At 43.4% G+C, this 130,885-nt stretch overlaps 2 protein-coding genes across 2 annotated transcripts; one reads left to right on the forward strand and one right to left on the reverse strand.

Annotated features, from left to right (window-relative positions):
- Positions 1–11,047: 11,047 nt before the first annotated feature.
- LOC123993160 (filamin-C-like) lies at positions 11,048–87,954 on the reverse strand. Its single transcript, XM_046295011.1, is given in 43 exon segments — positions 11,048–11,834; positions 11,937–12,149; positions 16,149–16,367; positions 21,323–21,499; positions 21,755–21,887; positions 22,407–22,522; positions 23,512–23,649; positions 23,860–24,132; positions 24,500–24,757; positions 28,585–28,707; positions 28,949–29,101; positions 29,386–29,589; positions 30,542–30,703; positions 31,035–31,208; positions 31,388–31,516; positions 32,878–33,018; positions 33,276–33,372; positions 37,413–37,681; positions 37,768–37,957; positions 38,046–38,202; positions 38,369–38,489; positions 38,636–38,803; positions 41,579–41,739; positions 42,047–42,209; positions 43,854–44,027; positions 44,355–44,673; positions 44,876–45,154; positions 45,390–45,652; positions 45,903–46,284; positions 48,105–48,265; positions 48,672–48,795; positions 49,057–49,196; positions 49,199–49,313; positions 49,459–49,652; positions 49,895–50,031; positions 50,268–50,532; positions 52,819–53,019; positions 53,209–53,371; positions 53,923–54,119; positions 54,845–55,001; positions 70,514–70,611; positions 77,546–77,794; positions 87,648–87,954. Coding segments are annotated over 43 exon segments (8,037 nt in total). The 5' UTR covers positions 87,940–87,954; the 3' UTR covers positions 11,048–11,646.
- Positions 87,955–99,846: 11,892 nt separating this feature from the next.
- On the forward strand, positions 99,847–112,899 carry LOC124004174 (L-lactate dehydrogenase A chain-like). Its single transcript, XM_046312948.1, has 8 exons — positions 99,847–100,001; positions 100,984–101,109; positions 104,922–105,039; positions 105,285–105,458; positions 106,068–106,241; positions 106,380–106,497; positions 112,047–112,170; positions 112,535–112,899. The coding sequence occupies exons 2-8, from the start codon at positions 100,984–100,986 to the stop codon at positions 112,697–112,699; spliced, it is 999 nt and encodes a 332-aa protein (XP_046168904.1). The 5' UTR covers positions 99,847–100,001; the 3' UTR covers positions 112,700–112,899.
- Positions 112,900–130,885: the final 17,986 nt, after the last annotated feature.

Genomic DNA, 130,885 nt, shown 5'->3' on the forward strand with positions numbered 1-130,885 from the left:
CAGCACTAACTATTGCTGTGTGTGTGTGTGTGGTAGGAAGAGAATGATCACATAGTGAAATATAGTTCAGAATTTATGAGTTAGTCTTTAGGATTTAAAATAGTTTCTGTGTCTTCTTGGGAACATCATGGTTTGATATTTTAAGGACACCGCTGTCATGGCTGGCTGTTCCTTTCTAGGAAAAGCCTTGTTGGGTAGACACACACAAACAAACACTCAGTACTGCAAACAATTTTACATCTGGGGTAAACCAAACATGATTTAGACCTTGTTTATGGAAAAGTGTTTCTATCTGTATTTCAATGTTGCAACTTGCTGAAAATTGTCCAGTGTTCATATCATCTCGAATAAACAGTACTGCAAAAAGAAATTCACTTACAGAGTGCATCAAACATGATTTAGACCTTGTTTTTGGAAAAGTGTTTTTCTGTATTTCTTGGTTGCAACTTGCTGAAAATTGTCCACAGTGTTCCTATCATCGAGTTTAAACAGTTCTGCAAAAAATTATCATCAAACATGATTTAAACCTTGTTTATTGAAAAGTGTTTTTTTTCTGTATTATTGGATGCAACTTGCTGAAAATAGTCCAGTCGAGTTTATCATCGACTTTAACTTTTATGGCTGCAGGGGCAGTAATTGAGTAGTTTGGATGAAAAGGTGCCCATATCAAACGGCCTGCTCCTCAGTCATAGTTGCTAATATTTGCATATTATTATTAGTATTGGATAGAAAACACTCTGAAGTTTCTAAAACTGTTTGAATGATGTCTGTGAGTATAACAGAACTCATATTGGCAGGCAAAATCCTGAGTTGAAATCAAAACAGGAAGTCAGAAATCTGAGCTTGTATGTATTCACCAGAGGCCCTTGAGATATGAATGATGTTCCACTGCCCAGGGGTTCCACTAGATGTCAACCATCAATAGAAATTATAATGAGGCTTCTATGTTGTTGTGGGAGTGAATGAGAGCAGAATATATCAGCTGTCCATCAAGCAGCCATTTTGTGATCTCACTTTTTCCTCATGGTAGTCACTTGTGTTCCATTGCTCACGAAGACAAGAAAGAATACTCCTGTTGGCACTTTATTGAAGCTATATGTTAAAAGCATCCTAATGATTGATTCTGTACTTAGTTTGAAATGTTTCTTCGACCGGTAATATCACTTTTTTAAGTTTTTGTCCTACATAATGCTGACCAGAATTAGCGTTTGGATATACATATACTAAACGCGCTAACAAAAGAAGGTATTTGGACATAAATAACGGACATTTTCAAACAAAACAAACATATTTATTGTGGACCTGGGATTCCTGGAGTGCTTTCTGATGTAGATCATCAAAGGTAAGGGAATATTTATCATGTCATTTCTTGTTTATGTTAACGCCATCTTTGCGGCTGTGGTGTTTTTAAATTGAGCGCCGTAAAGTATTTCCGTAAAGTTTTTTTGAAATCTGACACAGTGGTTGCATTAAGGAGAGGTATATCTATATTATCATCTGCATTTATGATGAGTATTTCTATTGAATGATGTGGCTATGCAAAATCACTTGATGTTTTGGAATTAGTGAATCTAATGCACCAATGTAAACTTATGAACTTATGAACTTTATCAAACAAAACATGCATGTATTGTGTAACATGAAGTCTTATGAGTATCATCTGATGAAGATAATTCAAGGTTATTGATTATCCTAGGTATTCTTTATTTCTGGTGGGTTTCAGGTGTTTCTGGAAAATGGTGATTGACTTGTCCTGGGTTTGGGGAGTTTGTTCCACCATTGTTTGCCAGCGCAGCTGAAAAGTTTTGACTGGAAAGCGGAGCACTTCCTCAGTGGATTAGGGAGGCGAAAGCAGGCCAAGGTGGATAAACACAGTGTATGTTTGGGTGTAGGGCCTGATCAGAGCCTGAGGTTTGAGGTTTTGGTGCCCTCATTTTCCGTAGGCAAGCACCATGGTCTTGTAGCGGATTGCAGCCATAACAGGTTTTAAGCCAGTGGAAAGAATGGAGGATACAGAGTGCATCAAGAGAATTTGGACCTTGTTTTGAAACCAGTTTATCTGTATTTCTTGAGTTGAAGGGGTTTAAACAGGCAGTGAGCCCATTTTTTTTAACTTGTGCAGTAATCCAGCGGGAGATGTTTTGTCCATTTGGACCTATGATTTCCTAGTGAAGTCAAAGTCAGTGATGTTGTAGAAATGAACATGAGGAAATGGCCAAATGCAACATGATGTTTTGAAAATGCCAAATCAGGGTGTTGTCCAGGATCACGCCAAGGTTCTTGGCGCTCTGGGAAACACAATGGAAATGTCAACCGTGATGGCGAGATCATGGAACGGGCAGTCCTTCCCCGGGAGGAAGAGCAGCTCCGTCTTGCCGTTGTGTTGATTTCATCATGTCCATTTGGTGATGGTCATCCACACTGATATGTCTGCAAATGGACATGCAGAGATCATCGCCACCTGGTTATTGAATTAGATATCATTCTGACACCACACCCACTTTTTCCAACTCGTTTAGAAGCCAACTGTCACATACTTCAGAGCTGGCCCAAAATTCACACCGCCTTCTGTTCAAACCATAATAAAAACGTAAAACACGTAGTTACGTTCTAGCTGCGGGTCTGAGGCGACCCCGAATCCCAAGTTGTGGCTCGATAGGTCTAGTGCCCGAGCAAGACCTTAATTAATTGGTGCTGAAAATCCACTTTTTTCCTTGACTTGCTACGGGGTCCTTGAATGAGCTATCGGACAGAAACTTTGGGGTCAGTCTATATGGGCCGAGCCGGTCGCAATGCACCTAGTCTTGCGACACTGGGACATTTCTAAATGTCGGCATTATCGTGATATAAAAATGAATTGAAGTTATTGTAAATGTACGAGGCTGTTTCTCGGTCCGAGAACCATATAGAGCCACATAACTCACCACGCACTATCGACCTGGGGTCTAGAACAAGTTTCAGAACTCTAGATCTGACGGTTCTTTAATAGTTCGAACAAAGTTAACTACTGCAGGCACTGTCTGTCTCTACGCACCTAAATGTGTCCCTACTTCCAAGCCGTGTGTGTGGGATTTCGTTTTTCTTGGACATTTTATGGGAGACATGACTGATTTACAGTTGCCTAATCGCACATATGAAGTTTTGGAAAGATCTGACTTTTTTAACCCTTCGAAACAGCCCCTCTGACACCAATTATGGCACTTCCGGTTGGCACAGGAAGCTAACAGTAAAGACATATCCTCATTGGGGTATGCCTTTACAGAATCCTGAGTTTTAAGTCTTTATGTTAAGAATTGACTGATCTACACAGGGTTGAATGCAGTGATTTTCATAATTGCAGGTTATGTATATCAAAACACTTTTAGGGTGAATTTAATCACTTCCGGTTGCTCCAGGAAGCTTAGAATCAACACAGGTAGACCTCATAGTGGATTGGATTGTCATCGAAGACAGGTTCATACGGCATTCATAACCCACATAGGCTTCAGGTTGAATTTAGGGGTGCAGGCAATGTATTCCTGTGGGGAGAGAAGTCAATGCAAACTGTTTGATGTAAACACCTTCATTTAACTGTTAAGGGTTAATGCCACATGGTCAGGTTGACTTTAGAGGAGCAGGCAATGTATTCCGATGGGGAGAGAAGTCATTGTAATCTGTGAGATCAAAAACCCTATTTTACTGTTAAAGGTTAATGCCACACGGTCAAGGTTAGGCTTGCACAGATCAGGAGGACCTCAGGAACATTCCTGTGGTTGAATTGTCCTTCTAAACCTAAAGGTTCCGCCGCTGTCCCCCAAAAGCCCCTGAAATTTAGGGCCAGGCCTCATTTTGGGCATGCTTTTTTTCACTGTTGCTGCACTCAGAGCGAGCTACGGTCAAGCGGGGCGTCTCGTTGAACTCGGCACAGTCTGGAGACTATGGTGATGCCATTTTTAGTGTTGATTTCAGAATGCCATTTTGGTGATGGTCCCCTCTCTGTTTAAACATATTGCAAATGTACAAAAGTCAACTAGCAAGTCAGTGTCCATCAGTCAATTAGATGTCATTCTGACACCAAACTGAAACCATCTGACACCAAACCCACTTTTTCCAACTCATTTAGAAGCCAACTATCACATATTTCAGAGCAGGCCCATAATTCAAAGTGCTTTCAGTTTAAAACATAATAAAAACGTAAAACACATAGTTACGTTCTAGCTGAGGGTCCAGTTCTGACATTATGTGTAGGCCTATGTGAGGCGACCCCGAATCCAGAGTTTCGGCTTGATGGGTCCTTCGGTGCCCGAGCAAGACCTTAAAGTGGATTTTCAGCACTAATTTTTCCATGCCTGGGGTCCTTGAATGAGCTATCGGACAGAAACGTTGGGGTCCGTCTCTATGGGCCGGGCCGGTTTCAATACACCTAGTCTTGCGTCTCTGAGACTTTTCTAAATGTCGTCATTTTCGTAATGGTCAAAATGAATTGAAGTCATTGCAAATGTATGAGGCTGTTTCTCGGTCCGAGAACCTTCTAGAGCCAAGTAACTCACCACGCACTATCGACATGAGCTCTAGAACAGGTTTCTAAAGTTTCAGAACTCCAGGTCTGACGGTTCTTTTTTAGCTCAAAGGTAACGATTGCAGACTCTGTCTGTCTCTACGCACCACACTGTGTCCCTCTGTCCTAGCTGAGTGTGTGTGATTTTTTTCTTGGACATTTTATGGGAGAAAGGACTGATTTTACAGTTCATGGGGGTTTCCTAATCGCACATATGAAGTTTTGAAAAGATCTGACCTTTTTAACCCTTTTTAACAGCCACTATGACACCATTTAAGGCACTTCTGGTTGGCACCGGAAGCTGAAAGTGAACTCATATCCCGATTGGGGTATGCCTTTACAGAATCCTGAGTTTTAAGTGTTTACGTTTAAGAACTGACCGATTTACACAGGGTTGAATGCACTATTTATCACAAACTGCTGGTTGGGTATTGAAAAACACTTTTAGGGTGATTTTAACCACTTCCGGTTTCTCCAGGAAGCTTAGAATCAATACAGGTAGACCTCATAGTGGTCTGATGGATTGTCATCGAAGACAGGTTCATACGACATTCATAACCACATAGGCTTCAGGTTGAATTTAGGGGTGTAGGCAATGTATTCCTATGGGGAGAGAAGTCATTGAAAACTGTTTGATGTAAACACCTTTTAACCGTCAAGGTTAGGCTTGCACGGATTGGGAGGACCTCAGGAACGTTCCGGAGGTCAAATTGTGCTTCTCACCCTAACGGTTCTCTCACTGTCAACCAAAAGTAAATGACATTTAGGGCCAGGCTTAATTTTGGGCCTACTTTTTTCACGGTCGCTGCACTCAGAGCGAGCTACGGTCAAGCGAGGCATCTTGTTGAACTCGGCAAAGCCTTGAGAATATGGAAATGCCATTGCAGGCTCTGTGTGTCTTTAAGCACCACACTTTGTCACTCCATCCTTGGTGTGTGTGTGTGTGTGTGTGTGTGTGTGTGTGTGTGTGTGTGTGTGTGTGTGTGTGAGAGCTTTTCTTTGACATCTGTTGGGAGAAATGACTGACTTACAGTTCATGAGGGTTGCCTAATCACACATATGAAGTTTTGAAAAGATCTGACCTTTTTAACCCTTCGAAACCGCACCTACGACACCATTTTAAGGCACTTCCGGTTTACACAGGAAGCTGAAAGTGAACACATATCCTCCTTGGGGTAGGCGATTATAGAATTTTGAGTTTTAAGTCTTTACTGACTTAGTTATGGAGGGTTTAGTAAGTGTGTGTTATTTCAGAAAATCACAGAAATCTCACAGATCTCCAAAGCACACTAAAAATATTTGTATGATATGAACTGGATCTGTAACTGTAAAAAAAACACACCTATTTTTGAACATCACCAATTTGACATTGTACGATTTCTTTAAATGATGGTAGATAAATGGCTGGTTCTTTTTTTATTGACGTAGGTTCCTTTACTGTTTTGTCCGAGTTTAAAAGTAGAACGTTTGCAGCCAACCACTTCCTCTTGTCTGAAACACAGGCTTCTAGCGGGGGCAATTTTGGGGCTTCACCATGTTTCATTAAAATGTACAGCTGTGTGTCATCCGCATAGCAGTGAAAGTTAACATTATGTTTTTCGAATGACATCCACAAGAGGTCAAATATATAGTGAAAACAATAGTGGTCCTGGGAGACAAGATAACCAGAGGCAATTAAGCACAGCTGACGGTACTAATTACATATTCTCCTTCCCCTATAAGAGAGAGTATGGAACCAGTAGAGAAGGGGAAAAAACTATCTCTGGAAGATGGCCACCGAGACAGAGGAGCTATCCATGAAGAACCACTAAGACAGTGACAATCCCGTGACTTTTGTTGTAGTTTAAAGATAATCGTATTGTGTTCCTGTTTGATCTGGAGAAGATGTATGTTTTTTCCTTGGGAGATTTTCATTGATTATGTTGGAGTGTTTGTGTTGACCAAATGCCCTCAATAGAGAACTGTGTTCAATCGAGAAAACCTACTCCTGACTCGTTTATTCCACCTTTCCGCTTTAGAGTGACGCCCAATTACTTGATCTACTCACACTGCATAGATTTCATGACTAGAAGCTCAAAAGATGAAAACGTCTATTTTTGGGGGGTAAATTGAAATTTGCTATCGTAAATTTTAGCAACACCTCCGCCTTTGCAGAATGCACGGGGATATGGTCACTATAGTGTAACCAGGAGGTGAGGCCTCATTTAACACAGTAAATTTGTCAGGCTTAAGCCATGTTTCAGTCAGGCTAATCACATCAAGATTATGATCAGTGATTAGTTCATTGACTATAACTGCCTTTGAAGTGAGGGATCTTTAAGTAGCCCTATTTTGAGATGTGAAGTAACATGATCTCTTTCAATAATGTCAGGAATGGAGGAGGTCTTTATTCTAATGAGATTGCTAAGGTGAACACCACAATGTTTTGTTTTGCCCAACCTAGGTCAAGGCACAGACATGGTCTCAAGCTGAGCTGACTATACTGACTGTGCTAGTGGCAGACTCCACTAAGCTGGCAGGCTGGATAACAGCCTGCTGCCTGGCCTGCACCCTATTTCATTGTGAGCTAGCGGAGTTAGAGCCCTGTCTATGTTCATAGATAAGATGAGAGCACCCTTCCAGCTAGGATGGAGTCCGGCACTCCTCAACAGGCCAGGCTTGGTCCTGTTTGTTTGTGAGTCCCAGAAAGAGGGCCAATTATCTACAAATTCTGTCTTTTGGGAGGGGCAGAAAACAGTGATTGAGTTGTGAGACTCTGCTGTAGAGCTCATCACTCCCCCTAACTGGGAGGGGGCCAGAGACAATTACTCGATGCCGACACATCGAGTAATGCAACAGTAAGGTTGCACATCTTTTGAACAGATCAAAAGTAGTGCACTTTATAGGCAATAGGACGCCATGTAGGATGCAACAGTAAGGTTGCATCCTACATGGCACCCTATTGCCTATATTTATTTATTTCACCTTTATTTAACCAGGTAGGCAAGTTGAAAACAAGTTCTCATTTACATTTGCGACCTGGCTATATAGATCTATATAGTGCACTACTTTTGATCTGGTCAACAGCTGTGCACTGTGTAGGTAATAAGGTGCCATTTGGGATGCACACTAAGGGAATAATCATGGGGGGCATGTCATTATTACACAATTCCACAGTGCACATGATCCATACTGTGTGTGTACGCATGACTGTGAGCGTGTGCCTTTGTATGTGTGTGTGTGTGTGTGTGTGTGTGTGTGTGTGTACCTGTGTGTATGACAATCCTTCCATCTCCTTAGCAACCCCCTCCCTTGACTCCTCTCCCCTCTATGGAATGTAATAATAACCAGGGCACATTTCTCCTGATGAAACGTTTATGGGTGGTTTTTTTGTAAAAGGAGTTCAATGTATCCCTGCTGCTGCCAAGGCAATCAGGATCACTCTCAGGAGCTGGGAGAAGGGACAAGGAGCCTTGACTCCATCCATACCCAAGCTTGTAGCATCATACCCAAGAAGACTCGAGGCTGTAATCGTTGCCAAAGGTGCTTCAACAATGTCACGAGTAAAAGGTGTGTGTGTGTGTGTGCGTACTGTGTGATTCTTTAATCAGTTTGGCTCATTGGACAGGTCAGAGTCTATGTTTGAGAGGTTTTTGACAATACACTCTAGATGTAGATTTTCCAGAGTAGAGTGTTCTAGAGTAGAGAGACCCATGGTAGTTACTTTAATTGAGTACTGGCAGTGTCTGCTGTGGCAGGTGGGAAGGTGCAAATTAGCTGAAAAATATCTAATCTCTCAATGTTCTACACTCTCAATGTTCCTCTCAAAGTGCACCAAAATTCATGCCTCGTTAGGGACGTGAGCGTCCCACCTCTCAACAGCCAGTGAAACTGCAGGGCGCCAAATTCAAAACAACAAATCCCATTATTAAAATTCCTCAAACATTTAACTATTTTACACCATTTTAAAGAAACTTCTTGTTAATCCAACCACAGTGTCTGATTTCAAAAATGCTTTTCGGCGAAAGCACAACATATCATTATGTTAGGTCAGCAACTAGTCACAGAAAGCATTCAGCCATTTTCCAACCAAAGGGGGAGTCACAAAAAGCAGAAATATAGATAAAATGAATCACTAACCTTTGATGATCTTCATCAGATGACACTCATAGGACCTCATGTTACACAATACATGTATGTTTTGTTTGGTAAAGTTCATATTTATATCCAAAAACCTGAGTTTACATTGGCGTGTTACGTTCAGTAGTTCCAAAACATCCGGTGATTTTGCAGAGAGCCACCAATTCACAGAAATATTCATATTAAACATTGATAAGATACAACTATAATGGACGGAATTATAGATACACTTCTCCTTAATGCAACCACTGTGTCAGATAAAAAAAATAATTAAAAGCACACCATTTTATAATCTGAGTACAGCGCTCAGAGCCCATACATATATCCGCCATGTCGTGGAGTCAACAGTCAGAATAGCATTATAAATATTCACTTACATTTGATGTTCTTCATCAGAATGCACTCCCAGGAATCCCAGTCCCACAATAAATGTTTGTTTTGTTCGACAATGCCCATCATGTATGTCAAAATAGCTCCTTTTGATAGCGTGTTCAGTTCAGCAATCCACATTCATGAAGCGCGTTCACTAGTTTCAGACAAAAAGTAAAAAACAGTTTCATTACAGTACGTAGAAACATGTCAAACGATGCATAGAAACAATCTTTAGGATGGTTTTAACATAATCTTCAATAATGTACCAACCGGGGATTTCCTTTGTCTTCAGAAATGAAGCAGAACGCAGCTACCTTTCATGTGAGCGTGCAAGACTGAGCTTGTGGCTGCTGGCAGACCTCTGACTCATTCCCCTCTCATTCCCCCCTCCTTTATAGTAGAATCATCAAAACAAGTTTCCAAAGACTGTTGACATCTAGTGGAAGCCTCAGGAAGTGCAAAATGACCAATATCCCACTGTGTATTCGATAGGGGCTGAGTTCAAAAACTACAAACCTCATATTTCCCACTTCCTGGTTGGAATTTATCTCAGGTTTTTGCCTGCCATATGAGTTCCATTATACTCAGACATCATTCAAACAGTTTTAGAATCTTCAGAGTGTTTTCTATCCAAAATCATCAAATATTCCCAATACTGCCCCTACCCCAAAGAAGTTAACCTCTCTAGAGTATGTGGGACGTAAGTTAACCTCTCTAGAAAATATACAACTATTTTACATCGGTTTAAAGATGAACTTCTTGTGAATCCAACCACGTCAGATTTTTTAAATGCTTTACGGCGAAGCATACCGTACATATATTTGAGAACATAGCTCAGCAGACAAATCATTACAAACAGTAACCAGCCAAGTAGAAGAGTTACACAAGTCAGAAATAGAGATACAATTAATCACTTACCTATGATGATCTTCATATGTTTGCACTCAGAAGACATTAATTTATTCAAGAAATGTTACTTTTGTTTGATAAAGTCTCTCTTTATATACGAAAACCTTTGTTCACGCGTTTTCATCAGTAATCGACAGGCTCAAACGCAGTCGCAGCAGGCAGACAAAAAAATCCAAATTGAATTGAATCCAAATAGAAACATGTAAAACAGTGTTTATATTCAATCCTCAGGTTGTTTTTAGCCTAAATATTCGATAATATTTCAACCGGACAATAACGTCATAAATATAAAAGGTAAACAAGAAAGGCACTCGGTCGCCGCATGAAAAATCTCTGTGACACGGCAGGGTCCACTCATTCAGACTGCTCTTACTCCCTCATTTTTCAGAATACAAGCCTGAAACAATTTCTAAAGACTGACATCTAGTGGAAGGCATAGGAACATCAATTTGAGTCCTAAGTCAATCGATACTGTAATGGCATTGAATAGAAAACTACAACAACAAAACACATTTCCTGAATGGATTTTTCTCAGGTTTTCACCTGCCAAATCAGTTCTGATATACTCACATACATTATTTTAAGTTTTGGAAACTTTAGAGTGTTTTCCTAGCCACCGTGCTTCTACACCTGCATTGCTTGCTGTTTGGGGTTTTAGGCTGGGTTTCTGTACAGCACTTTGAGATATCAGCTGATGTACGAAGGGCTATATAAATACATTTTATTTGATTTTTCTATCTAAATCTACCAGATATATGCATTTCCTATCTTCCAGGCCTGATAGAAGGCAGTTTAATTTGGGCATGCTTTTCATCCAAAATTCTAAATACTGCCCCTTAGAGAAGTTTACTCTTGAAAATCCTTATGTTTTTGCCAGGGAAGGATGCCCCCGGATCCCCCTACTGGCTCTGGGCTCAGCCCAAAATGTTTAGAAATCCTAGAAAAGCCCCCGGGCATGTTCATAATGACACTCGCATTCAGTCAAAATCACTAAAAAAAACACTTGTGTTTTGTCAATGCATATATATCTGCAAAGTTTACCAAAAAATATAGGTTAATATAACAAAAAGACATGTTTCTCTTTATTTAAGCATACAAACCACATGACATTTAATACTGTTTGATAGCAAATTATCTTCAGTTTATAACATTCACACATTAAGCCATCCTTTGCTACACAACAATCCCTTTCTATTGGTCGAACAGGGTCTTGGGACCAATCAAAATACTTTGAACAACATGACTTGGAACACGTCTACAGTCCACATAGAGATCGATAGATGGCGGACTGCCCATGCGGTTACAGAAACAATTAATGGCAAAATATAGGAGTGCCCTCTTTCCAACTCTGCAAAGAATTACTATTGCAACAACACATCATCAGTAGGGTAAAACTAACCTGTCTCACGACAGTCTAAACCCAGCTCACGTTCCCTATTTGTGGGTGAACAATCCAACGCTTGGTGAATTCTGCTTCACAATGATAGTCACTAGTCACAGACAACTTTCTCTAAACAGTAACAGTTAGAGTTAATAATTTTTAAATAAAGGTTGAAATTGCATTTTTTACTTATAGGGAGAGAAACTTCTTTGCATGTTTTTTGTGCATATTGGGAGAGGAGGTTTGTTCTACAGTCGTGCAGCGGAGCAGGGTGGCGGTGAAATGGGGGTCAGGGGTGAGATTTCAAGGGTTGGAGAACAGAGTTCTTTCAGGGCACAGCTACTTTGAAGGGGCTGCCAGGAACACTGTCATCCCCCCACTTGACGATAATGGTGTAGTTGTCCTTGTCTTTGACAGTGTAGGTGACGTTGTACAGGCGGTTGCCCATGTGTTTAACGTACACCTTTTCACAGGGCGTCCTGGGGCCGTGTACTCCCACAAGCAACATGTTAGTACCTGGAAGAGGGGAGGGTTAGGAATGGTACTCGAGAAGTGTGTGTATGTGTGTGTTACATATTGGTGTGTGTGTTACATATTCCTCGAGTCTGTTCTTCTCACCTGCTTTGTTGCAGTCCACATGGAATACATTCTTCTGTCTGACCAGAGCCTTGGTGAGCCCGCCGCCTCGACACACCACCTTGCTGGCGTCAGAGGTCAGTTTTGAGGAGGACGAGGTACTGTACGCTCCTGCTACCTTGGACGTCTTAGTAATCGTCTGTACCAGGACCGAGGACGTCTCGTGAAGGCTGTGACCACCAGACAGACGGGTACCTGAGGGAGGTTACAATGTTACAAAAGAGCTGCAGTAACAACTCAAACCAGACATTACATAATCTAAAACCTCCCCTCCTCAGAACAGACAAGAGCACCATGAATGGGGGTTTTTATGAGAGGGTGGGTGGCTACTTAGAACAACACTGTTAACCTGTAGGCTACTGTTTTCCCCATCTCAACATATTCTACACTCCAAGACTGCTTCCATCACGTGGACTGGGACATGTTTCGTATGGCGTCAGATGGGAATATTGACGAAAAGCTGATTCGGTGTGCGAGTTCATTAAAACGTGCGTCGAAGATGTCGTTCCCATAGCAACGATAAAAACATTCCCTAACCAGAAACCGTGGATTGATGGCAGCATTCGCGTGAAACTGAAAGCGCGAACCACTGCTTTTAATCAGGGCAAGGTGTCTGGCAACATGACTGAATACACTTCCGGCGCCGACTGAGATGGCCGCCTCGCTTCGCGTTCCTAGGAAACTATGCAGTTTTTTGTTTTTTTACGTGTTATTTCTTACATTAGTACCCCAGGTCATCTTAGGTTTCATTACATACAGTCGAGAAGAACTACTGAATATAAGATCAGCGTCAACTCACCATCAGTACGACCAAGAATATGTTTTCTGCGACGCGGATCCTGTGTTCTGCCTTACAAACAGGACAACGGAATGGATCGCATGCAGCGACCCAAGGAAACGACTCCGAAAAAGAGGGAAACGCGGCGGTGTTCTGGTCAGACTCCGAAAAAGGGCACATCGCGCACCACTTCCCAGTATTCTTCTTGCCAATGTCCAGTCTCTCGACAACAAGGTTGATGAAATCCAAGCAAGGGTGGCATTCCAGAGGGACATCAGAGACTGCAACGTTCTTTGCTTTACGGAGACATGGCTTACTGGGAAAACGCTATCCAGGGCGGTGCAGCCAACGGGTTTCTCCACGCATCGCGCCGACAGAAACAAACATCTCTCTGGTAAGAAGAGTGGCGGGGGCGTATGCCTCATGACTAATGGGACATGGTGTGATGAAGGAAACATACAGGAACTCAAATCCTTCTGTTCACCTGATTTAGAATTCCTCACAATCAAATGTAGACCGCATTATCTTCCAAGAGAATTCTCTTCGATTATAATCACAGCCGTATATATCCCCCCCCAAGCAGACACATCAATGGCTCTGAACGAACTTTATTTAACTCTTTGCAAACTGGAAAACATTTATCCGGAGGCTGCATTCATTGTAGCTGGGGATTTTAACAAAGCCAATCTGAAAACAAGACTCCCTAAATTTTATCAGCATATCGATTGCGCAACCAGGGGTGGTAAAACCTTGGATCATTGTTACTCTAACTTCCGCGATGCATATAAGGCCCTGCCCCGCCCGCCTTTCGGAAAAGCTGACCACGACTCCATTTTGCTGATCCCTGCCTACAGGCAGAAACTAAAACAAGAGGCTCCCACGCTGAGGTCTGTCCAACGCTGGTCAGACCAAGCTGACTCTACACTCCAAGACTGCTTCCATCACGTGGACTGGGACATGTTTCGTATTGCATCAGATGGGAATATTGACGAATACGCTGATTCGGTGTGCGAGTTCATTAGAACGTGCGTCGAAGATGTCGTTCCCATAGCAACGATAAAAACATTCCCTAACCAGAAACCGTGGATTGATGGCAGCATTCGCGTGAAACTGAAAGCGCGAACCACTGCTTTTAATCAGGGCAAGGTGTCTGGCAACATGACTGAATACAAACAGTGCAGCTATTCCCTCCGTAAGGCTATTAAACAAGCTAAGCGTCAGTACAGAGACAAAGTGGAATCTCAATTCAATGGCTCAGACATAAGAGGCATGTGGCAGGGTCTACAGTCAATCACGGACTACAAGATGAAATCCAGCCCAGTCACGGACCAGGATGTCTTGCTCCCAGGCAGACTAAATAACTTTTTGCCCGCTTTGAGGACAATACAGTGCCACTGACACGGCCTGCAACGGAAACATGCGGTCTCTCCTTCACTGCAGCCGAGGTGAGTAAGACATTTAAACGTGTTAACCCTCGCAAGGCTGCAGGCCCAGACGGCATCCCCAGCCGCGCCCTCAGAGCATGCGCAGACCAGCTGGCCGGTGTGTTTACGGACATATTCAATCAATCCCTATACCAGTCTGCTGTTCCCACATGCTTCAAGAGGGCCACCATTGTTCCTGTTCCCAAGAAAGCTAAGGTAACTGAGCTAAACGACTACCGCCCCGTAGCACTCACTTCCGTCATCATGAAGTGCTTTGAGAGACTAGTCAAGGACCATATCACCTCCACCCTACCTGACACCCTAGACCCACTCCAATTTGCTTACCGCCCAAATAGGTCCACAGACGATGCAATCTCAACCACACTGCACACTGCCCTAACCCACCTGGACAAGAGGAATACCTATGTGAGAATGCTGTTCATCGACTACAGCTCGGCATTCAACACCATAGTACCCTCCAAGCTCGTCATCAAGCTCGAGACCCTGGGTCTCGACCCCGCCCTGTGCAACTGGGTACTGGACTTCCTGACGGGCCGCCCCCAGGTGGTGAGGGTAGGCAACAACATCTCCTCCTCGCTGATCCTCAACACGGGGGCCCCACAAGCTAGTTTTAAGTTCCTCGGCATACACATCACAGACAAACTGAATTGGTCCACTCACACTGACAGCGTCGTGAAGAAGGCGCAGCAGCGCCTATTCAACCTCAGGAGGCTGAAGAAATTCGGCTTGTCACCAAAAGCACTCACAAACTTCTACAGATGCACAATCGAGAGCATCCTGGCGGGTTGTATCACCGCCTGGTACGGCAACTGCTCCGCCCTCAACCGTAAGGCTCTCCAGAGGGTAGTGAGGACTGCACAACGCATCACCGGGGGCAAACTACCTGCCCTCCAGGACACCTACACCACCCGTTGTTACAGGAAGGCCATAAAGATCATCAAGGACATCAACCACCCGAACCACTGCCTGTTCACCCCGCTATCATCCAGAAGGCGAGGTCAGTACAGGTGCATCAAAGCTGGGACCGAGAGACTGAAAAACAGCTTCTATCTCAAGGCCATCAGACTGTTAAACAGCCACCACTAACATTGAGTGGCTGCTGCCAACACACTGTCATTGACACTGACCCAACTCCAGCCACTTTAATAATGGGAATTGATGGGAAATTATGTAAATATATCACTAGCCACTTTAAACAATGCTACCTTATATAATGTTACTTACCCTACATTATTCATCTCATATGCATATGTATATACTGTACTCTACATCATCGACTGCATCCTTATGTAACACATGTATCACTAGCCACTTTAACTATGCCACTTTGTTTACTTTGTCTACACACTCATCTCATATGTATATACTGTACTCGATACCATCTACTGTATGCTGCTCTGTACCATCACTCATTCATATATCCTTATGTACATGTTCCTTATCCCCTTACACTGTGTATAAGACAGTAGTTTTGGAATTGTTAGTTAGATTACTTGTTGGTTATCACTGCATTGTCGGAACTAGAAGCACAAGCATTTCGCTACACTCGCATTTAACATCTGCTAACCATGTGTATGTGACAAATAAAATTTGATTTGATATTCATACAACATAGATTCCTCATACTCAGGGGGATTCTTTAACTTCACAACAACATACAGTATCTAGCCTTATTTTCTACATTTTGCCGGTGCTTCAGAGGATGCTCTCAGTCTTCAGCACTGACGTCAGTGACTATTCAATATACAATTTACAATTTACAAATACATTATATATATTTTTTTACTTACGTATGTTGTTGTGAAGTTACAAAGAATCCCCCTGAGTAACATTTACGTAATTTGTTATTTATATTACATTACATTTCTAGGTGTGAGTGAGTGTCTCGTTTTATACCGAAAACCTCGAACATCCTTTTCATCAAGATCTGTCAGTCAAGCTGCACACACGTCACACACCGAACACACACACCTGTGACTTTGGCTTTGAATGGGCTGCCCACTATATGGTTGGGTCCTCCATATTTGATGGTGATGAGATAGTTGCCGGGGGCCATGGGTGTGTAGATGACCTTGTAGCCATCAAGGCAATCGGAACAGTCCATCTTCACCTTAGAGGGACCGTCGATGGTCACGGACAGGGCACCCGACCCCGCGTTACAGGTGTTCACTACAAACTCTGAGGCTATACCTAGAGGGAGAGAGAAAGACTACATGGTGAGGAACCCTAGCATTCATAATGCATCATTTTAAGAGAGCATCACAACTAGGGCTGTGGTGGTCACAATTTTCGTCAGCCGGTGATTGTCAAGCAAATAACGGTCGGTCTAATGGTAATTGACCGTTAATTATCGTAAACACAGTTAGCATCTCCTGGCTTCCACACATATCCTACAAGCCATTGATGCAGACCTTTGGAACATGTACATTTAGAAAAGTCTAATAAATCGATGTAATATAGCCTACACATCAATAAATCCATGATTTATTTTAGACAGGTCTAAAGAAGCATGATATGAAGAAAATGTAGTCTCTTTCAGAAGAACAGAATAGCATACTCTGAGTTGTCCTTATGTTAGGTCCTGATCTGGCTATGCCAAATGGCTGTGGGCTACACTAGTTCATTTAGAAGACAATATTTACCTAGAATTCCATGGCATTATTTTATAGTATGAAGAATACTATAAATGTATGAAGAATACAATTAGAAATAAAATAGAAAGGATATTCCAGGTGACTCCACTGACGTGTAATGATGGTGACAGGTGTGCGTAATGATGAGCAGCCTGGCGCGAGAGGGTGAGCGGGAGCAGGCGTGATATTTGAGAGGTTTTTGACAATACACTCTAGATGTATGTGTTCCAGAGTAGAGAGTGCTCCAGAGTAGAGAGACCCACGGTAGTTACTGTAATTGAGTACTGGCAGTGTCTGCTGTGGCATGTGGGAAGGTGCAAATGACCTGAAAAAGATCTAATCTATCAATGTTTGTGTGTGTACATATATATATATATATACACACACACACACACACACAGTGGGGCAAAAAAGTATTTAGTCAGCCACCAATTGTGCAAGTTCTCCCACTTAAAAAGATGAGAGGCCTGTGATTTTCATCATGGGTACACTTCAACTATGACAGACAAAATGAGAAAAAAAATCCAGAAAATCACATTGTAGGATTTTTTAATGAATTTATTTGCAAATTATGGTGGAAAATAACTTTTTGGTCACCTACAAACAAGCAAGATTTCTGGCTCTCACAGACCTGTAACCTCTTTAAGAGGCTCCTCTGTCCTCCACTCGTTACCTGCATTAATGGCACCTGTTTGAACTTGTTATCAATATAATTATAGAATATTGATAATATTCTCTCCCAAGTGGTCATTCTCTCTTTCTCCCCTTACCCATCTGTCTATCGCCTCCTTTGAATTTCATGCTGTCACAGTTACCAGCCCTTTCAAGCTTAACCTCCTTATCATTTATCGCCCTCCAGGTCCCCTCGGAGAGTTCATCAATGAGCTTGATGCATTGATAAGCTCCTTTCCTGAGGACGGCTCACCTCTCACAGTTCTGGGCGACTTTAACCTCCCCAAGTCTACCTTTGACTCATTCCTCTCTGCCTCCTTCTTTCCACTCCTGTCCTCTTTTGACCTCACCCTCTCACCTTCCCCCCCTACTCACAAGGCAGGCAATACGCTCGACCTCATCTTTACTAGATGCTGTTCTTCCACTAACCTCATTGCAACTCCCCTCCAAGTCTCTGACCACTACCTTGTATCCTTTTCCCTCTCGCTCTCATCCAACACTTCCCACACTGCCCCTACTCGGATGGTATCGCGCCGTCCCAACCTTCGCTCTCTCTCCCCCGCTACTCTCTCCTCTTCCATCCTATCATCTCTTCCCTCTGCTCAAACCTTCTCCAACCTATCTCCTGATTCTGCCTCCTCAACCCTCCTCTCCTCCCTTTCTGCATCCTTTGACTCTCTATGTCCCCTATCTTCCAGGCCGGCTCGGTCCTCCCCTCCCGCTCTGTGGCTTGACGACTCATTGCGAGCTCACAGAACAGGGCTCCGGGCAGCCGAGCGGAAATGGAGGAAAACTCGCCTCCCTGCGGACCTGGCATCCTTCCGCTCCCTCCTCTCTACATTTTCCTCCTCTGTCTCTGCTGCTAAAGCCACTTTCTACCACTCTAAATTCTAAGCATCTGCCTCTAACCCTAGGAAGCTCTTTGCCACCTTCTCCTCCCTCCTGAATCCTCCTCCCCCTCCCCCCTCCCCCCTCTCTGCAGATGACTTCGTCAACCATTTTGAAAAGAAGGTCGACGACATCCGATCCTCGTTTGCTAAGTCAAACGACACCGCTGGTTCTGCTCACACTGCCCTACCCTGTGCTCTGACCTCTTTCTCCCCTCTCTCTCCAGATGAAATCTCGCGTCTTGTGATGGCCGGCCGCCCAACAACCTGCCCGCTCGACCCTATCCCCTCCTCTCTTCTCCAGACCATTTCCGGAGACCTTCTCCCTTACCTCACCTCGCTCATCAACTTATCCCTGACCGCTGGCTACGTCCCTTCCATCTTCAAGAGAGCGAGAGTTGCACCCCTTCTGAAAAAACCTACACTCGATCCCTCCGATGTTAACAACTACAGACCAGTATCCCTTCTTTCTTTTCTCTCCAAAACTCTTGAACGTGCCGTCCTTGGTCAGCTCTCCCGCTATCTCTCTCAGAATGACCTTCTTGATCCAAATCAGTCAGATTTCAAGACTAGTCATTCAACTGAGACTGCTCTTCTCTGTATCACGGAGGCGCTCCGCATCGCTAAAGCTAACTCTCTCTCCTCTGCTCTCATCCTTCTAGACCTATCGGCTGCCTTCGATACTGTGAACCATCAGATCCTCCTCTCCACCCTCTCCTAGTTGGGCATCTCCGGCGCGGCCCACGCTTGGATTGCGTCCTACCTGACAGGTCGCTCCTACCAGGTGGCGTGGCGAGAATCTGTCTCCTCACCACGCGCTCTCACCACTGGTGTCCCCCAGGGCTCTGTTCTAGGCCCTCTCCTATTCTCGCTATACACCAAGTCACTTGGCTCTGTCATAACCTCACATGGTCTCTCCTATCATTGCTATGCAGACGACACACAATTAATCTTCTCCTTTCCCCCTTCTGATGACCAGGTGGCGAATCGCATCTCTGCATGTCTGGCAGACATATCAGTGTGGATGACGGATCACCACCTCAAGCTGAACTTCGGCAAGACGGAGCTGCTCTTCCTCCCGGGAAGGACTGCCCGTTCCATGATCTCGCCATCACGGTTGACAACTCCATTGTGTCCTCCTCCCAGAGCGCTAAGAACCTTGGCGTGATCCTGGACAACACCCTGTCGTTCTCAACTAACATCAAGGCGGTGGCCCGTTCCTGTAGGTTCATGCTCTACAACATCTGCAGAGTACGACCCTGCCTCACACAGGAAGCGGCGCAGGTCCTAATCCAGGCACTTGTCATCTCCTGTCTGGATTACTGCAACTCGCTGTTGGCTGGGCTCCCTGCCTGTGCCATTAAACCCCTACAACTCATCCAGAACGCCGCAGCCCGTCTAGTGTTCAACCTTCCCAAGTTCTCTCACGTCACCCCGCTCCTCCGCTCTCTCCACTGGCTTCCAGTTGAAGCTCGCATCCGCTACAAGACCATGGTGCTTGCCTACGGAGCTGTGAGGGGAACGGCACCTCAGTACCTCCAGGCTCTGATCAGGCCCTACACCCAAATAAGGGCACTGCGTTCATCCACCTCTGGCCTGCTCGCCTCCCTACCACTGAGGAAGTACAGTTCCCGCTCAGCCCAGTCAAAACTGTTCGCTGCTCTGGCTCCCCAATGGTGGAACAAACTCCCTCACGACGCCAGGACAGCGGAGTCAATCACCACCTTCCGGAGACACCTGAAACCCCACCTCTTTAAGGAATACTTAGGATAGGATAAAGTAATCCTTCTCACCCCCCTCCCCCCCCTTAAAATATTTAGATGCACTATTGTAAAGTGGCTGTTCCACTGGATGTCATAAGGTGAATGCACCAATTTGTAAGTCGCTCTGGATAAGAGCGTCTGCTAAATGACTTAAATGTAAATGTAAATATAAAAGACACCTGTCCACAACTTAAAACAGTCACACTCCAACCTCCACTATGGCCAAGACCAAAGAGCTGTCAAAGGACACCAGAAACAAAATTGTAGATCTGCACCAGGCTGGGAAGACTGAATCTGCAATAGCTAAGCAGCTTGGTTTGAAGAAATCAACTGTGGGAGCAATTATTAGGAAATGGAAGACATACAAGACCACTGATAATCTCCCTCGATCTGGGGCTCCACGCAAGATCTCACCCCGTGGGGTCAAAATGATCACAAGAACGGTGAGCACAAATCCCAGAACCACACGGGGGGGACCTAGTGAATGACCTGCAGAGAGCTGGGACCAAAGTAACAAAGCCAACCATCAGAAACACACTACGCCGCCAGGGACTCAAATCCTGCAGTGCCAGACGTGTCCCCCTGCTTAAGCCAGTACATGTCCAGGCCCGTCTGAAGTTTGCTAGAGAGCATTTGGATGATCCAGAAGAAGATTGGGAGAATGTCATATGGTCAGATGAAACCAAAACATCACTTTTTGCTAAAAACTCTACTCGTTGTATTTGGAGGACAAAGAATGCTGAGTTGCATCCAAAGAACACCATACTCTTTTTCTCGCACAATTGCATAGCCTATAGAAATGTTGCGCAACATGAGCTCATGGGCTTTCATGAAGTGTTTGATTAGATTTTTGAATGCATTTGAATTGATGTCAGTGTGATTAGAGGGACAATAGAGTACCAGGCAGTTAGCACGTTTGGTAGGCTACTAATGACCAGGAGAAGCCGAATTACCGTGACTCAACGGTCATGTGGAATTGACTGCCTTCATGACTCATGAAAGCCTGTGTGGCAGTAATACGGTCACCGCAACAGCCCTAATCACAATAGGCACAACTGGTTGAAATGATGTCACTGCAACCAGATTACAACCAATGATTAATATATCGTATGTATATTAATCATTGATGACAAACCTCCTCTACATGTGTTGTCAGTAGCAGATAAGAAGATATAGAGTAGTGTATGTACCTGTGGATCCTCCATCCAGTCCAGGCCCATACACTGTCACCATGCCTGGGTCTCCAGCCTGTCCGGCCTCCCCCACCCTCACGTTGAACGGACTTCCAGGGATGTGGCTGCCATTGAACTTGACGTCGATGGAGTGCACGCCATTCTCACGGGGAATGAAGCGGATGACGTTCTTGTCTGGGGAATATGAGTGATTAGATATAAATAAATCTAATGTTATAAAATTCATGTTTCATTCAACATTAAGTAACACATTTGTCCCCATCTCTCCCATTTAATTTTGGTTAGTGGTGGCTGTAGTTAGCTGAAGTTAGGAATAGTGTGTACAGAAATCCGAACCTCGAATTAGTCTCTCTAGGCCCATGGACTACTTTCAGGGTAAGGAACCATATAACTGTGAGGTCTAACACCGAACCTATCCTTATATCTTACCACTATCCAGGTCTGTGATGTAGCACTCCTCTGCTGAGCCAGAGGGGGTATGGACCTTAGCATCAACCACGCCCCTTGCCCCGTTACACTGTACAGCGAACAACGCTTCCTGGTTCACCTTTAGGTCCTTCTCCTGAGGGGAGGAGGAAGGAAAAACAGGGTCAGGGCCTGGTAAAGCTCTGTAAGCTTGCCTTGTGTGTGTAGAATGTGTGTTTTTAACTGTGACTCATCTTGTATATGAAACTACAATAAGGAGGTAAGTCGAGAGATTCCCGGGCTGGCTGTGTGTAAGAGGGAGAAGGTGTTAATGTGTTTCCTAGTGGGGGGTGATGAGCAGTATTGATAGCCATAAGTAAGACCCCACATCCCTCTCACTCACCATTAAACAACAACACATTCAAATAGCCTTGGTTACTGCTATAGCCCACGCCTCCAGTTACACTTCCAAGGACAAACAAAGCCTGACCAACAAGTGACTATTGTTATGCTAAATTATGGTCTTGTGAGGAGTGTTCTAACACAATACATAATTGTGTGTGTGTGTGTGTGTGTGTGTGTGTGTGTGTGTGTGTGTGTGTGTGTGTGTGTGTGTGTGTGTGTGTGTGTGTGTGTGTGTGTGTGTGTGTGTGTGTGTGTGTGTGTGTGTTCCTACCTGCAGGCTGGTGACAGTGAGTCGGCATGCCTCATCAGACAGCGTTGCTATGGGAACAACAAAGGGGCTGTCTGGGATGTGCTCGTTGTTGAACTTGATTGACACTTCATAGTCACCTGAGGACACACAGCGGAACCAGGGAGTTAGAGACAAATAACAATGATCAGTTGATTGAAATCTAGTAGTAGGAAAGGAGAAACACATGGGGTAAATGACATAAAAAGATCTCAGTTTAGTATGATCAGATCAACAGCTGTCATTGTCTCTGCTGAATATGAGAGCGTATCTGTTTCTTTGATAAACTGTGGGAAATACTGACACCTTGTAGTCAGTGTGTTTGTTTCTTACTGTGTCCTCATCCCTCTAACTGGGGACAATTGCTATGTAGCTTTTTAGACCAACTACTGCCTAGCCTACTGCTATGTAGCTTCTTAGTGCTATGTAGCTTCTTTGGATTTTAAATGATACAATGTGGGTGACCCATTTAGAAATTACAGCACTTTTTGCACATGTTCCCCCCCATTTTAGGGAATCAAAATAATTTAGACAATTTTACTTATATGTGAAGTCAAAAGCTTAGTATTTGGTCACAAATTCCTTGCACGCAATGACTCCATCAAGCTTGTGACTCTACACATTTGTTGGATGCATTGGCAGTTCGTTTTGGTTGCGTTTCAGATTATTTTGTTCCCAAGAGAAATAAATGGTAAATAATATATTGTGTCATTTTGGAGTCATTTTAATTGTAAATAAGAATAGAATATGTTTTGGAACACTTCTACATTAATGTGGATGCTACCATGATTACGGATAATCCTGAATACACATACTGTATAAGTGAATCTGCACAAACACCTTAGGTTTCCAAAAATGAGGGGACTATCAACAAAAGTGCTGTAATTTCTAAACAGTTCCCCCGATATAGATGAAAATACCCTCAAATTAAAGCTGACAGTCTGCACTTTAACCTCACTCTCATAGTATAATTTGAAAGTGCTGGTGTACAGAGACCCCCCCCCCCCCATCAAAAAAAGTTTCACTGTCCAAATACTTTGTTAAATTTTTGGTCCTTGGAGCTGGATGGGGTTTTTCTACCCTATCTCACCTGGATTCTGTACAATGTAGACCACCCTACAGGATCCATCCTTCCTGTCTTCAAAGGAGATCTCAGCCTTACTGGGCCCCTCTACAGCGATGGACAGACCGCCTGCACCGGCCTCCCGCGTCCAGATACTAAACTCAGCTACGGGGAGGGAGGGAGAGAACGAGAGAGACTGGATTAACCTGGTTCAACTAAAGTAGGCAAAAAAATCACGTATTGAAAGTAAAACATTCTTCAGAAATATATGTGCTGTATGCAAAATCAGTGCTAGTTAGTGTAAAGGAAAGGACAAATACAACAGTTTTTTTGTTTTTTTTTCAAAAACAGAGAGGGTCAGGTCAGACTACTTACTTGGTGCTCCTGCCACTCCTCTCTCCAGCCCAGTGCCTCCGGCCCGAACCTTGTGGGATCCTCCTTCTCCCAGGGGTCCCACTGTAAACTGGAAGGGACTACCTGGGACGTGCTGTCCGCCATACCTCACATTGACCGTGTGGGCCCCCATCTCCTGGGGCACGAAGCGGACACTGTAGGTGTTGTCCCCTCCATCTATGATCTCTGCCTGTTCTGTTTTACCCCCAGGGCTGGTAACCTGGGCCATCATACTACCCTTGGTAGCGGTTTCACCTAGGGGAGGGAAGAGCGAAGGATAGGGGGTGTCAGACTGGCTGGGAGAAAAAAAGGGTTCTTCGGCTGTCCACATAGGAGAACTCTTTGAAGAACCCTTTTTGGTTCCAGATACAACACTGTTGGGATCCATGATCCCTTTTCACAGAGAAAGGAACCCAAAAGAGTTCTCCTCTGTGGACAGCTGACGAAACCTTTTGTTATCAGTTTTCTTTTACGAGTGTAGTTGAAACAACCATATATCGATTATGATCATTGCAAGTAAAACCTTGTTCAATATTGTCGCTATCTGTAAAATCAGTAAAAGAAAAACAAGTACAACCGTTGAGTGTTAGTAAATCTGTATTTTTTCTTCATTCATTCTCACCTGGTGTGACTGTAGCGGGTATCCCAGCGAAGCTAGCCAGACTCTCTCTGCCCAGGAACTCTCCAAAAACATCTTTGAATGGACTGGCTCCTCCTGTTCCTCCCGTCTGGGTGCTCTCTTCAACCCTCACCTCCCTCTTCGTCTCGCCGCCCCGCATCTTGCTGATCTCCGTGCGCTCCTTGCGTGTGTACGTGTCGCTGCTGCGTGTGAATGTGCGCGTCATCCTCTCCTGGGCTGACACCATCTGGAACCAGTTTCCTATTGGTGGAGAGAGAGCAGGGATGGTTAGTGTTTGGTTAGTCTTAGATACAAGCTATACTTGAAGACTTGTGCTAGCTATCTTAGCTTTAAAGGCAGCGAGCAAAAAGCTGTATGAAAGTTGATTGAGAGTCAAGTGATAGGGGTAACAACCACTGTAGTGTTCATTCTATAGATGATATTAACACACTTCAGCACCATGAGAGTAATACTTGACCACATTGTGACCATGTTTAAAATGAAATAAAAATCTAAATGTGTTTGTCACATGCTTCGAAAAACAATGCTTATTTAATGGTACTTTTTCAAAAATGCAGATTTAGAGAAAAAATGTTAACAAAAAAATTGAAATAGTGACAAGAGGAATAAATACTGAATAACAATGATGAGTAAAACTAACATGGTTATATACAGGGAGTACCAGTTGCACGTCGATGTTCAGGTGTAGGATGTTATTGGATTAGCTATGTACAATACAAGGCATTGGGAAAGTATTCAGACCCCTTGTCTTTTTCCACATTTTGTTACGTTACAGCCTTATTCTATTTTTTTTAAATAAAATCCTCAATCTACACACAATACCCTAAAATGAAAATTAATTTTTATAATTTTTTGCAAATTTATGAAAATAAAATAAATATTATTTACATAAGTATTCAGACCCTTTGCTAAGAGACTCGAAATTGAGCTCAGGTGGATCCTGTTTCCATTGATCATCCTTGAGATGTTTCTACAACTTGATTGGAGCCCACTTGTGGTAAATTCAATGGATTGGACATGATGTGATTTGGTAAGGTCCCACAGTTGACAGTGCATGTCAAATCAAAAACCAAGCCATGTTGTCGAAGGAATCGTTCGTAGAGCTCCGAGATATTATTGTATCGAGGCACAGATCTAGGGAAGGGTACCAAAAAATGTCTGCATGTCCAGCAAGACTCAGGAGCTGGCAGCCAGGCCAACCTGAACAATCGTGGGAGAAGGGCCTTGGTCAGGGAGGTGACAAAGAACCCGCTGGTCACTCTGACAGAGCTCTAGAGTTCCTCTGTGGAGATGGCAGAAGCTTCTAGAACGACAACCATCTCTGCAGCAATCAGGTCTTTTTGGTAGAGTGGCCAGATGGAAGCCTCTCCTCAGTAAAAGGCACACGACAGCCCGCTTGGAGTTTGCCAAAAATCACTGAAAGGACTCTCAGGGCATGAGAAACAAGATTCTCTGGTCTGATGAAACCAAGATTGAACTCTTTGGCCTGAATGCCAAGCGTCACATCTGGAGGAAACTTGGCACCATCCCTACGGTGAAGCATGGTGGTGGCAGCATCATGCTGTGGGGATGTTTTTCAGGAGCACGGACTGGGAGACTAGTCAGGATTGAGGGAAAGATGAATGGAGAAAAGTACAGAGATATCCTTGATGAAAACCTGCTCCAGAGTGCTTCAGGACAATGTCCTTGAGTGGCCCAGCCAGAGCCCTGACTTGAACCTAATCGAACATCTCTGGAGAGACCTGAAAATGGCTGTGCAGCGATGCTCCGCATCCAAACTGACAGAGCTTGAGAGGATCTGCAGAGAAGAATGGGAGATACTCCCAAAATACAGGTGTGCCAAGCTGTAATCACTGACAAAGGTGCTTCAACAAAGTACTGAGTAAAAGGTCTGAATACTTAAGTAAATTGGTATTTTTTAAATATTTGCATAAATGAAAAAAAAACTGTTTTTGCTTTGACATTATGGGGTATTGTGTGTAGAGTGATGAGGAAAACAAGGTGACAAAACAATTTAATCCAAAGACACCACCTGGTATGGAGGTCCTAGAAGGCAGGGAGCTTGGCCCCAGTGATGCAATGGCCATACTCACCACCCTCTGTAGCAGTTGCTATACCAAGTAGTGATGCAGCCAGTCAAGATGCTCTCAATGGTGCAGCTGTAGAACTTTTTGAGAATCTGAGGGCCCATGCCAAATATTTTCAGCCTGCTGAGGGGGGAGAGGTGCTGTCGTGCCCTCTTCACGACTGTGTGGGTGTGTGTGGATCATGTAAATTCCTTAGTGATTTGGACACCAAGAAACTTGAAGCTCTCGACCCACTCCACTACAGCCCCATCGATGTGGATGGGGGAGTGCTTGCTCCTTAGTTTCCTGTAGTCCATGATCAGCTCCTTTGTCTTGCTAACAATGAGTGAGAACTTGTTGTTCTGGCACCACTGCCAGGTCTCTGACCTCCCCTTATAGGCTGCCTCATCGTCGTTGATGATCAGTCCTACCACCGGCGTATCATCAGCAAACATGATGATGGTATTGGAGTTGTGCATGGCCACGCAGTCGTTGGTGAACAGGGAGTACAGGAGGGACTAAGCACACACCCCTGAGAGACCCCCTTGTTGATGATCAGCGTAGTGGATGTGTTGTTGCCTACTGTCACCGCCTAGGGGGCGGCCCATCAGGAAGTCCAGGATCCAGTTGCAGATGGAGATGTTCAGTCCTAGGGTCCTGAGCTTGGTAATGAAGTTGGAGGGGACTATGGTGCTAAATGCTGAGCTGAAGTCAATGAACAGCATTCTTATATTTCATGGCAATAGATGTGAGGGTTACAGGGTGATATTAATGTAGGCAGGTTACCTTGGTGTCCTTGGGCACGGGGGTGGGGACTATGGCACTGGGACTATGGTGTTCAGCTTGAAACATGGTATTGGTATTACAGACCCGGTCAGGGATAAGTTGAAAATTTCAGTGAAGACACTTTCAAGCTGGTCAGTGCATGCTCTAAGTATGTGGCCTGGTATTCCGTCTGTCTCCGCAGCCTTGCGAATGCCAGCCTGTTTAAAGGTGTTACTCACATACGGAGAGAGAGATCACACAGTTGTCTGGAACAGTTGGTGCTCTCATGCATGACTCAGTGTTGCTTGCCTCGAAGCGAGCATAGAAGGCATTTAGCTCATCTGGTAGGCTTGTGTCACTGGGCAACTCACAGCTCAGTTTCCTTTTGAAATCCGTGATAGTTTGCAAGCCCTGCCACATCCGTCGAGCATCAGAGCTGGCGTAGTGGGATTCGATCTTAGTCTTACATTGACGCTTTTCCTATTTGATGGCTCAACAGAGGTCATTGCAGGATTACTTATAAGCGTCCGTATTAGTGTCCCGTTCCTTGAAAGCGGCAGCTCAAGCCTTTAGCTCAGTGCGAAAGTTACCTGTAACCCATGGCTTCTGGATCGGGTATGTAAGTACTGTACAGTAACTCTGGGAGCGATGTCGTCAATGCACTTATTAATTAAAGCCAGTTACTGATGTGGTAAACTCCTCAATGTTACCGGATGAATCCTGGAAGATATTAAAATCTGTGCTAGCAAAACAGTACCGTAGTTTAGCATCCGATTCATCAGACCACTTCTGTATTGAGCGAGTCACTTGTACTTCCTGTTTGAGTTTGTGCTTATAAGCAGGAGAATAGAGTTATGCTCTGGTGATTGTTTTTGTGTGTGGAATAAAGGTGATCTAGAGTTTTGTCACCTCTAGTTGCACGGGTGACATGCTGGTAAAAATGAGGTAAAACGGATTTAAGTTTTCCTGCATTAAAATCACTGGCCATGACAAACACTGCCTCTGAATGTGCATTTTGTTGTTTGCTTATGGCCCTATACAGGTTGTTGAGTGTGGTCTTAGTGGCAGCATCAGTTTGTGGTGGTAAATAGACAGCTACAAAACATATAGATGAAAACTCTTGGGAAATAGTATGGTCTGTAGCTTATCATGAGGTATTGTAATTCAGGCGAGCAAAGACCTGAGACTCCCTTAACATTCGATATCGCGCACCAGCTGTTGTTAGGCTGTGCTCACCAGGGATTTTGAGGTTGAGGCCACAGGCGCTGCCGACAGAAGCGATGGCGGGGGCAGTTCTCTTCCTGGTAATGCTCTCCTTCATCCTTCCTTCTCCTGTCACCTTCACTGTGAAAGGACTTCCTGAGGATCAGCCAATCAGAGAGTACCAGCAACAGCCAATTAGTGAGGTCAGGGAGAAGTGTATTAGCCAAGGAGAGGTCCGAAACCGGAATTGGTGCAGATAAAAAAAAATGACAGGTAACAGTGATTGACAATGTTGTTCGATAATGAAACGCAATCTCACCTAAACCAATTTAATTTACGGATTTGACACATTTTTGATAACATTTACAAAACTGAAGTAAGACAAAGAAACACTAACCTGGGATGTGCTTGTCAGAAAACTTGATGTTGATGATGTGGTTGCCTGGCTCTGTGGGGCAGTAACTGACTCTGCACGTCCCATCCTCCACAACCTCACAGTTAATATCCACTTTACTCGGACCCTCGATCGACAACCCCAGACCACCATAACCTGAAGAAAAAGAGAAAGATGTAAGGCAATGGAGAGAGCATTGTATCTGTCAATGAACTTTAGCAGATAAGGGTTAGATTAGCTTAAAAGAAAGATATACCCATTTTGAATGTTGATGCGAAACTCATCATACCGGCTGTATTTCTGCCTGCTTGAATAGCTCAGACACACATGAACACTTGAAATGACTCTGGGAATCGATAGAACATCACTTAGAGATGCACAAAAACTATAAACATTCAAAATGGGTGAATCTTTCCTTTAATATGTCTGACATGCCTTACCTGCATCCCTAGTGTCCACAAAGAACTCAGCCATTTTGAAGGTGTGTGCCTCCACCAGTCCTTTACCAAAGGCCTTGACCCTACTGGCCTCGCCAATATCTGACTGGCCAACCTGGATCTTGAAAGGGCTGTGGGTCACGTGCTTACCGTTCTTCTTCACGCTCACCTCGTGCTCTCCCACCTCCTTAGGGGTGAAGGAGATACCTGCAGATGGAGAGATGGAGGAGAGGAGTGTGTAAGTAGATATTTGAACAGAATATTTAAACAGGGATTAGTTAAAGGATTCACAAATTCTGACAGTGCTGTCATCATTTTATGCTTCAAGAAAGTTGAACTCAGTGCTGCCTGCCTGCCTGCCTGCCTGCCTGCCTGCCTGCCTGCCTGCCTGCCTGCCTGCCTGCCTGCCTGCCTGCCTGCCTGCCTGCCTGCCTGCCTGCCTGCCTGCCTGTCTGTCTGTCTGTCTGTCTGTCTGTCTGTCTGTCTGTCTGTCTGTCTGTCTGTCTGTCTGTCTGTCTGTCTGTCTGTCTGTCTGTCTGTCTGTCTGTCTGTCTGTCTGTCTGTCTGTCTGTCTGTCTGTCTGTCTGTCTGTCTGTCTGTCTGTCTGTCTGTCTGTCTGTCTGTCTGTCTGTCTGTCTGTCTGTCTGTCTGTCTGTCTGTCTGTCTGTCTGTCTGTCTGTCTGTCTGTCTGTCTGTCTGTCTGTCTGTCTGTCTGTCTGTCTGTCTGTCTGTCTGTCTGTCTGTCTGTCTGTCTGTCTGTCTGTCTGTCTGTCTGTCTGTCTGTCTGTCTGTCTGTCTGTCTGTCTGTCTGTCTGTCTGTCTGTCTGTCTGTCTGTCTGTCTGTCTGTCTGTCTGTCTGTCTGTCTGTCTGTCTGTCTGTCTGTCTGTCTGTCTGTCTGTCTGTCTGTCTGTCTGTCTGTCTGTCTGTCTGTCTGTCTGTCTGTCTGTCTGTCTGTCTGTCTGTCTGTCTGTCTGTCTGTCTGTCTGTCTGTCTGTCTGTCTGTCTGTCTGTCTGTCTGTCTGTCCCAAGACTGATGGTTCGCACAGAGAAAAATATACTTTGCTTCAGAGTAAGGAAACTAAACCATTTATTCTACCCACCAGCGCCATGTTATTTGAAAGTCTCTAGCTCAGGCCAGACTAGTGGGTAGTATCTCACCTATTTGTCTGCTGGGCAGTCTCTTGAGCAAACACGGCTCTTCGTTGCCTGATGGAGCTCTGATATTAGCCGTCAGCAGACTCAGGTCAGACTCTGTGATCTTCAGTGACAAGTCTGATGCTGTCCCCACGTTGAGCTGGGATGTCCTGATAGAGTCATCACCTTGATAGAGAGAAATGGAAAATAGATTGACAAACCATGTATTAACATTTACTAACTACATAATAACATGTATTAACCATTTACTTACCATTAACTAACAGTTACTAACATGTACAAACAATTACGAACATTCACTCACAATGACTGACCATTTACTTACACTTACAAATCATTTGCTAACCCTTTACTTACCATCCCGAATACCATTTTATGTAGAGCCCTACAACACATATGATTGATCAATATACCAGTGATTTCAAGGCAAAAGTATGAGTGGCATTTTGACTGTATGTGGGTGCACCCCTGAGTGTTCTGGTCCAGACCCACTCACCAGTGATTTTAGCAGTGAAGGGGCTGCCGGCTATGTGTTTGTTGTCAAACTTGACAATGATCTTGTAGTCTCCTGGTGAGGTGGGCAGGTAGGATACAGTACAGGTTCCATCCTTACTGTCTTTACAGGTGATCTTTGCCTTAGAAGGACCCTCCACCGCTAGGGATAAACCACCTGTAGGGGGGGGGGGAGAAAGAAAGGAAGAGAGAGAGAGAGATTTACTCAACTATCTACATAGGATTAGTTGGAGAAATGTTTTCCCATCATTGTGGACAGGGGGGGGGGGGTACAAGTCAATAAAACTGTGTTCCAAAAGTATTGGTTTAAATAAGAAAAATAGTCAGAAGAAGTACCTTCTCCAGCGTTCTTGGTGACCACAATGAAAGTGACAGGTTTGTTGATGGACCCTTGACAGAGACCAGGGCCGTATGCTGTCACCAGACCACTGTTCATAGCATCCACATAGAACTGGAGGGGGCTTCCTGTGAGGGGGAGAGATTTAATGGAGGGAATGGACCATCAGAAAAAAGTTGATTTAACATTCATTTAACATTCATTTACATAAATGCGCCTGTTTAAACACCTGAGCTGTCACGTGTGCTCCCTTTCTGGCCTCTAGGTCACCAGGCTGCTCGTTATGGCGCACACCTGTCATCATCGTTACGCGCACCTGGGCATAATCAGACTCACCTGATTATGATTATCACTTCCCTGATTACCTTCCCTATACAAGTATACGTCACTCCCTTTCATACCTTCCCCAGGTGTTATTGTTTCTGTTCCTGTCAGTTCTGTGCGTTGTTGTTCGTGTTTCTTATTTTTGTATTATGTTGGGTTTATTTATTAAAACACTCACTCCCTGAACTTGCTTCCCGACTCTCAGCGCACATTGTTACAAAATAACGCCTTACCTAAGGGAAGCATCATTCTTTTTTTTTTTTTTTTTTGGTGGGAATTTGGTCGGGTCTGGGAGCCGCCACAGGCTCTCATGCCTCAGACAGATCTAAAGGCTACCCTGCCTCCGTCGGTTCGTCAGGCTCTCATGCCTCAGCCGGATCACCAGGCTCAGATTCCAGCGCCCCAGAACTCCTGCGCCTCAGCAGAAGTGACCGGTCTGCTCCTGATCCGCGGGATCATCATTTTGGTCGGTGTCCTGCAGCTAGAGCCACGAGTCGGGGAGGGGATACTGTCACATGTGCTCCCTCTCTGGCCTCTAGGTCACCAGGCTGTTCATTCCCCAGGCGTTATTTATTAAGACACTCACTCCCTGAACTTGCTTCCCGGCTCTCAGCGCACATCGTTACATGAGCTGGATTTTTTGTTGTTGAAATATAAACATAAGAGTCTTAATTGAGCATAACTACTTAAATTGAGTCTGGGTTTAGTTTGAAGACAGGCTAACACAAGGTGTTTTCTCCTCTGGTTTTGACAGACACCTAGTAACTGTAACGGTTGTCGTCTTCCTCTTCTGAGGAGGAGTAGGAAATATCGGACCAATATGCAGTGTGGCAAGTGTTCATCATATTTATTACACTGAACACAGGAAACAAACGAACAAGCGAATAAAGAAAAAACAAAACAGTCCCGAATGGTGAAAAACACTGAAACGGAAAATAACCTCCCACACCCAAGAGTGGGAAAACAGGCTACCTAAGTATGGTTCTCAATCAGAGACAACAATTGACAGGTGCCTCTGATTGGGAACCATACCAGGCCAAATACATAGAAATATAAACACAAGAACAAAACATAGAATGCCCACCCCAACTCTCGCCCTGACCAACCTAAAGTAGAAACATAGAAAAGGACCTAAGGTACGTGACAGTACCTGGGATGTGATTACCTGGGATGTGATTTCCTTCATACTTGATGTCCATCTCGTGCAGACCGTTTTCAATAGGGTTGGATTTAACTGTGATGGTCCCAACATTGTCATTTATTATGTAGGGATGGGCAGTCTTACCGTAGGGCATACGCACCTCACCTGGAAATTCCAGGAAAGGAAAGTGAGTGTGTCATTGTGTCAGAAACAGTGAGAGTATCTACATGTACCGGTGTACTGTTTTATGTGTTAATGAGTATCTGTTAAGATTACAACATTCTGTAAAGTTTCCCAAATTTCCCCCAAATCCTGATAGGATAATCTTTGCACCCTTGCATAAGCAGAGAGGGAATCCTTTCACTGGGATTTTGGGGGGAAACCTGTGAAATTTGGGAATGTTTCCGGAAAAGTCCCTGTACCTGTGATCGGTCCCTGCTGTACAGTGAACGGGATGACCAGGTTGAGAGGGCGGACATGATCCATGCCGTCACTAAGGACAATGGGCTCATTTGTTGCCTAAAAGGGCATATGATACATGTACGAGTAACTATAGCAAGCTATGTCTATACAAAGTAAAAATGTAACTTTAATGTAGCCTTTTTGACTCAGTTAAAATGTTGTTAAACACTTATAAGACATTATAAAGATTCATACATGATAACAACAAGTTATAAAGCATTAAGTGAAGTATTACCCAATGTTAGTATTGTCCCCCCCAGAATGCTCCACACCACTCTCTCAACAGACCCCCTTCCCCCCAATTCGTGTCTCTGATTCAGGAGAAATGTATTTCTATTCCTGTGATACCCACCTAGCTACTTAAGATCAATACACTAACTGTAAGTCACTCTGGATAAGAGTGTCTGCTAAATGACTACCTGAAAATTACATTTACATTTTAATCAAATTTTTGCTATTTTGTAGCTTTGGCAACTATGTGTCTGTTTTCTATCCCAGTTCGCTCCTCTCCCTGTAGGCTATACAGACACTCCCCACTCCTTGGCTGCTACCCTAATTTAGTGTACCCCGTGCGCATAACCCATGTGGAATTCCTGGTCTCTGGTAGCGTTTGGAACTGCCAATCTGCAGTCAAGAACGCCCGAGTTCATCTCAGTCTATACTGCGCTTCAGTCCCTTAACTTTTTGGCACTGATGGAGACATGGATCACACCAGTCAACACTACTACTCTAGCTGCTCTCTGTTCATCTGATTATGTTGTATTTCATAGTCCGAGAGCATCTGGTCGTCGTGGTGGTGGCACATGGCTACTCATTTCTCCTAAGTGAATATTTTGGATTTTTCTCCCTCTCTCATCTGTCCATCCCCTCATTTGAATTCCATGATGTCACTGTCACTTGTCCACTCAAGCTTAACATTGTTGTCATCTATCGCCCACCAGGTGCCCTTAGAGAGTTCCTCAATGAGCTTGACACCATGATAAGCTAATTTCCTGACGATGGCTCACCGCTCTTCATACTTGGTGACTTCAACCTTCTGACGTCTGCCTTCGATTAATCTCTTTCCCCTCATTGCCTCATTTGACCTCAACCTTTCCCAGATCTCTCCCACTCACAAGGCAGGCAATACGCTTGACCTCATTTTTACTAAAGGTTGTTTGCCTACTAATCTCACTGCAACCCCGCTCCAGCTCTCTGATCACAACTTTGTTTCATTTTCTGTCTTCCTCTCCTCCAAACCTAGCCACTCAGGCCCTAGCCAGATGGTCCTACGCCGTCGCAATCTTCGCTCTCGCTCTCTCCCACTACTCTCTCCTCTTATCCTATTTTCTCTCCCTTCTGCTAAATTATTCTCCCTCCTGTCTCCTGATTCTGCTCTTCAACCCTACTCTCCTCCCTTTTTCTCATCCTATGACTCGTACTGTCCCCTTTCTTACCAGCTGGCTTGACCCTCCCCTCCTGCTCCGTGGCTGAGTGACTCATTGCAAGCTTACAAAACAGCATGTGGGCAGCTGAAACAGCATGTGGGCAGCTGAACAAAATTGGAGGAAAACTAAAATTCCAGAGGATCTATCATCCCTCCACTCCCTCCTATCTACCTTCTCTTCCTCTGTATCCACTGTTAAAGCCACTTTCTACTCTACATTTCAAGCTTCTGCCTCTAACCCTAGGAAACTATTTTCCACCTTCACAGCCTTCCTTGTTCTTCACCTCCTCCCCCTCCCTCCTCCATCTCTGCAGACTTTGTCAACCACTTTGAAAAGGTTGACAACATCCGCTCCTCATTCACTCAGCCTATTGAGTCCACTGGTCCCACTCACACAGAACTACCCTACTTCTTGACCTCTTTCCCCCCTCTCTCTCCAGATTAAATCCTGCAACTAGTGTGGTCCGAACGCCCGACAACCTACCCGCTCGACCCCACCCCCCCTCCCATTTCCAGACCATCTCTGGAGACCTTCTCACTTCCCTAATCAACTCATTCCTGACCACTGACTGCGTCCCCTCTGACTTCAAAATTGCCTGAGTCACTCCCCTCCTCAAAAAACCAACACTCGACTCCTTTGACGTAAAAACTACAGGCCAGTATCCCTTTGTTCTGTACTTTCCAAAATACATGAGCATGCTGTCTCTAACCAACTCTCTCGTTATCTCTCTCAGAGCAACCTTCTTGACTCTAACCAGTCATGCTTCAAGATGGGTCACTCAACCGAAACTGCTCTTCTCCATGTCATGGAGGCTCTCTGTACTGCCAAAGCTAAATCTCTATCCTCTGTTCTCATCCTCCTAGATCTATCCACTGCCTTCGACACATTGAAACATCAAATCGACCCTCTCAGGGCTGGGCATCTCTGCACACTCTTGGGTTGCATCCTACCTGGCAGGCCGATCCTACCAGGTGATGTGGAGAGGATCTGTGTCTGCACTACGTACTTTCACGACTGGTGTCCCTCAGGGCTCGGCCTCTTCTCTCTATATACCAAGTCACTCAGTTCTGCCATATCCTCACATAGTCTCTCCTATCATTGCTATGCGGATGACACTCAACTACTTTTCTTCTTCCCCCCTTCTGACACTCAGGTGGCGACACGCATCTCTGCGTGCCTGGCAGATATACCAGCTTGGATGTCGGCCCACCACCTCAAGCTCAACCTCGACAAGACGAAGCTGCTCTTCTTTCCAGGGAAGGCCTGCCCACTCAAAGACCTCTCCATCCCAGTTGACAACTCCCAAGTGTCCCCCTCCCAGAGTGGATATCCTTTGCCGAGACCCAGGACAACACCCTGTCGTTCTCTGTCAACATAAAAGCAGTTACTCGCTCCTGCAGGTTATGCTCTACAACACCCGTAGAGTACGACCCTACCTCACACATGAAGTGTTGCAGGTCCTAGTCCAGGCACTTGTCATCTCCCATCTGGACTACTGCAACTCGATGTGGTCTGGGCTCCCGCTTGTGCCATCAAACCCCTGCAACTATTCCAGAATGCTGCAGCCAACCTGGTGTTCAACTTTCCCAAGTTTTCCCATGTCACCCCACTCCTCCGCACACTCCACTGGCTTCCAGCCGAAGCTCGAATCCACTACAAGACCATAGTACTTACCAACTGAGTAGCAAGAGGAACTGCTCCTCCCTTCAGAATATGCTCAAACCGTACACCCACACCTACACCTACACCTCTGCCACCTCTGGTCTTTTGGCTCCCGCTCTTACCAGTCCAAGCTCTTCTCTGCCCTGGCACACCAATGGTGGAACCAGCTTCTCCCTGTAGCTAGGACAGCAGAGGCCCTACCCATATTCTGAAAACATCTGAAACCCTATCTCTTGAAAGAGTATCGTAAATAATCCCACAGCACCCTCCGTCGCACTCGCTTACTATGACTGTGATATGTGGTTGTCCCAACTAGCTACAGTATCTTAATACGATGAATGCTCTAACTATAAGTTGTTCTGCGTAAAAACGTCTGCAAAAGACACAGACGTTTCTTCTGAAACTTGTCGGTCTATTCTTGTTCTGAGAAATGAACGCTGTGTACTACTCCCTTCACAGAACAGCCGAAACTGGCTCCAACCAGAATAAAAAGAGGAGTGGGAGGCCCCTTTATTAAACAACGGAGCAAGCCTTCATTTCTCAGAACAAGAATATATTGACAAGTTTCAGAATAAAATTATTTGTTTCTGGCCATTTTGAGCCTGTAATCGAACCCACAAATGCTGATGCTCCAGATACCCAACTAGTCTAAATAAGGCCAGTTTAATTGCTTCTTTAATCAGGACAACATTTTTCAGCTGTGCTAACATAATTGAAAAAGGGTTTTCTAATCATCAATTAGCCTTTTAAAATTGGAACACATGAGTGATGTATGCCTATGTACAGAGGCCCAATAGGTAGATATTCCATAACAAATCATCCGTTTCCAGCTAAAATAGTCAATTACAACATTAATAATATCTACACTATATATGTGATCAATTTGATGTTATTTTAATGGACACAAAATGTGCTTTTAAAAAAAAATCTTAGTGACCCCAAACTTTCGAATAGTAGTGTGTATATATATTAATTAACACACATCTATATTACTAATATGTACTCAACCGTAACATGGAAGGGGCTCTTGGGTATGTGCTGTCCTCCGAAGCGGATGGTGATGACATATTTTCCTGGTTCTGGAGCGGTGTAGTGGATGTCGAAGGTTCCATCACGGTTCTCCTGCACATCCATGTCTAGCTCCACCCCCTCTGGGGTCATGACCGAGCAGGTCACCTTGCCCTTCCCAGCAGCCTTTGTGTCCACAGAGATGATGGCCTCCTCGTGCACCTGCATCTTAGTCAGACCTGATGCCAGGGCATGTCCTCCGATAGACACTGGGAATAAGGAGAGAGAAAATTGTCAGACTATTGAAAAGAGAAAATCAAATAGAAGAGAAGGGAAGGGAAAATGAGAGGTGTACCAGTGAGCAGACACTTGCTGGCATCTCCAGTGGGCAGGGCTAAGATATGGTAGGGAGAGTAGGGGATCTCATCGCCTCCATACTTGATCATGATTGTGTAAGAGCTGGTGGAGTCTGGTACGTAAGACACTGTGTAGGTCCCATCTCTGTTATCATAGATGGTAACCTTCTTTGGCTTGCATTCTTGGTCCTACAGGGGAAGAGGATGTTAATGTGTGTGGGGTGTGTGTGTGTGTGTGTGGGGGTGGGGGTGGGGTGGGGGTGGGGGGGTTACCCACCAGTATTTGTACAGTGAGCAGTCCCTCTCCTGCGTCGCGGGCATCAATGGTGAACTCCACTGGCAGGCTGGCGGGCACACCTGCCTTGTCCAGACCTGGACCGCTTGCACAAACCTTACTGGCATCATGACCAGGCTGAGATCTCACCTTGAATGGACTGTGGACAGCGAGAGAGAGAGAGAGAGAGAGAGAGCAAAAAAATATAAATACAGTATATATATTTCATGACTCTATTGAAAATGTATAAAATGCCTACAGAAAAGTAAATGAGGATATTACAGTAAGGGTTTCCGGTAAATCTAGTTTTGTCCAGTCTGTCTCACCTGCGAGGAACCTCCTGGTCTCCATATTTAACTGACACAGTGTAAGGGCCATCATGAACTGGAGTGTAGTTGACTGTGTGTGTACCATCGCTGTTATTTTTTACAGCAACAGGCTCTGAACCTATGGGGAAAAGAGGACAGATTAGCTACATTCAAATAAGTCACTATATGTAAACATTCGTGTGTGTGTGTGTGTGTTTATGGGTGTTTTTTATGTTTGAGCGTGTGCATGTGTGAGTAAAGTCAAGTATGTAGAGTTCCTCTTACCTGATGGTCCTATGAGACTGATCTCCAGATTTGCCTGTCCTGCCTGTATAGTGTCCACAGTAAAGGTCTGAGGTAGGTGGGCTCTGACTCTGTCACCCAAACCTAGGCCTGAACATTTCACCTTACTGAGATCCACCACATCCCTCACTGGCACGCGGAACGGACTGCCTGCAGAAGACACATGGAGAGACACTGTATGGTCAGCTTTTTTATTAGGATGATAGGGAAGAAGGCAATCAGAGGCAGCCAGTGGAAGAGAGAAATATTGAGAAGTATTGGATATTGTGTTTTTGTGGTGTTTTTATCGTGAGAGCTGGGGTATGATTTTCACTATTCATTATGGATAGCAAATAAACCTGAAACTTGTATTATGGTGATGATTCTGCTGCTTCTTCTCCATGCAGTGTGTAAGTGTATGTGTTTGTATGTGTGTTTATGTGGGGACTATTAATTATTGGACTATCAAGTGTTCCTCCCTGTATTATACTCACACTAAAATGTTTATTCTATTCTACCGAGCCATTCACTTTATGTTAGGAGTCTTATCTGTTATTAAATCTTATTGTTGTTGCATTGTCGAGAAGGAACCTGCAAGTAAGCATTTCTTTGGACGGTGTCTACCAAGGATGGGCAACTGGCAGCCCGTGAACTGTTCTTTTGTGGGTCTGTGGATCAATTTTCAAAAACTTCACATACACACACACACACAAAAAGAAAAGAATATATATATATAGTGCCTTCAGAAAGTATTCAGACCCCTTGACTTTTTCCACATTTTATTAGGTTTCAGCCTTAATCCAAAATTGATTAAATAAGAAAAATGCTCAGCAATCTATGCACAATACCCCATAATGATTAAGCGAAAACAGGTTTTTAGAAATGTTTGCAAATTTGTCAAAATAAATAAATAATTAGGGAAATAGCTTATTTAGATAATTATTCAGTTGCTTTGCTATGAGACTCGAAATTGAAACTTGATTGGAGTCCACCTGTGGTAAATTCAATTGATTGGACATGATTTGGAAAGGCACACATCTTGCCTATATAAAGGTCCCACAGTTGACAATGCATGTCAGAGCAAAAACCAAGCCACGAGGTCAAAGGAATTGTCTGTAGAGCTCAGAGACTGGATTGTGTCGAGGCACAGATCTGAGGAAGGGTACCAAAACATTTCTCTCGGCAAAGTTTGAGGAGGGAAAAAAACAATTACATCAATTGTACAATAATGATGTAACGTAACAAAATGTGGGTTCTGAATACTTTTCGAAAGCACTGTATACATTTAAAGTGTCGGTCCCATGTTTCATAAGCTAAAAAAAAAAAGTCCCAGAAATGTTCCATATTCACAAAAAGCTTATTTTCCCAAATGTTGTGCACAAATGTGTTTACATCCCTTTTAGGGAGCATTTGTCTCAAGATAATCCATCCACCTGACAGATGTGGTATATCAAAGAAGCTGAATAAACAGCATGCTCATTACAAAGGTGCACCTTGTGCTGGGGACGGTAAAACGCCACTTTAAAATGTGCAGTTTTGTCTCACAACACAATGCCATAGATGTCTGAAGTTTTGAGGGAGTGGGATATTGGCATGCTGACTGTTGCTAGAGAATTTAATGTTCATTTCTCTACCATAAGCCGCCTCCAACGTAATTTTAGAGAATTTGGCAGTGCGTCCATCCAGACTTACAAACGCAGACCACATATAACCCTGCCAGCCCAGGACCTCCACATCCGGCTTCTTCGCCTGCGGGATTATCTGAGACCAAGCCACGAGACAGTTGATGAAACTGTGGGATTGCACAACCGAAGACTTTCTGCACATACTATCAGAAACCGTCTCAGGGAAGTTCATCTGCGTGCTCGTCATCCTCACCAGGGTTTTTCCTGACCGCAGCTCGGCGTCATAACCGACTTCAGTGGGCAAATGCTCACCTACTGGCACGCTGGAAGAGTGTGCTCTTCATGGATAAATCCCGTTTTCGTCCTGGCGTATGGCGTCCTGTGGGCGACCGTTTTGCTCCTGTCAACGTTGTCAAAAGAGTTCTCCGTGGTGGTGGTGGGGTTATGGTATGGGCATGTATAAGCTAAGGACAACTTAATCCGCCTCCATCACCTCATCATGTTTCAGCATGATAAGGCATGGCCTTATGTTGCAAGGATCTGGACACAAATCCTAGAAGCTGAAAATGTCCCAGTTCTTCGCCTGCATACTCACCAGACATGTCACCCATTGAGCATGTTAGGGATGCTCTGGATCGACGTGTACGACAGTGTGTTTCAGTTCCCACCAATATCCAGCAAGTTCGCACATCCATTGAAGAGGAGTGGGACAGCATTCCACAGGACACAATCAACAGCCTGATCAACTCTATGCAATTTTGAAATTTGGTTGTGTATCAGCAGATTTTCTATTGTTATGTTAGTCACTGACAGTCACTCAATTTAGCCAATGTCTAGCCTGCTGTCAAAACTTGAGGTAATCATGGTAAAAATCCTGACCGGAAGGCCCCCAATGATTTTGTTAGTCACTTTCACTAATATATCACAATCAAAACTACAAACATGTCTCTCCACCTTATGGCAAAATGAATAGAATTGCAGGAAATTAGCTGTTAAACTGCAAATTATTCTCTCCGCCCCATAGCAAAATTGCATGAAATTAAAAATAAATAAAAATAAATCTTCTCTCTGCAACATGTATAGAATTGCAGGAAATTCACTTTAAACCTTTTGTTTTCTCTCCGCAGTCATTTAGCCAGCCATGGCTGTATGTGGGTATATGGATGTGGGTACACAGACCCACGAGCCACTGCGGCCCCTCATGGTGAGTTCAGATGTTTTGTGGCCCCCACCCACATCAGCTGCCCATCCTTGATGTATAACATGTGTATCCTGTACAACGACTAATACAACTAGAATGTGTATGTGTATGAGCCATTACCTGGAATGGGGTGTCCTCCGAAGTTGATATTGACGTCGTACTCTCCAGGTGTGAAGGGTACGTACTCTACGCTGCAGCTGCCATCTTTGTTGTCTTTACAGGTAATTTCTGCCTCTGACGCTCCCTCTATGGTCAGGCCCAGGCCTCCAGTACCAGCACCCCTAGAGAACACAGACAATGATCAACTTTAATGGTAATTTCACATCAATTACATTGCTTTCATAGGAAAGGCTTTCTCATTTTTGGAAGAATTGAAAGACATTGGATTTGTGAATGATTTTCCCGTGATCATGTGTTCTTATGTGCTTAACTAGCTAAAATGTTATTGTCATCAATAAACCACATGGGAGCATAGATTGCAGTGTGCTGTCTCTTTTGAGCATTTCCTGAACAGATTATTTGATATCCAGCACCTGCTCAGAAACATTGGCTGTGTGTATGCAATCTTTTCCTTTGCTGTGATTGTACCTGGTCTCGACGGTGAAGCAGTTGGGTGTGTTGATGAGTCCTCCCTCGAGCCCTGGCCCGTAGGCCCTGACCCGGGTGGGGTCACATCCCTCCACCACTGACACCCTGAAGGGACTCTTAGGGATGGCCACCTCGTCATACAGTACCTCAATCACATGCATACCTGGAACAGACAGACCAATCAGATGGTTTCAATATCTCACAGTGCTGTGTGTGTGTGTAGTGCTCTCAGTGGACAGATACACATGATTACAGGTGATTTTATGGCAGATATACTGTACATGATGTTGTATGATGGCCAAGCTGGTTTTACTATGCAGGGCAATTAAGTTATATCTATCTAAGACGATTTTCAATGTATTTCTGATATTTTATCACGAGTGAACCTTTCTTCCTAAGATTCGTTCAGATAATGAATGAGACGTAGTAACTATGAAGATGTGAGACTAATCATTAATACACAAAAATAACACATCTTCCCCCCGTTGTTATACCGTAATAACATTAACTTGACGGAACTCTATTAATACCTCCAGCTAGCCATTACTCCTGTATCTGAGAGAAGAGGCTCAGAGAAGGACAGAGCAGAGCATATATACCTGTTCTGTTCCAGCACTAACTCTATTTATAAAGCCCTCTCCCCTCTCTGCCTCGCTTCTCTAAACCCCTCAGATCTCCTCCTCTGCCTCAGTCTGTATTTATACCCTTTCTATCTACTCTATCTATCTAGTCCTAAATGAACCCTCCGCTCAAACACCTGCATTGTGTCCAGCCACCCACCACCCGCCAACCCCTCTTTTACGCTACTGCTACTCTCTGTTCATCATATATGCATAGTCACTTTAACCATATCTACATGTACATACTACTTCAATCAGCCCGACTAACCGGTGCCTGTATATATGTTATGGGATTTTTATGAATAATGACTAAATGATGTATACATTTAACGTAGAACTACAACTAACATATTTCTATCCTGTCTGATGAAGAATATTTGTACATAGGCAAAGCGGAAGTGTTAACAGACTACTTGTGACAGACAACTTGTGACCACAGTGAAACTAACAACAGGAAAGATGTCTGGTCCCCAACCAGGGAGGGGAGAAACCATTGGACTTGCAGTAGATTGTGTAACATGTGGTAACATATGATAAGCAATATGTATGTGTTGGAATGGAATGGAATTGAAAAGCAGCTTTGACATTGTCTGAGAGGAGAAGGGACATTTATGACGAAATGAGAGGTGTACATGAAATGATGGGCAGAGCTCTCGAGAATAAACGTAACTGACTATTGTGGACTGGTCTGTATCTCATTCATTTCAACCAGAACCTTACAACTTCTGGGTCACAGACTGAGGATTCGAATTGAAGTTCAGCTTATGAACCTTGAGAATATATTTCTCCTAACAATATAGCATCCCTACTGTTATTCTTCACTGTATTTTTATTGTTGTTATTATTTCTTTACTTACCTATTGTTCACCAAATACCCTTTTTGCACTGTTGGTTAGAGCCTGTAAGTAAGCATTTCACTGTAAGGTCTACAACCTGTTGTATTCGGCGCACGTGACAAACTTTGATTTGATTTGAAAATATCTCGCTATCACTCTTTTCAAGGATTCCTTGTTGAACAAAACTGAATAAAAGAACAAGTAACATGTGATGGGCTTGCCCTCTATACATCTACGTTGTCCCTTTATGGTCCTTGGAGTCGGATAGCTATTAAACATATCCTACCAAGCAACCGAACTTTAGCTATCAGAAAGATTTCGGAAAAGTTTTCATCTTCTACACGTTCTTACCGTCCTCATAGGCGGTGTATTCCACTCTGAAGGTTCCGTCTCCCCTGTTTGTGATGTAGGTGTCTGTGTTGGTGCCTGAAGGGTTGATGATGCATGCTTTCAAGTGGTCACCAAAGGTCTTGGGCATTTTGCGGGCATCCACAATGAAGTGAGTGGTAACCTCCTTGATGACACCTACAGACAGATGATCGCAAGGAAGGATCACAAGCTACTGTAATTGTTAGCATGTAATTGTTAGCTACAGTAGAGTTAGTAACCGTTTCCAGTAAGCTAAAGTATGCTATAGTAGCCTTAGCTACAGTATATGGCCTTAATCAGTAAGCTATGCTTCGTTTTGCTCGTAAACTACTGTGTATAGTAGCTAGCTAGCCTTAGATTGAGGCATTTACCAAATTATAGTTAAATAGCTTAAGTAGCCTTTAGCTATAGGAGCCTTTGCCTACTTTGCCTACCTAAGCAAGGGTAATATGCCCTAACCACTCCACAACTACTCCACCTTACCTCTGGGCTGCACTCCTGGTCCATAGACCTGCACTCCGCCGGTATCAACAGCCGGCTCCACTCGGATGAGCGCAGGGAAGTTGGGAACCACATGACCCCCATACTTAACGGTGATGGTGTGTGTGCCGTGGAAAGGTGGGATGTAGGTGACAGAGAAGGATCCCTCGGCTGTCTTCTGGATGTGGACCTCGGACTCAGCCCCGGACTCAGAGACAATCTCGATGGTGAGCTCAGCCTCTCCGGCACTGGTGCAGTCCACTGTAAAGTAGGCTGGTTCCCCTGCCTTGGCTTTATCTAGGCCTGGACCACTGGCGGTTACCTGTAGGTTAAGTTGATATTTTTAGAGATGCAGAAACATACACACAATCTCAAATTTGATGTCATACGTTCCTAAAAAAACATGGAAAATATATAAACTATATAATCAGCCTGAATACACAACCAATAGGCATGTCAATAAATCAATAACTTGGCATATCGAAGGCATAAAGTACATTAAATAAAGTATCATCTCATCTCACCTGGCTGGGGTCCAGGCATGGCTTAACAGCTGCCTTGAAAGGAGACCCAGGGATGTGCTGCTTTCCAAACAGGATATTGATGGCATACTCTCCAGCCTCGGTAGGCAGGTAGGACACCGAGCAGGTACTGTGTCCATTGTCCTGGCACTCGATCTTAGCCTTGCACGACCCCTCCACAGTCAGGCCCAGCCTGCCGAGGCCCGCTCCATTGGTGTCAATGGCAAAGGGGGCTGGTTTACCCACAATGCCTCCCTTCAGGCCTGGGCCGTATGCACGCACCTGAAGGATAAAGTTAGTAGATGTTAGAGAGACTCATAATGTCATGAAGAAGAAAGAAGAAGTCGATGCCAGTAGTGTAAACATTAGGACAAAAAGATCCATAACGCTTCACTAAGCTTCAGTACAGATGACATTTTGGAGTATCAGTCAGCGGACAGTTACTGTCTTTTCATGAGCCTCGCATTAAAATAGATCCCCTGAAGCTCATAGGGTCAAATGTTGTAGTCACTTTTACCTTTGATGGGTCAGCAGGCATCACTCCCTCCACAGCGAAGGGGGATCCAGGGACGGGGTTGCAATCATAGCTGACGTCCACCTTGTAAGGCCCCTCCTCTGGGGGGATGTACTTCACCGAGTGGGCTCCATTGGCTGTGTCCGAATCCAGATTGTAAAGGATTGGTCGGCCAGAGGGTGAGGTCATCTTGACAGCCACCTCGCCCTTTCCTCCGGCTCCCTGGGTGTTGATGTAGAACTCTTGATCCTTGCCAACTTCCACCTCTGTAAAATAACAAGAACAAACATGCTTAAATCTTAAATTCATCAGTTTTAACAGCTACTCATTGAAACTATTGACAACACCGTTGCAAATAAGAATTAGCTATGATATATAGCTATAATCTAAGGCAATGTCAGATGTACATGGTCCTAAGAAGAAGACAATGAATAAGATAACAAGACCCAGTTTTCAAATTAATTACATTTTGGGCTCTACGTTGCAAAGTTACTGTGTACAATGTTGAGGACTTACTGGTGTCCAGTCCTGTAACCTTGACCTTTCCCAGATCTACAGGAGGAGCCACAGTAATATTGAAGGGGCTCTTGGGAATGGGGTCCCCTCCATGGGTGACGGAGATGGTCATCTGACCCTGATGAACGGCGGTGTACTTAACGGTGTAGGAGTAGTCATGGTTGTCTATGATCTCAACGTCCCTGACAGCCTCTCCCTTCAGTTCTGCTGCTGTGAACTGGACCTTTGGCTTGGCCTTGCCTGCTCCCTGTGTGAAGATGGTGAAGTGGGTCGGAGTGCCCGCCTCCACGCCTGTCTTGTTGAGTCCTGGACCCTCAGCCCTCACATTGCCAGCATCATGGGAACGATTCACCTTCACTCTAAACGGACTAATGGGGATTTCCTGTAACATAAATATGGAATGGTTTGGCTGCTGTATGATTTTTTTGTAAAAATTCGAACACAAATCGAGATCCCAACTACGGCAACTATTGTACCATTCGGGTCATCCTTAGAATGAATAGTTATAATGATTATAGTTCTAATGCTAAGCCACATGGTAAGAGTAGGCAGGGCAAAACCTGTTTTGGTTATTTCTGGTATATCATCAAAATAAATAAACCAAAGCACATTTTTGGACTCATTCAGGAGTTTTTACCCGATCAGGTACAATAACACTGGAAATTAATGCTGAATGTTCAATTTATATTCCTAAAACTTAAGTTGAAAATGATGCTGTCGCTGCTTCCTGTTGAGAAGACATTTTGATAAGAATCCCAATGTTAAAACAGAAACAGAAACAGTTTGTGATATACTGTATTGAAAACCTAAATATAAAATGCAATATATATAAAACACATGAAGTAAATGTGCAACAATAGTAGTCATATTACATGTGTTTTTGTATAAACTGCACACGCACCAAAAACCCTATCGAATAGGGTTTAAAATCAGGTTGTAGGCATTGCTGAAACTAACACAACTAAAAAACACATGGAAACTGGAGTTATGTATTATTTACATCGCTGGTTAGAGGACAACCTGCAGATGACAGTCAGCTACATTTTGGAGGGACGCATTTTGATTTGGGGGATGCCAAAATGGAAAGGGAAACAACACCTATTTGTCAATCACTCATGTCGATGTCATGTTGAGTTCAATGACGCTAGAGGGAGGAGATGAGGTTGCACGTCTTGTTAAAACTAATAAAGCTCAAAAACCACACGGAATCTCAAATAATGTGTATATTACTGGTTAGAGGACAATTTGTAAAAGACAGCTAGCTACATTTTGAAGTGTTGCATTTGTTTTCAGGTGGCTCGCAAACCGGGTAAGTGTAACACAACACTTTTTTTTGTTAATCACTTCCATTGATATTACACCAAAATCTATAGAACAGGGGACAAATGTTTGGGGTGTTGCACTGTTTAAACTAACACTTGGAAAACTTGGAATAACCTATACATGGTTGGTTAGATGAGAACTTATATCTATATTTTAATTTTGGATGTTGATTTTGGGAGGCTGCCATCACGGAAAAGGGAACAGACCACTTTTTCTGTTAGTTAACTTCAACATATCACGACGCGGCATAGGATATCAACAGTGACAACGGTTGGTTGCTATTTAACTGCTAGTTTGACTGTCAAAACCTTCTATTGGTGTGTGGCCAGCAACTTTTATAGAGAGATCACCCACTAATTTTCTGTGCCATTTCCTGGCCACTCCGTGTTCTAAGTCCGATGCGTCCCAGCACGTGTGACAAACTCAGCGGATATTGATATTGATCAAAGATATTGATCTGTTTTAAGTAATCAATCTTATGTTATCATGATGACTAAACTTTTATTCTAACATCACCAATCTGAGGTAAAAAGGATGTTGAATTCCACTTAATTTTATGGTGAAAATGCAAGATTGTGTAAGGTAGTAAAACAAATGTCCACATTAGGGAAATTAGTGCAAAATATACAATAATTGAATATGGCAAAATAATTCAACATGTCAATTTAAGATGATAGTATATGTTGCCCACTCACAAACTATTGCAACAATGACATATATTTCTCGCTCATTTAACCATTTAGAGAGTAAAAAAATGCGCTCAAACACAATTTAACTGGGCGCTCTAGATTAGAGCCTCCATAGTGTCTCCACATTTGATGTCCATTGTAACAGTAACTCTCTACTGAGGGACCCTGGGTAGTGTAGTTTTAGTCTCACCTGTTCAGCGAACAACACCATGATGGTGTATTTCCCTGCACCGGGGGGGGTGTACTTGACAGTGAAGGTGTCATTGTCGTTCTTGATAATGTCAAAGTTGATGTCAGCCTCAGCTGGACCCACCACTCCTGGAGCACACTTGATCCCAATACTGATGTCTCCTGTGGGAGGTCAATATATATGTATATCTACCGGTACATATGAAGAAATCTCATAATACTGTGCCTATCAGTATCAATTACTTTCTGATCTTTTACAGTTGCAGGCACTAAAGTTAGGTTGGTATTGGCAGAACAAGTGCAAGACGATGCTCGTTCATATGGCGGCGCACAATAGGCCCAGCGGCGTCCGGGTTACGGTTTGGCCGGGGTAGGCCGTCATAAGAATCTGACGTGCCTAGTTAAATAAAGGTTAAATAAAAAATAAATAAACTGCCTTCTCAATGGAAGAAATGATTTTAAAAGGGTTCCAGCAGGGTGAAAATGTTATACCTGGAACTCTACAGGGTTCTTCTACAGGAAGAAGCCGAAGAACACTTTGAGTAGTATTTCCTATTAACACACATACCTTGTCCAGCCTCTGCGCAGTCCACATTGAAGAAGTTGGGCTCGTTTGCCTTGAGTCCTGTCTTCTCCACTCCTGGACCATACACCTTGACCTTGTCTGGGTGGCAGCCCTCTCCAACAATCACCTATACACACAGAAACACACAGTGTTATTCAGACATAGGCAACACTTGACACACCTATTGTTGCTACCTAAAGTACTCATATTCCTTTCCAGTAGAGTATAATTTTCCCTAAATAAGAGTAGGCTAGCTGGGCTTATGTAAACTTGTATGAGACCTGAAGACTTGTATTGGCTCCCCGTCCCTTACCTAATGCCTAGTCTTTAGCTCAGTGGGCTAACAGGAGATCCCGGGTTCAAATCCCAGTGGGTCGGTCCTACTCACCCTGAAGTGGCTGTTGGGCACTTTGACATCTCCCCAGGTGATGATGATGGTGTGTTTGATGGGCTTGATGGGAACATACGCACACAAGAAGGTCCCGTCTCCCTTATCAGTTATCTTAATGTCGATGGTGACGCTCTCTTATCCTTGGCGTAGATCTTCAGATGGCCTTTGCCAGCCCCGCGGGCATCGATGGTGAACTCTGCTGGTTTGTTTACGATGACCCCTATGGGCTCCAGGCCTGGACCGAAAGCTTTCACCTGCAACAGAGAGGTAAACATTAATGTGAGTTGCATAGAGGTACAATTACATGTGTGTGTTGTTTGTACATCAGTGTGTTTTTATGTGTCATAAAAACTACTCCTGTAAGGGTGGAGCTAGGCTGGTGTGGTGGGAGGAGCTAACCTTATCAGGGAAGCAGTCATTGGTTGCAGAGAGGATGTGGGCCATGAAGGGGCTGCCCTTGATGTCTTCGTCATCACATATGACATGGACAGCATAGTAATCTGGCTTAGTGGGCCAATAGAGGACATCGCAGGAGCCGTCACCTTTATCATCACACTCTATCTTAGCCTGGGATGGACCCTCGATAAGGAAGCCTGGAGAGAGAACGTTTGACTTTAGTCTCCCAATCACTCAAGAGGCATATAGGTCATTTTCCTCTGCACACCTGTTAGAATACCAACTGAACTTGTGACTATAAAGAAGAAGTAATGTGCCTTTTCTTAGAAAATGTAAAGATAAATTCCACGAAAGAAGTTTGATTTTGTTACTGTCATCTAATCCATTACTCTACTTGTTCAACTACGTTACCCATAATGCCCCTCATGTCTTGGCTTACCCAGAGTTCCCACTTCCGTGCCGATGGCCTCCACCACGAAGTCAGCCGACTTGCCCACCCGGCCGGTCAACAGACCAGGACCCCAGGCTCTCACCTTCTGAGGGCCTGCCACCTCACTAACCTCCACATTGAAGGGGCTGAAAGAGACACACAGAAATAGGTAAAGAAAAGGAATGGAGACTGTTGCAGTAGACTATGTAGGTGCAGGACATTGGGAAGTGTAGTAAACACATTATGATAACTTTATAAATACTTTCTATGCTATTATTAATTAGGATTTAATAATTAACAAACACTAATAGAAAAGCATTATAATTAATAAGCATTTCTACACATTTCTGAGCATTTAAAACAGCTTATTGAAAGTCCTTACCTGTGTGGGATGGGCTGTCCTCCCCAGGTGATGTTGACGGTGTATTTACCAGTCTGGTTAGGAAGATATTCACATTCATAGACACCATCACCAATATCTTTTACTTTCACTGGCTCCTCATCTCCACATGGTCCAGTCACTGAGACCTTGAGCTCTCCGTTGCCAGCTCCCTTGGTGAAGACCTTGAAGTCTGCCACCTCCTTGACCCGCACCCCTTTTGGCTGAAGGCCTCTGCCCGTGGCACGACACGTGTCGGCATTGATGGCTGGAGAGAAGGAAAGGGGTGGAACCTGTTGCGACTCTAGGAGCAGTATTTTCATTTTTGGAAAAAGAATGTTCCCGTTTTAAACGGGATATTTTGTCAGGACAAGATGCTAGAATATGCATTGACAGCCTTGGATAGAAAACACTCTAACATTTCCAAAACTGTAAAGATATTTTCTGTGAGTATAACAGAACTGATGTTGCAGGCGAAAGGCTGAGAAAAATCCAATCCAGAAGTGACTCATGTTTTGAAAGCTCTGCGTTCCGATGCGTCCCTATTGAGCAATGAATGGGCTATCAACCAGATTACTTTTTCTACGTATTCCCCAAGGTGTCTACAGCATTGTGACGTAGTTTTACGCATTTATGTTGAAGAATAGCAGTAAGAACCTGATGGCTCCCAGGGTGACTCTCGAGTAAAATACAGAGGTAGCCATTACTCCAATCGGTCCTACTGAAAAACGAATTGTCCCGACGGATATATTATCGAATAGATATTTGAAAAACACCTTGAGGATTGATTATAAACAACATTTGCCATGTTTCTGTCGATATTATGGAGCTAATTTGGAATATTTTTCGCCGTTTTCGTGACTGCAATTTCCGGGCGATTTCTCAGCCAAACGTGAAGAACAAACGGAGCTATTTCGCCTGCGAAAAATTATATTTTTGGAAAAAAGGAACATTTGCTAGCTAACTGGGAGTCTCATGAGTGAAAACATCCGAAGCTCATTAAAGGTAAACGATTTAATTTGATTGCTTTTCTGATTTCCGTGACCAAGTTGCCTACTGTTAGCTGGACAAAATGCTATGCTAGGCCATCGATACATTTACACAAATGCTTGTCTAGCTTTGGCTGTAAAGCATATTTTGAAAATCTGAGACGACAAAAGGCTAAGCTGTGTCTCAATATATTTCATTTGTGATTTTCATGAATAGGAATATTTTCTAGGGATATTTATGTCCGTTGCGTTATGCTAATTAGCTTCAGGCTATGATTACGCTCCCGCATGCGGGATGGGGAGTCAGTAGAGGATTTATTAAGGAGAGTGGTACACAGACTGACAGATTGACAGACTAACCTGGCAGGAGCATTCACATACGAAACAATGTCGTATGCAAACATGTGCAGGCAAGAGGCTATAATGAATTTCATTATTAAGGTCAATGAACATAATCAGTCAATCAATTCCATATGATGCTAGCTTTGAACTTTGACACAATGCAGTATAGGAATATCACAAGAGAGAATGCCAAGACTGTGCAAAGCTGTCATCAAGGCAAAGGGTGGCTACTTTCAAGAATAAAAAAATACAAAATATATTTAGATTTGTTTAACACTTTTTGGGTTACTATATGTGTTGATGAGTGTTGATGTCTCCACTATTATTCTACAATGTAGAAAATAGTACAAATAATGAAAAACCCTTGAATGAGTAGGTGTGTCCAAACTTGACTAGTACTGTATATCAACACAACCATGTATTGCTTGCAGCATGAAGAAACTAATTGAGCTTCCAGGCAACAACTGACTTAACAATTTGTCAGTCTAATAGAAACATTGATTGCAGGCTTGGTTACACTTAAAAGTTTGAAGCAATCACACCTATGCATACTAACTCAAATCAAGGAAACACAACAAGCCAAAACATTTAAAAATGCAACATTTCATAATGCAATCTGGGAAGCACTGCCGCTCTTAGACTAAAATCACTTTCCTGGAAAGAGATATCTGTCTCCAACACCAAGCTGCCACAGGCAAGGCAGCAACTGCCCGAGCAAGGCACTCTTTCTTGGCCCTCAAAGGGCATGGCATTGCCACAGGAAGCATACAGGGCATCGGGAAAATGGCATAGGGCACAGGACATAGGTATGGTGGGGCCCGGCTAGCATACCAATGGGCGCAGGCCTCCACCTAGACAACCCATACTAACTTGGTCTGCAACTTTTTGCCTCTGAGGGTAGGGACACCACCCTTCTTGCCCTCTGGGTCCTTCTCCCCACCGGGAGAGGTGAATGCAGACTGGGGATTTATCTGAACTGGAAGAGGACCCACGATAGAGGGAGGAGCGAAACATCACAGACAGGAAGTTGGTTTAACTTCAACATAACACTGACTGGTCATCGTGGCGACATGTTGGCTGCAGCGAGTGATTGAAATAACTGTGGAACTAGGGAGTGATAGATCAACATCAGAATGACACAATGCAACAGTAGTGCCAACAACAGTGATTTGTGTAGTGACAGTTGGTAACTGTTAGTGACAGTTGGCTCAGTGCTAACTTACCCTCTGTGATTTGAACCTTGAAGGGGCTCTTAAGGATCTCCTGACCGGCAAACAGGATATGGATGGTGTGGGGGCCTTCCAACATGGGCCGGTAGGTGCAACGGAAAACACTGTCCCCCTTGTTTTCCAAGATCAGTTTCACCGTGTCTTTCTTAACCTCAGGGTCCACGATGACAACGCTCACATCACCGTTACCAGCACCTAGACAGGATAACAGGGAGAGATCAATCAAAACACTGTTAACCAACCATGTGATCAAAACAAGGAAACATGGGACATTGTTTTGGGCCCTCACAGTAAATTCCTTCTCTAGTTTTAGCAGTTTTGAAAGGAACTCATCTGATCACTGCTACTAATGTGTTCCTTGTCTGGTGTGTCCCCACTCCTTACCTGCAGTGTAGATGTCAAAGTAGGTGGGTTTGTTGGCCATGTTGCTGGTAGCTTCCAGCCCTGGTCCTCTGGCCTGGACCTTGTTGGGATCACCTATTGCCTTGGCCACGTTCACTGTGTAGGGGCTCTTATCAACATCCTGCCCAGCAAATAGCACATTCACCTGAGGAAAGAACCAGTAAAATGTTCCTTTGAAGGCCCAATGCAGACTTTAAAAAAATATATATATTTCAAATAATTTCTGGTTAACAATTAAATAGCTTGCTGTAATAGATTTACATTGGCAAAATTTGGGAGTGGTGGGAAAATGAGCTGTTATTGGCAGAGATTTGGAACTTTGTTATTGGTTTATTAACCAATTTACTGCATGGTGATGTCACCATGGAAAGCTGAAACTCCCGCCCATGCAAACCTGGTGATTAGAAGGTCCTGTGTAGATTGTATTTTCAACCAGCAGCTATCAGGAAATAACACTGATCACATATCTTCACACTTTTACAGTGTTAGTTTCATCAGCTGTTGTACAATATGATACAAAACAGGGGGAAATTACTTTTGACTGCATTGGGCCTTTAAGTTTTCCTTTAAAGAGTTTCAATGGGCTAGTAGTACATTGTGATGATGAGATGTGTGTATAGTAAAGTCAAGTCAAGTAAGAATGTAAAGTTAAGTAAAATAAATCTATATGGGATATTGATGGTAGTGATCAGTTACCTTGTGGGCGCCCTCAACCTTGGGGATGTAAATGACAGTGTGGGTCCTGTTCTTGTCGTTGTTGAAGACCACCTTAGCCTCCTCAGTGTGTCCCTCAGGATCAATGACATACACCAGCACCTCAGCCTGACCTGCCTCTAGAGTTTCCACCGTGAACACTGCTGGCTTCAGAACCATGTTACCATTTGCCTCAATACCTATGGGAGAGAGAGGAAGATTACTTCATTGTATAATGTCCATGAATTTCCAGCAGAATTTATAGTTAGAAAAATATGTGTAAAATAGAGAGTTGGTGTAAGAAGTGCGTGACTGGCTGCAGGGAAGTCAGGCGCAGGAGAGCAGAACTGGGTAAAAACTGGAGCAGTTTAATAAGCAAAACCAACGGCACCCAGAACAACAAAATATGGGTACCAAATAACCCGTTGCGAACCAGTCATAGTGCACAAACACTTGACAACAAACAATTTCACACACAGACATGGGGGGAACAGAGGGTTATATACACGAAAAATAATGAGGGAATGTAAACCAGGTGTGTGGCAAAACAAGACAAAACAAATGGAAAATGACAGGTGGATCGGCAAAGGCTAGAAGACCGGTGACGTCAACCGCCGAATGCAGCCCAAACAAGGAGAGGAACTGACGGAAGTCCTCGGCGGAAGTCCTGACAGTTAGACTGACAGTTAGATGTGTTTGGGTCTATGGGCAGTATATGAAACAATAAATTATGCTTATCAGAGATCCTGATTCACTTACATTACTTTAGTCATTGGGCCAATGCTTTATCCCCAAGTGCATTCAACTACAGTAGGTAAAACAACCTCACAACTATCGCAAGTAAAACTTTCTGTATCTACTAAATCAGCGCTAGATTCAACTCACCACTGTGGTAAAGTATGGTCCCTATCCCAGTGGTACCCACCTGGTCCATAAGACTTGGCTTTTTTGGGGTACAGCTGAACCCCTTTAGGTTTGAGGGGAGCGCCAGGCCTCAGTTTAGACTTGGGGAACTGGGACAGGTAAGTCATCATGGACTGTTCATCCACTTCCGGATCTACAATCTCCTCGGGGTTGATCACCTAGGCCACAAGGAGAGTGTGAAAAATTACTTACCTAGTCAACAAGCAGAAAGTCATGGGTTAGGGAAGTGATTTTTAACCGGTGCCTTGAGGAACTCAGGTGTGCCACAAAAGTCTTCCTGATCTTGTACATTTTTTGGAACACACACAACGTGACCTGTGGAATGCATATGGAATTTTGACTTGGGAGCAACAGTGCCACTACATTGAATGGTACATGGTTACTTCTGTATCACTGTTTCAAGTCTGGTGCATTGTTGTTTCATTATCATTTGAGGGGAGCGCATCATGAGCAAAGGCTGTCATTTTACATAGCCTGTGAGAAGCATTAGCACAGGCAGGTCTGATTAGGCTGATTAGGTTTAGCTGAGTGTCCGTGATTGCACCCCAATGCACAAAACGGCTCGTCTGTAGCCCAAAACGTTCAAAACTAAATTACTTTTTTACCAGAGCTAAACAAATATCTTCCTAGTGGGGATTCACGGGACACTCTTAAAGAGGTACACACAATTGAATCTTCATGAGTAAAGAACTATGACAATAGTTCAAATAAACCATATTTAATCTGTAAAAAAATATTTGTCACTGAAAATAGAGGATTTGCAGTATGGATCTGCCAAGAAGGAGGTCAATACCACTAAATTAATTAATAGGAACATTTTAGGTATGCCACATAAAAATAAAAATAAATGGTTGGCAAACATTGGGTTAGGGGTCAATATAGCCACAATTGTCTTACTTAAACACTTTTGCCCCATGAGAAGCATAGATCAAAGCACATCTGTATTTACCCTTAAAGAGGATTGTTGTCTGGTCTTTACTGTAAATAGTTTTTAAGAAAACGATGCAGGACTAAATGACTTAGTAGGCCTGGAAGATAGTCTGTCTACTTGGCAAAAGGTAGAACTTTGTTTAAGGACATAGACATAACAGACAGGCATAAAATACACCAATGTGAAGGCACATTTTCACATTGCATAGATTCTATTTATATTCTATTTCATTGACTCCCTCCTCCTCCACTCTCTTTCTCCGTCCCTCCCTGTTTTTGGCCATATCACAGTGTGGTGTAAATATCTTGACCCCAGTACAGCAGGGTTAAGCACTGCGGCCTCAGTAAGCCATGATTTAGCCCAGAGCCAAGCCTTCTCTCACACCTCATCTACAGCCCTCAGCCCGGGGAGAATTCAGCCCCCTAGTTCTGGGACCTGGGTATCCAAGACACATATCTTTGGCCTTATCTCTCACTACAATACACACGCTAGGACAGCTCAATATACAGTATAACCTAGGCCAGTGTAACAGTATAACTTTAGACCGTCCCCTCGCCCATACCCGGGCACGAACCAGAGACATCAACAACAGTCACTCACAAAGCATGGTTACCCATCGCTCCACAAAAGCTGCGGCCCTTGCAGAGCAAGGGGAACCACAACTTCAAGGTCTCAGAGCAAGTGACGTCACCGATTGAAACACTATTTAGCGCGCACCACCACTAACTAAGCAAGCGTTTCACATCCGTTACACCAGCTCAATATTTAGTGACTCCCCAACCCGGGTCCGGGAGCGTAATCCTCAACTGACTCTAATTAGCATAACGCAACGCACATAAATATTACTAGAAAATATTCCTATTCATGAAATCACAAGTGAAATATATTGAAATACTGCTTAGCCTTTTGTTAATCACCCTGTCATCTCAGATTTTCAAAATATGCTTTACAGCCAAAGCAAGACAAGCATTTGTGTAAGATGCACTATTGTAAAGTGACTGTTCCACTGGATGTCATAAGGTGAATGCACCAATTTGTAAGTCGCTCTGGATAAGAGCGTCTGCTAAATCACTTAAATGTAATGTAAATGTAAAATGTAAATGTGTAAGTTTATCGATAGCCTAGCATAGCATTATGTCCAGCTAGCAGCAGGTAACTTGGTCACGAAAATCAGAAAAGCAATCAAATGAAATTGTTAACCTTTGATGAGCTTCAGATGTTTTCACTCACGAGACTCCCCGTTAGATAGCAAATATTCCATTTTTACAAAAATATTATTTTTGGAGGCGAAATAGCTCCGTTTGTTCTTCACGTTTGGCTGAGAAATTGACCGGAAATTGAGGTCACGGCAAAGCCAAAAAATATTCCAAATTAGCTCCATAATATCGACAGAAACATGGCAAACGTTGTTTATAACCAATCCTCAAGGTGTTTTTCAAATATCTATTCGATAATATATCCACCAGGACAATTGGTTTTTCAGTAGGACCGATTGGAAAAATGGCTATTTTACGCAAGAATCACTCTGAGAGCCATCAGGTGATCACTTACACAATGTTGCCGCTTACGCTTATTCTTCAACATAAAGGCGTAAAACTACGTCACAATGCTGTAGACACCTTGGGGAATACGTAGAAAAAGTAATCTGGTTGATAGCCCATTCATTGCTCAATAGGGACGCATCGGAACGCAGAGCTTTCAAAACATGAGTCACTTCCGGATTGGATTTTTCTCAGGCTTTCACCTGCAATATCAGTTCTGTTATACTCACAGACAATATTTTTACAGTTTTGGAAACGTTAGAGTGTTTTCTATCCTAAGCTGTCAATTATATGCATATTCTAGCATCTTGTCCTGACAAAATATCCCGTTTACTTTGGGAACGTTATTTTTCCAAAAATGAAAATACTGCCCCCTAGTCACAAGAAGATACACCCTAGGCCAGCTCAATATACACCCTAAGCCATCCCAGCATGAATCTCACCCTTGGGTGATGCCTTGTCATGAATGGCCGTGCTTCACTGAGACTATGCACGTGTTGTATCAGATAAACAAGTCAACAACTAGATAAACAAGCACTCAAATTGTACATCTGACAGTGTCAGTATTGGAATTGAATTTGGCAAATCTATATCTCAGCATATAAATCTATAATATGCTATAATCATGCACCTACTCATGCAGCTACTCAACACTCAAACAAATGAAAAGGGGGAGTCTTGCAACCTGAAGAACACCATCCCAACCGTGAAGCACGGGGCTGGCAGCATCATTTTGTGGGGGTGCTTTGCTGCAGGAGGGTGTGGTGCACTTCACAAAATTGATGGCATCATGATGTAGGAAAATTATGTGGATATATTGAAGTATCATCTCAAGACAACAGTCAAGAATGAACCAGACTAGGGGGCGCTAGAGAGCGTGCTATGGAGTAGACGTGCTTTGCTAGAGCTCCGCTCCATTTTGAAACAAATTAGTATTTATCTTAACCTCTCACGACCTATATCTTCAAACAAATATGACAAAGGGAAAAAAAGAGGCTAGCTTCCAAGAGATCCCCACAGAGCCTACGCAAAGTGACATACTGGCTGCTATAAACTCACTAAGCAAGAAGGTGGACACAAGGTTGGCTGATATCTCAAACAGTATTGGGACTTTGGCCGAAACTGTGAAGGCAACTCAGAGAAGGGTGCATGAGGTTGAGCAAACGATAGTCGATCACGAGTCCAGGCTACAGGACATAGAGAAACAGTGCCCATGTTCAAAAATGACAACAAAACCCTGAAAGCCCGACTGGAAATGCTCGAGTCGCATTCAAGACACCAGAACATCCGAATATGTGGCATCCAGGAGGACACTGAGAAAGGGAAACCCACTGAATTTGTCTCGGAGCTGATACCGGCCCTGCTGGGGAGTGAACACTTCAAAACGGCCATCCTGATCGACTGCGCACACAGATCTCAGGCAACGAAGCCGGCCAAGGGCGGGCCACCAAGGCCATTCATTGTACGGCTGCACTATCCCCAGACCAGGGATCTCATCCTCAAGCTGGCTAGTCAAATGTTCCCCCTTAACTTCAACGGAGCCAGGGTGTCTTTCTACCCAGATCTTACCTTGGAGGTGAGGAACCAACAGAAAGAGTACGATGAGGTACGCAACAAATGCAGGGCGGCCAACATCCGATATGGATTCCTCTTCCCAGCCCGGTTTAAGGTGACATTCGAAGGATCAACACATACGTTTGACAACCCAAAAGAGGCCGATCTGTTCTTGACAAGCAAGCTCCCTGGCTGAGGATACAGAACGGCTGTGTCAGCCGGCTAAATGACCAAATACAGGCCAGGAATGTGTTTGGATTTCCGGACTATGGCTTTTCGATTAGAAGATCAGAATTTGGGACTTATGATTGGTGAGATGTTGTGGCTAATATAGCATTGTTTGGCACATCATGTTTTAGCGCCACTCACCCCCTAACGTGAGAGTTAAGTGTTAAGTGTTATTTAATATTAGCGTATATGCGGAGCATCTATAGACGAGTTAGTTCAAGCTGTATGTCTAGACACCCTAAGGTTTGTGTGTTAGCCAAGGAGTGCTTCGTTTGGGGAAGTCACTCAGTAAAGGGGCGGGAGGGGGGATGGGGTCTGTGTTTTATGTTCACGTTTATTATTAGTACAGGTGGCATGACAAGCTCCCGCACGGCGGGACGTTTTTCTTCCGAGTTTTGTATGACAGCAACAATTTGCTCTAAAATAAGAAATGCCACATAGTGACAGAGCACAGAGTAGACCAGGTGGAATAAAGATAGTCAGCTGGAACTGTAATGGCTTATGGTATTTGGTGAAGCGAGCTAAGGTTTTCTCTCATCTTAAATCACTGGGTGCTGACATAGTGTTTCTTCAAGAAATTCATATTAAACGCTCCGCTCAGGCCAAGCTACGAGTTGGCTGGATCGGTCAGATGTTCCTGTCATGTTTTGTCATTGATTATCATGTCTTGTCTCTGTGCTTCCCTTCTATTCGTTTCCCTCTGCTGGTCTTATTAGGTTCTTTCCCTCTTTCTATCCCTCTCTCTCCCCCTCCCTCTCTCCCTCTCTCGCTCTCTCTCTCTATCGTTCCGTTCCTGCTCCCAGCTGTTCCTCATTCTCCTAACTACCTCATTTACTCTTTTCACACCTGTCCCCTATTTTGCCCTCTGATTAGAGTCCCTATTTCTCCCTCTGTTTTCCGCTTCTGTCCTTGTCGGATCCTTGTTTGATGTTCGCTGTTCTGTGTCCTTGTTCCGCCCTGTCGTGTTTTTACCTTCTTCAGATGCTGCGTGTGAGCAGGTGTCAATGTCAGCTACGGCCGGTGCCTTCCCGAAGCGACCTGCAGTCTGTGGTCGCGTCTCCAGTCGTTCCTCTCTACTGACGAGTGGATTTCAGTTTTCCTGTTTTTGCATTTACCTAGATAATATCCAGGATTATCGCTTTTGTTTAAGACTGGAATAAAGACTCTGTTTCCGTTAAGTCGCTTTTGGGTCCTCATTCACCTGCATAACAGAAGGATCCGACCAAGAATGGACCCAGCGACTACGGATTCTCGCAACACTGCCGTCGAGATCCAGGGAGCAATGCTCGGCAGACACGAGCAGGAATTGTCTGCTGCTCGTCATGCCGTTGAGACCCTGGCCGCTCAGGTTTCCGAGCTCTCAGGACAGTTTCAGAGTCTTCGTCTCGTGCCACCAGCTACTTCCTGGTCTTCCGAGTCTCCGGAACCTAGGGTTAATAACCCACCATGTTACTCTGGGCAGCCCACTGAGTGCCGCTCCTTTCTCACCCAGTGTGATATTGTGTTCTCTCTCCAACCCAACACATACTCAAGAGAGAGAGCTCGGATCGCTTACGTCATATCACTCCTTACTGGTCGGGCTCGGGAGTGGGGCACAGCTATCTGGGAGGCAAGGGCTGAGTGTTCTAACGATTATCTGAACTTTAAAGAGGAGATGATACGGGTTTTTGATCGTTCAGTTTTTGGTAAGGAGGCTTCCAGGGCCCTGGCTTCCCTATGTCAAGGTGATCGATCCATAACGGATTACTCTATAGAGTTTCGCACTCTTGCTGCCTCCAGTGACTGGAACGAGCCGGCGTTGCTCGCTCGTTTTCTGGAGGGACTCCACGCTGAGGTTAAAGATGAGATTCTCTCCCGGGAGGTTCCTTCCAGCGTGGACTCTTTGATTGCACTCGCCATCCGCATAGAACGACGGGTAGATCTTCGTCACCGAGCTCGTGGAAGAGAGCTCGCGTTAACGGTGTTTCCCCTCTCCGCATCTCAACCATCTCCTCCCTCCGGCTCAGAGACTGAGCCCATGCAGCTGGGAGGTATTCGCATCTCGACTAAGGAGAGGGAACGGAGGATCACCAACCGCCTTTGCCTCTATTGCGGTTCTGCTGGACATTTTGTCATTTCATGTCCAGTAAAAGCCAGAGCTCATCAGTAAGCGGAGGGCTACTGGTGAGCGCTACTACTCAGGTCTCTCCATCAAGATCCTGTACTACCTTGTCGGTCCATCTACGCTGGACCGGTTCGGCTGCTTCCTGCAGTGCCTTGATAGACTCTGGGGCGGAGGGTTGTTTTATGGACGAAGCATGGGCTCGGAAACATGACATTCCTCTCAGACAGTTAGGGAAGCCCACGCCCATGTTCGCCTTAGATGGTAGTCTTCTCCCCAGTATCAGATGTGAGACACTACCTTTAACCCTCACAGTATCTGGTAACCACAGTGAGACCATTTCCTTTTTGATTTTTCGTTCACCTTTTACTCCTGTTGTTTTGGGTCATCCCTGGCTAGTATGTCATAATCCTTCTATTAATTGGTCTAGTAATTCTATCCTATCCTGGAACGTTTCTTGTCATGTGAAGTGTTTAATGTCTGCTATCCCTCCTGTTTCTTCTGTCCCCTCTTCTCAGGAGGAACCTGGTGATTTGACAGGAGTGCCGGAGGAATATCATGATCTGCGCACGGTCTTCAGTCGGTCCAGAGCCAACTCCCTTCCTCCTCACCGGTCGTATGATTGTTGTATTGATCTCCTTCCGGGGACCACTCCCCCTCGGGGTAGACTATACTCTCTGTCGGCTCCCGAACGTAAGGCTCTCGAGGATTATCTGTCTGTTTCTCTCGACGCCGGTACCGTGGTGCCTTCTTCCTCTCCCGCCGGAGCGGGGTTTTTTTGTTAAAAAGAAGGACGGTACTCTGCGCCCCTGCGTGGATTATCGAGGGCTGAATGACATAACGGTTAAGAATCGTTATCCGCTTCCCCTTATGTCGTCAGCCTTCGAAATTCTGCAGGGAGCCAGGTTCTTTACTAAGTTGGACCTTCGTAACGCTTACCATCTCGTGCGCATCAGAGAGGGGGACGAGTGGAAAACGGCGTTTAACACTCCGTTAGGGCATTTTGAATACCGGGTTCTGCCGTTCGGTCTCGCTAATGCTCCAGCTGTCTTTCAGGCATTAGTTAATGATGTACTGAGAGACATGCTGAACATCTTTGTTTTCGTCTACCTTGACGATATCCTGATTTTTTCACCGTCACTCGAGATTCATGTTCAGCACGTTCGACGTGTACTCCAGCGCCTTTTAGAGAATTGTCTCTACGTGAAGGCTGAGAAGTGCGCCTTTCATGTCTCCTCTGTCACATTTCTCGGTTCTGTTATTTCCGCTGAAGGCATTCAGATGGATCCCGCTAAGGTCCAGGCTGTCAGTGATTGGCCCGTTCCAAAGTCACGTGTCGAGTTGCAGCGCTTTCTCGGTTTCGCTAATTTCTATCGGCGTTTCATTCATAATTTCGGTCAAGTTGCTGCCCCTCTCACAGCTCTTACTTCTGTCAAGACGTGCTTTAAGTGGTCCGGTTCCGCCCAGGAGCTTTTGATCTCCTCAAGAAGCGTTTTACATCCGCTCCTATCCTTGTTACTCCTGACGTCACTAAACAATTCATTGTCGAGGTTGACGCTTCAGAGGTGGGCGTGGGAGCCATTCTATCCCAGCGCTTCCATTCTGACGATAAGGTCCATCCTTGCGCTTATTTTTCTCATCGCCTGTCGCCATCGGAACGCAACTATGATGTGGGTAACCGCGAACTGCTCGCCATCCGCTTAGCCCTAGGCGAATGGCGACAGTGGTTGGAGGGGGCGACCGTTCCTTTTGTCGTTTGGACTGACCATAAGAACCTTGAGTACATCCGTTCTGCCAAACGACTTAATGCACGTCAAGCTCGTTGGGCGTTGTTTTTCGCTCGTTTCGAGTTCGTGATTTCTTATCGCCCGGGTAATAAGAACACCAAGCCTGATGCCTTATCCCGTCTCTTTAGTTCTTCTGTGGCTTCTACCGACCCCGAGGGGATTCTCCCTGAAGGGCGTGTAGTCGGGTTGATTGTCTGGGGAATTGAGAGACAGGTAAAGCAAGCACTCACTCACACTGCGTCGCCGCGCGCTTGTCCTAGTAACCTTCTTTTCGTTCCTGTCTCTACTCGTCTGGCTGTTCTTCAGTGGGCTCACTCTGCCAAGTTAGCTGGCCACCCCGGCGTTCGGGGTACGCTTGCTTCTATTCGCCAGCGGTTTTGGTGGCCTACTCAGGAGCATGACACGCGCCGTTTCGTGGCTGCTTGTTCGGACTGCGCGCAGACTAAGTCAGGTAACTCTCCTCCTGCCGGTCGTCTCAGACCGCTTCCCATTCCTTCTCGACCATGGTCTCACATCGCCTTAGACTTTATTACCGGTCTGCCTTCGTCTGCGGGGAAGACTGTGATTCTTACGGTTGTCGATAGGTTCTCTAAGGCGGCACATTTCATTCCCCTCGCTAAGCTTCCTTCCGCTAAGGAAGACGGCACAAATCATCATTGAGAATGTGTTCAGAATTCATGGCCTCCCGTTAGACGCCGTTTCAGACAGAGGCCCGCAATTCACGTCACAGTTTTGGAGGAGTTCTGTCGTTTGATTGGTGCTTCCGTCAGTCTCTCTTCCGGTTTTCATCCCCAGTCTAACGGTCAAGCAGAAAGGGCCAATCAGACGATTGGTCGCATATTACGCAGCCTTTCTTTTCGAAACCCTGCGTCTTGGGCAGAACAGCTCCCCTGGGCAGAATACGCTCACAACTCGCTTCCTTCGTCTGCTACCGGGCTATCTCCGTTTCAGAGTAGTCTTGGGTACCAGCCTCCTCTGTTCTCGTCCCAGCTCGCCGAGTCCAGCGTTCCCTCCGCTCAGGCTTTTGTCCAACGTTGTGAGCGCACCTGTAGGAGGGTCAGGTCTGCACTTTGCCGTTACAGGGCGCAGACTGTGAGAGCCGCCAATAAACGTAGGATTAAGAGTCCTAGGTATTGTCGCGGTCAGAGAGTGTGGCTTTCCACTCGTAACCTTCCCCTTACGACAGCTTCTCGCAAGTTGACTCCGCGGTTCATTGGTCCGTTCCGTGTCTCTCAGGTCGTCAATCCTGTCGCTGTGCGACTGCTTCTTCCGCGACATCTTCGTCGCGTCCACCCTGTCTTCCATGTCTCCTGTGTCAAGCCTTTTCTTCGCGCCCCCGTTCGTCTTCCCCCCCCCGTCCTTGTCGAGGGCGCACCTATTTACAAGGTACGGAAGATCATGGACATGCGTTCTCGGGGACGTGGTCACCAGTACTTAGTGGATTGGGAGGGTTACGGTCCTGAGGAGAGGAGTTGGGTTCCATCTCGGGACGTGCTGGACCGTTCGTTGATTGATGATTTCCTCCGTTGCCGCTAGGGTTCCTCCTCGAGTGCGCCAGGAGGCGCTCGGTGAGTGGGGGTACTGTCATGTTTTGTCATTGATTATCATGTCTTGTCTCTGTGCTTCCCTTCTATTCGTTTCCCTCTGCTGGTCTTATTAGGTTCTTTCCCTCTTTCTATCCCTCTCTCTCCCCCTCCCTCTCTCCCTCTCTCGCTCTCTCTCTCTATCGTTCCGTTCCTGCTCCCAGCTGTTCCTCATTCTCCTAACTACCTCATTTACTCTTTTCACACCTGTCCCCTATTTTGCCCTCTGATTAGAGTCCCTATTTCTCCCTCTGTTTTCCGCTTCTGTCCTTGTCGGATCCTTGTTTGATGTTCGCTGTTCTGTGTCCTTGTTCCGCCCTGTCGTGTTTTTACCTTCTTCAGATGCTGCGTGTGAGCAGGTGTCAATGTCAGCTACGGCCGGTGCCTTCCCGAAGCGACCTGCAATCTGTGGTCGCGTCTCCAGTCGTTCCTCTCTACTGACGAGTGGATTTCAGTTTTCCTGTTTTTGCATTTACCTAGATAATATCCAGGATTATCGCTTTTGTTTAAGACTGGAATAAAGACTCTGTTTCCGTTAAGTCGCTTTTGGGTCCTCATTCACCTGCATAACAGTTCCAGTCTAACTTTGATGTAAAAGCGAGAAGGGTAGCAATCCTGATAAGGAAAAACATTCCGTTTGTTTACTCATCCTCGATTTCAGATCCTAATGGTCGGTATATTATTGTGGCTGGTACACTGAATTCGAAACCAGTAACCTTGGTCAATTTACATGGACCCAACTTCGATGATCCATTATTTTTTCCAAGGGTATTTAAGGACATACCAAATATCTCAGATACAGGTGTTATTGTTGGAGGGGACTTTAACTGTACGTTAGATCCTCTTTTAGATAAACAGCTATCAAGGTCACTCCAACAATCAAGTGTCTGTCTAAATACATTGATGACAAACCTTAACATTGTCGATATTTGGAGACTGACGCACCCAACAGACAGGGATTACTCTTTCTTTTCATCAGTTCATAAATCATATTCCAGAATTGACTATTTTTTGTTGGACTCCAAACTAATTTCAGCAGCTGAGTCGGTTACCTATCACCCTATTCTAATTACGGACCACTCTCCTCTGTCCATGGTGCTGAACTCGACAATATGTCGACAGGTCGGTGACCGTGGCGCTTAGACGCATACCTGCTGAAAGATGAGGCTTTTTGTCAGTATTTGAAGGAGCAGATTGCCTTTTTCCTCGGAACTAACGACACGGGGGACGTTGACGACTCCACCCTTTGGGAATCTCTAAAGGCTGTGATTAGAGGTTACATTATTTCTTATACATCAGATAGGAAGAAACACGCCAATACTAGGCTAAGAGAAATTGAAAGAGAGTTAGGGGAACAGGAGAACGTTTTTAGTACGAATTCCTCGTATACAGTCCTTGAGAAGATCACAAAGTTAAAATATGAATACAATACCATCCTTTCGAAACGGATGGGCTCTTTAATTGCTAGAACGCAACAAAGTTATTTTGAACTGGGTGACAAACCACATAAATTATTAGCAAGACAGCTAAGGCATGTACAGGCATCTAGTGCTATTCACAAAATAAAAGACAAGAAGGGTAAAATAGTAACAGATCCGCAGGATATTAATAAATGCTTTGCACAGTTTTACTCAGAGCTATACCAATCAAAATGCAATGCTACTGATCCACAAACTATGGAACGTTTTCTCGCTGAATGTGAACTTCCTAAACTAGACAGGGGGGCAGCTTCTGCACTCGATGCAGGGATAACTTTGGAGGAAATTAACACAGTGATAGCACAATTTCCAAACAGCAAGGCCCCTGGGCCCGATGGATATGTAATAGAATTCTATAAGAAGTACTGCGCCAGTCGAGCTCCACTTATGTTGCAAATGTTTAAACAATCCAAAGAAAATGCCAAACTCCCGCAAACACTGTATGAGGCTACAATAGCACTGATCTTGAAAAAAGATCGACATTCCATGGAGATGTCATCTTATCGCCCCGTGTCGTTACTCCCCATAGAAAACAAGGTGTTGACAAAGATATTGGCAAACCGATTGAAAACATATATTTCTGACATCATACACCCTGACCAGACAGGTTTTATCCCGGGCCTACATATACACTACAATTTGATACGTCTTTTCAACGTAATGTATCACGATCATAAGGTTGAGGCAGTGGTAATAGCTCTGGATGCAGAGAAGGCGTTTGACCGGATTGAGTGGAAATATATGATGTCGGTTCTGGAGAACTTCGGGTTCGGAAAGGAATTTATTAATTGGATAAGAATTATTTATGCACACCCAATGGCGTCCGTGGTAACCAATCAAGAAATGTTGCAGTCATTCCGCTTGTTCAAGGGTTGCCGACAGGGGTGCCCTATTCCGCCTGCTCTCTTCGCTATAGCCATGGAACCCCTTGCTACTCGCATTCGGGCATGTGCTGATATAGCTTCTGTTAAAATAAAGGACACACAGCACAAAATTTCCCTATATGCAGACGATGTTCTTTTGTTTTTGTCCAAACCTAAAACTTCTATTCCACCCTTACATAAGTTGATAAACACATTTGGCTCCTTCTCTGGCTACAAGATAAACTGGCAAAAAAGTGAGTTGATGCCAATATCACGGCCTGTGGATATGCAATTTCTACCTCGTTTAGAACAGTGATGGACAAGTTCACAAGCCTTGGCATTGTAGTGACAAGAGACCTTGATCAGCTATTGAAAGCGAATTGGGACATGAAAATATATCAGCTTAAACAAAATATAGATTTTTGGAAAACTCTGCCTATCTCCTTGATTGGTCGTATAAACGCTATTAAAATGGTTGTCCTACCCAGGTTTCTTTACCTCTTCCAATGTCTACCCAATTTCATACCACAAAGCCATTTTAAGAAACTGGATTCAATAGTAACTCCATTTTTATGATATGATGATTTTAGATAGCTTGATCCTTGTCAAACCCCATTCAAAAGGGTCGGTCTCTAGACTGTATGATGTTCTACAGGCCCACATAGAGGTATCCACAGACACCATTAAAAGGGCTTGGGAACAAGAACTCAGATGAGGACTGGGTAGAAGCTCTCAGGAATATAAACCACAGTTCAGTGAATGCCAGACACAACCTTGTACAGTTTAAGGTGATACACAGGTTACATTACTCAAAAGTAAAACTGCATAAAATATTTCCAGACACCTCACCACTGTGTGAGAGGTGCAAGCAGGATGAGGGGACATTGTCCCACTTATTCTGGACATGTCCTAAGTTACATGTTTACTGGGCTCTCATTTTTGATTATTTATCTAGAGCCTTTGATAGAGTTCTAGCCCCAGACCCCTTGACGGCTCTGTTTGGTACACTTGATGGGAATAACCACGAAGGGAAAGCTATCTCTCTTTGTACTCTATTAGCCAAAAGGCTCATATTGCAATTTTGGAAACTGGAGACTGTACCTACCTGTACCTATTTTCCATACATATGGAAAATATTCGATACAATACCTACAATAGAAGTCCAATGTTTTACAAAATATGGCAGCAGATACTGGATAAATTGTTTAGTCCCGCTTCATAACTGGGTTGACGATCTGCTGCTACTCTGTGATGTACTCTACTCAACATGTATTTTTGGCTTAACTACACTGCTTGTAATGACTATATGCTGTCTTCCTATACATGTACCACCTAATAGGATTTTGTTTTATTTTGTGTATGTGTGAGTTAAGTTTAGTTTTGTCCTCTAAATTGGCCATCCCATTCAACAGTACAATGAATGTCATTGTTAGTATTGCTGTCTTTTTTATTAGATTTTTTTATTGTAAAATAATAAACATATTATTTAAAAAAAGAATGAACCAGACTTGTGGAGGTCTACGAAAAAAAATTCTGGGGTCTTGGCTGATTTCTTTTGATTTTCCCATGATGTCAAGCAAAGAGGCATTGAGTTTAAAGGTAGGTGTTGAAATACATCCACAGATACACCTCTAATTGACTCAAATTATGACAATTAGCTTATCAGAAGCTTCTATAGCCATAACACCATTTTCTGGAATTTTCCAAGCTGTTTAAAGGCAGAGTCAACTTAGTGTACGTAAACTTCTGACCCACTGGAATTGTGATACAGTGAATTATAAGTGAAATAATCTGTCTGTTAACAATTGTTGGAACAATTCCTTGTATCATGCACAAAGTAGATGTCCTAACTGGCTTTCCAAAACTATAGTTTATTAACAAGAAATTTGTGGAGTTTTTGAAAAACAAGTTTTAAAACTTCTTAAGGCTAGGCGCCTGCTAGCGGGCCAACTTTCGATAAAACTGGAGGGCGTGCAATTCAAATAAATAATCAGAAAAATTATGGATTTTAAACATTTAGGTACATACAAGTGTCTTATATCGGTTGAAAGTTTAAATTCATGTTAATCTAACTGCACTGTCCCATTTACAGTAGCCATTACATCGAAAGCATGCCATGTGATTGTTTGAGGACGGAGCCCCACATCAAAATATTTTACTGACCGACAAAGGCTTCATAAATTCACAAATAGCGATTAAATATTCACTTACTTTTTCAAAATCTTCCTCTGATTTGTCATCCAAAGGGTCCCAGCTATAACATGTAGTGTCATTTTGTTAGATAAAATCCTTCTTTATATCCCAAAAAGTCTGTTCAGTTGGCGCCATCGATTTGATTAATCCACTCGTTCAACATGCAGAGAAAGGAATCCAAAGATTTACCGATAAACTTTGTTAGAACAAGTCATAATACTTTTCTATTGACTCCTCAGATACCCTAAAATGTAAAAGAGGAAAGAGGTATGTTCAATGTGTCTTCTCTTCTTAGGGCACGCATACACAAATTTCCAAGACCATGTCCTTGTAGTAAAACTCATTATTCTTACTCGTTTTGGAAGAAACAAGCCTGAAACCTTGAGCATTGAGTGTTGACACCCAGTGGACGACATAGGAATTGCATACTGGGAGATAGATTTAATTTTTACCCTGTACTTTCCATTGTAAAAGTATGGGCTCTCTGGTTTTTCTTTGGATTTTCTCCTACCATATCTATTGTGTTATAGTCTCCTACATTATTTAAACATTTCTACAAACTTCAAAGTGTTTTCTTTCCAATGGTACCAATTATATGCATTTCCTAGCTTCAGGGTCTGAGCAACAGGCAGTTTACTTTGGGCACGTCAGTCAGGCGGAAATTGAGAAAAAAAAGGACCCTAGCCTGACTCCAACCTAAGTGTATGTAAACCTCTGACTTCACCTGCATGTGGTTTCACATTTCACGTGTAATATTTTACATTTCTCATGTGTGCTTTTGTAACTGCCAGGATTAGAACCCGGGTCTCCCACAGGAAAAGCTAAATTCTGAAGTTGCAGGCGGGCCTACTTCATCACGTGACCATGAAGAACCATGACCGACTCATGTCCACTACACTTTCACATGTGCAATTTTATATTTTTATGTCATGTAGGGCTGTCAAATTATAAAACAATGTAATTGACTTTATCGCAGGACCTGCTGTAATTAATCGCAAATTCATAATTTGCTCAAATTGAGCTGTAATTTAAGCATTACAAGAATATTGAGTAACACTCCGAATGAATGGCTCAGAAATAAGAAATTATTATTTTTATACTCGTGGAGGCTAAGTTACCTTCTTCCAGAATGGCATTACATACTGTAACATTGCTACTGCAACATGTTAACACCACCTTTTCACGTGAGGAGAATAACGCTATTTCATCACTACATTTGAACTTGCAATTACACATGTGAAAGTGAGATTTTCACACGTGGAATTTTCTTACATGTGAAACTGCAAATTAGATTTGAACATGTGATTTACTTTCACATGTGAACTTGGATTTGAAAATGTGATTTGAACATGTTAAACTGCAAATTTGACAAGCCTCAAGGGACAGTAGTCCCCAGAGTAGTATGTCTTACCTGGGGAACGCCCAGCCAGTCGTCAGCCTGCTGCATAGCCTCTCTGGCATTCTCCACAGGCTGGTTAGGGTCCCAGGCCTGCCAGTCAGGGCACAGACCTACAGGGAAAGAGAGAGGGAAACAATGGGAGAGAGGTAGAGAGGGAGGAAGGAGGGAGTGACTAAGTGGATTAAGATGGCATCCTCTCAGGGTTAAGATGGCATCCTAAAGCAAAAGACGTCCTTTCACTTTCCCTGTCGGACACTGAGGGCTAAAGCAAACAGGCTAAAAACTAGAAATAGACTTATTGGAATTAGCATTCCCATTCAAGTCAATGGGTCTATGATGTGTGGACCGCAATGTAATTCTATTTCTATGTGCTTATTTATTTATTTTTAAAGTACCTTTATTTAACTAGGCAAGTCAGTTAATTAAGAACAAATTCTTATGTACAATGACGGCCTACCCCGGCCAAACCCTCCCCTAACAGGGACGACGCTGGCCAATTGTGCGCCGCCCTATTGGACTCCCGATTACGGCCGGTTGTGATATAACCCGGGACCAAACCCGGGTCTGTGGGTAAACGCCTCTAGCACTGCGATGCAGTGCCGTAAATCACTGCGCCACTCGTGAGGCCATAAATGATGTGCCTTGTGCTGCTAATGCTTAATTATCTGTTATCAATGCAGTGAGTTCACTGACTCAAAGAACCCAGAGCTCAACAAGTATAGTATGTCGTTATCACTGACACCGCGGTGCTGCTGTGTTCCTGTAACATTATAGTGACGTTTAAACGTTTATATTACATTGATCTGGCGCTGGAATATTGGCAGGGATATACGAGAAATACTTTCTCGAACAAAGGTGGGGACGACTCTTGTTCTACCTGATTTCTCTATCTGTAACAAAACTATAAGTCTGTTAAGAATAAACCTGTTAAGGCTAGGCAGAATACTGCCCCCTTTGGAGGAATTGCGTGCCCATAGTAAACAGAAAACAAATCTGTCCTAAATTGCTAATATATGCATATCATAATTATTATTGAATAGAAAACACTCTAAAGCTTCTAAAACCGTTCAAATTATGTCTGTATGTAAAGCAGAACTCTCAGGGCAGCCATTCTCCCAAACTCTCTCTTGTCATCTGAAAAGTTGGGCCAACTTTGACGTCATCGCCCCCACCCTTCCTAACCAGTTGCGGATCTGGGAACAGTTTCTATCTCTTCAGCGCGATGTCTCCTTTCAATGGGGCATTTCATTGTGAGAATCGCGCGCTCCCTCGCCCATTGGCGAGCTAAAATCTTCGGGTCACGCGAAAATACATGTACTCTCTCATGCGCGCGTCGGGTCTGGAGCTCTCTTTGTTCCAGGATTCACCAAACGATGTCAGTTTGTCTGTTCGAGCTGATAATTGTTTTGCACGTTTAGAACATCCTAAGTTTGATTCTGCACTTAGTTTGACCAGTTTAGTCGACATATAATATGTCATTTTGAAGTTTTGATGCGCATCCACTAGAATTTTGGCTGCATTTCAGCCGGAATTTGACGCGTTTGATAACCCAAAGACACAGACTTGAAAGCCAAACGCAGTTTTTGGTAAGTATGACTCCTTCCACGTCTTCTGATCGAAGAACATCAAAGGTAAGGGAATATTTATGTGGTAATTTTGTGTTTCTGTGGACTCCAACATAGAGGAGACATACTGCTAATGTCTGAGCGCCGTCTCATATTATTGCCTAGTGAACGAATTCTGTAACGTTAAAAATAAATGTAACACAGCGGTTGCATTAAGAAGAAGTGTATCTTTCTAACTATATGTAGAACATGTATATTTAGTCAAAGTTTATGATGTGTATTGCTTGTTATCTGACGTTATCTGGCGGAGCTATCATCATTTCTCCGGACATTTGAGTAGCATTTTTTGAACATGGCGTCATTGTAAACAGAGATTTATGGATATAAATTGCATATTATTGAAAAAAACATAAATGTACTGTGTAACATGTCCTATTACTGTCATCTGATGAAGATTTTCAAAAGGTTAGTGAATTATTTTTCTTTTAATCCTGCGTTTGTGATTGTGCTATTTGCATGACAATATGGCTACATATTGTATGTTTTCCTAGTGGTGGTTTGATATACATATGTGCTATGTTTCCGCCGTAAAACATTTTAGAAATCTGACTCGCTGGGTAGATGAACAAGGTGTTTATCTTTCATTTGAGCTATTGGACTTGTTAATGTGTGGAGGTTAAATATTTCTAAGAATATTTTTGCATTCCATGCGCCACGTTCCAGCTGAACGGGGGAGATGGCGTTCCCCTAGGGGAACCCCTCGCGTTATTACACTACCGCTCAAAAGTTTGGGGTCACTTAGAAATGTCCTTGTTTTTGAAAGAAAAGCAAATTTTTTGTCCATTAAAATAACATCAAATTGATGAGAAATACAGTGTAGACATTGTTAACCTCTTGCTTCTACCTGGCACGCAGGCGTCCCATCTAGAGCTCTGGAAATGCAAATGCGCTATGCTAAATGCTAATAGTATTAGTTAAAAATCAAACGTTCATTAAAATACACATGCAGGGTATTGAATTAAAGCTACACTCGTTGTGAATCCAGGCAACAAGTCAGATTTCTAAAATGTTTTACGGCGAAAACATAGCACATATTTATGTCAAACCACCACCGCAGACATAGCTCATTAGCATAGCCAAGTAGGAAAAATATGCAATCTTGCAAAATCATATGCAAAATCATTTCGCTAACCTTTTGAAATCTTCATCAGATGACAGTAATATAACATGTTACACAGTACATTCATTTTTTTCAATAATCTGCAATATATATCCATAAATCTCTGTTTACAATGACGCATCGTTCAAAAAATGCTACTAAAATGTCAGGAGAAATGAAATAGCTCCGGCAGATAACGTCAGCTAACAAGGAATACACATCATAAACTTTGACTAAATATGCATGTTTTACATATGTATAGGAAGATACAATTCTTCTAAATTCAATCGCTGTGTTACATTTATTTTTAACGTTACAGGTTTCGTTCATTAGGCTATACTAGGAGTCGGCGCTCCAAATGTATCATTATGCCTCCTCTATCTTGGAGTCGACAGAAACCCAAAATGAACACATAAATATTCCCTTACCTTTGCTGTTCTTCCATCAAAAGACCTGGAAGGGATTATACTTACCAAAACAGCGTTTAGTTTTCAAGTCTGCGTCTTTCGGTTCTCAAAATAGCCTCATTTCGGTCGAAATGTAGGCAAAATTCAAGTGGATGCGCACCAAAACGTCGAAAATATATATTATATGTCGAGTAAACTTGTCAAACTATGTTCATAATTAAGCTTTAACATGTTATAAAGGTGTACAGCAATTGTGAGGACGAAGCGAAACACACACGTCTTTTAATTGTTTCCTGAAGAAAAGAGAGAGCGGGAGCAGAGCGCGCATAAACGTACACTTTTTTTTGGCGTGACCGAGACCTTTCGGCACGCTCAACGTCTCGTGAGCGCGCGATTCTCACAATGAGAAGCCCCATTGAAAGCAGGCTTCGCGCCGAACACGTACAGACTGTTCCCAGAGCGGTAGTTGTTTGGGAAGGCGTATACGATGACGTCAAAGTTGGGCCAACTTTTTCCATGACAAGAGAGACTTTGGGAGAATGCATGCCCTGAGACTTCTGCTTTACATAGAGACAAAATGTAAACGGTTTTAGAAGCTTTAGAGTGTTTTCTATTCGATTATATTTTTTATATGCATATATTAGCAACTTTTGACAAAAATTCATCCTGTTTTATATGGATAGCCAATTCCTCCAGAAGGGGCAGTAAACAGGGCTAGGCTTAACAGGTTAATGTTGTAAATTACTATTGTAGCTGGATTTTTTATGGAAAATCTACATAGGCGTACAGAGGCCCATTATCAGCAACCATCACTCCTGTGTTCCAATGGTACATTGTGTTAGTTAATCCAAGTTTATAATTTTAAAAGAATAATTGATCATTTTGCAATGATGTTAGCGTAGCTGAAAACTGTTGTTTTGATTAAATAAGCAATTAAACTGGCCTTCTTCGACTAGTTGACTATGTGGAACGTCAGCATTTGCGGGTTTGATTACAGGCTCAAAATGGCTAGAAACAAAGAACTTTGTTCTGAAACTCGTCAGTCTATTCTTGTTCTGAGAAATGAAGGCTATTCCATGTGAGAAATTGCCAAGAAACTGAAGATCTAGTACAACACTGTGTATTACTCCCTTCACAGAACAGCGCAAACTGGCCCTAACCAGAATAGAAAGAGGACTGGGAGGCCCCGGTGCACAACTGAGCAAGAGGACAAGTACATTAGAGTGTCTAGTATTTAGCCTCACATGTCCTCATCTGGCAGCTTCATTGAATACTACCCGCAAAACACCAGTCTCAACATCCAAATTAAAGAGGCAATTCTGGGAACTTGGCCTTCTAGGCAGAGATGCAAAGAAAAAGCCATATCTCAGACAGGCCAATAAAAAGAAAAGATTAAAATGGGTAAAATAAAACAGACACCGGACAGAGGAAGATTGGAAAAAAGTGTTATGGATAGACAAATCTAAATTTGAGGTGTTCGGATCACAAAGAAGAAATTTGCGAGACGCAGAACATTTTTTAAGATGCTAGAGGAGTATTTGACGCCATCTGTCAAGCATGGTGGAGGCAATGTGATGGTCTGGGAGTGATTTGGTGGTGGTAAATTGGGAGATTTGTACAGGGTAAAAGGGATCTTGAAGAAGGAAGGCTATCACTCCATTTTGCAATGCCATGCCCCGTGGACGGCACTTAATAGGAGCCAATTACCTCCAACAACAGGACAAAGACCCAAAGCACAGCTCCAAACTAAGCAATGACTATTTAGGGAAAAAGCAGTCAGCTGGTGTTCTGTCTATAATGGAGTGGTCAGCACAGTCACCGGATCTCAACCCTATTGAGCTGTTGTGGGAGCAGCTTGAACGTATGGTACGTAAGAAGTGCCCATCAAGCCAATCCAACTTGTGGGAGTTGCTTCAGGAAGCATGGGGTGAAATCTCTTCAGATTACCTCAACAAATTGACAACTAGAATGCCAAAGGTCTCTGCAAGGCTGTAATTGCTGCAAATTGAGGATTCTTTGACAAAAGCAAAGATTGAAGGACAATTATTATTTCAATTAAAAATCATTATTTATAACCTTGTCAATGTCTTGACTATATTTCCTCTTCATTTTGCAACTCATTTCATGTATGTTTTCATGGAAAACAAGGACATTTCTAAGAGACCCCAAATTTTGAACAGTAGTGTACATTACAAACTAATTCTAAGGATTTGAGCAGGGCAGGATTTGTCAACTTCCTAAATGATATCACATATTCAGTAAGGAACCTGGGCCTTGTATGGTCTCAGCTGTAGCTAGTTAGTTGTTTGAAAGTCACTCTTTCACGTCAGGCTTTCTGAGTCATGTAAACATTCAACCACAGTGTTCTAGACTCCTCTCTCCGTTCTATAACTCAAAATGAGACATTTAAAGCTTTATGTCAGAGGGTCAGATTGTGCAGTAACTTCTGGTCAAATTGGAGGCATTTCAAGTCAACGAGTCATCTCTGTGAATCTCCACTCCTCCTCCAATGCTTATCCTCGTGCCATCAATCTCTAGCACAGAACGGCCTGCTTTTTAACACCATGCCAAGCATATAAGCACATCTTCCTTGACAGATGAAGAGGAATCGTGCCCAAATTTGGGGGTGTTGTGTGGGGAGGCTGAAGAGAGCTACTTCACTTAGTCTGGGACAGCTGGTAGGGACGCACTAGAGCTCTTTCTCTCCTCTCTCTGTTGATTTTTCAATCACTCTCTTTCTTCTCTCTCCAACCTTCTCTCTCTGTCCTTGTCTCTGTCACTCTGTATTCCTCTCTCTCCACTCTCTCTCTCTCTCTCTTTACCACTGACTAAACAGGCCCAACGAGGCCCACTGCCTTTGCCAGGGTGTATAAGTGATACTATATCGAATACAACAACTGACTCATAGCTGACACTGACATCTCACCACAGTAACTTCCCACACATGTGTCTGATGGAAGACGAAATGACCTGGCACAGCACTTACCAGGGATCTACCATTCTCCATTAGTCACATTAATTGCACCAAACGGTTCCCAATTCAGTTCGTACCAGGAAACTACCATTGTCCTTTAGTCACATTAACTCTCACTAAACTGTTCCCGAGTCAGTTCTTACCAGGGGCACAGTTAGGGAAATCAGTATCTTGAGCATCCCGAGATGTTACATAGAATTTCTGTCTCTTGGGCCTCCCGAGTGGCGCAGTGGTCTAAGGGACTGCATCAAAGTTGCTAACTGTGACACTAGAGATCCTGGTTCGAGTCCAGGGTCTGTCGCATCTGGCTGTGACTGGAAGACCCATGGGGCGGTGCACAATTGGCCCAGCGCTGTCTGGGTTAGGTGAGGGTTTGGCCGGCAGGGATGTCCTTGTCACATCACAACTCCTGTGGCAGGCCGGGCGCATGCACGCTGACACGGTCGCCAGGTGTACGGTGTTTCCTCCGACACATTGATGTGGCTGGCTTCCAGGTTAATCAGGCATTGTGTCAAGAAGCAGTGCTGCTTGGTTGGGTTGTGTCCCGGAGGATACATGGCTCTCGACCTTTGCCTCTCCAAAGCCGTACGGGAGTTGCAGTTTTGAGACAAGACTATCAATTGGATACCATGAAAATGGTGTAAAATTAATAATAAAAATTTAAAAAATTCTTTCTACCAAAAATGTGTATATTGACCATACCAAGATGTTATATACATTTCTCCCTCAAATTGAAATTGTTATCTTCAACATTGCGAGATGTTAGGATTTCTGCCTCGACCAGAAATTGACATCTTGATGTTTTGTATGTAATTGGGTTCTGATGAAGATATGTTATCCTACCAGGAACTAAAGTTCCCATGGGAGGAGTGCTGTGTCTGTCAGGGAGGTGTGTCCTGGGGACATATAAGGGGCAACATGAAATCAACATGTACTAACCAGGGGCACAGTTGTCTACCAGAGCTCCTAGGGCCTTGCCGTCCCTCCAGTCACGGTGGAAGTTGTTGATGGGCAGCTCAGGCACCCTGTTCCGGATCCAGCCAAGCAGCTTCTGCTTGGGGCTCAGTTCCTTGGCCTCCTCATCATCCTCGTCCTCCCACATGGGCATGGAGATGGAGTAGTGCAAGATCAGAGTCCAGATCAGACCCAGGATCAACTTCAGGTTCCCATCCACGATGGCCTTGGAGTCTGGAGGGGAGACAAACACAGATCTAGAATCAGATTTTAGTTCCCATTCATCATGGTAAGAAGCAATGTCATGTGTATGGCTTTTTCTCAGGCCAAATGGACTGTTTGGTATCTGATTCTATCTGAGTCTTTAGATAATCAAAATGGCCTTGTGATTACATCTACATTTAAGTCATTTAGCAGATGCTCTTATTCAGAGCGACTTACTATCACATCTATGAAGCCTGACCTGACTTCCACTCTCTCACCCCACCCCAGAAACTCCTCTCCAACACAACAGTGACTGAGTATCCCTGGAATTCCACATACAGACAATGGGGCATGGTTGGGCTCAACAGCTGAGGACATAGAGTATGTTGATATGGAATCCTTCCCTAAGTCAACAGCACTTGCATTTCAATTGCTTTGAAAGTACTTTGGACTTAGTGTGAGATCAATCCAGGAAGATGCATTAAGTAGTAGGACAGTAAAGAGGCTGGTAATCATGCCAACAAACTTAACCAGTGTATTCTTAGATCAGTCATCTCTCTTCGTACCTCTTCAAAACTAACCAAACTCAAAGACTATACATAAACCAAACAATAGTCTCATACTATGATTAAGAGTAGACAAACTAGAGAGGGTAAAATGTACCCAAAACCATTGTCAAATAGGCTAATACATACAGAGTTGAAGTCGGATGTTTACATACACCTTAACAAAAATACATTTAAACTAAGCTTTTCACAATTCCTGACATTGAATCCTAGTAAATATTCCCTGTTTTAGGTCAGTTAGGATCACCACTTTATTTTAAGAATGTGAAATGTTAGAATAATAATAGAGAGAATTATTTATTTCAGCTTTAATTTATTTCATCACATTCCCGGTGGGTCAGAAGTTTACATACACTCAATTAGTATTTGGTAGCATTGTTAAACTTGGGTCAAACGTTTCGGGTAGCCTTCCACAAGCTTCCCACAATAAGACGGGTGAATTTTGGCCCATTCCTCCTGACAGAGCTGGGGTAACTGAGTCAGGTTTGTAGGCCTCCTTGCTCCCACACACTTTTTCAGTTCTGCCCACACATTTTCTATAGGATTGAGGTCAGGGCTTTGTGGTGGCCACTCCAATACCTTGACTTTGTTGTCCTGAAGCCATTTTGCCACAACTTTGGAAGTATGCTTGGGGTCATTGTCCATTTGGAAGACCCATTTGTGACCAAGCTTCAACTTCCTGACATATGTCTTGAGATGTTGCTTCAACATATCCACATAATTTTCCTGACATCAATTTTGTGAAGTGCACCAGTCCCTCCTGCAGCAAAGCACCCCCACAACATGATGCTGCCACCCCCGTGCTTCATGGTTGGGATGGTATTCTTTGGCTTGCAAGCCTCCCCCTTTTTCCTCCAAACATAACAATGGTCATTATGGCCAAACAGTTTTTGTTTCATCAGACCAGAGGACATTTCTCCAAAAAGTACAATCTTTGTCCCCATGTGCAGTTGCGGTTTTGGAGCAGTGGCTTCTTCCTTCCTGAGCGACCTTTCAGGTTATGTCGATATTGTACTTGTTTTGCTGTGGATATAGATACTTTTGTACCTGTTTCTTCCAGTATCTTCACAAGGTCCTTTGCAGTTGTTCTGGGATTGATTTACACTTTTTGCACCAAAGTACGTTCATCTCCAGGAGACAGAACACGTCTCCTTCCTGAGCGGAATAACGGCTGCGTGGTCCCATGGTGTTTATACTTGGGTGCTATTATTTGTAAAGATGAAAGTGGTACCTTCAGGAGTTTGGAAATTGCTCCCAATGTCCTAACCGACTTGCCAAAACTATAGTTTGTTAACAAGACATTTGTGGAGTGGTTGAAATACGAGTGTGAATGACTCCAACCTAAGTGTATGTAAACTTATGAATTCAACTGTATATATAAGGGCCATTTTTCAACTTCATATTCATCATCTCCAGCACCAGCCCAACATCAACATATGTGAACATGGCAGGTTTCTATGTTTTGTAGTAAAAAATATAGAGGAAGATACACAGTAATCCATGTATTGTATCCTCAATGTATTCAGGGAGGGAATGGGCAAGACAAAAGATTGATGTTCCTTTGAACGGGATATGATAGTTGGTGCCAGGCGCATCGGTTTGTGTCAAGAACTGCACCACTGCCTTGACTTTCAAGCTCAACAGGTAGGGGGGTTGTTTGGCTTGATGTAGTTTTAATACTGCCTATCACCACCTATCAAAAGGTGTGTGCCAGTGACACGTACTCAGTATCACGTACTCAGTTGCTGTGACAACACAGAAAAGTTATTTCATGTTTTGTTTTCACTGTTCACTTAGTGTTGCTGCATCAAGTCTCAAGAGGCAGGCGTCAGGAGAGGAATGACAGCGCTGCCGTTATCGTGTCCCGTTTCTGTCAGACTGACAAGGTCGCAAGTATAAACACCTTCTCTGCCTGTCAGTCCCGAACAAACACACTTTGAGGTGGGCATTGTGTGAATGACCCCTAACTTCTTTGCTGACACTATACTGCAGGACGTTGGGACATTCCAGAGGTATGAGGTCCATAGCTCTCCATAGAGACGACCCCCGGGGCATCACGACACACACGCCATGCCCTTCACAACCACCCGCTCAAAGCGGCGGTCACACTAGGAATTTCATCGCGCAGTGTGGGGAGAGAAATCAGTCACCAGTGTCATGGGTTTAATAACCCATCTACTTAGTGAAATGTGAGTCTGGAAAACGCTAGCTAGGCTTCTCATAGTCCTAACCCTTATCATATCATAAGATGGTTATGTAAACATACTGTACAGTAGACAAAATTAAAGAAATAACTAGCCAAGGTGCTTAAAGAGCACTTTTCATGTGTCATTTGTTAGGTGTCTCTTCAGCAGTTAACTACAGTTAAGGGCATATTTCCTTCTAAACAAAAACCCTCTGTATGTATCTTTGTGACACATCAATATTGAAATGAATCAAAATGTCCATATGAAGAGATTCTTTCCAAAACGCTAAATCCACCAATTTTTCACATTTGTTTTCATCAAAAATGATTACTTATGGGTACATTTGTGTGTGTAAAATATTGCTGTTCTCAGATATATAATTCATAGATTATATTCTATTATTTTTTGCTAAATGCTATTAGGTGCATTCGGAAAGTTTTCAGACCCCTTCCCTTTTTCCACATTTTGTTACGTTACAGCCTTATTCTAAAATGTAAATATATACAAATAAATCCTCATCAATTTACACACAATACCCCATTCTGACAAAGTGAGAACAGGTTTTTGGAAATTGTTGCAAATTTTTATATACATAAAAAAACAGAAATACCTTATTTACATAAGTATTCAGACCCTTTGCTTTTACACTCTAAATTGATCTCAGGTGCATCCTGTTCCGATTGACCATCCTTGACATGTTTCTACAACTTGATTGGAGTCCACCAGTGGTAACTTAAATTGATCGGACATGATTTGGAAAGGCACACACCTGTCTATATAAGGTCCCACAGTTGACAATGAATGTCAGAGCAAAAACAAAGCCATGAAGGACTTGTCAAGGCACAGATCTGGGGAAGGATACCAAAATATTTCTGCAGCATTGAAGGTCCTCAAGAACAGAATGGCCTCCATCATTCTTAAATGGAAGAAGTTTGGAACCACCAAGACTCTTCCTAGAGCTGGCCGCCCAGCAAAACTGAGCAATCAGGGGATTAGTGCCTTGGTCAGGGAGGTGACAGAGCTCCAGAGTTCTTCTGTGAACCAGAAGGAAGCATTTTTAATTGTATATATATATATATATATATATATATATATATTTACATTTACATTTTTACATTTAAGTCATTTAGCAGACGCTCTTATCCAGAGCGACTTACAAACTGGGATATAAATATACAATATTCATACAATTGTATGACAATGATCCTTTAATGAGTGCATGTGATTCTCAGTGCTATCCTTACCTGGTCTTGTGTCTGTCTGAACAGTCTGAACAGGCCTAGGTTCAGTCTCAGCAGGCTCTGTGATGTCAATCAAATCAGATGAGTTGCTCTCCTGTATATATATATATATATATATTGTACTTTTTATTAGTAGTTAAAGTCTTGCCCCAATGCTTCAACTCCCATATGGACTCGGGCGAGGCTGTTAAGGTTTTCTTCCGATGAAGGAGAGGAGGACCAAAATGCAGCGTGGTTGTCTTTATACATGTTTAATAAAGATAATGGCGATACAATACAAAACAATGTAAAAACCGAAACAGCCCTATCTGGTGCAAACATACACAGAGACAGGAACAAGACATCCAACATAGAATGCCAACTCAGATCACATCCTGACCAAACAAAACATAGAAACATACAAAGCAAACCATGGTTAGGATGTAACAGTACCCCCCCCCCCCCCCCAACCCCCCAAGGTGCGGACTCCGGCCGCAAAACCTGAACCTATTGGGGAGAGTCTGGGTGGGCATCTGTCCGCGGTGGCGGATCTGGTGCTGGACGTGGCCCCCACTTCACCATAGTCTTATTCCGCCTTATTGTCCGCCTCCGTGGCCTCCTAACCACGGCGACCCTTCTAAATGAACCCACTGGACTGAGGGGCAGCTCGGGACAGAGGGGCCTCTCGAGACTCCGCCAGCGCTGGAGAGGAGGAAGGCTCTGGCAGCGCTGGGCAGGCGAGGCGCACTGTAGGCCTGATGTGTGGTGCTGGCACTGGTGGTACTGGGCCGAGGACACACACAGGAAGCCTGGTGCGGGGAGCTGCCGCCGGAGGGCTGGTGTGTGGAGGGGGCACTGGATGGACCGGACCGTGAAGGCGTACTGGAGATCTTGAGAACAGGGCTGGCACCAACCGCCCTGGCTAGATCTTCACCCTAGCCCGGCAGATGTGAGGAGCTGAGATGTAGCGCACCGGGCTAAGCATGCGTACTGGGGACACCGTGCGTTCCACCGCAAAACATGGTGCCTGACCAGTACCACGCCCGCCACGCTTAGCACTGCTAGGCGCACTGTAGCGCTGAGCTGGCACAGGACGTGCAAGGCTAGGGAGGTGCACAGGAGGCCTGGTGCGTGAGGCTGGCACCATCTTCACCAGCCGACTAGCACGCACCTCAGGACGAGTATGGAGAACTGACCCAGGTGCCATCAAATCCCTGACACGCTCCGTCGGGCGAATTCCGTGCCTCATGCACCAAAACAGCAATTCCCTCATAACTCTCTCCTCCAATTTCCCCATTAACTCCTTCACAGTCTCTGCTTCGCTCACCTCCAACACCGGCTCTGGTTCTGGTTTCCTCCTTGGCTCCTTACGATAAACAGGGGGAGTTGGCTCAGGTCTGACTCCTGACTCTGCCACACTCTCCCTGTGCCTCCCCCCAAGAAATTTTTGGGGCTGACTCTCGGGCTTCCAACCGCGTCGCCTCCTCATACCAGCGCCTCTCCGCCTTCTTCGCCTCCAGCTCTTCTTTGGGGCGGCGATATTCTCCAGGCTGAGCGCAGGGTCCTTTACCATCCAAGATTTCCTCCCATGTCCAGAAATCTGGATTTCGCTGCTCCTGCTGCCGCTGCCTGTCACCACGCCGCTTGGTCCTGTTGTGGTGGGTGATTCTGTTAAGGTTTTCTTCCGATGAAGGAGATGAGGACCAAAATGCAGCGTGGTTGTCTTCATACATCTTTAATAACGATAATGACGATACAACACAAAACAATAAATGTAACGTGAAAAACCGAAACAGCCCTATCTGGTGCAAACAAACACAGAGACAGGAACAAGACATCCAACATAGAATGCCCACTCAGATCACACCCTGACCAAACAAAACATAGAAACATACAAAGCAAACTATGGTCAGGGTGTGACAAGAGCCATGCATCCTGTCATGTACTGTATTCACAACTGCTTTCATGGTGAAAAACTGCTAAAGAATTTCAAGCATTTTTGTTAAGGAAAACACTGTTCACTGCTGGTCCACACATATGCGACCAAGCAGATGATTATAAAAATGTGTATAAAACCTTGGCTGTAGAAGCTTCTCAGTAAATGTATTTTGGCTTCACTTCGCTTCTCAAATGCTAACACAATAAATGTAATTCTACATTTCAAAAGAAAAACATATGTTTCTGCTGGTATTTGAACTTGCAGAACATAGCGAAAATCACCAGAAGCCAGGCTTGCAACACTGTCAGCTAGTCTGTCATCTAAACCAATGCGTGTTTTAAAAACTTTCATTAGTAGATGGTGCCGTTTGATCGCTGTTAAGGACGCTCTCACGGTAAAGTGTTCTATCCCTTCCAACTACGTCAGTGATTTTAAAGAGATAATATTGAGTTTGAACCGGATATAATCACAGCTACCTGGTGACGTTAAAGCATAGGGCTAAATGTATCAGGTTGCATGATGGGAACAGCTTTTGATCACGTGCAACTGCGTCAATTATTTAAATTGGCTTATGCTTAAACTTAAAACTCTGAATGTTCACAGGTATGGCGCCAACATGTCCAGGATGCCCTCTTACCTCATACATACACTTAGGCAAGACGGAGCTGCTCTTCCTCCCGGGGAAGGACTGCCCGTTCCATGATCTCGCCATCACGGTTGACAACTCCATTGTGTCCTCCTCCCAGAGCGCTAAGAACCTTGGCGTGATCCTCGACAACACCCTGTCGTTCTCAACCAACATCAAGGCGGTGGCCCGTTCCTGTAGGTTCATGCTCTACAACATCCGCAGAGTACGACCCTGCCTCACACAGGAAGCGGCGCAGGTCCTAATCCAGGCACTTGTCATCTCCCGTCTGGATTACTGCAACTCGCTGTTGGCTGGGCTCCCTGCCTGTGCGAATAAACCCCTTCAACTCATCCAGAACGCCGCAGCCCGTCTGGTGTTCAACCTTCCCAAGTTCTCTCACGTCACCCCGCTCCTCCGTTCTCTCCACTGGCTTCCAGTTGAAGCTCGCATCCGCTACAAGACCATGGTGCTTGCCTACGGAGCTGTGAGGGGAACGGCACCTCAGTACCTCCAGGCTCTGATCAGGCCCTACACCCAAACAAGGGCACTGCGTTCATCCACCTCTGGCCTGCTCGCCTCCCTACCACTGAGGAAGTACAGCTCCCGCTCAGCCCAGTCAAAACTGTTCGCTGCTCTGGCCCCCCAATGGTGGAACAAACTCCCTCACGACGCCAGGACAGCGGAGTCAATCACCACCTTCCGGAGACACCTGAAACCCCACCTCTTTAAGGAATACCTAGGATAGGATAAGTAATCCCTCTCACCCCCCCTTTAAGATTTAGATGCACTATTGTAAAGTGACTGTTCCACTGGATGTCATAAGGTGAATGCACCAATTTGTAAGTCGCTCTGGATAAGAGCGTCTGCTAAATGACTTAAATGTAATGTAAAATGTAGGCTACTGTTCAGTATCTCTATTTACCTAGTCTCTCGTCGACTGACTATTGAGCATTAGTTTTGGGTTAACCGAGATAACTGTTTATCTAAAGCTACTGCTAAGTTTGCCCCCTGCTTATTCAACCAGTACACAACCTGGCCAGTATAAAATGACATTACTGCTACCAGCTCTATCCACTGGAGGTACTGTATGTGTCTATGTCTAGCTAGTAGCTGCTGCTAAGGGAGTCCAGGGTCCACAGAGTCCAAGGTTCAGCAATCTGTGCCTCAATCACTCATCCCGGGGTTTAGCTACCTCTTTGAACAGAATACCTTTATGATTATCCCTAACACATCGCACATGCTTGCAGCCAGCCTAAACCTCACCTCATAACCACACCATCCCAGGAGGATTCTAGCCATGCACCCACTGTTCAGCTAGACTGGGCCTAGATCCGTTTTGTATTACAGCCAACTCCTATCATCTTTCTCATAATTCCTCTGATCTACAAAACAATGAACATAGGATTTGGCTATGCAGCCCTAACTGATCTGGGACCACCAGGCTATTTTGGTGTTAAGCAGGCCATAGAGTTAGTGGCTGTCGACATAAACCCATTTCCTGTCCCTCATTTCCCTTGGTCCCTTGGCCTGACTCACCTGATCTTCAGTGAGTGTGATTATGAGGTGCGGGAGTGAGTGCAGAGTGAGAGGGGTGTGTGTGTTGTGGGTGTGTCCGTCTGTGCACGCATGCACAACATCGTTGTGTGTGATTCTCATTAACATGGTCTTACTGAATTTTTCAGAGGCCAGAGTGATGGCCTGCCACTGCCCACCTCAGTAGATTTGAGAGTTTAGGGTGGATGGCTGGCTTCAGCTTTGGCCCTGACATTTTTTAATTAAAACTTTATTTAACTAGTCAAGTCAGTTAAGAACAAATTCTTATTTACAATGATGGCCTACCCCGGCCAAACCCTAACCCAGACAACACTGGGCCAATTGTGCACCGCCTTATGGTACTCCCAATCACAGCCAGTAGTGATACGCCTCTAGCACTGAGATGCAGTGCCTTAGACTGCTGCGCCACTCAGGAGCCCCATGGGGGAGTGATCGCAACGGCACCTCTGCTGTAAGAGTTTCCAGAGAGCTGACTAACCCATGCATACTTTGTGAAAGCCATGCATCAGTAGAGCACCTGACAAACTGGCAGTGGCGTGTATAAATACAATTATAAAATCAGTTATATTCCATCTCTCTCTGTGTTTACATCCTTTTCAGTAAATTAGCAAGTGGCTGAATCTCACTGGAGAAATCATCCGAGCGAGGGACAGAGCGCCTCTCTGTCTCAGTATGTGTACCCCATGTATCTGATGCTGTCTGGACCAAAAGAGTATAACATGTTGCCGCCGTAGCATTTGATTGATTGATGCCAGCAAGCATATGGTCTCCCTTTTTTCAATATTTTTTCCCATGGACAGCCACATGATTTTTAGCAACATTGATTAGACTAAATTGTTTTTGATATCTTTAAGTTTGTTTTTAGTGTATTAACCTAAGCATATATAGTCTTGTTGATTTGATGATGTTTAAATGTTTAAGTTGAAATGGTGCTGGAATAGCAGAGGCAGTGCTCCTGTTGTCTTTGTGCTGACTTGCGGTAACTCTGTGGTTCTACATCTTGCTTGACCATACTGCAGGTGATATGACTGTGTGGTATGTGCAAAATTTGCTTCATGAACTGCTCTCCAGTTTTGTGATGAAACAAACGTATGTGTTGTTGAATTTATTCTGACAATGTGTGACTTGTCTTTTTGTTGTCTAGGCCTTATTGTATATCACGTTGGCGTATGAACGAATAGGTTATAGAGCAAACAGCACAATTATCACAAAACCTAATATGGCTTTTTTACTGACTTGGCTTCATCAGTGATTTTACCCACGCACCTCTACTGCAAACTGGGTTTACAGAGGTGCCATAATACTGCAGTGTGGATGGATGTTTAGTCACTCAGCTGAATGATTCAAATTGGTCTTTCAATAATATGTGGTCGACAATCTAAGATCCACTAATGTGTAAACACATACTATTACTCTACTGTGTATTAAGTACAAATATTTTGTGAAATGACACTGACAGTCTATAATGAATGTATTATCCATTGAGTAATTACTAATTGATTCATTCATTTCTGTAGAGTCTATATTGTAACCTAAAGAAAATAGATTTATGAATCAGTAAAAAAGCTATTATCTTGATATATTTTGTTAAAATAAATAAAGGCACATGTATTGTCCTGTTCTGTTACTCCCTCTGTCCCGATTATGCACCGGAGTTTGATTGAACTCCCTCTCTTCTCTCTCTCTCTCTCTCTCTCTCTCTCTCTCTCTCTCTCTCTCTCCCCCTTTCTCTCCCAAAGATGAATAACAATAAATAAAGAATTGTCCCCAAAAGCTTAATTATCACTTACCAATAGACACCAACTTGATGTGTTCCCCGTCCAAGAATTCAAGGGCCACCGACACATTTTCCAGTTTCATCTGTCTGAAGTTGGGTCTATTGTGATGCTTTCTGTACATCTTCTTCTGACTCAGAACTTCCAGGAGCCCGATCAGCTTTAAACCGTCGCCAACATCCTTCTGTAAGTCAGTGATGCTCTTGTTGATGCCCTTGAGGTGCTCATTGCACCACCTGGTAAAAGTGTTCTGTTGTATTTTCTTCCATGGCGCATCCTCGGCAAGGTCCTTCTCTGTAGCCGGCATCTCGTCTTCCTTGTCCCCTTCAGAGTTGTCAGTGCCCTGGTAGTACTGTGGTGGGTGGCTGTCGTCATAGTAATGTGCATTATAGCTTGACATGCTGGCAGTTTCTGTGTGTGGCTTTTTACACTGAAGATAGACCGATTATCCGCAAAAAAGTTTAGCAGTGTTGATGCCAAGCCTGCGCACTATTCGCTGTTGTAAAAGTTCAAAACTTAGAGAGATGAGTTTTAAAAACTGTTCCCCCAAAGACTTTTCGGATGTGAAGAAGTCACTTCTTGTTAGGTTGGACAATGATGAATGAAATGGTCCAATTTACAGTCCGATTTACAGCCGGTCACTGGTTGTTAATTGGCAGTGGCTTGACAAATGTAGTTTTTGTTTCTTAATAGATAGGCTTAGAGAATAATGTCACTTTCTGAGAAATGATGCTTCAGTTCAGTTCGTTCCATAGCTGGTGAGTATTAAAGCAGCAGTTTCACGCACAGTAGTTCATTGAGTTCTGTATGAAAGTCAGTTAAACTTGAATGGTGTGAGGTGTGCAAGAGTGGAGTATATAAAGGAACCATCGGACTACGTCACACCCGTCGTAGACCACCATGTCATAACTACAAACATAGCCTATTTTCTATATGTGAATAACGGGAGGGGCCAGAATTGGCCGCAAGGGATGATATGGCAGTGATTCATTCACTGTGGGTCAGATCCTGTGCATGCAGAAACAGTTGTGACAGTGCGCTCTATTCTTCGACACTCCGATTCGGGCTGTGGAGCCTAGGACTTCTTGAGAGTGGTTAAACAATTGATCCAAGAGAGGAAAATGATGTATCCTAAAATCAAGTGGGCCTCACCTTCTGCTTAGTTGCAAAATGTATTTGGTATTTTATGGTTATTTTGTACTTTTGTACCCTTTTTCCCCTTTGCTAAATCCTTGTAATAGCCTAATCTTTCAATTGATAGGCTATATTCTTTTCGCAAAGAGAGAGATTTAGGAAGGCCTCATAAAACATGAGGTCCCATATGCTATTGCTAGTAGTTCATTGAGCTACAAAGCCACTGCATTATGTACTGTACAGTTGAAGTTGGAAGTTTATATACACTTAGGTTGGAGTCATTAAAACTAGTTTTTTCAACCACTCCACAAATTTCTTGTTAACAAACTATAGGTTTGACAAGTCGGTTAGGACATCTACTTTGTGCATGACACAAGTAATTTTTCCAACAATGGGTTACAGACAGACAGATTATTTCACTTATAATTCACTGTATCACAATTCCAGTGGGTCAGAAGTTGACATAAACTAAGTTGACTGTGCCTTTAAACAGCTTGGAAAATTCCAGAAAATGATGGCATGGCTATAGAAGCTTCTGATAGGCTAATTGACATCATTTGAGTCAATTGGAGGTTTACCTGTGGATGTATTTCAGGCCTACTTTCAAACTCAGTGCCTCAGTGGCTCTTCGCTTGAAATCATAGGAAAATCAAAAGAAATCAGCCAAGACCTCAGAAAAAGAATTCTAGACATCCACAAGTCTGGTTTATCCTTGGGAGCAATTTCCAAATGCCTGAAGGTACCATGTTAATCTGTACAAACAACAGTACGCAAGTATTAACACCATGGGACCACACAGCCGTCATACCTCTCAGGAAGGAGATGTGTTCGGTCTCCTAGAGATGAACATACTTTGGTGCGAAAAGTGCAAATCAGTCCCAGAACAACAGCAAAGGACCTTGTGAAGATACTGAAGGAAACAGGTACAAAAGTATCTATATCCACAGTAAAACAAGTCCTATAATCGACATAACCTGAAAGGCCGCTCAGCAAGGAAGAAGCCACTGCTCCAAAACCGACATAAAAAAGCCAGACTACGGTTTACAAATGCACATGCGGACAAAGATCATACTTTTTGGAGAAATGTCCCCTGGCCTGATGAAACAAAGATAGGACTGTTTGGCCATAATATGACCATTGTTATGTTTGGAGAAAAAAGGGGGTGGCTTGCAAGCTGAAGAACACCATCCCAACCGTGAAGCACGGGGCTGGCAGCATGGAGGTGCTTTGCTACAGAAGGGACTGGTGCACTTCACAAAATAGATGGCATCATAAGGGAGGGAAATTATGTGGATATATTGAAGCAATATCTCAAGACATTAGTCAGGAAGTCGGTGCTTGGTCGCAAATGGGTCTTCCAAATGGACAATGACCCCAAGCATACTTCCAAATTTGTGGCAAAATGGCTTAAGGATAACAAAGTCAAGGTATTGGAGTGGCCATCACAAAGCCATGACCTCAATCCCATAGAAAATTTGTGGGCAGAACTGAAAAACCTGACTCAGTTACACCAGCTCTGTCAGGAGGAATGGGCCAAAATTCACCCAACTTATTGTAGGAAGCTTGTGGAGAGGGAGAGACGATGGCTGCCCAAGCTCTGTTGCGCAAGCAAAACTCATGCGAACACCTGACGCGGTTATCTTTCTCGCTCATTTCTCAAAATTAAAGCCTGAAACTATGTCTAAAGACTGTTGACACCTTGAGGAAGCGATAAGAAAAGGAATCTGGTTGATATCCCTTTACATGGAGTGAAGGCAGGCTATGGAACATGCAGCTTTCAAAATAGAAGCCACTTCCTGGTTTGATTTTCCTCAGGTTTTCGCCTGCAATATCAGTTCTGTTATACTCACAGACAATATTTTGACAGTTTTGGAAACGTTAGTGTTTTCTATCCTAATTTGTCAATTATATGCATATTCTAGCATATGGGCCTGAGAAATAGGCAGTTTACTTTGGGAACGTTATTTTTCAAAACATAAAATAGTGCCCCCTAGCAGAAAGAGGTTAACTTCTTCGATATAGGGGGTGCTCTTTTAATTTTTGGATAAAAAAACGTTCCCGTTTTAAACAAGATATTTTGTCACGAAAAGATGCTCGACTATGCATATAATTGACAGCTTTGGAAAGAAAACACTCTGACGTTTCCAGGCCTGGAACAGCTAGGTGGAAACAACAGCTCGGGACAATAAAAGGCCACTAAAATGTGCAGTTTTGTCACAACACAACCCCACAGTTCCAAGTTATGACATCTCTCCCAACTTCTCTGCTTGACAAATCAAAAATCGGATTTGAAATAGAGCCTACCAATCTGTAACTAGAGCTGTTTTCGTAGCCAATCACCTGTCTCTTTCTAGCTGTTTCTAGCTGCTGTAAAAGATTTCAGAAGCAAGTAAATTCATTATTTTCCAAATCACTACCACTAACCCAACAAGTTAGACAAAAATATTTTTTAATCTTCCCCTACTCTGCTTGTGAAATCCGAATTGTTTTTAAAAATCGGGTCTACTATTCTCTAGGAAGCAAGCAATTTAAGTAACCCCTCGCCTGCACTCTTCTAAAAACAGCTCTCTGTGTCCTTATTGAAATTCCAAAATGGAACCGTTGCTAGGATACTGAGGGCCAAAATGATGAGGAGAGAGAAGACAGTGGCTAGGTGAAATCATACAACTTTTTACCCAAATCAGCTAATAATTCCACTTTGCAACCATTTAAAGAAAAAGTTAAACCCTTAACAGCTTTGTCTACCTCTCTGCTACTGAAATCTGGCGTTTGGACAGAATGTTTTTATTCGGATCAAATAACACAATAAAACGTAATAGATGTGTCTTGGTTTTTATTTATTTATATTTCACCTTTATTTAGAGGACTCCATGACCAAATCCTCTCTCTTGTCTTCCATCTGTTGAAAATCGAGGTAGAGATGATGAGTGACACATGTATTCATGACACATGCGGTGGTGCTATCTTGTCCGTAAATTCAGTTTGTCTGCCTGTAATTTATGTTTATTGAGTCAGTTCCTGTGCATGTGCATGCAAATGTATTTGGCGAATAAAGGTGATTCTGGTTCTGATATTGCTAAACACTTGTGATGTCCTGTCTTATTAGTAATCACGCTTTGTCCCTTCTGAGGTCTTCGCCAGCAACAGTAGATCAGCTCCAGGCCCATCTCATCACAGATACTGGTCATGAAGGAGCCTGACTTACGATCTGACCCAGCTCCAATCACAGAGAAAGAGAGGATGGGAGAGCGAGAAAGACTACCACCATATAGTCATGGAAGCCAACATAAAATACACAGTTGAACATAGCCAACCAGAGATTATGATTCACAGCTAATTCACAAGGGACATATAGCAGCATGGCACTGATTGGTTGGCATTACTCACCCAAGAGTAGTCAATTAAGGCACCATGGATGGGGGGTACCTCCTTACAACCTACAAGACACAAACACACACAGCTCTGATTACATTATCAATGGTGGTTATATATGGTGGTTACTCTGAAACGGGACTGGTGTCTGGCCACTGCATCCTTATTTGATGATCATTATTTTTGCCCTAGAAAATACACAATACTGTTGTTGCTTGTTGGCATCTTTTTGGAGGTTAGCTGAAGCCCTAAAATACTAGACTGCGAGTTGGCCTGATTATTTAGCAGGGATCTTACAGTAGCTAGCCAGTTCGAGTTGAAAGCAAGCTAGCAACATGCATCAGACAAATCAGGTTTGCTTGTAAATAAGCTAGCTAGCTAATGTTATGGTTCTTCAAATAACTTATAGGGGTTCCCCCACAGTTTCAATTTGAAGAACCTCTAAAGGATACTCCAGGAATCTTTTATTTTTAGGGTGTACTTTTACTCAAGTAGTATTTTTCTGGGTGAAATTCACTTTTACTTGAGTCATTTCCTATTTAAGTATCTTTCATTTTACTCAGGTATGACAATTGGGTGCTTGTCCACCACTGCCAGGTTTTCTGAGCAATCTTTTGAATTATTAGGACATGTAAACATTTCCAGCTGTGTATTTCTGTGCATGTGCTAGCACCAGCAACACGAGCTTCCCTCTTTTACGCGAGTGAAGTGAGTTCAGAAAAACTGAAAGAATGCATCTTAGAAATAATGTTAAAATACAAACTTTATCAAAAATGCTTCCCAAAAATATGCAGTTTTTCTGCATTTATCAGTCCCATCGTCAGGTATCCTGATATCAGATGTGTCCATGTAAATAGGAATACTAGATATAATTATTTTTGCAAAGCATGTAAACGTTTAAATCAAACTATTATATTCATCTGACAATTCACAATAATCATATTATTGTGTGCAATGTAACCATACTCAATGACGTCAACTGCATTTGTACACAATCACAATTGCTACAAGATACAAGACTGCATAGCAGTCAGACGTCTTTTGTCCTCGTCTTTCCGTGTTCCATATATATATATATATACATATATTTACAACTTTCCTCGCATACATTTTTATATATTTTTTTCATTTTCCATTAACTCATCTTCAAAACACTCTCCTGCAACCCACCTCACCAATTTATATTAAAAAATATATATTATTTACTTACAAATCTGTAATCCTTCATAGAAGCTAGCCAGAAGCTAGCCAGAAACTAATCCAGAAGCTAGCCAGAAGCTTGCCTGAAGATAACCAGAAACTAATCAGAAGCTAGTTAGCTTCTTTACTGGCTAATCATTAGTATTCAGCTAACCACGGTTTGTGGTCATCAGCTGTCCTTTAGCTCGAAAATCTATCGGCAGTTTTGTACAGCGCGGCTTGGACCGGAATACCGGACCTATTTTTCTCTCCATGTCCTGGGATTTCAACCGCTAACTCTGGAAATTTATACCTGGATCTCACAGCTAGCTAGCTGCTATCCGTGTGACTATCGGCTTGCGTCGATTCCGGAGCAAACATCAATTATTCCAGAGCTAGCCAGCTGAAGAGTTCAATCAGTCACTCCTGGGCTACAGTCACCTATCCGGACCGGTTTTACTGCCAATGCGGAGCCCACCGGGCCTTCACAACTGGACTACCGACGTTATCTACCAGAGGGAGTTATCCGGCTGGCTCCTCCGTCGAGACGTTACCTGAACGCCCATCTGCGGTCCGCTAATCACTAGCTGTCTTATCGGCTGCTATCTGAATAGACCTATCGGACAATTATTATTTTTTTGATTGTTTATTTTATTTTATTGGGCCTCTATAACTATATCTATTGTTTTTTTTGCGAGTTGGATTGATCTCCTCTACCACACGGAACCCCACTAATCCTACCAACGGAAACGCACGAGGTGGCTAAAAACAGACCTCCATGTCACGACTTCTACCGAAGTCGTTGCCTCTCCTTGTTCGGGCGGTGCTCGCCGTTCGACGTCACCGGTCTTCTAGCCATCATTGATCCTTTTTTCATTTTCCATTGGTTTTGTCTTGTCTTCCCACACACCTGTTTTCTATCCCATTCATTACCTATTGTGTATTTAACCCTCTGTTTCCCCTCATGTCTTTGTCAGAGATTGTTTTATTGTCGGTGTAGTGTGATTGTTGTATAGGTGCACGTCGGGTCCTCGTACTCATGTTTGTTTGTTTATGTACGTTTAGTGTTATGGAGCATACTCCGTGGACTTTATTAAAAGACTCCATTTTACACTCCATTTGACTCTCCTGCGCCTGACTTCCCTGCCACCTATTACACCTATGCATGACACTCCATCCTATGCTAGCTTGCTACTGATGGCCCGGCTAGCTGTCTGAATCGCCGTGACCCCAACCAACCTCACTACTCACTGGACTCTTTTGATCACTCTACTAAGCATGCCTCTCCTTAATGTCAATATGCCTTGTCCATTGCTGTTCTGGTGAGTTTTTATTGGCTTATTTCACTGTAAAGCCTCTAGTCCTGCTCACAATACCTTATTCAACCTATTAGTTCCACCACCCACACATGCGATGGCATCTCCTGGTTTCAATGATGTTTCTAGAGACAATATCTCTCTCATTATCACTCAATACCTAGGTTTACCTCCACTGTATTCACATCCTACCATACCTTTGTCTGTACATTATACCTTGAAGCTATTTTATCGCCCCCAGAAACCTCCTTTTACTCTCTGTTCCAGACGTTCTAGACGACCAATTCTTATTGCTTTTAGCCGTACCCTTATCCTAATCCTCCTCTGTTCCTCTTGTGATTTAGAGGTGAATCCAGGCCCTGCAGTGCCTAGCTCCACTCCCATTCCCCAGGCGCTCTCTTTTGATGACTTCTGTAACCGTAATAGCCTTGGTTTCATGCATGTTAACATTAGAAGCCTCCTCCCTAAGTTTGTTTTATTCACTGCTTTAGCACACTCTGCCAACCCGGATGTTCTAGCTGTGTCTGAATCCTGGCTTAGGAAGACCACCAAAAATTCTGACATTTTCATCCCAAACTACAACATTTTCAGACAAGATAGAACTGCCAAAGGGAGCGGTGTTGCAATCTATTGCAAAGATAGCCTGCAGAGTTCTGTCCTACTATCCAGGTCTGTACCCAAACAATTTGAACTTCTACTTTTAAAAATCCACCTCTCTAAAAACAGGTCTCTCACCGTTGCCGCCTGCTATAGACCACCCTCTGCCCCCAGCTGTGCTCTGGACACCATATGTGAACTGATTGCCCTCCATCTATCTTCAGAGCTTGTGTTGCTAGGCGACCTAAACTGGAACATGCTTGATGCCCTCAATCTCACACAAATTATCAATGAACCTACCAAGTACTTCCCCAAAGCCTTAAACACGGGCACCCTCATAGATATCATTCTAACCAACTTGCCCTCTAAATACACCTCTGCTGTCTTCAACCAAGATCTCAGCGATCACTGCCTCATTGCCTGCATACGTAATGGGTCAGCGGTCAAACGACCTCCACTCATCACTGTCAGACGCTCCCTGAAACACTTCAGCGAGCAGGCCTTTCTAATCGACCTGGCCGGGGTATCCTGGAAGGATATTGATCTCATCCCGTCAGTAGAGGATGCATGTTTTTTTTTAAATGCCTTCCTAACCATCTTAAATAAGCATGTCCCATTCAATAAATTTAGAACCAGGAACAGATAAAGCCCTTGGTTCTCCCCAGACCTGACTGCCCTTAACCAACACAAAAACATCCTATGGCATTCTGCATTAGCATCGAACAGCCCCCGTGATATGCAAATGTTCAGGGAAGCTAGAAACCATTATACACAGGCAGTTAGAAAAGCCAAGGCCTTTTCAATCAGAAATGGGCTACGTGCAACACTAACTCAAAAATAATTCAGGGACATTGTAAAGTCCATGGAGAATAAGAACACCTCCTCCCAGCTGCCCACTGCACTGAAGATAGGAAACACTGTCACCACTGATAAATCCACTATAATTGAGAATTTCAATAAGCATTTTTCTACGGCTGGCCATGCTTTCCACCTGGCTACCCCTACCCCGGTCAACAGCACTGCACCCCCCACAGCAACTCGCACAAGCCTTCCCCATTTCTCCTTCTCCCAAATCCAGTCAGCTGATGTTCTGAAAGAGCTGCAAAATCTGGACCCCTACAAATCAGCCTGGCTAGACAATCTGGACCTTTTCTTTCTAAAATTATCTGCCGAAATTGTTGCCACCCCTATTACTAGTCTGTTCAACCTCTCTTTCGTGTCGTCTGAGATTCCCAAAGATTGGAAAGCAGCTGTGGTCATCCCCCTCTTCAAAGGGGGACACACTCTTGACCCAAACTGCTACAGACCTATATCTATCCTACCCTGCCTTTCTAAGCTCTTTGAAAGCCAAGTCAACAAACAGATTACCGACCATTTCGAATCTCACCATACCTTCTCTGCTATGCAATCTGGGTTCAGAGTTGGTAATGGGTGCATCTCAGCCACGCTCAAGGTCCTAAACGATATCTTAACCGCCATCGATAAGAAACATTACTGTGCAGCCGTATTCATTGATCTGGCCAAGGCTTTCGACTCTGTCAATCACCACATCCTCATCGGCAGACTCGACAGCCTTGGTTTCTCAAATGATTGCCTCGCCTGGTTCACCAACTACTTATCTGATAGAGTTCAGTGTGTCAAATCGGAGGGTCTGCTGTCCGGACCACTGGCAGTCTCTATGGAGGTGCCACAGGGTTAAATTATTGGACCGACTCTCTTCTCTGTATACATCAATGATGTCACTCTTGCTGCTGGTGAGTCTCTGATCCACCTCTACGCAGACGACACCATTCTGTATACTTCTGGCCCTTCTTTGGACACTGTGTTAACAACCCTCCAGGCAAGCTTCAATGCCATACAACTCTCCTTCCGTGGCCTCCAATTGCTCTTAAATACAAGTAAAACTAAATGCATGCTCTTCAACCGATCGCTGCCTGCACCTGCCCGCCTTTCCAACATCACTACTCTGGACGGCTCTGACTTAGAAAACGTGGACAATTACAAATACCTAGGTGTCTGGTTAGACTGTAAACTCTCCTTCCAGACCCACATCAAACATTTCCAATCCAAAATTAAATCTAGAATTGGCTTCCTATTTCGCAACAAAGCATCCTTCACTCATGCTGCCAAACATACCCTTGTAAAACTGACCATCCTACCAAACCTCGACTTCGGCGATGTCATTTACAAAATAGCCTCCAATACCCTACTCAACAAATTGGATGCAGTCTATCACAGTGCAATCCGTTTTGTCACCAAAGCCCCATATACTACCCATCATTGCGACCTGTACGCCCTCGCTTCATACTCGTCGTCAAACCCACTGGCTCCATGTCATCTACAGACCCTGCTAGGTAAAGTTCCCCCTTTTCTCAGCTCGCTGCTCACCATAGCGTCACCCACCTGTAGCACGAGCTCTAGCAGATATATCTCTCTGGTCACCCCCAACTACAAAAATCTCTGAAACTGGAAACACTTATCTCCCTCACTAGCTTTAAGCACCAACTGTCAGAGCAGCTCACAGATTACTGCACCTGTACATAGCCCACCTATAATGTAACCCAAACAACTACCTCTTTCCCTACTGTATTCATTTTTATTTATTTAGCTCCTTTGCACCCCATTATTTTTATTTCTACTTTGCACATTCTTTCACTGCAAATCTACCTTTCCAGTGTTTTACTTGCTATATTGTATTTACTTTGCCATCATGGCCTTTTTTTGCCTTTACCTCCCTTATCTCACCTCATTTGCTCACATCGTATACAGACTTGTTTATACTGTATTATTGACTGTATGTTTGTTTTACTCCGTGTGTAACTCTGTGTCGTTGTATGTGTCGAACTGCTTTGCTTTGCCTTGGCCAGGTCGCAATTGTAAATGAGAACATGTTCTCAACTTGCCAACCTGGTTAAATAAAGGTGAAATAAAATAAATAAATAAAATGTGTAAGCAAACGCCACAAGGGGGAGACATTGAGTCAGATTATACTCAGTCACATCCCTTTTAAGGAGGATTCAGGCTACGAATCACAGGTGGCAGATGAGGTGTCCCTCACACAGTAAGTTATCCTAAACCTCTCATGTCATTAGCCCCCATACAAAAATTATCATGAGAGAAGGAAGTACAACACATTCCATGTATAGTGTTGTTATTATAACTACTGGGAGTCTGAAACGGCTATTGCTCTTTTCTATCCATTTTATCACGTGGGGCAGTGGGTTGGAGACTAGGCTTTCTAAATGTCATCTTTTACAATTACTAGTTACCTGCCCTAAATTTGAATCAGTAACCTAACATTTTGGATTACCCAAACTCAGTAACGTACTCTTATTACTTTCTGTTTAAGAGGATGTAGAAGAATACAAAAACGATCCATCAAACGCATTGTATGTGTCATCATAGTGCTCTCTGACTTGTGGTCAGACTCACTCAGGTGGAGCAAACTTAAACTTCCGCCTTTATCCATACCGAATTGAATGTCATTGAGAAAACAGAAATTAATCATAATGGTTTTTTTCCCCCGCAAACATCCTTGATGAATTTAAAAGTATTGCAAGATTTGTAATCTGATTACAATATTTGTGTTGGTAACATAACTGATTACATGGCTGCCTGTTGGATACTTTTGCATTTTTTTAACACCTGAAACAGTTTTTGCAATCTAGAGCCATATTCATTATGCTTAATTTTAAGTAAAAAATTCTAAATACTAAAAATACTAAATAGTAAAAAATACTAAAAATACTAAATATACTAAATATAAAGACTAAATATGCTTCTTTGCATCTCTGCTAAAATCTGGGTAAAAGATCGAAGGGAATCTTATTCAGTACATTTAGATATTGTTTGCTTTTCTAGAGTCTACCAAACTTGCCAGCAGGCTTGCCAGTCAGACAAGCTAGCTACACTAACTTGATTGATATCTTGAAATGAGGTTGAGAGATTGGGAACCTATCTGGGCTAGCTAAAACCAACTTCATTAATTTTGCTAGGTGGCTATTATTACTACGGAGAAACAGCAACAAGATTTTAAAATAAATACATTTAACTGGACAAATCTGAGTGGGCACGTACCCCCCTATGGGCAATGACGCCTCTGATTACAGTTAAAGTTTTTGTGTAATTCAATTACATGTAACTACATGTAATCAGTTACACCCCAACCCTGATCATGTTATAGTGTTAGATGTTTACAGCAGCAACAGCCCTGTTAGAACACTGGAGCACAATGCATTAAAGACAACAGGGACAACACAAGATGTGTAGCCTACATAATGTGTATGAGGCATCCTGGGATATCTTGTTTGGTGCCATTTTTCTGTTTATGTGATGTGACTGGGTTTCAGTGTGATGAAATAGAACGGACCCCAAAATGATATCCTCACACTAATATAAAAAAAGGCTTCTGTTCAAGAGTAAAGAAGGGCTACTGGAGGGATTCCTCTGATGATGCACTTGGGCAATAGCACAGAAAAGTCTATGCAGAGACACATTAACCGAGCGTGGCGCGCACTACCGTATCCAAGAGCACAGCAATTACGTTTGCTCTGCATCAACGTGACATTTAACACTGACAGGTCTGGTATGATTCATATGTAATCACGCAATGTCTACCGGGCACCCCTAAGCTATTTAAATACCGTGAACCTCCCCATGTGCTCCATTGCTGCAGAAAAGCTGCATCCAGCCAGGGGAGAAGAGGCCAGCCGAAGACATTCCAACTCGCTTCTCAGTGTTGATTCCACATCACTTTCACTAAACCTTCAAGGTGAGGCATCAGATTTTGTGATCAAGTAATGGGATGGGTCATTCCTACTTTGCCTGCCTTTTTTGGACCTCAAAACAGTTACATTTTTGGGGGGTATTCTAGCACTTTTAGTGGTCAAGCTCAGGCAGTCCTTAGCTGTGGTATATTGGCCATATACCACATCCTGTGTGCTTATTGCTTAATTATACCAGGCATTGTTGAATACTTGATTCTGATTGGCTTGAAGGGCATTCTATTTCCCTATAATGCACGCTATATCAGCACGGTAGAATTAAATGGCTTTAGTTCATTCTTACATGTTCTATTCAGCTGCTTTTGAAAGCAAAAGTCGACTTGAAAACATTATTGACATTGTTGAATTAGATGCTCATAATAGAAAGCTAAGACTGATGGTTTGGTTAGCTAAACTAGCAAATCTTTAGTAAGGGATAATCAAACAAGAGGATATACTTTCTCTGGAAAATAATGCAACTCCGTGGAAGGTTAGTTCCACTTCGCTAGAGCGTCGTGGAGCACACCTTCCACATGGTTCATTATTCTCCAGAGAACGCATAGCCTCTCGTTGATTATCCTGATACTGACCTAACAAGATGGAATTGAAGCACAACAGGGTATTAAGCAAAAATAAAACGTGGTGGAACAACCAATAATGAATACAAGATCCTAACAGGGTGGAAATCTGGAGCCTAAAATAGCTGAATGCTGTTGTAGCTGTGTCATCAATTTAATGTCATATTCTAAACTGGCCCTTTACCATCGTTCTCCCCGAACCAGGAAGTATAAATAGCGCCCATGTTATGACACCAGATAGGCATTGCTATGGAGACCCAGTGTTGCTGTCGGTCAAATAGGAGATAAAGATTTTATGCTGGGCTCTCTCTCTCTCTCTCTCTCTCTCTCTCTCTCTCTCTCTCTCTCTCTCTCTCTCTCTCTCTCTCTCTCTCTCTCTCTCTCTCTCTGTCTCTCTCTCTCTGTCTTTCAGATGACTACCAAGGAGAAGCTGATCACCCATGTGTTGGCTGGTGAGCCTGTTGGCTCCCGGAGCAAGGTGACAGTTGTTGGCGTTGGCATGGTTGGCATGGCCTCCGCAGTCAGCGTCCTACTCAAGGTGAGACGAATGGAGGGGGTGGGGGGAACCCCTTACAAAAAACTGCAGTAACTGTTGTCAGAATAAGAGATTTGGGTGGAATGAAAGGGTGTCAGACTTTTAACCAGAGTGACAGGGGTATTAGGTGTTACAGTGTGAATTGTGGCGGCAGTGGGTAGTGGGAATGAGGGAGATAGAGGACAGAGCTAAGGGGTGTTTAGGTAAAGTGCATGAAAATGAATGAACATAAGAAGTTAGACAGACATGACTAGGACACAATGTCCAGGGTCGTGTTCATTTGGCACCAAACAGAAGAATACGTACCTAAACAGAGAGGAACTGCATGTACGTGTCCAATATGACAAAATACAAAAAACAAATCTGTTGCGTGCCCTAATGAACATGACCCAGGCCATTAGCTCCATTGTTCTAACTCTAGTGTCAAACTAAAAGCAGCCATGCTTACAGAAAGCAATGTGCCTTTACTCATCAGTTTGGACATATTCTACAATTTAGGAGAGAGTGCGGTAAGGAGAGACATTTTTTTACATTCAGCATCACTCCGTCAAGGGAAATATAGTATTATTTCAAACAAATACAAATACATATATTTCAGGATTTTGTATCCCTAGAAATAAATCAGAATTCGGGTAAACATTACAGTTTTGAAAAGATAATAGTCTTTTGGCACATGGGGTAAATTAGGGTAAGTTAAGCTGCCTACACATTTCTGTACTGAATGAAATATTACCACTACCTTTTTAAAACCATGTCTACCTTTATTTCCTAACCACAATTTAAAACAATCATAATTGTTTTTTATATTTTACGCATTTTAAGCATATTTTAAAACAGGCAAAACACCTTACAAATACTTTGTACTTTTTAAAAAGCTTAACATAGGCAAATATTGCAGTATTACTTTAGTGCCCTTTTGCAAACAGGATTTATGTTTTGGAATATTTTTTATTTTGTACAGGCTTCCTTTTTTCACATATTCAATTACTCCTATCTGCCAAAAGGTGCCTGAACCTCCATGGTCTTTGTGGTTGAATCTGTGTTTGAAATTAACTGCTCGACTGAGGGACCTTACAGATAATTGCATGTGTGGGGTACAGAGATGAGGTAGTCATTCAAAAATCATGTTAAACACTGTAATTGCACACAGAGTGAGTCTTATTATGTGACATGTTAAGCACATTTGTCTCCTGAACTTATTTATGCTTGCCATAACAAAGGGATTGAATACTTATTGACTGAAGACATTTGATTTTGTTTTTAATTTGTCAAAACAATTTGACATTATGGGGGTATTGTGGTTAGGCCAGTAAGCAAAAATCTTAATTTAATCCATTTCAAATTCAGGCTTTAACAAAATGTGAAAAAAGTAAAGAGATAAGAGATACTATCTAAAGGCTTTGTACCGCTATATTATTTTCATATCTGATATAGCAACTGAATTAGACTATTCACATTACCAAAAAAAGTTGATAAAGCGCTCAGCAGCTTTCCCTCAATATTGACACAGCACTGTCTAGAACGAACAACGGATGGGTGTTGGGATGGTCACCCAATACCGCGTCCAGCTCTGACTAAAATGGCTATCGGGCACTCCCGTTCCCACTCCTGCTCTTGCAGTCCTTGGCCTTTCTGTACAATGTTTTCAAATATTAGATTTTGCTCTGGCATTGGACATGGAATGGGGAACCCTTATTCCCATTCGGGACAATATGTTTTTTTAAATAAATAGGCCTCTTCATTTCTATGTGCGTTGTCTAATTTCAATTGGACTGTGCATCCGACCACAGTGCCAGTAGGCACTTCCCACAGGGCAAAAACTGGTTGAATCAAAGTTGTTTCCATGTCATTTCAACCCCCCAAAATCTATGTGATGGCGTTGAATCGACAGGGGATACTGATTGGATTCGCAAAAGTAATCAACATAAGGGCGTCTCATCTTTTTTGGTCACCATGTCATTTCAATCTACAATAAATCCAATGACGTGGTGACATTTGTTGTTGATTTCATGTTAAATTCACGTTAGTTGACAACTCAAGCAAATGTACACTGAACAAAAATATAAATGTAACACGCAACAATTTCAAAGATTCTACTGCGTGACAGTTCATATAAGTAACTCAGTTTATTGAAATAAATTCCCGAGGCCCTAATCTATGGATTTCACATACCTGGGAATACAGATATGCATCTTTAAAAAACTGGTAGGGGAATGGATCAGAAAACCAGTATCTGGTGTGAACACCATTTGCCTTATGCAACGTGACACATCTCCTTCACATATAGTTGATCAGACTGATGATTGTGGCCTGTGGAATGTTGTCCCACTCCTCCGCAAATGCTGTACAAAGTTGCTGGATATTGGCGGGAACACGCTGTCGAACACGTCAATCCAGAGCATCCCAAACATCTCTGGCGTGACAAAACTGCACATTTTAGAGTAACCTTTTATTGTCCCCAGCACAAGGTGCACCTGTGTAAAGATCATGCTGTTTAATTAGCTTCTTGATATGCCACACCTGTCAGGTGGATGGATTATCTTGGCAAAGAAGAAATGCTCACTAACAGGAATGTAAAGAAATGTGTGCAAAATAATTGGGAGAAATAAGCTTTTTGTGCATATGGAACATTTCTGGGATCTTTTATTTCACTCATGAAACATGGGACCACCACTTTATATTTATATTTTTGTAAATCAAAACTAGACATTGAACTGACATCTGTTCCCAGCGGGTTGGTTTTTAATCAGTATAGATCAAGGGGAAGAGACAGGTTAAAGAAGGATTTTTAAGCCACTCAGATGGTGAATGGGCAAGATTAAAGATTTAAGTGCCTTTGAACGGGTTATGGTAGTAGGTGCTAGGCTCACCGGTGTCAAGAACTGCAATGCTGCTGGGTTTTTCATGCTCAACAGTTTTTCCCATGAGTATCAAGAATGATCCACCACACAAGTTGACATCCAGCCAACTTGACACAACTGTGGGAAGCATTGGATTCAACATGGGCCAGCATCCCCTTGGAATGCTGTCGTCACCTTGAGTCCATGCTCCGACGAATTAAGGCTTTTCTGTGGGAAAAAGAGGGTGCAACTTGATATTCGGAATATGTTCCTAATATTTCGTACACTCAATGTATTGTCATACACCATGTGGGCCCCGGTCAACAGTAGTACACTAAATATGGAATAGAGTGCCATTAGGGATGCAAACTAAGCCAGTGAGGAAACAACGGCTGACAGGAAATAGACCTCTGCTGAGAGCTGTGCATGTCAAGTCTGCCGAGATGATCTGAGTGGAGTGAGCCAGAGGTAACTGGTGGGCTGCCAGTGTGTTTTTTCCAGGGCTTGTGTCATAACCAATCAGTAGAAGGTTATTTTATCCAGTTGTTTAATAGGCCTATTTGGCATGAGACTGGTATCAATGAGAAAATGGACTGGAGGGAAATGGTTTTAGGCCTCTACGTGTGAGATGGGCCTGGTCAGTTGTCAAAATAAAACACAGTGAAAATGCATTTTTAGAGAACTAATTTTTCATATAGGTTAAATTGTTAAAAACTACAAAGTGTACTACTAAATAATGATCATTCCACCATTAAATGTTTTAGTAAAATAGAGCAGGAACAGTTTCCCTGGACACAAATAAAGCATCGTCCGGGACTAAAAAGCAGTTTCAACGGTGAAATAGCTTTTTATGCCAAGATTTTGCCCTAATTTGTGCCCGGGAAACCAGCCCCTTATGTACAGTATAGCCATATACTTGTCTATATAGAGTATATTCCTGAACCATAATATTCCTGATTTGCATGTGTTGACCAGGACCTGTGCGATGAGCTGTGCCTGATTGACGTGATGGAAGATAAACTAAAGGGTGAGGTCATGGACCTGCAGCATGGCAGCCTCTTCTGCAAGACTCACAAGATCGTGGGCGACAAGGGTGAGTGAAGAGTCATAAACTTATGCACACACACTCTGAAACACACATATGCACAAACGAGTTGTGCACACACACAAACATACACGCACAAGGTGAGCAGACACACAAAGGCACACACATACAAACACACACACACATACAAACACACACACACATACAAACACACACACACTTGTTGCGGGGGTGCTTCGGAACACTAGGTTGCATTTGTGTGTGGTTAACATGCATCTTATATCTCACTCAAGACTACAGTACGACTGCCCACTCCAAGGTGGTGGTGGTCACAGCCGGTGCTCGTCAGCAAGAGGGTGAGAGCCGACTGAACCTGGTGCAGCGCAACGTCAACATCTTCAAATTCATAATTCCCCAGATCGTCAAGTACAGCCCCAACGCCATCCTGCTGGTTGTCTCCAATCCTGGTACGAGGAGAGAGGGATAAGAGAGAAGGAGGGAGAGAAAGAGAGAGAGGGATAAGAGAGAAGGAGGGAGAGAAAGAGAGAGAGGGATAAGAGAGAAGGAGGGAGAGAAAGAGAGAGAGGGATGAGAGAGAGAGAGCAATAGAACAGAAAGGTAGACAGATGGAGAGTGCAATAAATAGAAAAGTGGAAGTGAATGTAATTCAGTTGAACATCGTCTAGTGACTTGATCATTACCCTAGCATTATGAGTGATAAGTGATTGATAGGTTTGAATAATGTTAGTCCTGGGCTGGAACAAAAGCCTGCTCATTCCTGTAGCTTTCCATGATCAGGGTCAGGTTACATTACCATTAACAACTCCACGGTCCTATTGCTGACAACTCCTATAAAATGTGTCACTCCTTCACCCCTCCTCCCCTCTCTTTCGTTCCCCACTGTATGACCATCTGCAAAGTCAATATAGGCTATACAGTGAACATTTCTGAAAAGAAAAAATATAATTTTAGGCATAATGTTAGTGATATGGTTAAGGATAGGGTAAAGGTTAGGGTTTGTTTTGTTAACTCAGATTGTGCTAATATTTGTCACCCCCCTTCTTCCAACATCCCAGTTGACATCCTAACCTACGTGGCTTGGAAGCTGAGTGGTTTCCCCCGTCACCGCGTCATCGGTTCCGGCACCAACTTGGACTCTGGTCGTTTCCGCCACCTGATGGGCGAGAAGCTACACCTTCACCCATCCAGCTGTCATGGCTGGATCATTGGAGAGCATGGAGACTCCAGCGGTATGTAGGCTATGGCTTCAAATACACTCCACACCGGAACCCGTCTGTCTGATTACAATATTGTGGAAGACTTTCACATACATTGGTACTGTGTCTATGACAGACTGACTGGATGCCTGTCTCTTCTCTTTCTCCCAGTGCCCGTATGGAGTGGTGTGAATGTTGCCGGTGTTTCCCTGAAGGGCCTGAACCCAGACATGGGCACAGACGCAGACAAGGAGGACTGGAAGCACGTCCACAAGATGGTGGTCAATGGGTGAGTCTTAGAAACACACATCGGCTATATGTTCAACTTTATCTTTACTTATCAAGGGTCATGTTAATCAGGGATCACCCTTTTAAAAATGTTTGCAACGGGAAATGCGTTACTTAGTGGAGAAGTTCATATAGTACTCCATTCATATAGTACTCTTTCCTTTTTTGGCTCGTTTTCTTCCGTTTCATGCTTAATGAACACAATGGTTTTATTTAAAAACAAAATATTTAACCTTTATTTAACAGGCAAGTCAGTTAATTAAGAACAAATTCTTATTTACGATGACGGCCTACTCCGGCCAATTGTGCGCCGCCCTATGGGACTCCCAATAACAGCCAGATGTGATTCAGCCTGGATTCAAATCAGGGACTATAGTGGCACCTCTTGCACTGAGATGCAGTGCCTTAGACCGCTGCACCACTCGGTAGCCCTAATGGTTGGGTAAAGCAGAGCTCAGAGACTACTGTAGAATGACACAAATATTAATTTTCACAAAGTTTGCTGCTTCAGTATCTTTAGATATTTTTGTCAGATGTTACTATGGAATACTGAAGTATAATTACAAACATTTCATAAGTGTTAAAGGCTTTTATTGACAATTACATGAAGTTGATGCAAAGATTAAATATTTGCAGTGACCCTTCTTTTTCAAGACCTCTGCAATTCGCCCTGGCATGCTGTCAATTAACTTCCGGGCCACATCCTGACTGATGGCAGGAGTTTGTCAGAATTTGTGGGTTTTTGTTTGTCCACCCGCCTCTTGAGGACTGACCACAAGTTCTCAATGGGATTAAGGTCTGGGGAGTTTCCTGGCCATGGACCCAAAATATTGACGTTTTGTTCCCCGAGCCACTTAGTTATCACTTTTGCCTCATGGAAGGGTGCTCCTTCATACTGGAAAGGCAGCATGTTCGTCACCAAACTTTTCCTGGATGGTTGGGAGAAGTTGCTCTCGGAGGATGTGTTGGTACCATTCTTTATTCATGGCTGTGTTCTTAGGCAAAATTGTGAGTGAGCCCACTCCCTTGGCCGAGGAGCAACCCCACACATGAATGGTCTCAGGATGCTTGACACAGGACTGATGGTAAAGCTCACCTTTTCTTTTCCAGACAAGCTTTTTTCCTGATGCCCCAAACAATCGGAAAGGGGATTCATCAGAGAAAATGACTTTACCCCAGTCCTCAGCAGTCCAATCCAATCGCTTTTGCAGAATATCAGTCTATCCCTGATGTTTTTCCTGGAGAGAAGTGGCTTCTTTGCTGCCCTTCTTGACACCAGGCCATCCTCCAAAAGTCTTCACCTCACTGTGAATGCAGATGCACTCACACCTGCCTGCTGCCATTCCTGAGTAAGCTCTGTGCTGGTGGTGCCCCGATCCTGCAGCTGAATCAACTTTAGGAGACGGTCCTGGCGCTTGCTGGACTTTCATGGGTGCCCTGAAGCCTTCTTCACAACAATTTAACCACTCTCCTTGAAGTTATTGGTGATCTGATAAATGGTTGATTTAGGTGCAATATCCTTGCCTGTGAAGCCCTTTTTGTGCAAGGCAATGATGATGGCACGTGTTTCCTTGTAGGTAACCATGGTTGACAGAGGAAGAACAATGATTCCAAGCACCACCCTCCTTTTGAAGCTTCCAGTCTGTTATTCGAACTCAATCAGCATGACAGAGTGATCTCCAGCCTTGTCCTCGTAAACACTCACGCCTGTGTTAACGAGCGAATCACTGACATGATGTAAGCTGGTCCTTTTGGGGCAGGGCTGAAATACAATGGAAATGTTTTGGGGTGATTCAGTTCATTTGCATGACAAAGAGGGACTTTGCAATTAATTGCAATTCATCTGATCACTCTTCATAACATTCTGGAGTATATGCAAATTGCCATCATACAAACTGAGGCAGCAGACTTTGAAAATGAATATTCGTGTCATTCTCAAAACTTTTGGCCACGACTGTATTATTTATATAATTAGAAACCTGATGTAGTGAACTTGCAGCCTGTTATACTTGGAAATACTCTGCTTTTAGGGCCAGTTTCATGGACACAGCCTAGTCCTGGACTAAAAAGCATACTCGATGGTGAATCTCCATTGGAATAGATTTTTAGTCCAGGGTTCGGCTTAATATGGAAACTGGTCCATAGAGTTGAACTCCAAATGAATCAGTCTATACTGTATACATCATTAACACAATGGTTGAGGTAGAGTTAAATTACTAATTACTACAGGCCTAATAAAATCTAATGGACTTTGGTGTAATGGAGGAAGGAATTTGGAAAACATGCTGGACTAACACAGTAAGCACTGACTACGCCAATGATTAAGTCCTTGTTGTTATGGAATGCTGTAGACTGTAATGGCATTACCATTAATTACATGTTTTTACTTGTAATTCACAACCCACTTTATAACTACATTAATGGCATTTGTCCCTGCTGTTTTCAAAATAGACTAAATATACAACACATTCAGAAAGCTACACTGCTCTTTCCATGACATAGACTGACCAGGTGAAAGCTATGATCCCTTATTGATGTCACTTCAATCATGTGTATGTGTGCCATTCAGAGGGTGAATGGGTGAGAAAAAAATCAGGCCCACCGGTTTGTGTCAAGAACTGCAACACTGCTGGGTTTTTCACACTCAACAGTTTCCCATCTGTATTGTTAGGTTCCAATTATCAGAGTAAGAACTCAACGGACACTATGAAATCTTAAACTAAGTATATTCATCCCAGAAGGTTGAACAGCTGAACCGACAAAAACATATTCACACAAAGCACGGATATTTTTATGTTTATTACCCCCCTTTTCATGGTATCCAATTGGTAGCAGTTACTGTCTTGTCTCATCGCTGCAACTCCCGTACAGACTCGCGAGAGGCGAAGGTCGAGAATCATGCGTCCTTCGAAACACAACCCAACCAAGCCGCACTGCTTCTTGACACAACGCACATCCAACCCGGAAGCCAGCCAATGTTTCGGAGGAAACACTGTACACCTAGCGACCTGGTCAGCGTGCACTGCGCCCGGCCCACCACAGTAGTCACTAGTGCGCGATGAGACAAGGATATCCCTGCCGGCCAAACCCTCCCTAACCCGGATGACGCTGGGCCAATTGTGCGCCGCCCCATGGACCTCGCGGTCGCGGCTGGCTGCGACGGAGCCTGGGCTAGAACCCAGAATCTCTGGTGTTCTTCCTCACTTCATCTGACCTGACCTCTGGCCCAAGGTCCTCACTCCTCCCCAACTTACGGCTGTCATGGTGACTGGTACCAGACTGTGTCTCTTCTCCTCCCAGAGGCTCCCTCCAATAGGATCCCTGATGGCTAACAATAACATATCCTGACATAATGTAAAGGTTATACATTAACCTCTCTCCCTCAGTGACATGAATACTTATATTTAATATTCTCAGAACCCAACAGTATCAAGAATGGTCCACCACACAAAGGACATTCAGCCAACTTTACACAACTGTGGGTGGGAAGCATTGGCGTCAACATGGGCCAGCATCCCTGTGTTTAATGCTTTCGACACCTTCTAGAGTCCATGCCCCGACCAATTCAGGCTGTTTTGAAGGCAAAAGAAGGGGGGTGCAACTCATTATTTGGAAAGTCTTTCTAATGTTTGCTATACTTAGTGTATATCTTCCACTAATGGTTTTTAGCATTTACAATAGGAAAAACTACCCATATTTCCCCAAAAATTAGATGGTTGTTTTAAATGTTTTATGAACGTTATACCTATCTTATAGGTTAAAGAGGTGTGGGTTATGTTAGAGGTGTAGGTTAAAGGTGTGTGAGTGTAAAAGTGTTATGAAGGTTACACATATAATAATAATAATATATGCCATTTAGCAGACGCTTTTATCCAAAGCGACTTACAGTCATGTGTGCATACATTCTACGTATGGGTGGTCCCGGGGATCGAACCCACTACCCTGGCGTTACAAGCGCCATGCTCTACCAACTGAGCTACAGAAGGACCACATATCGGTTATATAGATGTGTTTAAAGGTGTGTATGTGTAATATACACTATATATACAAAAGTATGTGGACTCCCCTTCAAATTAGTGGATTCAACTATTTCAGCCAGACCTGTTGCTGACAGGTGTGTGAAATCGAGCACACAGCCATGCGATCTCCATAGACAAAAAGTGGTAGCATAATGGCCTTACTGAAGAACTCAGTGACTTTCCAACAAGTCAGTTCTTGAAATGTATGCCCTACTAGAGTTACCACTATCAACTGTAAGTGCTTTTATTGTGAAGTGGAAACGTCTAGGAGCAACATGGCTCAGCCACAAAGTGGTAGGCCACACAATCTCACAGAACGGGACCGCTGAAGTTCGTAGTGCGTAAAAAATGTTCTGTCCTCGGTTGCAACACTCACTACTGAGTTCCAAAATGCCTCTGGAAGCAAAGTCAAGACAAGAACAGTCTGACAAGAACTAAGTCCAACAGACAAATCTGGGTTTGGCGGATGCCAGGAGAATGCTACCTGCCCAAATGCATAGTGCCAACTGCAGTTTGGTGGAGGAGGAAAAATGGTCTGGTGCTGTTTTTCATGGTTTGGGCTAGGCCCCTTAGTTTCAGTGAAGGGAAATGTTAATGCTACTACAAACAATGACATTATAGACAATTCTGTGCTTCTAACTTTGTGGCAACAGTTTGGGGAAGGCCACCGTGCACAAAGTGAGGTCCATACAGCAATGGTTTGTCGAGATCAGTGTTGAAGAACTTGACTAGCCTGCAGAGAGCCCTGACCTCAACCCCATCAACCACCTTTGGGATGAACTGGAATGCCGACTGTGAGCCAGGCGTAATCACCCAACATCAGTTGCCAGCAGCATACCACCCTGCATACCACTGCTGGCTTGCTTCTGAAGCTAAGCAGGGTTGGTCCTGGTCAGTTCCTGGATGGGAGACCAGATGCTGCTGGAAGTGGTGTTTGAGAGCCAGTAGGAGGCACTCTTTCCTCTGGTCTAAAAAAATATCCCTATGCCACAGGGCAGTGAACATCCATCATTCGGATGGGACATTAAACGGGTGTCCTGACTCTTTGAGGTCATTAAAGATCCCATGGCACTTATTGTGAGAGTAGGGGTGCTAACCCCAGTGTCCTGGCTAAATTCCCAATCTGGCCCTCAAACCATCACGGTCACCTAATAATCCCAAATTTACAATTGGCTCATTAATCCCCATCCTCTCCCCTGTAACTATTCCCCAGGTCGTTGCTGCAAATGAGAACGTATCCTCAGTCAACTTACCTGGTAAAATAACGGATAAATAAGTATTCGACATCACTAATGCTCTTGTGGCTGAATGGAAGCCCCGCAGCAATGTTCTGACATCTAGTGGAAGCCTTCCTAGAAGAGTGGAGGCTTTTATAGCAGCAAATGGAGGACCAACTCCATATTAATGGCCATGATTTTGGAATGAAATGTTCGACGAGCAGGTGTCCACATACTTCTGGTCATGTAGTGTATGTTTGTATCTTGGATGTTCCCCTCTAACGCCTCCCCTCGTTTCACTCTATGTCATATAGTGCCTATGAGGTCATCAAGCTGAAGGGTTACACCTCCTGGGCTATCGGCCTGTCCGTCGCTGACCTGGTTGAGAGCATCCTGAAGAATCTCCATAAAGTCCACCCTGTATCCACCCTGGTCAAGGTAAGAAGACCATATGCCCGGAGTCCATCTGCCAAAATGGGACAGATGCAATGTTGCGTCCTCTATCATTGCCTGTGGTTGTAGACTAGGAGTAAAGTCTTTCTTTTAATATTGTTTTTAGTCTCAAACCGACAGGCAATCTATATGCCAAAGCATACACTGTAAACAATGCTTGTTAAGACTGAAGATGTAAGGATTAAGTTGGCACACACATGCTAATACGCACCCTCCTCCACATACACACACCTACCTCTCATGTACACACATGCCCCTCCGTCCACCCCACCCAAAGCAACACTCCAGCTGTGTTCGGCCCTTAACCAGTTTCTCTCTTTGTTTCCATCCATCCCCCTCCCTTTCTCAGGGGATGCACGGTGTGAAGGATGAGGTGTTTCTCAGCGTGCCCTGCGTGCTGGGAAACAGCGGTCTGACCGACATCATCCACATGACTCTGAAGCCCGAGGAGGAGAAGCAGCTGAGAAACAGCGCCGAGACCCTATGGGGCGTACAGAAAGAGCTCACCTTGTAAAGAGTCCTGTGTGCCCTTCTTTAACATCCCCAACCCCCAATCCCACCTTCTGTATACCCGTCCTTGTTCTCCCCTAAAGTCTTACTATTGATGGTACAAATGAAGCCTTTTAGGCAGGATCAATTATGTACAGTAGCTTAGTTGAAAAGCCAATCGAAGCTCGTTTTGGCCTCCAATAAAAATGATTTGTTTGCACGGGAGAAGTTTCTGGTATGATGTCGAATTTGGAGGAGTCATGGCTTGTACTATGTCATCGATGTTTCTTGTCTTATTCACACTCTTTTCATGTTAATGTTTTAGAAAGTGATTGAAATTGTGAGCAGGTTGATTTCCACCATTGCACTCTTTGTTTAGTGTGTGCGAGAGTTGGCCAGAGCCATTTAGTTGCAAAACTAACCGGAAGTGCACGGATGCGTGTCTCCCTCAATGAAAGGTGTGTCTGTTTGGTATCGGTAGGACCAGGTCTGAAGAAAGGCAGTGGGTTTGAACACACTGCCAATTGCACTGTACCTGCTGTTTTGTATGTTAATAACTAAAAGCGTTATAAACATTGGAATTGTCTGGGCGCTCACGTAAAAAAAAAATCTGATGGCACTTTCGAATGTTATGTTTTGGGTTAAAACCTGACCTGTAAGTAACTGATGGTTACAATCAATGTTCTGTGCACCCTAAATGTCTGCTCAGTTTTGTCACGGTTAATGATGATTTCTTAAAATCAGAGTTTGGGCCACTGAGGCTTCAGTCCAAAGCCACATGGAGATGTGGCTTTGGACTGAAGCCTCAGTGGCCCAAACTCCGCTGTGATGGTACTATATAAATATAAAGGCCTATATAGTTATTATGAGCTGAACTGGAACTACGGCTCTGTACTGTGCTTGTCAAGGCAGCTGGATATACAAATGATCCGATTTTCTTCACCACCAACCAAATAAAACTACCGGGATGAAACAAGCCTCTCTTTTGTCACTCTCTGTGTGTCTGTGCACGTGTGAGATATACCATGCCTGTATATGGGAGTTGTGTTTACGTGTTAGAATTGCAGCTGATTCTACTGATTCTTCTAGGCAGAGTTGCAAAGAAAAGGCCATATCTCAGATTGGCCAATAAATATAAAAGATTAAGATGGGCAAAAGAACACAGACACTGGACAGAGGAGCTCTTTCCAAGAAGGCCAGCATCCCAGAGTCGCCTCTTCACTATTGATGTTCACTAAAGCCGCTCTTAATTGTTCCAGATGCCAATTGGATCAATATTGACAGAACAGTTGAGATAAATAAGCAAGGGTCACTGGGAGCACAATCCAAGGTCGCCTGCTCTCCTCAGTCGGCATTGAGGGAAAAATGACCTAGAATTGCACAAGGACTTCAGGTGATAGTCAGCCATTAAAGGATATGGCGGTTATTTTCTTCACAAAAGTAACAGTGTCATAGTAATCCATCTAACAGTATTATACTTACTAAATTACAACATAAATGTGAAAACTGACATAAGTTGTGGAATTGTTTTATGTTCTCTTTCTTTCTTGTTAACCAGGGTTCCCCAACCGGTTTACAAGGGGGGTGCTCTGTATTGTATCTGAACTAGCGGGCTGGAGTCAGCAACATGAATGTCATGGTTAATCTCACGGTGAACCTTATCCTCTTTCACCCCTCTACTCCCCTCCTAGTGCAGCTCTTAAGGGGTAAATGTCTACCCAGAGGTTAAATATAGCTCAGTGTCCAGAGGGGTTTGAGACCACCACATCCCTTGACCTTTCGGTCAACCTACTCTGGTTACAGAGAAGACCTTTCTGAGGCAGCCCGGCACTCCAGTGAGGTCACAGAGGGAGGGGAACAGAGCCCAGCCAGAAGGTTAAAGGTCAGGTTCAATGAAAGGCAATTGTGTAAAGTACTTAAGTAAATATACTTTAAAGTACTACTTAAGTATTTTTGGGGGTATCTGAACTTTTCTTTACTATTTATATTTTTGACTACTTTTACTTCACTACATAAAGAAAATGATATACTTTTTACTCCATACATTATCCCTGACACCCTAAAGTACATGTTACATTTTGAATGCATAGCAGGACAGAAAATGGTCCAATTCACACACTTATCAAGAGAACATCCCCGGTCATCCCTACTGCCTCTGATCTGGCGGACTCACGAAACACAAATGATGTCTGAGTGTTGGATTGTGACCCTGTCCCATCTGGTTTGCTTAATATAAGGAGTTTTAAATTATTTGTACTTTTACTTTTGGTATATTTTAGACACTACATTTACTTTTGATATTTAAGTATATTTAAAACCAAATACTTTTAGACTTTTACTCAAGTAGTATTTTACTGGGTGACTGACTTTTACTTGACTCATTTTCCATTAAGGTATCTTTAGTTTTACTCAAGTATGCGAATTGAGTACTTTTCTACCACTGATGAAAGGTCAACAGAATGACGGGCAGTAGATCCAGAGTTCACGGGGATGACAACAGATAACAATGCTTGTCTACTTTTTATTTCATTTAGATATTTTTTGGTCTAATGATTATAATTTTGGATAGGTCTTCATCGATTAAAGCAAAGACCCAGGACAGTGTGCGATGTCTACATTTGCCCTATTAATTATTGTTTGACTGTCTATTGGTCATTGGTTGTGTGAGACGTATTTGAGCAAGGATAATGTAACTTCTGAGAGATTACAACGTAGTTTGTGAAATGCATGTTTCGATACAATGGCATGTAGAACATTAATATTGATCATGTGAAACATTGGCATACAAGGAATTATAATGGTGTCCAATATTGCATTGTTGGTTAAGGGCTGGTAAGTAAGCATTTCACTGTAAGGTTGTATTCAACAACTGTTGTATTCGAAGCATGTGACAAATACATTTGATTTGACATTGATCATGTTCTCTGTGATCTTTGTATATTTCACACCGCGTGTGGATGCCACCTAGAGGCAGATAAGATAACTGCACAATTTGGGAGAATAATTTAGTCTCACATATTAGGCTGTGGAGAAATATAGTTTTCTTGTTTATGCAGAGATGAAATGTCCTCTTACAATGAGCGAACTGTCTCTAGAGCAAAAAGCTCCGATTAACGCTATCCATACTGCTGTTCTCCTCAAATCTTTCCTTGAGGACCTCCAGACGTTTCCAATAATGATGTAGTCCTGAACTAGCACACCTGATTCAACTAATTCAGTGGCAGAATGCGTCATTGACAAACTGGTCTTAACATAAATAGAAATGCAACTTGCAACAATTTCAAAGATTTTACTGAGTTACAGTTCATATAAGGAAATCAGTCAATTAAAATAAATAAATTAGACCCTAATCTATGGCTTGCACATGACTGGCAATACAGATATGCATCTGTTGGTAACAGATACATTTTTTTTTTTTTTAAAAGTAGGGGCGTGGATCAGAAAACTAGATACTATCTGGTGTGACCACCATTTGCCTCATGCAGTGCAACACATCTCCTTCGGATAGTTGATCAGGCTGTTGATTGTGGCCTGTGGAAATGTTGTCACATTCATCTTCAATGGCTGTGCAAAGTTGACGGATATTGGGGGGAACTGGAACACGCTGTCATACACGTCGATCCGGAGCATCCCAAACAGTGAGTGCTCAGTGGGTGACATGTCTGGTGAGTATGCAGGCCATCGAAGAATTTGGACATTTTTGTGTACAGATCCTTGCGACATTGTGCCATGCATTATCATGCTGAAACATGAGGTGACGGATGAGTGGCACGCGGATTTCATCACGGTATCTCTACGCATTCAAATTGCTTTAGATAAAATGCAATTGTGTTCATTGGCCGTACCTTATTTCTGCCCATACCATAATCCCACAGGCACCATGGGGCACTCCTCACAACGTTGAAATCATCAAACCGCTCACCCACAGGATGCCATACACGCTGTCTGCCATCTGCCCAGTACAGTTGAAACTGGGATTAATCCGTGAAGAGAATTACTTCTCCAGTGTGACAGTGGCCATCAACTTTAAAACGTGTAGACTGGTCAGAAGTTAAACTTTTTTATATATTTGATACTTTTTACATTATAATCAATCTTCATTCGCTTTCATGGCATTTTCCTCAACATTCTAAAGTTCCCGATTGTGACATCATCACTTCCAACTGCCATTCACTGTCAATGCAAAAATACAACTTTTGAAACAAATGATCTACTTTGACCACTTTTCTAACAACTTAGACAAAAAGTTAGATGGTATTAAATCTCGGTCTACTGCTATGGAATTCAAGTCTGAAATAATAACAGAAATATCCAGTACATCTCTAACAATATAGCTGTTTTAGTTACCTCATCAACATTTTCTCAAACTTTTTTTTGCAAACAACTACCGTTTTGACCACTACCCCAAAATGTTGACAAAAACGTATAGTGTATGAGTCTTCCTCTACTTTTCTGCTATTCAAACTGTATCTCTTCACGGAAACAAAATATTCACTACGGCTCTTACGGTACAACTGTTTTAGAAACTGCATTACCACATTTTCCAAACAACTGCCATTTGACCACTCCACCAACAAGTCAGACAAAAACATGAATGAAGTATGAAATCTTCCCCTGCTGCTCCCATGTCAAATCTGAAAACAGATTAGGCATAGCGTCTACCAATTTTTAAATAGTTGTTTTAGTAACAATCAATTGTCATCTTTCAAGCTGCAGTAAGTCATGTCAGAATCTAGCAAATTCATTATTTACCAACAACAGCTACAAACTCCAATAAAAATACATCACGTTTTGAAGATCACTTTCTCACGCTTTGTTTAACACTATAATGAATCTAGCAAAGAGGTTTTGTGGATCAGAGTGCAGTATTTACAGTTGAAGTCGGACGTTTACATGCGCCTTAGCCAATTTAAACTCAGTTTTTCACAATTCCTGACATTTAATCCTAGTAAAAATTCCCTGTTCTAGGTCAGTCAGGATCACCACTTTATTATAAGAATGTGAAATGTCAGAATAATAGTAGAGAGAATTATTTATTTCAGCTTTTATTTATTTCATCACATCCCCAGTGGGTCAGAAGTTCACATAAAATCAATTAGTATTTTGTAGCATTGCCTTTAAATTGTTTAACTTGGGTCAAACATTTTGGGTAGCCTTCCACAACCTTCCCACAATAAGTTGGGTGAATTTTGGCCCATTCCTCCTGACAGAGCTGGTGTAACTGAGTCAGGTTTTGTAAGGCCTCCTTGATTGCACATGCCATTTCAGTTTGGCCAACAAATGGTCTATAGGATTGAGATCAGGGCTTTGTGATGGCCACTCCAATACCTATCTATTTTGTGAAGTGCACCAGTCCCTCCTGCAGCAAAAGCACCCCCACAACATGATGCTGCCACCCCCGTGCTTCACGGTTGCGATGATGTTCTTCGGCTTGCAAACCTCCCCCTTTTTCCTCCAAACATAACGAGGTTATGTAACAAATACAAGGAAATGGAACACAACTTATGCATACCCTCAACACTATGGCCAAATAGTGCTATTTTTGTTTCATCAGACCAGAGGACATTTCTCCAAAAAGCACGATCTTTGTTCCCATGTGCAGTTGCAAAATGTAGTCTGGCTTTTTTATTGGCCTGCCTCTCGGTCTTCCGTGCTAGCCGTGTAACTTCATATCATTGCTGTTCCTCTAGTCTCTTGCATTTCTCCTCGTAGTATCGCCGTTCCGCTTTTGCTGCCTCTAACTCCCCCGGCTGTGACCAGGGTCCTGCACCATCTAATACCTCCTCCCAGGTCCATTTCCCCATTATGCACTGTTCCTCGTTTTCACGCTGCTTGGTCCTGGTTTGGTGGGTTATTCTGTCACGTTCATCATAACGAGGAGACAAAAGCGCAGCGTGATTAGAATACATTCATTTAATGAAGGAAGAACACGAAGAACACTTAAACAAACTAACCAACACAACAAAACGAACGTGACGCTATGAACAACGAGTGCAGACACAGGCAACTATACATAGACAATAACCCACGAAATACCCAAGTAATATGGCTACCTAAATATGGTCCCCAATGATAAACAGCTGCCTCTGATTGAGAACTAATCTAGGCAACCATAGACGTAAAAACACAGAGACTGGAAAAACCCAAAAAACATACACAACCCTAGACAGGACAAAAACACATATATCACCCTCGTCACACCCCGACCTAAGCAAAATAATAAAGAAAACAAAGATAACTAAGGTCAGGGCGTGACAGATATAGATACTTTTGTACCGGTTTGCTCCAGCATCTTAGCGGGCCAGAGAGAGCGGGGTGCTGGGACGGCGCGATACCATCCGAGTAGGGGCAGTGTGGGAAATCACAAGGTCCTTTGCTGTTGTTCTGGGATTGACTTGCACTTTTCGCACCAAAGTACGTTCATCTCTAGGAGACAGAGCGCGTCTCCTTCCTGAGCGGTATGATGGCTGCGTGGTCCTAATGGTGCTTATACTTGCGTACTGTTGTTTGTACAGATTAATGTGGTACCTTCAGGCATTTGGAAATGAAGGATGAACCAGACTTGTGGTCTACAATTTTATTTCTGAGGTCTTGGCTGATATCTTTAGATTTTCTCATGATGTCAAGCAAAGAGGCACTGAGTTTGAAGGTAGGCCTTGAAATACATCCACAGGTACACCTCCAGTTGACTCAAATGTTGTCAATTAGCCTATCAGAAGCTTCTAATGCCATGACTTTATTTTCTGGAATTTTCCAAACTGTTTAAAGGCACAGTCAACTTAGTGTATGTAAACGTCTGACCCACTGGAATTGTGATACAGTGAATTATATGGGAAATAATCTGTCAGTAAACAATTGTTGGAAAAATTACTTGTGTCATGCACACAGTAGATGTCCTTACAGACTTGCCAAAACTACAGTTTGTTAACAATAAATATGTGGAGTGGTTGAAAAATTAGTGTATGTACAAGTGTATGTACACATCCGACTTCAACTGTAGTTAGTAATAAAGCACAAACTTACTGTATGTTAGCAGGTTTCTCACACTTGCTTTAGCCAAAAGGGGAGCAGTGTTGCCAAGGCTACTGTTGCCTAGCAATGCTTGACTGGCAGGAATAAATATATTTATAGCTCTTCAAATTCCCATGATCTGTCAATCTGTTTCAGACTGAACTGCTAGCACTAAGCTTTAAAATACTTTACCGGTCTGGACGAGCTGGAATGATGAAGAGAAGATTTTTAATGCTTACTAGCTTCGTCTTCCTTTTCCAGGATCATGCTTCCATGCTCAATAACGAACACATAGCGGCCGTCGACGGCATTTCTTTAAATTACTATTGCGCCCGCGATCGGGCCTTGTGTTCTAACAATAATATCAATGTCAATATCACAAAATGATCCCGCTAACAACCGGTTGTCTCATTCATGTGGTTGTCGTCATCAACCAGAAACCAGAAACAGGGTATGCTGTCATTTGACAGCAACTTCATTACTCAAATGACTGTGCCGAAGCGGACACGGCTTTTCACTGTGAAAGAGACTGTGTCTATGTCGAGGTGAGTGAAATAAGTGAACAGCAGATATATGTGTGGTGTTGTCTCTTTGATGCTGTTAAATTTAGTGAATAGCTCTCAGATTAGCAAATCACGTCATTATGACTTGGTTGATACAGGCAAGTACATCAGCGGTGTAGCTCAAATGATTGCTCTCTGTCTCATGGAAAATGTTGCTGTGTTTAGCTGTATATAGTCAGCTTAACTAGTTGGTTGATTGAATTCATATGGAAACAGCCCAAGCTGCTTACTATAGCTAGATAACATATTTGCACAACCGCAGCATTCAAACAAGGCTGCAATGAAACTAATGGGACTGTATCAAAAATCTGGGGTGTGAACTGAGTTTTGATTCAGCGTTGATTGACATGGTAATGGACCGATATTATTCGAGAAAATATGAAAAAAACGGACCCTTCTGACATGGTACGTTACATCATGACGTGTCACTACACAACAAATTTGCAACTCATTTTGTGCCATACGCCCTTCTCTTGCAGATTAAAAACATGCTTAACCGTATACATGATCATTATTTCAGATTTTCGTCTTAATGACCATTCATATTATTATGGCTAATATTAAACTAATATTTCATGAGTCGGGTGCTAATTGCAATGTGGTCATCAATAACCCAAACAATGAATCAATCAATAATGAATTGCATAAGACTAATGTGCAGAATCGCAAAAATAAAACCACTGCACCGAACCTCTGTTCTGCATTTACAAATCAAATCACATTTTATTGGTCACATCTGCATTAGCAGATGTTAATGCGATTGTAGCAAAATACTTGTGCTTCTAGTTCCGACAATGCAGTAATAACTGACAAGTAATCTAACAAATTCACAACAACTACCAATATACACACAAATGTAAAAGGGATAAATAAGAATATGTACATATGGATGAGCGATGGCCGTGCGGCATAGGCAAGATGCAGTAGATGGTATAGAATACAGTATATAAATATGAGATGAGTAATGTAGGATATGTAAACATTATTAAAGTGCCATTATTTAACGTGACTAGTGATACCTTAATTAAGTCCATTTATTTAAGTGGCCAGAGATTTGAGTCTGTATGTTGGTAGCAGCCTCTCTATGTTAGTGATGGCTGTTTAACAATCTGATGGCTTTGAGACAGAAGCTGTTTTTCTCTGTTCCAGCTTTGATGCACCTGTACTGACTTCGCCTTCTGGACAATACTGGGGTGAACAGACAGTGGCTCTGGTGGTTGTTGTCCTTGATGATCTTTTTGGCCTTCCTGTGACATCGGGTGCTGTAGATGTCCTGGAGGGCAAGTAGTTTGGCTGAGGTGCTGTTGACCCTTCTTCACCATGCTTCCTGTGTGGTTGGACAAATTCAGTTTGTCTGTGATGTGTACGCCGAGGAACTTAAAACTTTCCACCTTCTCCACTACTGTCCTGTCGAGGTGGATGGGGGCGTGCTCCCTCTGCTGTTTCTTGAAGTCCACGATCATTTCCTTGGTTTTGTTGATGTTGAGTGTAAGGTTATTTTCCTGACACCACACTCCGAGGGCCCTCACCTCCTCACCCTTGTGGGGCCCCAGTGTTGAGGATCAGTGGGGTGGAGATGCTGTTATACCTACCCTCACCACCTGGGGGCGGCCCATCAGGAAGTCCAGTACCCAGTTGCACAGGGCCAGGGTCTCGAGCTTGATGACAAGTTGAGGGTACTATGGTGTTAAATGCTGAGCTGTAATTGATGAACAGCATTCTCACATAGGTATTCCTCTTGTCCAGATGGGTTAGGGCGGTAAGGGGCGGTAAGCAAATTGGAGTGGGTCTAGGGTGTTAGGTAGGGTGGAGGTGATATGGTCCTTGACTAGTCTCTCAAAGCACTTCATGATGACGGAAGTGAGTGCTACGGGGCGGTAGTCATTTAGCTCAGTTACCTGAGCAGGAACAATGGTGGCCCTCTTGAACCATGTGGAGACAGCAGACTGGGATAAGGTTTGATTGAATATGTCTGTAAACACACCAGCCAGCTGGTCTGCGCATGCTCTGAGGACGCGGTTGGGGATGCCATCTGGGCCTGCAGCCTTACGAGGGTTTAAAACATTGAAATGTTTTGCTCACGTTGGCTGCAGTGAAGGAGAGACCACAGGTTTTGGTAGCGGGCCGTGTCAGTGGCACTGTGTTGTCCTCAAAGTGAGAAAAGAAGTTGTTTAGTCTGTCTGGGAGCAAGACATCCTGGTCCGCGACGGGGCTGGTTTTTCTTTTATAGTCCGTGATTGACTGTAGACCCTGCCACATACCTCTCGTGTCTGAGCCGTTGAATTGCGACTCTACTTTGTCTCTATACTGACGCTTATAGCTTGTTTGAATGCCTTGCGGAGGGAATAACTACACTGTTCGTATTCGGTTATGTTTCCGGTCACCTTGCCCTGGTTAAAAGCAGTGGTTCGCGCTTTCAGTTTCGCACAAATGCTGCCATCAATCCACGGTTTCTGGTTGGGGAATGTTTTAATAGTTGCTGTGGGTATGACATCGCCAATGCACTTGCTAATGTACTCGCTCACCCAATCAGCGTATTCGTCAATGTTGTTGTTTGACGCAATGCGGAACATATCCCAATCCACATGATCGAAGCAATCTTGAAGCGTGGAATCAGATTGGTCGGACCAGCATTGAACAGACCTGAGCGCGGGAGCTCCAGTTTTAGTTTCTGTCTATAGGCTGGAAGCAACCAAATGGAGTGGTCAGCTTTTCCGGGAGGGCCTTATATGCGTCAAGGAAGTTAGAATAACAAGTATCCAGGGTTTTACCAGCCTTGGTAGCACAATCGATATGCTGATAGAATTTAAGGAGTCTTGTTTTCAGATTAGCCTTGTTAGATTCCCCAGCTACAAAGAATGTAGCCTCAGGATATGTGGTTTCCAGTTTACATAGAGTCAAATAAAGTTTGTTTAGGGCCATCGATGTGTCTGCTTGGGGGGGAATATATGCGGCTGTGATTATAATAGAAGAGAATTCTCTTGGTAGATAATGCGGTCGACATTTGATTGTGAGGAATTCTAAGTCATGTGAACAGAATGACTTGAGTTCCTGTATGTTGTTATGATCACATCACGTCTCGTTAATCATGAGGCATACTCCCCCACCCCTCTTCTTACAAGAAAGATGTTTGTTTCTGTCGGCGCGATGCGCGAAGAAACCAGCTGGCTGTACCGACTCCAATAGCATGTCTCGAGTGAGCCATGTTTCTGTGAAACAAAGAACGTTACAGTTCTGATGTCACTCTGGAAGGCTACCCTTGCACGGATTTTGTCTACCTTGTTGTCAAGAGACTGGACATTGGCGAGTAGTATGCTCGGGAGCGGTGCGCGATGTACCCGTCTACAGAGCCTGACCAAAAGACCACTCCGTCTGCCCCTTCTACGGCGTCATTGTTTTGGGTCACCGGCTGGGATCCAATCTATTGTCCTGGGTGGTGGGCAAAACAGAGGATCCGCTTCGGGAAAGTCCTATTCCTGGTCGTAATGTTGGTGAGTTAACTTTGCTCTTATATCCAATAGTTCCTCCCGACTGTATGTAATAAAACCTAAGATTACTTGGGGTAACAATGTAAGAAATAACACATAAAAAAAAAAAATACTGCATAGTTTCCTAGGAACGCGAAGCGAGGCGGCCATCTCTGTAGGCTCCGGAAGTACAAGCATGCATTCCTGCTTGGACATGTTAAACAATTTACTTATAGAATCATACCATCTAGTACATATCTTATTGAAGCACATTGAATTACATTCTAAATGGTTTAGGCTACTCATATTTTCCATTGCATGACCTTCACAAAAATGCTGTGTGATCATGAGATGGTGCCCCAAATGAAAACGTCCGTAGGGAGCCCTGTGACGATGCACTCACACATAGAATATACATTATGTGAATTGTAGTCTTTTAAGGACCTTTATGATCTCACACTATTCTGTCATTTGGATCCAGTCATGTTCTAAATTAAATTATGCTATGTAAGTGCATGTTTTAAAAAACGTTATACAATATGTCTTGGTGTTAGAATCAAATCAAATGAAAATGTATTTGTCACATGCCACTAGAGGAAACTGGTTTGAATCCCCTAGCTGATTAAGTGAGAAATTTGTCGATCTGCCCTTGAGCAAGGCATTTAACCCTGATTGCTCCCGTAAGTTGCTCTGGATAAGAGTGTCTGCTAAATGACTAAAATGTCTATAGAACAAAAATATAAATGCAATATTTTCAAAGTTGTTACTGATTTACAGTTTATATGAATTTCACATGACTGGAAATACAGATATGCATCTGTTGGTCACAGATACTTCAAAAGTAATGGGAGTCACAATGGACCTCCGGATATCGTCACGATATTACTGTGCATTCAAATTGCAATCGATAAAATGCAATCATGTTTGTTGACATTCCTGCAGTCAGCATGCCAATTGTGCATTCCCTCAAAACTTGAGATTGTGGCATTGTGTTATGTAACAAAATTACACATGATTGGGCCTTTATTGCTTCCAGTACAAGGTGCACCTGTGTAATGATCATGCTGTTTTTCTTGATATGCCACATCTGTCAGGTGAATGGATTATCTTTGTAAAGGAGAAATGCTCACTAATAGGCATGTAAACAAATGTGCGTATAGAATTACAGAGAAACAAGCTTTTTGTGCGAATGGAACGTTTTGGGGATCTTTAATTTCAGCTCATGAAAGATGGGACCAACACTTTACATTATATTTACATTTACATTTTTGGTCGGTGTAAATGTAAAAATGTAAACAAGACGTGTAGACTAACAATGAAATGTTAGTCTACATATATTAACACAAGACTATTTACACAATAGATAATGATAACTTGGCTATAAACAAGGGTAAATAAAAAGTGAAAAAATCATGAGAATCTTGTTTCTCATGGTCTGAGAGTCTTTAGATGACTTTTGGCAAACTCCAATTAGGCTGTCATGTGCCTTTAACTGAAGAGGGGCTTGGTCTGGCCACTGTACCATAAAGGCCTGATTGGTGGAGTGCTGCAGAGATGGTTGTCCTTCTGGAAGGTTCTCCCATCTCCACAGAGGAACTCCAGAGCTCGGGTTCTTGGTTACTTCCCTGAACAAGGCCCTTCTCCCCCGATTGCTCAGTTTGGCCGGGCAGCCAGCTCTAGGAAGAGTCTTGTTGGTTCCAAACTTCTATTTAAGAATGATGGAGGCCACTGTGTTCTTGGAGACCTTCAAGGTTCCGTTTTAGGACCACTATTGTTTTCACTATACATTTTACCTCTTGGGGATGTTATTCGAAAACATAATGTTAACTTTCACTGCTATGCGGATGACACACAGCTGTACATTTCAATGAAACATGGCGAAGCCCCAAAATTGCCCTCGCTAGAAGCATGTGTTTCAGACATAAGGAAGTGGATGGCTGCAAACTTTCTACTATTAAACTCGGACAAAACAGAGATGCTTGTTCTAGGTCCCAAGAAACAAAGAGATCTTCTGTTGAATCTGACAATTAATCTTAATGGTTGTACAGTCGTCTCAAATAAAACTGTGAAGGACCTCGGCGTTACTCTGGACCCTGATCTCTCTTTTGAAGAACATATCAAGACCATTTCGAGGACAGCTTTTTTCCATCTACGTAATATTGCAAAAATCAGAAACTTTCTGTCCAAAAATTATGCAGAAAAATTCATCCATGCTTTTGTCACTTCTTAGGTTAGACTACTGCAATGCTCTACTTTCCGGCTACCCGGATAAAGCACTAAATAAACTTCAGTTAGTACTAAATAAGGCTGCTAGAATCCTGACTAGAACCAAAAAAGTTGATCATATTACTCCAGTGCTAGCCTCTCTACACTGGCTTCCTGTCAAAGCAAGGGCTGATTTCAAGGTTTTACTGCTAACCTACAAAGCATTACATGGGCTTGCTCCTACCTATCTCTCTGATTTGGTCCTGCTGTACATACCTACATGTACGCTACGGTCACAAGACGCAGGCCTCCTAATTGTCTCTAGAATTTCTAAGCAAACAGCTGGAGGCATGGCTTTCTCCTATAGAGCTCCATTTTTATGGAACGGTCTGCCTACCCATGTCAGAGACAAAAAATCGGTCTCAACCTTTAAGTCTTTACTGAAGACTCATTTCTTCATTGGGTCATATGATTGAGTGTAGTCTGGCCCAGGAGTGGGAAGGTGAACGGAAAGGCTCTGGAGCAACGAACCGCCCTTGCTGTCTCTGCCTGGCCGGTTCCCCTCTTTCCACTGGGATTCTCTGCCTCTAACCCTATTACAGGGGCTGAGTCACTGGCTTACTGGGGCTCTCTCATGCCGTCCCTGCAGGGGGTGCGTCACCTGAGTGGGTTGATTCACTGTTGTGGTCATCCTGTCTGGGTTGCCCCCCCCCCCTTTTGTTGTGCCGTGGCGGAGATCTTTGTGGGCTATACTCAGCCTTGTCTCAGGATGGTAAGTTGGTGGTTGAAGATATCCCTCTAGTGGTGTGGGGGCTGTGCTTTGGCAAAGTGGGTGGGGTTATATCCTTCCTGTTTGGCACTGTCCGGGGGTGTCCTCAGATGGGGCCACAGTGTCTCCTGACCCCTCCTGTCTCAGCCTCCAGTAGGGTCAGTTTGTTATATCTGGAGTACTTCTCCTGTCCTATTCGGTGTCCTGTGTGAATCTAAGTGTGCGTTCTCTAATTCTCTCCTTCTTTCTTTCTTTCCTTCTCTCTCTCGGAGGACCCTGCCCCAGGACTGCCTGACATGATGACTCCTTGCTGTCCCCAGTCCACCTGACCATGCTGATGCTCCAGTTTCAACTGACCTGAGCCCTAGGACCATGCCCCAGGACTACCTGACATGATGACTCCTTGCTGTCCCCAGTCCACCTGGCCATGCTGCTGCTCCAGTTTCAACTGTTCTGCCTTACTATTATTTGACCATGCTGGTCATTTATGAACATTTGAACATCTTGGCCATGTTCTGTTATAATCTCTACCCGGCACAGCCAGAAGAGGACTGGCCACCCCACATAGCCTGGTTCCTCTCTAGGTTTCTTCCTAGGTATTGGCCTTTCTAGGGAGTTTTTCCTAGCCACCGTGCTTCTACACCTGCATTGCTTGCTGTTTGGAGTTTTAGGCTGGGTTTCTGTACAGCACTTTGAGATATCAGCTGATGTACGAAGGGCTATATAAATAAATTTGATTTGAATGCTGCAGAAATGTTTTTGTACTCTTCCCAAAATCTGTGCCTTGACACAATCCTGTCTCGAAGCTCTGACATGAACTGTCAACTGTCTGTGGGACCTTATATAGATGGTGTGTGCCTTTCCAAATCATGTCCAATAAAATTAACCACAGGTGGACTCCATCAAGTTGTAGAAACATCTCAAGGATGATCAATGGAAACATGATGCACCTGAGCTCAATTTCAAGTCTTATAGCAAAGGGTCTGAATACTTATGTAAATAAGGTATTATTTCTAAAAACCTGTTTTCGCTTTGTCATTATGGGGTATTGTGTAGATTGCTGAGTTTAAAAAATAACAATTTTAGAATAAGGCTGCAATGTAACAAAATGTGGAAAAAGTCAAGGGGTATGATTACTTTCCGAAAGCACTAAACAGAAAGATAAACGCAACATACAATAATTTCAAAGATTTTACTGAGTTATTGTTCATATAAGGAAATCAGTCAATTGAAATTAATAAATTAGGCCCTAATCTATGGATTTCAAATGACTGAGAATACAGATATGCATTTGTTGGTCAGAGATACCTTAAAAAGGTAGGGGCGTGGATCAGAAGCAGTCAGTACCCATGTGAAATTACTGGATATTGGCAGGAACTGGAACACGCTGTCATACACGTTGATCCAGAGCATCGCAAACGTGCTCAATGGGTGACATGTCTGGTGAGTATGCAGGCCTCTAAAATGGCATTGGATGCAGAGCATGGTAAAGAAATTAACATTAAATTATCTGCCAACAACTCTGGTGGACATTACTGCAGTCAGCATTCTAATTGCACACTCCCTCAAAACTTGAGACATATGTGGCATTGTGTTGTGTGAAAAAACTATACATTTTAGAGTGACCATTTATTGTCACTAGAACAAGGTGCACCTTGATCATGCCGTTTAATCAGCTTCTTGATATGCCACACCTGTGAGGTGAGATGGATTATCTTGGCAAAGGAGAAATGCTCACTAACAGGGATGGAAACACATTTGTTTTTACATTTGAGAGAAATAAGCTTTTTGTCAGTATGGAACATTTCTGGGATCTTTTATTTCAGCTCATGAAACATGGGCCCAACAGTATGATATAATGAGGGCGTTCTAAGTATTCTGCACTAGATTGAGCCTTTGAGACCTATACTACAATGAGGTCAATCCATTTTAAACAGTCTATGGGCCTATCATTATATGGATAATTAATATTGAACACCGTCAATAGATATTACCACGTTTTAAAGCACATTCACTCACATTCACACATTAAAATCCCACACAGACAATGAGTACTTTACACCATGTCAAGAGTTTATTTGACAGTATTTCAGAATATCTTTCAGTAAACAATTATTATTTTTTTTTTCAAAATGTAATATATCCAGTCACATTTCATAAAAATAGTTGTCCACTTCGGTCTTTGAAACTACAGTATCAATGGTACAATAAACCATATTTTGTAGGAATTCAGCTGTACATGGTGGATAATACATGGTTAACACGACACAGGTATACTGAGCTTAATGAGGGATTCATGAACATGCCATCCTTCACACAGATGTATCATTATTCATATTTTTTTCTGTATACAAAATGACTCACAGCAGGCAGGCAGGCAGGCAGGGGAAAGCCTCCACGGACACACCGAGGGTTGAGCGATATTGTCCGCGTTCCTAGCTGATTACATTGCAGACGAATGCCAGATCTCACAACCACTGGATAGGTGTTTAACATATCAGCAAACCACATCCTATGATATAGCAATCTGATGGACGAATGCACAGTTGATGATGTGGCACACAACCATTGGTTGATGCATGTAGTCTGCCTGGAACGCAACCAGTATCAATTTGTTCACCTTTGACCTTTTTTGTTTTTACCATGGAAATGATATGTTTATCGTCTGGACTGGAACAATGCACTGTCTAGTGAATCTGCACTGAGAGAAATCGTTTCATAGAGGAATGAAGCCTTTTTTTCGGAACAGCTGGAATCCGTGCCAGTGTGAGCATCAGTAGTTTCATCCTCTGCAACATATGCAACTTAACACTCAAAATTCAGAGATATATAGGTTCTGTGATTTTTTGGGGGGTGAATTTCCAAATACCTATAAAGATAGTAGGAGTTCCATCATTGGTCCTCAAAATACCCAGTGGCAGGATTGCACTCCAAAAGAACACACACTAGTATTTTGCCTGGTGTGGCTTTTCATGATAAAACAACAAGAGTCAACTTTGGGCAACAGGAATCAAAGTCTGCTCCAGGATGACATTTTTTCCTTAGGTTCAGATCAAAGATCATATTCCCCTCCCCAATCATGGCCTTAACCATTAGTGGGGAAAATGCTAAACTGACCAAGGAATCAGTGTCCAGGGCCTCTAGGAAGGCCCCTAGACACTGAAGGCCATTCCCTCTAGGGCCTCTAGGAAGGCCCCTAGACACTGAAGGCCATTCCCTCTAGGGCCTCTAGGAAGGCCCCTAGACACTGAAGGCCATTCCCTCTCGGGGCTCTAAGAAGGCCCCTAGACACTGAAGGCCATTCCCTCTAGGGCCTCTAGGAAGGCCCCTAGACACTGAAGGCCATTCCCTCTAGGGCCTCTAGGAAGGCCCCTAGACACTGAAGGCCATTCCATCTCAGGGCTCTAGGAAGGCCCCTAGACACTGAAGGCCATTCCCTCTAGGGCCTCTAGGAAGGCCCCTAGACACTGAAGGCCATTCCCTCTAGGGCCTCTAGGAAGGCCCCTAGACACTGAAGGCCATTCCCTCTAGGGCCTCTAGGAAGGCCCCTAGACACTGAAGGCCATTCCCTCTAGGGCCTCTAGGAAGGCCCCTAGACACTGAAGGCCATTGCCTCTATGGCCTCTAGGAAGGTGATTTACTTGGACCTTCATGCTACAGTACAGGCCAGGGCAATAGAGTTTAGATTAGAGATATGATTGAGAAATAGATTGAGAAATATACGTTTGACCTGTTGGCACCAAAAGCTAAAAGACTGCAAATATGAGTGTAATTGTTTGGTGCCAACATGACTGGCTCTGCATTTCTATGGCTAGCCTCTTCTACAGGCTACACATAATACCCATAGGAAAGCCCAAAATGCATTGTACTCAAACAATTCATTTAGGGACCCATAATATGATGAAAAAGCTATTAGGCTAAAGAAGTCAGACTTTTTATGATTCTTCTGCATATGATTATTTCACACTGTAAAGTTTCAACATGTTTTCTGACGCTGAAGACCAAACAGAAACAGTAGGCTTACACCTTGGTACTAGCCACTGATGATGTGCTGTTTGATATGTGTACTGTACAATACTGGATAATCTGTCACTCCAGTTCTGCATTTCAGCTCCCTCAAGCTGTAAAACCTCCGCTCCTCAACAAATCCTACGCGCCGAACCCCCCACAGTGTTGTGGTTCATGATGCACAGTAA

Source organism: Oncorhynchus gorbuscha, linkage group LG02 (genome assembly GCF_021184085.1).
Source record: "Oncorhynchus gorbuscha isolate QuinsamMale2020 ecotype Even-year linkage group LG02, OgorEven_v1.0, whole genome shotgun sequence".
Classification (NCBI taxonomy): Eukaryota; Metazoa; Chordata; class Actinopteri; order Salmoniformes; family Salmonidae; genus Oncorhynchus; species Oncorhynchus gorbuscha.

Bases quoted from the DNA above. Each gene is read 5' to 3' on its own strand.
- LOC124004174 (XM_046312948.1), top strand. From the start codon at position 100,984: ATGACTACCAAGGAGAAGCTGATCACCCATGTGTTGGCTGGTGAGCCT. The intron at 101,110-104,921 runs GTGAGACGAATG...TGTGTTGACCAG, and splicing joins CAGTCAGCGTCCTACTCAAG to GACCTGTGCGATGAGCTGTG. The intron at 106,242-106,379 runs GTATGTAGGCTA...TCTTTCTCCCAG, and splicing joins AGAGCATGGAGACTCCAGCG to TGCCCGTATGGAGTGGTGTG.